Source organism: Periplaneta americana, chromosome 12 (assembly GCF_040183065.1).
Source record: "Periplaneta americana isolate PAMFEO1 chromosome 12, P.americana_PAMFEO1_priV1, whole genome shotgun sequence".
Classification (NCBI taxonomy): domain Eukaryota; kingdom Metazoa; phylum Arthropoda; class Insecta; order Blattodea; family Blattidae; genus Periplaneta; species Periplaneta americana.
In genome coordinates, this window is record NC_091128.1 from 141446934 (window position 1) to 141591112 (window position 144179).

Below are 144179 nucleotides of genomic sequence, written 5' to 3' on the forward strand. Positions count from 1 at the left end.
GGAAATATAAATTTCCATCAAAAGAACTCACACAATAGCATATTGCGATTCAAGTGTGGTAAGTACATTATAACAGAATCGAGGAAACAGTTTGAATTTTTTCAGTTTCCGAAATTCTGTTAAGCAGTTAACGCATGTGTATTGCACATTATTATTTTTTGGACGATCGTAATATAATTTTTTTTTTATCTATCTATACTAATAATAAATCTGTAGCCGAAATTTTTCTGGTAATTTTCGATTTTCCAAAAATAATTGGTCCTAACATATATATTAATCACCCTGAAACCGAAAATCGCTTTTTTGAAATTTTTGTTTGTATGTCTGTCTGTCTGTCTGTCTTCTGTCTGTCTGTCTGTATGTTTGTTACCTTTTTACGCGATAATGGCTGAACGGATTTCGATGAAAATTGGAATATAAATTAAGTTCGTTGTAACTTAGATTTTAGGCTATGTGGCATTCAAAATACATGATTTAAAAGGGGGGTTATAAGGGGGCCTGAATTAAATAAATCGAAATATCTCGCTTATTATTGATTTTTATGAAAAATGTTACATAACAAACGTTTCTTTAAAAATAATTTCCGATAAGTTTTATTCCTTGAAACATTTTGATAGGACTGATATTTAATGAGATAAATGAGTTTTAAAATTAAAATAACTGCCATAAGGACGTGTAATGAATTAGAAAACAAATGACTTCGTCTATAAGGGGCCTTGGACAGCAACAATCGAAAGCTATGAAAGATAGCCTACAGATAATGTTTCTGTGTTTGTATGAAGTGATATCGGAAGCTAAATTAATCGATTTGTATAATTAATTATTAATTCACCATTGGAAAGTGTAGTTCCTCTAGATGGACATAATGCTATGATGTTATTACAGTAACTTCTGAGTGAATCGAGGACAGGTAAGATTAAAATAGCTTCTTATGCACAGAAAACTTGATAGGCTATTCTGTACATTCGTTTCCTGTATTTCCTAAACTAATTTTTATGACCAAATGAGTGGTCTCTGGATCAAAATTATCGCATTTTAATTATACAAATACAATTTAAATTAAGTAACATAATAAACGATTTATCCTTATATCAAACACGAATGTTCCCTGGATCAAATGTCCTATTTTAATTATGTAATTACTTTATATTTATTTCTAACGGGTGCAGCGGAGCGCACGGGTACGGCTAGTACTTAAATATGAAAATCATTCAATTGTTTATACACCTCATTTATTTGTTTTCGCATCTTTTGTTCTCTATCGTCGCCTGGTAACCTGAATTTTTATTGTTGATTAAAGATGAAGAGAATAAAGCTACAAAAAAAAAATATATATATATATATATATATATATATATAAACAGAAATATTTACACACAGAATAATACATTTTACAGGAGAAATAAATATGTTTTGAACACTTTCTAATCTTTTGTGACAACCATAATTGCAGCAATGCCCAAGGTTGCGGGTTCGATCGCGGGCCAGATCGATGGCATTTAAGTGCGCTTAAATGCGACAGGCTCATGTCAGTAGATTTAATGGCATGTAAAAGAGCTTCTGCGGGACAAAATTCCGGCACATCCGGCGACGCTGATATAACCTCTGCAGTTACGAGCGTCGTTAAATAAAACATAACATTTTAATTGCAGCACTAACAATGAATATACATTATGTCAAAGTATTATATCAAATAAATAAATACTAGGTTACTGGAGAAACATGAATAGCAGATGAGCGATGATTTCAGTGTTGTTTGTTTTGCCGTATACTGTATTAAGAAAAGAAAGTATATGTCAGGTGAAGAAGCCAATAATAATATAAATGCTATATAAATGTAAATATATATATATATATATATATATATATATATATATATGCAACAGAGTCTAAGGGTGTTCGAGAATAAGGTGCTTAGGAAAATATTTGGGGCTAAGAGGAGTAAAGTTGCAGGAGAATGGAGAAAGTTACACAACGTATAACTGCACGCATTGTATTCTTATCTGATATATAATTAGGAATATTAAATCCAGACGTATGGGATGGGCAGGGCATGTAACACGTATGGGCGAATCTAGAAATGCATATAGAGTGTTAGTTGGGAGGTCGGAGAGAAAAAGTCCTTTGGAGAGGCCGAGACGTAGATGGGAGGATAATATAAAATGGATTTGAGGGAGGTGGGATATAATGCTAGGGACTGGATTAATCTTGCTCAGGATAGGGACCGATGGCGGGCTTATGTGAGGGCGACAATGAACCTCCGGGTTCCTTAAAATCCATTTGTAAATAATGTATACATATATATATATACATATATTACTTACATATATATGTATAAATGTAATAATAATAATAATAATAATAATAATAATAATAATAATAATAAAAATAATAATAATGTCTTGCCTTATTGACGTCACTTCTGAGGTTCAGACCTGTCTTCGGACAGTTGACTAAACAACAACAACAATTATAATATCAATAGTACTTACTTGCTAGCTTTTAAGGAACCCGGAGGTTCATTGCCGCCCTCACATAAGCCCGCCATTGATCTCTATCCTGAGCAAGATTAATCCAGTCTCTATCATCATATCCCACCTCCCTCAAATCCATTTTAATATTATCTTCCCATCTACGTCTCTGCCTCCATAAAGGTCTTTTTCCCTCCGGCCTCCCAACTAACACTCTATATGCATTTCTGGATTCGCCCATACGTGCTACAAGTCCTGCCCATCTCAAACGTTTGGATTTAATGTTCCTAATTATGTCAGGTGAAGAATACAATGCGTGCAGTTCTGTGTTGTGTAACTTTCTTCATTCTCCTGTAACTTCATCCCTCTTAGCCCCAAATATTTTCCTAAGCACCTTATTCTCAAACACCCTTAATCTATGTTCTTCTCTCAAAGTGAGAGTCCAAGTTTCACAACCGTAAAAACAACCGGTAATATAACTGTTTTATAAATTCTAACTTTCAGATTTTTTGACAACAGACTGGATGATAAAAGCTTCTCAACCGAATAATAACAGGCATTTCCCATATTTATTCTGTGTTTAATTTCCTCCCGAGTATCATTTATATTTGTTACTGTTGCTACAGTATTATTATTATTATTATTATTATTATTATTATTATTATTATTATTATATTTCATTATGCTTATTATAACTTCATTCAGCGACGTTTCTACCTACAATAGTTATGCAGCGTCAGCTGATGATGAGTTGAATTTTATTATTAATGAGAAATGTCGTAGTACTTAGAAACGAAGCTACTCTACTTAGCGTACATCTATAACAAAAAATGAAACATTATCTTAGGCTAAATAAAAAAGAATGTCATAATCAAATTTTTTATCGTTTTTAAAAATTCATCTTTTCGACGAGGTTTGAAGTTGAAGAGACTGATCTATCAGCAAGTACTGTGGCACTCAATTACCGGAATTCATTTTAAATTTTGGACATAAAGGAGTTGGTCCATACGAGGCGTATTGCGGTGTAGCCTAACTTGCCACTGTCTTGGGCTATTGTTTCACTCACATAAATGACGCGGGCCAAGGATCAACCCATCAGTTTTAACTGCGTCCGGTTTTAGAAATAGCCGCACAAGTTAATGATGCCTAAGGGCAGCTAACGACCCAGGAAACTGAACAAAGGGCAACGGGAAACAGTGGGCGTAAGATCACGATTTCACACTCACTTCCAACGCTGATGTTCTATAAAAATATAAAGGCTTTCTCAGAACTGCCTTCCTGAACGAGAGGAAAATGGGCTGTATAAGATGACATGACTAGAATTGTGTTGGCTAAGCACATCAGACACTGAATCTTATAAGATTCACATAAAGATACTAGTGGTGTATACAATACGTAAGTTTCATGTCGAATTAATCACGTATCTTACTCACGTTTAGAAATGCCTACGTGGTAAATCCTGAAATGAGAAGAAGCTTCAGTGCTTCTAGTAGATAAGGTTGTTTCTTTCTTGGACACTTGTTCAAGAAACTAAATAAGTAATTAAGGTATATGTACACCTTTACATACAAAAAATTTTGTTTTGTATAATTTTGCTCTGTAAAATTTTCATACAATTTAGAATGGTACCAGAAAGAGAATGAAGTGAAGATATCCCTTGAAATTATGTTTATAAAAATTATTTTGTTTATAATTTTGACATGCAACTTGAAACATGATAGCTCATGCAGTTTTTAAGATAGAGCCACATTTTTTCACTGTTTCATAGCTAAAACTATTCTTTAGTGCCTGACATAGAGCTATTTTTTATTTTTATTTACATTAATTAAATATTACCATATATGTAACTTACAATAATATTTTATGTTGCTTAAAGCATGTAAAAAATCCATAGATAATTATTAATTATATTAATGTTATTTTACTCATTGTCAGGCACTGGGGGGCATTTCAAGCTTCAAAATGACACCAATATCTTCTTGGTATCATATTTGGCTGAGATATCATGTTTGAAAGAATTAAATATTCTAAAATTACTATTTGCAAGAAATGAGCCACATACTTTCAGAGCCTAGAAGACTCCATCATCATATGTCACCCCTTAAGCAGCTTCATGTCGGTCCAGTTTCAGCTTCTTTCTGCCTCTCAAATACCTCCGCCTTGTTTTAACTTCAGGTGTTGAATGTTTTTTTTTTGGTTGGTATTTTTGTCCCTATTTCCATTGATGCAACAAATCCTGCAATGGTGTTTGTCCCAGAGTTTATGCCCATCCTCCTCAGAATTGTAATTTCTACTTTTCGACTCTTATTAAAATGACGTACAACATCATTGACACACAAATTTACAGTTTTATGACTAACAGTAAAAGATTATAAATTACTTCATTATGTAAAAATGTTTTTTCAATCTAATGATCATGTCCAGATATCTATGCATCTATTTCGGGACTAGAAAGAAGTTTATTTTACAAGCAATGCTGGACGAGAGGATTGACTGCTATGAAGATCACTCCAAAAGTAATGCACTCCAAAAGTAAGTGACCGTGGCTGATGACGCAGCATTTTGGAAAATGGGACTTATCTGAAAAACTATAAGGCATAAATCGAAAATTCTTATATCAAATTAAACAGGAGAAAATTCTCTATATTTTGAAAATTCCATTTTTTCATCATTTTTTGCGTTTTGTGGGTGTACATATACCTTAAAATTAAAGAAAACATTATTTATAAAGTTCAGTTTCTCAAAACTTCATTCATGATTGAGCCATTATTATGGGTGAATGTTGATGATATGTAACTTTTTTAGTTTAAAACTGTGGAGGTTGCTAACAACACCTGTCATTTCCAAAATAGTTTTTTTTTTTTTCAGGAAGTAGAAAAAATTGTATCGAGCCTTCACTTTACCCCGAAGTGAACAATATTTTATGTGTCGCGCATGTTACGTCCGTTGTTCTACTGGTGTCATTAATCATGATTTTAGTTATTTTCTGTGCATTTTATAGACAACAAGTTTTTTTTGGAAATGTCTCGTTTTGTTTGGATATAAGAGAGAAATGTTCACTTTTGTTCGAAATAAAGCTTTTTGACATTTATAACAGTAAATCATACACGTCACTTACATCAACTGTATCATAAAGTAACGAATAAAACATTACATCAAGAAGTTTGAGATTGACAGGTCATGTAGCATGTATGGGTGAATTCAGAAATGCATAGGCTATATATAGAGTGTTAGTTGAGAGACCGGAGGGAAAAAGATCTTCGGGGAGGCCGAGACGTAGATGGGAGAATAATATTAAAATGGATTTGAGGGAGGTGGGATATGATTGTAGAGATTGGATTAATCTTGTTCAGGATAGGGACCGATGGGAGGCTTATGTGAGGGCGGCAATGAACCTCCGAGTTCTCTAAAAGCCAGTGATGACATTGTGATAATGAGGCCTGCATGGAAACGAACTCGAAATTTAATGAAAATACAATAAAAGTAAGTAAGTAAGTAAATAAGTAAGTAAGGAAGTAAGTAAGTACTTACTTACTGGCTTTTAAGGAACCCGGAGGTTCATTGCCGTCCTCACATAAGCCCGCCATTGGTCCCTATCCTGAGCAAGATTAATCCAGTCTCTACCATCATATCCCACCTCCCTCAAATCCATTTTAATATTACCTGTCCATCTACGTCTCGGCCTCCCCAAAGGTCTTTTTCCCTCCGGCCTCCCAACTAACACTCTATATGTATTTCTGGATTCGCCCATACGTGCTACATGTCCTACCCATCTCAAACGTCTGGATTTTTTTCTTAGTTTCATGATAACCTATGCTCTGCTCAGCTGAAATTTCGATATTATCATCTAACTCTTCCTCAGCTTCGTCAGCAGTTGCTTAAGCAGCAAACCTATTGGAAATTTCAACCTGATAACGTTGCTTAGTTTCCTCGTCCTTTAATTTCAGAATATTGAATCTACTAATATTACCTTATTGCTCTACTCGCTTGGCTACTGATAGTCTTTCTCTTAATTCTCCAATTGCCAAATAATGGTCAGAATTACAGTCTGCCCCCCTGATTCCATATACCAAATCTTATAAACTTATTCCTTTGCCGTAGTCGTGCCGGAGATTCAGTCCCATTCCGAGGCTTATTTTTAGGTTTCGTAACAAGCTGTTTTTTTACGGTGATGGGTTGTTAGCCCTTCGCCCAACCCCCAAGCTGGAGGACCACCCCTCCACGACTGCTTATTCAATATATTCGCAGTAAATAATAATAATAATAATAATAATAATTAATAATAACTTTATTACCTGAAAGCCATTGATGCTCTTTAATGATGCTGATCATGATCTTCAATCCTTAGGAAGTAAGCACAACGTGAAGTTAATACGTTCTTGTTGAACGAATACCGCTCTGAACTGTAGTACAAGTATTCTAAGGTTTCTTTCCTCAAGAAAAGTGGATTTGATCGTACTGGGTTATGACACACTAAAATAAAAAATTGAATTATATATAAAGTGTTTTATATGAATTTTTCAGAAACGCTTTGAAGGCTTCGTAGTCATATTCCTGCATAGAGCACCATAAACAGTACTCCATGATACGCGTTCGCTACTTTCAATAAGGACGCAAAATTAAGAACGCTTATATGAAACAGTAATTGGAATGGGGAGAAACTTTAATACCCGGCATGGGAATTCGGAAGGATAATTTGATGTTGGTTGATATGACCGGACTTTTTATGAGCTTGTATTCAAAGTCTGCAGAGCTTGTAGAGATAAAATGTTACACGAGTCGTAATCATTTATTAACAAAACTGTGCTCTGTAAATTGGTTTTTATTAGTACTCCAAGGGCATCTCAATCGACTGATTTTAGCAATTTAACTTCGGTTATATTTCGGAGAATACGCTGTCTACATTTATGATTCTTCTATCACAGTGAAAGCACACAAACTAGATAAAAAACTGAAATAAAGTGTCACCCAAAATGGCTCAGTAAGTAAGATTTTAACTTGTTTTATTCACGTTTTAATGTATCTTTTTCAAGCCAAGAGATTATATAACTGTATAAGTTTATTTATAGCTGGCTACGGACTGAATGGTCCGGGGTTCGATCCCAGGTGGTGACAGGATTTTTTCTCGTTGCTAAACTTTCAGAACGGCCCCGAGGTTCACTCAGCCTCCTATAAAATTGAGTATCGGGTCTTTCCCGGGGGTAAAAGGCGGTCAGAGCGTGGTGCCCACCACACCACCTCATTCTAGTGCCGAGGTCATGGAAAGCATGGGGCTCTACCTCCATGCCCCCTAAGTGCCTTCATGGCATGTTACGGGGATACCTTTTACCTTTATAAGTTTATTTAACAGACTCTCCTGAGCCTTGACTTAGATCCGTTTAAAAAAATACATGTAGCCATTACTTACTTACTGGCTTTTAAGGAACCCGGAGGTTAATTGTCGTCCTCACATAAGCCCGCCATTGGTCCCTATCCTGAGCAAGATTAATCCAATCTCTACAATCATATCCCACATTCCTCAAATCCATTTTAATATTATTCTCCCATCTACGTCTCGGCCTCTCCAAAGATCTTTTTCCCTCCGGTCTCTCAACTAACACTCTATAGCCTATGCATTTCTGAATTCACCCATACGTGCTACATGCCCTGTCCATCTCAAGCGTCTGGATTTAATGTTCCTAATTATGTCAGGTGAAGAATACAATGCGTGCAGCTCTGCGTTGTGTAACTTTCTTCCTTCTCCTGTAACTTCATCCCTCTTAGCCCCAAATATTTTCCTAAGAACCTTATTCTCAAACACCCTTAACCTATCTTCCTCTCTCAAAGTGAGAGTCCAAGTTTCACAACCATAAAGAACAACCGGTAATATAACTGTTTTATAAATTCTAACTTTCAGATTTTTTGACAGCAGACTAGATGATAAAAGCTTCTCAACCGAATAATAACAGGCATTTCCCATATTTATTCTGTGTTTAATTTCCTCCCGGGTATCATTTATATTTCTTACTGTTTCTCCAAGATATTTCAACGTCTCCACCTCTTCAAAAGATAAATTTCCAATTTTTATATTTCCATTTCGTACAATATTCTCGTCACGAGACAATCATATACTGTGTCTTTTCGGGATTTAGTTCTAAACCTATCTCTTTACTTGCTTCAAGTAAAATTTCCGTGTTTTCCCTAATCGTTTGTGGATTTTCTCCTAACATATTCACGTCATCCGCATAGACAAGCAGCTGATGTAACCCGTTCAATTCCAAACCCTCTCTGTTATCCTGGACTTTCCTAATGGCATACTCTAAAGCAAAGTTAAAAAGTAAAGGTGATAGTGCATCTCCTCGCTTTAGCCCACAGTGAATTGCAAACGCATCTGATAGAAACTGACCTAACTCTGTTGTGCGTTTCACTGAGACAAATTTTAATTAATCGAACTAGTTTTTGGGATATATGTAGGCATTAGGAGCGCAAAATTTATTTGATGAGTTTTTGTCATTTTTTTTAGAACCTGTCATTTTCACTTAGGTCAATTTGGAATTCACCTCTTCAACTACTAATCCACCTTTTCTAAGTTTTTCGACCTGCTACGAAGTTCAGTGACATAACCATTTATTCCTAAGTATCTAAAAGTGGGCCTAAATTATCCCTGTTAATTTATAAATCAGTATTTGTCCGTGTACTCAGTAATTATTAATTATTTTTACTGTACATCCTATTTCAGGCAATCTTCAACAATATGAAACGTCTAAACTTGATCTACAAGGATAGAAAAATTGTAACGTTTTGATATGAAATGTTTACTCTGACGTCACTTGTGGCAGCATAAAACAGATGTGTCAGATGAACCTCGTGCTTCGTGGTTTTTCATGCTGTCCTTCTCACTTTATTAATTTAATGTCACTCGAGGTTTTCCACACTGTCCTCTTCCTCATGTGTATCTTAACACTCATACACACATCTTATTATCCAACAAGGAAAAAAGAACACACTCACCATAAAAGATGAGATTAATAAATCAAATGGTTTTAACTTTCACTTCGCACTTCAACTTCACTATCATTAAGCATTTGGCTAATTTTCTGAATTCGTTTATCCAAGATATAGCCTAGCCCAATTTTCAGGAAATATCCTATATGTATCCGATGAAACATGGGAACTCATTTCCAGTAACGTCATGAATGAAGCAACTGTATTCTCGTAGGAATAATATTCCCATATCTCTACAATCAAGTCTTCGAGCTGATATTTGGAAGACATCGCCATCACTCTTTCTTCCCGCAAATCCACATTCAATTCTTGTAAAGATTAGGAGGAGTCAAGGCTGATGCAACCGTGAAGAAAATTCTTCTCACAGTGAGACACAATCGAATTGCTTAAGCAATGTGTAGTAGGTTCTCGAATATAGACTACAACTACACTGTAAAAAAATTTCCATACTTAAGGTGTTAGGTATAGCTTACAGCAGCAAAATTTTTGGAAATATTCAACATTTTTTTCCTCCATTACTGTATCTCGTACAATAATGAAAATTGGTGCGTGTAAAACACTATACTTTTGCTATATGAAAAAAAATATTTTTAGGATTAAAAAAAAATACATATTTTTTTTTCAAAATTCAAAGTTCACTGTGCAGTGATGAAGCATTTCCCTCATAACTCATAAACTTGTTAACTTTTTCATGTTCTCTCTCTTTTATTTTATTGCTGAAACTCATGTTTACAATATCATGCCCTTTCAACAACATTCCTTAATAAACAATTTTTTTTATTTTGTGTTAGATATTTGACCATTTTTTTAAATGAATTTATTTTTTATCAGATAATCTACCAAAGGTAGACAAATGATTTTGCATCATATTGTAAATATGACATACATAAATATACACAAAAAATTTCATCACAGAATGGTGGATACTTTTTGAGTTATAAGGGAAACGCTTCATCACTGCACAGTGAACTTTGAATTTTGAAAAAAAAAAATATATATATATATATAAATAATTTTTTAAATCGTAAAAACTATGTTTATCATATAGCAGAAGGACAGTGTTTTACACATATTAATTTTCTTTGTTGTACAAAATAGAGTAATGGATGAAAAAAATGTTGAATATTACCAAAATTTTACTCCTTTAAGCTGTACCTAACCTCTTAAGCAGAAAAGAGGGAAAAATGCAACAAAAAGTAGAACATTTTCTGAAAAATGACCAAACAGACAATAAAAGACAGAAAAATGAAAAAAAAAAGAAAATGCAAAATAAAAGTAGGCTATATTGGTTCGTGTTGACGAGAAACGAGTTTTTTTGCAGCCTGCGTTGTCTGTGATGTATCAGAAAAAATATGATATTTCATCAGCTTCCGAGACCTGCTTATAATGAAGTTTCTACAGCAATTTGTAATTTTTTATTTAACTAACAATAAATCACCCTAAATCTGGTTATTTAACCCCTTAAAATGAATTTTTCAATATCTAGATCTAGCTAAATCTCTTTCTCCCATCCGAGAACTATAGATTCACCAAATTCCATCAAAATCATTAGGCTCTTCTTGAAGGTAAAATTTGCAAATATATAAGAATTGTTCGTTTAATAGTATATGATATGAGAAATGTGAATATTCCGGCGAGGGTAATTGCATACGCTTCTTAAAAGCGAGGACAGATTCAGCATTGGAAGGTGTGAATTTCTTTATACAATTTCAGTGCAAATATGAAATAATATCCGGCTGTATAGAAGGCCTACCTGAAAAATTGAATTCACAGGAGAATGATAGAAGAAAACTGTTTTTTGACTTGTGATTCCTATCACAACGCAATTTCATCAGGTGGAGGTGACTCGCTGTTACAGGGATGGCAGTGGGGTGAGTTAGTGGGGGGGGGGAGGAAGCAGTTCAGTGCCCCTTCCACCCCAGTTCCACTAGTACGAAAAACCAAACGGGTTTGCAATAAACCTTTTTAACTAGGATTTTCGTATATGAGGAACGTGTTTTTTACGACACCCTTAGTACTCTCTTTTTACCCTCTTCTTTTATGATTCTTTTCGTTTTTACTTTCCAACAGCGTTTCTGCTTGCGTTTTTACGAGCCCTCTTCTACTAAAACCGTCCCAATCCGTCTCAACGGAGCGAGAGTTAGAGAGTTGGTGGGTGGGGAAAGAATACGGGGATCCGATACAAAGAGTCAGGGCACTAAATAGCCCAGATTGTGAAGGTTCCAACGTTCATTGCGACAACTGTCTGGATGGCCACAGTCTCTTGCGTAAAGCAGTTCAGCGTTTTTATCGAATATTATTAGTATATTCTTGCTGTTACTAATCTTTACTCAAATTACATCAGAACATCATCATGTATGTTAATCCATAACCAAATTTACATTTATGAGACAGCTAAAAATCTGTTTTCTGAAGACATAGAATATGCAGGACACTTCGGAATTCTGCAGATTAAAAACAAAAACATTATTATTCAAATCAAGCTTTCAGGTATAACTCTCTGTACCCGGCCCCGGAACAATTTTTCCCTCGAAATTATTCAAATTAACTTTACAGGGAGTTATACCTGAAGCTTGATTTGCATAATACACGTCACTGTACGTACCCAATTTAAGTCACACAGAGTTAGTGTGCACTCATTGTTGGCTGCTTGACGGTTGTCAGCCCACTTTGAGATCTGTGGATATAGAGGGAAAACTTGGATCGGTGTCGGGTAGAGTTCCCGGGTAGCTCAGTTGGGAAAGCGTTGGTACGTTTAACCAAAGGTCCCGGGTTCGATACTCGGCCCCGGAACAATTTTTCCCTCGAAATTATTAAAAAACATTATTATTATTATTATTATTATTATTATTATTATTATTATTATTATTATTATTAGGGCGCGCGTAACGCTGCAAATAATTTGAAGTCGAGGAAAATAGAATTTAATAAAATAATCCTTCTCTAAAAGGAAAGAAAAATACAACATAAGGGAAGGTCTTGATAAAATATTGTAGAATAAGAAATTCGGGCAGGGCATGTAGCACGTATGGGCGAATCCAGAAATGCATAGGCTATAGAGTGTTAGTTGGGAGGCCGGAAGGAAAAAGACCTTTGGGGAGGCCGAGACGTAGATGGGAGGATAATATTAAAATGGATTTGAGGGAGGTGGGATATGATGATAGAGAATGGATTAATCTTGCTCAGGATAGGGACCAATGACGGGCTTATGTGAGGGCGGCAATGAACCTCCGGGTTCCTTAAAAGCCAGTAAGTAAGTAAGAATAAGAAATTCTTTTTAAATAAAGACATTACAACACAAGAAAAACCAAACAATAACAATATTCATATTTAATTAATTATATTTGTTTGCTATTAATTTCCGGATCCTCGTGGTCATCCTTAATTAAGGCCGGATGAGATTTCTCTCTCTCTCTCTCTCTCTCTCTCTCTCTAAAAGTAAATTATTTGAGTTCAAAAACAACTGGAGGCAGCAAATTGGAAATATAATGAATAGTGTTAACCCTCTTGGACTCTCACTCTGAGAGAGGAACATAGGTTAAGGGTGTTTGAGAATAAGGTGCTTAGGAAAATATTTGGGGCTAAGAGGGATGAAGTTACAGGAGAATGGAGAAAGTTACACAACGCAGAACTGCACGCATTGTATTCTTCACCTGACATAATTAGGAACATTAAATCCAGACGTTTGAGATGGGCAGGGCATGTAGCACGTATGGACGAATCCAGAAATGCATATAGAGTGTTAGTTGGGAGACCGGAGGAAAAAAGACCTTTAGGGAGGCCGAGACGTAGATGGGAGGATAATATTAAAATGGATTTGAGGGAAGTGGGATATGATGATAGAGACTGGATTAATCTTGCACAGGATAGGGACCGATGGCGGGCTTATGTGAAGGCGGCAATGAACCTTCGGGTTCCTTAAAAGCCATTTGTAAGTAAGTGTTAACACTTAAATTCACAAAGTATTCTATAGGATACAACAGATTAAAAGGCTATATGCTATAATTTTAATAGAACAATAGAAAAAATTGGTAACAAATTAAATTTAACCAAAATTTCACAATACTATAATATTGTACAACATGTAAAATTTGGGCATTGCGATAGTTGTTTTCTTCACAGTCCGACACGGTTTAATAAAGTAGTGTGAGAAATGAAGTTTTGCCAATTTAAGGGTTAAGAATATTATGTGTAAATATATGTGGAAACTAAACGCCTGATATGGTATGGGCATCTCCAGAGAATGTCAGCCGACCGCTGGCCTAATAAGGTCTTCAACTGGACTCCCCCGGAAAAAAAGAGAAGAGGAAGGCCAATGAAAAAATGGAGCAAGGAGGTTCAGGAGGATATGGTCTGCAGGGGTCTACAAATGGGCGATTGTCAAAACCGGAGTACCTGGAAGTTGAGAAGCGGGAGACGGCGACAGCCTTAAAATAACTCGCAATACATACAAATATTAAGGCTATATTTTAAAGAAAATAATCTGTCCTCAATGAGGGTGACCATAAAGATCCAGAATAAAAGCACTACAGAATCTATATATATAATTTCAACTGGTAATGGAAATTACGGGAAAACGGCTGAACGGATTTTAATGAGTGACCCCTCATTTTCATGTTTGGCATCCAAAGTTTTTCGGAAAAGTAGTATTTTTCAGTGAAATGTCAATTTTCCTACATAATTTTCCTATTTTCCAAAATCCATCTGTTGTCAGCTTTGAGAACTAATTTTATTGAATCACGGCCGACTTGATTGAATTTCAGAACAAAACACACACTACAATAAACAATAGGCTATTACACGAAGGCCATGACATGCAGGATTGCCGACATATTTAGAGCTCAATTCAATTTGTTATTAAAAACTGATTCTGCAGTGTATAATTTTCTGAGTACAACTGTGTTTTGGATATTCAAATCTACGAAACTTGAGGTGATTTGATGACATTATTACCATTAGAAAGTAAATATTATTATAGTTAATATCATGATGCATCTATTTTTCATTAATTGTACATAATATTGATGCTATATTGATGACATGAAAGCGAAACGTTTTGCGGTTATGTAAGTAAATGTAGAGAATATCTTAATTTAGATCTTCATTTCTATAATTTACTGAGTGGCTGCTATATATAACTACAAAACTTACGTAAGATAATAATATTGTTATTAAAAATCAAATATTTTTATACTTATTAACCCAGTGGGGTTGGGTCTTTTTCATATACTTAATGGCGGTGTAGTGTAGATATTGATATGTGTCATTGTCTTCAGTATTGGATCGAGAGAGCGCAAAAATTACAGTTCCTAAGGAAAGATCAAAAGGTATTACTTACTGATAAAATAAGAGGCCTAGAAATTTTTGTAGTCTCCAGATCATTTCAGCAAGATCTCTTAGTAGGATAAAATGATTTTACGCTCTACATTTCAAGTTCTACATGCAGCAGCTATACGAAAATGCTATTGTTCGAAAGCTTAGCAAACCTGACATTTTTTTTAATTTTGCTTACAATCCACAATGACCTGAAATAGCTACTGCTATCGTCCTGACATTGATACTTGCGTTTTCGCATTGAAACTCAAAAACTGAAGTTGGATAGGTTCAAGAAAAAGTATTTGGCCTAAAAAAAATCCATTCAGAGGGAGTATGTTTCATTATTATGGAAGAAAATAACTATCAAAAAGACAAGTATTCTTCATTGAAAACAAATCTGAAAAATTTTTATTTGAACGTCTAACGAACTTAGTCTGCAGCAGCATTTGCTGCACGAGCCACTAGTAATTTAGAAAGACAGGAATTGTTTAGTAAAAAATTCAGAGAAATGAAAACCCAACAGAATCATCAATGGCCAAAATATAAATGGTAATGTAATATTTGGATTGAATCCTTAAGAATATTCAACAAATTTTTTTTGAATTTCAAAACATATCAACTGTAAACATATTGGGCAAAGAAATATTGCCAGACAACGGAAACATATTGCTTCAGCAAATTTAACGGTTTTAATTTTGCAGTATCGTAATGAACATTAATTTTAAATCTTATTTATATGTTGATGCGATATTGTTTGTGATGATTGTGACAATGTTAGTATAAGTTACAAATCGAATGGACAGTGAATCGGTAAAATAGTACAAGAACATAAATCTAAATGGTGTAATAGCACAGTCCAGTATATACAGTCACGAAGCTTAAGTCGTGAGGGTGCTAGGAACAATAGACTGTGCCGGTACTATTTCGCATTGTCTGTAATGAGGCGATATTAGCGATCCTAGTTGTTAGCAACTATCTATGGATGCTTATTTATTACGTATTGAGCTTCGTGACTGTATATAATAGACTGTGGTAATAGTATAATAGTATAGATAAACTGTGAAATGAATGAACAGAGCATAACAGTGATGTGAGATTAAGCTGACCAGATTTTTTATGATCTAGCAGGGGACCGGCAATTTCAAGAAAAACCACAAACGCTTAGGGAAGAGTTGGGTAGTATCGGACATCGGGTAATATCGGACAGTGCGTTTCTTTCATCTACCAGAGATGGTAGTACCTGAATGACGTGGTTACGTAACTGTATGCGACATCATAGAAACGTAACCATGTCATTCAGGTACTATCATCTGGTTGGAGATGAAAGAAACTCACTGTCCAATATTACCCGATGTCCGATACTACCCTACTCTTCCCTACCTAGTCACTCTCCATTGAAATGTTGCATAAAATACATTTTTATTTTTATTTATTTTATGTATTTGGTAATAATTGTAACATAAAAACTATATATATATAATTTGAACTGGTAATGGAAATTACGGGAAAACGTCTGAACGGATTTTAATAAATGGCCCCTCATTTTGAAGCTTGGAACCCAAAGTTTTTCGGAAAAGTAGTAGTTTTCAGTGAAATGTCAATTTTCTTACACAATTTTCCTATTTTCCAAAATCCATCTGTTGTCAGTTTTGAGAACTAATTTTATCGAATCACGGCCGACTTGACTGACTTTCAGAAAAAAACACACACTACAATAAACAATAGGCTATTACACGAAGGCCATGACCTGCAGGATTGCCGACATATTTAGAGCTCAATTCAATTTGTTATTAAAACTGATTCTGCAGTGTATAATAATTTTCTGAGTACAACTGTGTATTGGATATTCAAATCTACGAAACTTGAGGTGGTTTTTTGGCATTATTATCATTAGAAATTAAATATTATTATAGTTAATATCATGATGCATCTATTTTTCATTAATTGTACATAATATTGATGCTATATTGATGACATGAAAATGAAACATTTTGAGGTTATGTAAGTAAATGTAGAGAATATCTTAATTTAGATCTTCATTTCTATAATTTACTGAGTGGCTGCTATATATAACTACAAAACTTAAGTAAGATAATAATATTGTTATTAAAAATCAAATATTTTTATACTTATTAACCCAGTGGGGTTGGGTCTTTTTCATATACTTAATGGTGGTGTAGTGTAGATATTGATATGTGTCATTGTCTTCAGTATTGGCTCGAGAGAGCGCAAAAATTACAGTTCCTAAGGAAAGATCAAAAGGTATTACTTACTGATAAAATAAGAGGCCTAGAAAATTTTGTAGTCTCCAGATCATTTCAGCAAGATCTCTTAGTAGGATAAAATGATTTTACGCTCTACATTTCAAGTTCTACATGCAACAGCTATACGAAAATGCTATTGTTCGAAAGCTTAGCAAACCTGACATTTTTTTAACTTTCGCCTACAATCCACAATGACCTGAAATAGGTACTGCTATCGTCCTGACATTGATACTTGCGTTTTCGCGTTGAAACTCAAAAACTGAAGTTGGATAGATTCAAGCGAAAGTATTTGGCCTAAAAAAATCCATTCAGAGGGATTATGTTTATGGAAGCAAATAACTATTAAAAAGACAAGTATTCTTCATTGAAAATAAATCTGAAAAATTTTTATTTGAACGTCTAACGAACTTAGTTTGCAGCAGCATTTGCTGCACAAGCCACTAGTATAATATAAACAGAAAAAAATTTAGCTCACCCCTAAAAGAGAAGAACTCGTGCTCAGAGATGGATTCGTGAAATAGTAACATGTAAGATTAGATATAATATCAGAACTTTGCACACTAAATTTGCAGAGTATCTTAACATTTTTAATTAAATGCATAAACACACGTAACTCCTATATACAATTATAGCCACTAAGAATACAATTTCAGTACTGACGCAAGCATGAAAGTCTTTCACTTAATATTGTACACGCTGAACTCTAACACACATTTTACAAGTACTTGTGTAAAGAATGTATCTTTTTAAGGGTCTGTTCATTCCTATACAGCTTCATACTAAGTTCTTCACATGAAAAATAAAAGTTTGTTTTCGCTTGTAACAAAGCTTTAACTGTCTCAACTTTCATTATTGACTTTTCATCTGTCCAGGTTGAGTTCATTGTGGAGAAAAGTTTATTTATTTATTTATTTATTTATTTATTTATTTATTTATTTATTTATTTATTTAGTTATTTATTTATTTATTTATTTATTTATTTATTTATTTATTTATTTATTTATTTATTTATTTATTTATTATTGCTAGTAAGTTTGAAATGAATACAAATTATAAATACAATGAAAGATAGACTAGCCCACTCCTGAATGAGTAAGACTCGTGCTCAGAAGGGGATTTCAATACAGACAAAATAAATTTAAAATTGAGAGTGAATACAGATTAAATAGTGTTTAATATGCTTAAACCCAAACTATAAATCCAATACAATTGTTTTTATTTCTTTATTAATTAGGAGAGGATTCGTGGTTGAAATATTATTGGAATAACATTTGTTTAATAATCTGGAACCTTTGACTCATGATATGATAAAAAGCTGCATTGGTTTTACATTTTGGTTCAGACAAACGCAGAGAATTCATATTTTTAGTTCTATATTTATGTATATACCTTTCAAAGTTATTAAAATTTCTATGAAAATATTTTAATAAAATAAAATAATACATTTGTTTAATGTTGAAAACTTAGAAATGCTTCAACAACAATTCAGTTGGGTAATCTTTCTGCTTTTTTAAACAAATTTTTAATACTTTTTTCTGTAGTAAAATTAACGGATAAAGGTTGGAGTAAGGTTTTGAGAAGATTTTCAAATGGAATAGAATTTTTTTTTAGATATTGAAAAACGTCATACCACTTTTCACCTGTTGGTTTGTCACAAAATTATTATTTTTTTAACTACTTAAAAATGGAGGCTGCGGTAGTTCTAACACTTTCGCTCAACGCGAATGTTAAGATGACCGGAGACAAAGATGGTATATTCTTCCCAAAGAGTGCAGAATATCTCATATTGTGCTCGCTGGTTCTTCTGTCTCATACTGAGAACCGTGCATGAATCGCAGAAGTTCCATCACGATACTTAAATATTTATGTGTAAAATGTTATTGAAACAAAATCAAAGCATCTCGGGATAAAATTAATTTCCGAGGGCAAAAACGGGGACATCTGGTCCCAGGGAACAGCAACTCAAAAAAACCGGGGACGTCTGGTCAGCCTATCTGAGATGTAGCATGAAGAAAACGAATAAGAGGCAAAAAATACAGAAGAAAGGTAGAAAAAAAGAAAGAAAAGGAGGAAGAAGAAAGTTTACTGTAATCTTCTTCGTTCAAAACTTATGGCTTACGTAACAAGTATCTTCTGGTAGCCTGAAGGTACGTCTTCGTAAGCAGTGACAAAACTAATAAGCTGTCAGTTTAAGCGTCTTTAAACCCTGGTGTGTCAACGCCATTCATTACAGTGTGAGTGTATTTTGAAACAAGTGAAGCGAGTCTCAGGTTACGAGCAAGCTCCTTCGCTTTCGCTAGTAAACACACTCACTTCTTCTCTGCTCCTGACAACTGGTATAATTAAAACCTACAAAGAACTATATTCTTGGCTCACTATGCTCCACCATTACACTAAAAGTCGCTACAAGACGATTCAATTACTTGCGTTTATTTCGTTACAACCTCATATTGCGAGCCTAACTGCATTTTCAAACCCAAGGGAAATTTAGCCATTAATTTTACCGAGTTAGTGCACGCACTGTCAGTCGAACGGCTAGAACGTCGTATTTTCATGGTGGAGATCCGGGTTAAAATTCTGACGAGTCTCTGTAGAATTTATTATGGCCAAGACGGATGTAGGGGAAAGTAGCCTAAATCGTACCGGCGCCGAAATCGTACTACTATTATTATTGAATTTCCCAGTTTATAGAACCCTATTTTACCCGAAGGTATATTAGGGCTGTAATTAAATCATACATATTATAGCCCTGTACAAATAGTTACATAAAATGTATACATAATTATGACATAAAATACACATATTACATTAAATGTGTATGACAATAAAATCATATTTATATTATACAAATACAAAGACATAAGATAAAATAAATATAATATATAGAAATAGATGCACAATGTATGAAATGTAGACATATTGCATACAGTACTTTCCCAGGACATATCACACACAGACTTATTACTTAAAAATAAATAAATAAAAAATAAGAAAAAAATAAGTATTTCATAGAAATATGCATATTACTTTTAAGTACGTATATGACATAAAAATGATATGAAATAGACATGGCATACTTATGCATGTTCAACACATAAGATATAGACATATTATATACAATACACAGAAAAGACAAATAAAAGGAAAACTACATAAAAACATATATGATATGAAACAGTGATATTATAGCTATTATTATTATTATTATTATTATTATTATTATTATTATTATTATTATTATTATTATTATTATTATTATTATTACTATTACTATTAATAGTAGTAGTAGTATTTCCTTTTATTGCGGCCTGTTTTGCTCTGTGCATGTTAGATTAATGATAAAAAAATAAATAGACCCTGAATATATACAAACAAAATTAACACATTCATATACCCTTTCTAATTGCATTATCTACCACTTCTCTTACTATGGCAAAAACACATGAACTATCTATTTACAGTGAATTGTGAATATGTAATATGAATTTCTGAAATTCTCTTGAACAGCATTTCTTTTTAAACATAAAACACAGGGGTTTTTTCAAATTGCCCAGAACATGAGATGACATGTGACAGTAATAACAGGCGAGTTCTTTCGAAAATTGGGTAAACAAATAGGAGGTGATGAACAGTCTGGTCGCTTTCCTCGCATTTACATATGGATTCATTTACATTATTGATTTTGAACCGTTTAAAATATGTTTTAAATTTTCCATGGCCTGAAATGAATTGCGTAAGCACGAAATTGGGTATCATGTGTTTACAGTTTAACCTAGAGATTATTGTAGGGAAAAATAAGTCCCTAGTTAGAGTCGTACTACTATTAATATTGAGGAAATTATTGCTTGCAGGGACCATCTGGGGAATTTTTCATGAAATACAAATAGAAACTGTCACACGTTCAGTTTCCCGCCTTTCACCCAAGACGACAGCTGTAATAAATTGTAATTAATAGTAAGTTCTGATCCCTCATATAAGATTTTGTTACTCTTTCGTAAGCTTTTATTGAAACATTGAGTTAGTTTAATGCATGTCTTTTATTACACCTAACATAGAAGACTGTTTGGATTAATTAAACGTTAAAAATAGTCACAGTAACAGCTTTCTTTAGGTTATAATCTGAATAGTTTACTAGGAGTGCTAGTTTCCTAAATCGTACCTTTAAAAGATTGCTCATATCGTACCAGTACAATTTTGGTAACACCTGCCAAGTCTCAAGCATTGTGCGTGAGACAAGGATTTGAGACTGATCTCACACTCACACGTACGCGGGCTAAAAATCTCACGCATTTGTGGATTAAAAAATTTTAAAACAAGACAGTACACTGAAGATGTATGGGAAAGTGCTGAAGTCCAAGATGAGGTGCAAATAAGTCGGTACATTTACCGAATGGATATAATTTGAGCATATTTATCTCAGCTGAAACTACCAAATGGAGAAGTAAGGTACAAGAAGCTATCTAAGGTTGCAAAATTGGTTTTGATAATTCCATATTCTAATGCTGACGAAGAACGTGTTTTTTCTATGTTAAGGAAAAACAAAACAGCTTTTAAACCTTCATTGAACGTGGATTGTAAGTTATCACCTCTCTTGACCATGAAAGTGGCCATCCCTGAGCTATGCCACACATTCGAACCACCAAAAGAAGTGGTGGCTAATGCTGAGAAAGTAATGCATCAGTGTAATAAAACACATTACAATAAAGAGTGAGATTTGTATCGTTTACAATTAAGTGCAACATTTGAAATAGATATATACTAACTTATTTTGTGCTGTTTTTTCCACAAAAATGATAAATATTATAAAAATAATTTGCATTATAAAATTTTGTGGTTTACTATTAATTAATTATGACATAAATGGATATATAAAAGAACTTTGTTGTCTTACTCATTTTCCTTGAATTTCACTATTCCTGACCAGTGATCTCACTCAGTTACCATGAGGACCCTAGGCAGTTCTGGATAATGGGCAAATGAGAATACGGAAAATGGGAACCAAGTGATTTACTTAAGACATTGGATGAATTTCGATTCGGATCAGTGGGATTGAACGTATTTTGCCTTAAGTACGAAATTACAAAACAGACTTTCAAGCGACATTTGATGGGCAATGTGAAGAGAGGTCTGGAACGTCCTGCAAATGGATTCGTCAACGAGAGCTTCTCCATTGGAAATAGAAGAGGAATTGGTTCAACATATTCTTTTTGAACTTACTACAACAGACGGAAGGAAGCTTGCCTCTGTTGTAGTCCTTATTTTGAAAATTGTATGTATATTATACAAATGGGTACGATTTAAGTAACCTCTAGGTACGATTTAGGAAACTGGGCGCATAAATCGTACCGCTCGCAGAATTTTAAATAATGCCTTTTAAAAATATATGATAATTATTAAAAAATTCTGAAAAAATATATATATTTTTTGTGTCCCATGGTACTGTCCGAATATCTAACAATATATCCAAATAAAATTCCTTCCCATTTCAAAGTAAATAAAGAAACATTGAAAAGTGGAACGATATAGGCAACCTTCCCCTACATTTCTATCATCAATCCAAATAGTTCCTGATTGCTATTCTACCTATACAACTTACTTACTTACTTACTTACAAATGGCTTTTAAGGAACCCGAAGGTTCATTGCCACCCTCACATAAGCCCGCCATTGGTCCCTATCCTGAGCAAGATTAATCCAGTCTCTATCATCATATCCCACCTCCCTCAAATCCATTTTAATATTATCCTCCCATCTACGTCTCGGCCTCCCTAAAGGTCTTTTTCCTTCCGGTTTCCCAACTAACACTCCATATGCATTTCTGGATTCGCCCATACGTGCTACATGCCCTGTCCATCTCAAACGTCTGGATTTTAAGTTCCTAATTATGTCAGGTGAAGAATACAATGCGTGCAGTTCTGTGTTGTGTAACTTTCTCCATTCTCCTGTAACTTCATCCCGCTTAGCCCCAAATATTTTCCTAAGCACCTTATTCTCAAACACCCTGAACCTATGTTCCTCTCTCAGAGTGAGAGTCCAAGTTTCACAACCATACAGAACAACCGGTAATATAACTGTTTTATAAATTCTAACTTCCAGATTTTTGGACAGCAGACTGGATGATAAGAGCTTCTCAACCGAATAATAACACGTATTTCCCATATTTATTATGCGTTTAATTTCCTCCCGAGTGTCATTTATATTTGTTACTGTTGCTCCAAGATATTTGAATTTTGCCACCTCTTCGAAGGATAAATCTCCAATATTTATATTTCCATTTCGTACAATATTCTGGTCACGAGACATAATCATATACTTTGTCTTTTCGGGATTTACTTCCAAACCGATCGCTTTACTTGCTTCAAGTAAAATTTCCGTGTTTTCCCTAATCGTTTGTGTATTTTCTCCTAACATATTCACGTCATCTTCATAGACAAGAAGCTGATGTAACCCGTTCAATTCCAAACCCTGCCTGTTATCCTGAACTTTCCTAATGGCATATTCTAGAGCGAAGTTAAAAAGTAAAGGTGATAGTGCATCTCCCTGCTTTAGCCCGCAGTGAATTGGAAAAGCATCAGATAGAAACTGACCTATACGGACTCTGCTGTATGTTTCACTGAGACACATTTTAACTAATCGAACTGGTTTCTTGGGAATACCAAATTCAATAAGAATATCATATAATACTTCCCTCTTTACCGAGTCATATGCCTTTTTGAAATCTATGAATAACTGATGTACTGTACCCTTATACTCCTATTCTTTCTCCATTATCTGTCGAATACAAAAAATCTGATCAATAGTCGATCTATTACGCCGAAAACCGCACTGATGATCCCCAATACGAGTACTTATTAGAAGTCTTTCACAAATTTCGGCGTATTATTCACTACTACGTATTTTTATAAAACGTGATATCAAACATTCCATGCAGGCTATGAACCGGGGATTTGAGCAATGAAATATAAGAACAGAACCGTAAACAGCGGAATCCACGCTGCTATGTCGAAAAGAAGAAATATTCTCGAGCAGTGACAAGGTTGATGGTTCCTTTACGAGGTGGTTAGGATGCCGTTCTCACTTACATAATGATCCTCGGAGGCGGTTGGAGTTGGAGATATATGCAGGGCGCAGGGTTATGGCTCCTGAATATTTAAGCACACCGAGATAAATAAAGTGAAACGAATTCATTCCCAGGAATACCAAGGCTTAACTCTTCTCAACAAGCGCGTGTGAAATGTAATCAGTCTTTGAGTTGACGTCTTTGTAAGAAGACTTACTCTTTCATGTGTCCCACTTCACATTCTACTGTAATGAAAGTAAAAGTGATGAATTTTATACGATATATAGAATAAGAGAATATAGAATATATATATAGAATGGAAAGAGTGGATTATTTTAATTATTTGGGAACGATAATTAACAATAGAAACGATGAAAATCAGGAAATACAAAACAGAATACTTAAAGTTAATCATTCTTATTATAATCTTTTACCCATGTTCAAATCTAAACAAATTCACCCAAATACCAAAATGAGGCTTTACAAGACCATGATACGTCCGGTATTAATTTATGGATGCGAAACATGGGTTATGACCAAAAAAACAGAAAACATAATCAATAGTTCTGAAAGGAAAGTGTTAAGAAGAATTCTCAGATCTGGAGAATGAGGTATAACAAAGAAATTTACAATAAATACAAAGATTTGGAGATTTCAGTAATAGTGAAACTCAAAAAATTGAAATGGGCTGGACATGGTCAGAGAATGGACAATTCAAGCATGCCGAAGATGGCTATGCAGGATCTCAGATATATGACAAAGGACCTATTGGAAAACGTAGGAAAAGATGGAAGGACTCAATCAAGGAAGATTGTCAGCAACTACTGAAGTGTAGGGATTGGGAAGTGAGAGCCAGGAATAGAGAAGATTGGAGGCAGAGAATCAAGAAGGCCAGGGCCCGTTTTGGGCTGTAGCGCCAATGATGATGATGATATAGAACAAGAATATTGTGTAATGATACAACTTGTCCACATTCTTACTAGGAAAAATATTTTTTCATCGTTATTGATAGGCTTACTGAAGAAATTAACTTCTAGCATTCCGTATGTCCGTCCGTTTGTGTACAGTTAATTCGCTTAATTTTTAGCCACGCAATGGATCCACTGAAAATCAAACTTACGGAAAAATTGATTTCAAAGTCAAATGAATATTTATGTAACACATAGACTTACCTATTAAAATTCTCCTCTTCTACATTCATCTAGTAACTTCAGGGAACACACTTTAGAACAAAATGTTACTAAATCTATATTCAAAAACTTTGCAATAATTTTGATAGCTCTTTAAATGCTACGCTACCTTACAGCCTTAATTTAAAAAAAGACAAAAACATATTTGTAATCAGAATTGAACTAAATACATTTGGGTTATGAAAATTTACATTCTAAAGAAGTGAAATAGCCGATAAAATTTTTTATTCTGCAGGGCTCAAGTATAGCTCTTAGTAACTGATCCAAAAGATACGCTGTTTTTTAAGTCTCCTATCACGCTCAAAACCGTAAAAGGTAAAGGTATCCTTAATTACATGCCCTGGGAAATAGGAAAATTTTGAAAGAAAAAAATCAAGAGTATCGTTTCGAGGTGCGAGGTTCGTGACACGAGTATGGTCAATGTACACGAGAACAGTGAGACGTGTGGAAATGATGACTGATGAGTTCAGCAAAAGTGCCAGAGAAGCAGGCAGTGACGTCATCTGAAGAAGTACGAGTGACGATAATTGGAATTCAGCAGACGCAGCAGAACATGACAAGGAAAATAGTGGACAGCAGCTGGGGGCCAAATCGAGGCTGTTGAAAAGTAAAGTTATGGAGGTAGGAGATAGAGCAGGAAGCAGTGATGAAGGGAGAAGTCAAAATTAGGGAGAAGATCAGTGTGACTTAGGGAAATGGTGTGGAGGGGAAATAAATCAAGAATTGTTGCCGAAAAATTTGAGCTCCAGTTTCTCTTCCTAACTCTTCCATTTGCTTGCTCACTGTTATGGAAGAAAAAAAAAGAAAGAAACGCGCAACAAGGTGTGTTCATAAAAACAAATTCTCAGTCACGGTCTTCTACAGTAGATTAGTACTTCTCCTCTTTCCCTCGAGATTTAAAGTGGTGTTAGCTAACTCTCTGCCGAAAAGGCTTGGTGAAACGCATTAGTCACAAGAATGACTTAAAATTTTAATCTGAAGTTAATAAACTCAGGATTAATATATATTTAACCCATGTTGACGTAATCGGGCCTTAATGATATAAAATTGAAAACTTTCATCAGATCATTAAATTTCCCAGCTATATAGAGAGACAACTATTTTAATAAACCAACAAGATTTCTATGAATTGAATGCCGTCAGAGCACAAGGAAAGAAAGAAAATTAGACAACGTTTGAATAAATTCCTAGAGGGAAAGACCGCCAAGGCGTCCTCGAATGAGATTTAAGAATAACTTAGAAAAATACATTAATCTTCAAAATTAAAACAAAATGGAAATATACAGGGCAATTCTAAACGATTGCTACAAAAATAAATCATTCCTGTGACTGCTGTAATGAATTTATTTTGCAAATAAAAATACAATGTGAAAGGTTACGTCTTCAAGTTTCCATGGACATTCACAGATATTCGATGTGGGAGCCATTCGTGACACGGCAGATGACTACACTATACTTTATTACTTGCCAGACTCGTGTTAGCATAGCCTGATCAATTGAGACAACCGGGTCGCCTAACTGCTGTAAGTCCTGTGGATATGGGTTTACGAACACCATGTCCTTCACATAACTCAAAAGAAAAAATCATAATACGTTATATCGGGTGACCTGGGGAGCCACAAGAGGTACCCAACTTTATTTTGTACCAAGACGGTGCCCCACCATATTGGCATAACCTCATATGCAATCACCTCAACCAGCATCTTCCAGAAAGCTGGATTGGCCGTTCTAAGTTGGATGATGCGATATTGATAATGTGACCTCCTAGGTCACCCGACCTAATGGTGAAATGTGAAGGACAGTTTGCATGATATGTACTCGTATTATCAATTTCTGTATATCACAACTGATTGAATTGTTTATGCCTTAAATTTAATTAACTCGCTTGTTTTATATTAGGGGAGAGTCGGGTAGTATCGGACATCGAGTAATATCGGACAGTGAGTTTCTTTCATCTACCACACGATGATAGTACCTGATAGACATGGTTACGTTTCTGTGATGTCGCATAGAGAAACGTAACAATGTCATTCAGGTACTACCATATGGTGGTAGATAAAAAGAAACACACTGTCCGATACTACCCGATGTCCGATACTACCCGATGTCCGATACTACCCGACTCTCCCCTATACATATAGCTCAACTGATGAATGATCGATTGCGTTTGTAAATTTAATAATCTGATTGGCTATGTATTGTATATTTTTAGTAGAGCCATCGATGTAGCTCAGTCGGCAGACTCGCTAGGCTGCTGATCCGGAGCTGCGTTCGGGCTTGGGTTGGATCCCCCTTTGATCTCATTGGATGGTTTCTTCCGAGGTTTTCCCCAGCCGTGGGACTGAAACTGGATGGTCTATGGCGAGTCCTCGGCATCACTTGATTTCACCCCTTTGATTTCATTACCTGGTTGGGTTTTTTCAGAGGTTTTCCCCAACCAAAAGGCAAATGCCAGGTAAACTTTTGGCGAATTCTCGGACCTCACCTCATCATTGCAGAAAATTACTACATTGTAAAACTGTAAAAATTGTAAAACATTGTAAAAATTTGTAAATATTGTAATTGTAATATTGTAAAATTTTGACTTGTTCCACATCTTAAAGCTTCATTGCTCATGTTAGGATCTAATGATTGAATGAATGAATGAATGAATGAATGAATGAATGAATGAATGAATGAATGAATGAATGAATGAATGAATGAATGAATGAATGAATGAATGAATGAATTAGGCGTTCATACCCCCATATCCACATCGAACATCTGTGAAGTCCATAGAAACTTGGAGAGTAACATTTCACGTTATATTTGTATTTGTGAAATAAATTCATTACATCAGTGACAAGAATGATTTATTTTTGTACCAATCATCTATAATTGCCCTGTATTTGTACTTTTACCCGATAGAATCAGTTGGCACCAAGTATATTCAACAACAAAGAACTTATCTGGTTTGAAAAGTTTAATAACACAGATTTCCTTTCTAATTTTATGTTTCCTTTTGTTGTTAAATTATTTCAATAAATTCGCATAATACTGAACACAACTTTCATTAAACAAATTTCAACAAAGGTTATGAAGGATTAAGTTTCGAGTTCATAAATAGCGATGCGTTTCTACATTCCTCTTATCTAGAAGTATTGTTCGTGTCACATTTTCCGTCCAACGACACGTTATAATTAGATTCATGAGCATAATGTTCAATTCTGATTTAATGTTTTTTATATTTTTAAACAAATGAAACACTGGAGGCAAATCTGGGTCAAATGAAATGTTTATTAGCTACAAGTAAAGAAGCACTGAACTGGTCAAGCTGCGGGCATTATTTCAATTATATGTAGTCAGCAACTCAATAAGCGGGATATAGGCAGTATCCAATAAAAATGAAAATAGTTATCGAATCACTTGAAATGTTCGTGTTAAATAGTTCTCTGGTAGTTATAAACTAAAGAATAAAATATATTTTGAACATATGTGAGGTTCTTTGCATTCAAATTTGCAACATTTTAAGTACAAATTTCATTAAGATGACAAGATAAAATATTGATGAAGACAAACATGCTGCATAAAAATTATTTCAATAATGACATCAATATGAACACAGGATTTACTGAAGTTCGAATGGATTATTTTAATTTAATTTACAAGGAAAAATAATGCAAATTGAGATGCACATATTTTACTGCGTTCAGAACGACCACCTGAATATAGAGCACATTTCAAATAAATGCATTATGTGACATTAAAGAACAGGTCTTTTCTGTTTTGTAAAATATATCTGTTCATTGCCGCCCTCACATAAGCCCGCCATCGGTCCCTATCCTGAGCAAGATTAATCCAGTCCCCACCATCATATCCCACCTCCCTCAAATCTATTTTAATATTATCCTCCCATCTGCGCCTTGATCTTTCCGAAGGTCTTTTTCCCTCAGGTTTCCCTACATGCTATTCCCATCTCAAACTGGATTTAATTTTATTTAAACAGTGAAAAAGTGAAGTAAAATGATTTCAATAATGTGTGACTTCAGAATTTTTTAATTAGTGACCCATTTCATATTGACGACACCTTGCCAAAATCCTTAACTGAAAAAGATGAACTCTCTTGTGATGGACGTCTGAAGCAAGTGATCAAGAGAATGGATTTACTAGACTTTTGGTAGACAAGAGGAAATGAATATTCTTTAATCTAAAAACATATTGTAAAACTTATGGTGTTCACAACTATGTATGCAGGTTTTCTTCTCTAATTTATTTAAAAAACAAGTACAGGAATAAGTTGAATGTTTAACCTCAAGATACAGCTTAACTCAAATGAAACCTGAAATGTTTTGCTAAACATCCACAACCTTCACACTCAAACTATGTTTATTTCAGTTACAGATTCTAGCATCAGCAGGCATATTATGTATTTATGATGTAATTTGTTTATCACTGATTAACTTGCAACTTCTTTACTGTGACAACTTTGTAGAAAATTACCTGGCTAGTTTCGAAGTGTTATTCTTCATTGTCCAAAGCCTAGTGAAGGTCCTGCGCTATCTTCTGGTTTTCTGTTGTGGTGGGGTGTGTTCATGATTGTGTCAAAAAGGTGTGTGTTTTGAAATTGAGTTGAGAGTTCGGAATGTAATGGGGGTGTGTTTTTTATGTTTTGTATGTTCGAAACACACACACTTTTCAACACAATCATGAACACACCCCATCACAACAGGAAACCAGAAGATAGCACGGGACATTCACTAGGCTTTGGATAATGAAGGATAACACTTCGAAACTAGCCAGGTAATTTCTTAAACCGTTAACACAGTAAAGAAGTTACAAGTTAATCAATTATTGTCTAAGTTTTAAAAGTGTATATAGAATAATGAAGTAATTTTTTAGTATTTAATCACCATTATGTAACAAATAGAGCTGGGTCTAGGAGCATTTTCTGTATATTTTATTAAACACTCCATCAAATAAATTCAAAGAGGGACTATTTCTTAATTAAACATCTATACTAATAATAAATCTGTAGCCAAACTTTTTCTGATAATTTTCGATTTTCCAAAAATAATTGGTGTTAACATATATAATTAACCATCCTGAAACCTAAAATCGCTTTTTTGAAATTTTTGTTTGTATCTCTGTCTGTCTGTCTGTCTGTCTGGATGTTTGTTACCTTTTCACGCGATAATGGCTGAATCGATTTATATGAAAATTGGATATAAATTAAGTTCGTTATAACTTAGATTTTAGGCTATAGGGCATTCAAAAATACTTTATTTAAAAGGGCGGTTATAAGAGGGCTTGAATTAAATAAATCGAAATATCTCCCTTATTATTAATTTTCGTGAAAAAATTTACATAACGAAAGCTTCTTTAAACATAATTTCCGATAAGTTTTATTCTATACAAAATTTTGATAGGACTGATATTTAATGAGATAAATGAGTTTTAAAATTACAATAACAACGCCATCTAAGGCGCTGTACTGAAGTAAAAACAAAGGGGCCTTGGACAACAACAATCGAAAGCTATTAAACATAGCCTACAGAGAATGTTTCTGTGTTTGTATGAAGTAATATCGGAAGCTAATTAATTGTTTAATTATTATTTCACCATTGGAAAGTGTAGTTTCCCTAGATGGACATAATTCTATAATGTTATTGCAGTAGCTTCTGAAACATATAGCAAGTAATATAAAGTATACACATTAAAACTAAATGATATGTCAATCTTCATTAAACTATTGTTGCATGTAATAATTAAGAAACGTGTTAAAGGAATTGTCATTGCACCAAATGATTGCTCTCTGGACCAAAATGACCGCATTTTAATTATGTAAATACAATTTAAATTAATGAACATATTAAACGATTTAGCCTTCTATCAAACACGAATGTTCTCTGGATCAAATGTTCTATTTTAATTATGTAATTACTTTATATTTATTTCTAACTGGTGCAGAGGAGCGCACGGGTACGGCTAGTACCTAAATAAAGCAATCAATTATTGGTACTGTAGCTTAGAAATGCAAATTATAACCCTAGGAGCGACACATGATGTTTTTCATAATGAATTTGGTTAGTGGTACAGCTAATATCTTAAATTACATATAGTGTTACCACAGTCTACTATATACAGTCGCAAAGCTTGAGGTGATTTTTTGCAAATCTCGTGATAAAGCGCTCCAAGCGGTTAGCAACTAGAAACAATAGACTGTTCACGGTCGACTTTGGACTGTGTCGTATTTCCATCGAGTGCTAGCTCGTTGCGTATTTCAGATTGATGCTTTTGAAATGTTCGTTATTGGTTGTAATGAAAATGTTAATGGCTAAAATACAATAATTGGAATAATAATATTTTACTAGAGACGGAGAAAAATTAAGTTTGTTTTAATGAAATTTATTGATCACATTTTATTTTCAATTCTGGTGGGGTTATTATTGCTTAAGCCTACTTTTTTTTTCAAAGGATATGTTTTTAATTATAGCTGTTAATTTTGTTCTTATTTTTATTTGTTACTTTACTAGAGACGTAGAAAAAGTCTGTTACAATAAAATTTATTGATCACGTTTTATTTCCAATTCTGGTGTGATTATTACTGCTTAACCTCATCCCACTTTGTTAACTACGTAAGCCTACACTACAAGTACCGGTACACGTAAGTTACTCCACTAATTCATATTTCCATTATTATTGTTGTAAAGGGAAATGAAAATTAATATTTATTGGTTTCATAGTTAATTATCGCTATAATCTTGAATGAGTGAAGCGATTATAGTAAATTTCAGTTCGTTTTGCACAAACAAAAATAATATTAACCTATTTCTTGCAGGTATCTTCGAGTTTATGGTGGAATTTAATATACTTCACTAAAATAATAAATTAACTTTATGCATTTAATATTTCAATGATGGAAGGAAGGTGTTAATTTTTCCAAAAGAACACGACAACGAAAGTGTAACATATTTTGTCGTCTACTAGGAGAGAGATCTGCGATGATGAGGCGATAGTAGCGATCCTAGTGGTGGGCAACTACCCATGTTTGCATTTTTACTACATATTGAGCTTCGCGACTGTATATAGTAGACTGTGGTGTTACGTCATTGAAAAAGGTTGAGAACTGCTGCTCTATAAATAATGTAAGTTATCCTAATATATGAGGTGTTATGTTTCAAAAAGTATCTGTGCTGAAACATAATTCTCCTATAGCATGGAAACACGGACTAGTGATTATTAGTTAGAACAATTCCTATGAATATTTCTGCAAAGTATTGTTGTCGAATTTCAAATATCACGTATCTCTACACCGATTTTCTGTCACAATATTTTCAATGTAAATTCATAGTAACCATTCTATAGGTATTATGGACACTTTTTGAAGTTACGACTCTTCGGAAAACGCACTAAAATTGATATCTAGCAGAATCCTGGGAATAATGCATAAGAATATCTCCGGAGTCAGGTCCTAATCTGAAATCATCTTCCTCCTCCCCTGTGAGCTTGGTTCCATTTAAATTTCCCGTAATGCTTTCTTATATCACCAACTTCTTTCGCATTCTTCATTTTCCGCTTTCGAGGTAGTTTTACAGCACCTAGTAAAATTGTTTTTATAGGTTATACAACTCCTTCGCAGTTCTGGTTCGCCATAACTAGGGATATTATGCGAAATATAAAAAGGAAAGGGGATTTTTAGTCCGTTTGCTCTGTAAGGAATTGCATTTCGTTGTTTGTACAGTACTGATACCATTGTTATTCTGTCTCCTTGAATTACGGCTAAACTGTAAACAGGTAGAGCTTTAACCGTTTATAACAGAAAAGACCGTAAGTAAATATTTGTTTTAAGTTTTATATTGTATCGTATATTACCACATCACACTTAATGTACAAAAAACCAGATCCATGATGAATAATGCCAATGAATTTCATAATACTCGTACATCTACCAAATTATAATCAATGTTGCCAATTTGAGGGGATTCGATAATCATAATGGGAAAGAAATTTTGTATTTCTGATTAGCGACTTTTAGGGGGTTATTGATATACTTTGTAGGGAAATCTAGGATAATTTAAAATCAAATTAAATCTTTTACCTCTACATAGCGAGTTCAGAATATGTGCGTCAGATACGTGTGCAACATCTGACGATATGATCACATATCACCGTCCTTCGCAAGTCTTTCGTGGTTCCGACTTAAAGAACGTAGAACTTTACACTCTTTGTCTTTACTCTATCAAATTCTGCACACTTCAACACCAAATTACCTTTCGTCTCGTTTCTCTTATCTATACTCTAACCACGACGTAAATACCAGATCACTTATCTGTGGCGTGTTAAGTATACTTCTTCATAGAACATCTCGTTATTCATCTTTTACAGTATCCACCTCGCGACAATGGAATTCCCTGTCACAAAGTATTAGGGGCTGCAAGAAAATAAACACCTTTAAAAACAGCTTAAAAGGTAACCCTCTTAGCATTTCACTTCAATCATACTGACTTAAACTATCACTGTCTACATTGTTACTCCTTCCTTTAGACATGCATCCTGATAGTGCTGTATTTTCAAAATTGTCTCATAATAATCTCTTTCTATTATCTAACATTATTTGAAATATATTAACATTTTATGTATTTTAGCTTAATTCTGCTACATAGTTTGTATTTCAGTGTTTAATTAATAGTTCATAGTATATTGTTGTTTAATTCGTAAATAACTCTTGTATACATGTAGCTCTTATCTAAATCAAATTGTTGAATTCTTTGTAAGTTCATACATATGTATGTATACTTTTTGCTGGTTGAGTGGAAGAGAAGGCCTTACGGCCTTAACTCTGCCAGCTAAAATAAATAATCATTATTATTATTATTATTATTATTATTATTATTATTATTATAAGAAAATTCCTGTTTTGTGGTCTTCGATAAAGTTCTTTCCCATGTTTTCCCATGTTCAGTTCTCCATATAACACTCAAAAGTAAAGTTAACCCCATTACAAGCCGTGGAAGCTCACAAGCTAGGACAGGTTAAGCCTCCCCACCTATACAGACAACCGGCATTAATGACAGTAGGGGTATCATTCTACATGCCAGCCACTTTTACACCCAATGATATAGGTCTACCCCTGATAACCATTTCTGTTAGAGGTTGAGTAAACCCCAAGACCATACTTACATTTAATTTCGAAGTGCAGTATTGTAGAAATGAATCATATGAACAACATTACAGAAATTGTTTGGCTTCCAGGTTATAATGTCCATAACAAAATGTCCACAAGCACAAAAGGTCCACAAGAAAATGTCCACAAACTAAATAGTCCAACATTTAAAGTCCTACATACAATTTGTCCATGGAGTGAAAAAGCCCAACATCTATGTGGTCCACCATATTATAAAGGTCCATCGTACGAAATCAATTCTTTCAGCTTTTCACAGTGCATGGGATTGTTTGAGGTTTTGTATTTCCTTTAGGATATTGGCTAACTGCAAATAAGACGGAAAGTACTTACCGCACTATATATAAATCTCACTTGCAATCCTATCTATATATTGCGTGATTTTGAAATCGCCAATATGAATGCTTGTCGACTGGCATTCCATTAGGAAGTAGTGAGAAATGTAGTCAAGAGGTCTGAGGGTACAATATTTGGATATTGAGAACCTTGAAGTAAGAAACCAAATACAAGAAATTATGGGACTGCCGTTTATTCCGCTAAATGACTTGCAATTTGTTTGGGATTTATTAAATGAAAATTTTGTGGACGATATCTTGGACTTAGCATTTTACATTGAAATTACATTTATTACTGGTAATCCGACAAGAGCAGTCCCCCTTAGATTTACTCCTGAAACATGAAACGTCTATGAATTTGTAATTAATGGCAGACAGCATACGAATAATGTGGCTGAAGGATTCTACTCTCAATTTCAACGACTTGTGGTGACACATCACGTGAACATTTTGCGATTCATTAGCCATTTGCAACAACGGCAATCGGAAACAGAACTTTTAGTAACGCAGGTCCTTGGCGGCCAGTAAATAAACTGTATATCAATAATCAAACGAGAATTTTCAACATTGTCGGTAATCACCAATATTACAAAAATAGGAATGAAATTTTTCGATATCTTAGAGCGATATATTACCATTTGAAATTATATAGTGACCCTCAAGATGAACAATAGATGCATCTTTTGTATTACGTAACATAATTGAAATGACAATAAATTTCTCGGAATATTCTTTGCAGTTTTCCTTGTCGGACATTTTAGGGAAATGTACGAATTTATTTGTGGACATTTTAAAACGTAGGACATTTTTTAGAAGAGGACTTGCTGACAGTGGACCTTTTCAGGTAAGGACATTTTTACAGCATGGACGAATTTTGTATATGGACATTTCTAAACGTTGGACATTTTCGTAGAGAGGACCTATTGCAAAGTGGACCATATCTCAGTTAACCGCTGTTTGCAACACACAGTCAAATTTCAAATTTGAATACGCCCAGAAGAAAAAAATTCAATAACGGCTTATTCTGCATATTGTGAGAAACTGTTTGCAGAAATAACTAACTGAAAAAGAACATATTCAGGCGCAAAAACATATCAAAGATTTTTTACATAATATATATTATATCGATTCCAAACAATGACAACTTTCAATCTGAAGCGAAAAGCAATTAATTTCTTCTAGCAGAAGCCGGAATAAAAATTATCATTGCTGGACACTGTCCTGTGCCGTGTGGCCATTACAATTTTGATGTTACTTTTAGTCAAATTTTTTCATGTCTTGTGCAAATTTAATTTGCCTATATTTCTTACTTACTTACTTATTGGCATTTAAGGAAACCGGAGGTTCATTGCCGCCCTCACATAAGCCCGCCATTGACCCCTATCCTGAGCAAGATTAATCCGGTCTCTACCATCATATCCCACCTCCCTCAAATCCATTTTAATATTATCTTCCCATCTACGTCTCGGCCTCCCCAAAGGTCTTTTTCCCGCCGGCCTCCCAACTAACATTCTAGATGCATTTCTGGATTCGCCCATACGTGCTACATGCCCTGCCCATCTCAAGCATCTGGATTTAATGTTCCTAATTATGTCAGGTGAAGAATACAATGCGTGCAGCTCTGCGTTGTGTAACTTTCTCCATTCTCCTGTAACTTCATCCCTCTTAGCCCCAAATATTTTCCTAAGAACCTTATTCTCAAACACCCTTAATCTCTGTTCCTCTCCCAAAGTGAGAGTCCAAGCTTCACAACCATATAGAACAACCGGTAATATAACTGTTTTATAAATTCTAACTTTCAGATTTTTTGACAGCAGACTAGATGACTAAAGCTTCTTAACCGAAAAATAACACGCATTTGCCATATTTATTCTCCGTTTAATTTCCTCCTGAGTGTCGTTTATATTTGTACTGTTGCTCCAAGATATTTTAATTTTTCCACCTCTTCGAAGGATAAATCTCCAATTTTTATATTTCCATTTCGTACAATATTCAGGTCACGAGACATAATCGTATACTTAGTCTTTTCGGGATTTACTTCCAACCCTATCGCTTTACTTGTTTCAAGTAGAATTTCCGTGTTTTCCCTAATCGTTTGTGGATTTTCTTACAATGAAAAAAATCAAGGTTATATAGCCTACATACAGATTCATTTACTAGAGCTAACCCAATGAATAACGACACATTATGGTCCATTGTACCTTATATATCTATTCAAAATTAATTATTATTTGAAATATTAGTGACAAGTTATCAAATATGACGGAACATCGATAACATGCAAAATTTTGGGGATTTCAACTCGAAAATGAAGACTTTTGAAGGAGATTTAGCGGAATTTCTATTAATGAAATTGACAACCCTAATCATAACAGAATGATCTATTTTACCACTAAGTGTATTTTGAGAAGCAAAAAAGTAGAAGGCATTCTTGGATGCTTATAAACAATGTTTGTGACATAAAAATGGCTTTTTAAAGTACTAAATAGCAGGCTAAAGCTGGATAACAATGATATTGGCTAAGATTATGAGTATCAATAACCCATGTCGTAAATTGTGACCCAGAAGACATGTTGTGTATTTTATATCTTAATCAGTATATAGTCTATTTTGTCAGAATAATGATTTTTCCAGTGAAACTAACTTGTAGATACTGAATATGAACAAAAGATATCCAACACTCGTAGTTAGAAAAAATCACAAAAAGACCGCAGGAAAAATCGCTGTACATAAAGATGCGTCATACCAGGAACAGCTTCCTCTGTTACAGAGCACTTGAAGCTTTCTCTGTTGCGGGGATACTTGAAATGTATATTTCCGCGGCAATCTTAAAATCTAATATCTACAACATACAGTACTTGCCCCTATACTTCACATGTTGACAGTGTAGTAGCCATTGTTGCCAACACGGTGGTTTTCCCACTAAATCTAGTTTTTTTTTCTCTCTGTGTCGGTGGGGAAAAGTAATATGCGTTACAAGGGCGGTATGTTGAAGTTTTCATGTTCGAGGGAAAGTATGAAAAAGCGAAACGTAGTTGAGCTTTTTTAATTTCCGAGAATTGAAAAAAAAACATACCGCTCGTGTATCGTACATTATTTTGTGCGAAGATCGTTTATTACATACCTGAAAGACGAATTTTTAACTAGTTGCGATGAAATCTCCATCTTGGCTTCTGTTCAATGACGTCAAATTTGCAAAACAAAACTATCTATCTTCAACATTGTTGCTTTAAAATGTTTTCTGTGTTTACTATACTCCAGCAGGCCGTGATATACTTCTGTCTTTTTTTTCCCCCAGTCTATAAATGCGAACTTAAAACAAACGGTAAGGTTATGTAATTATTCATTTTTCATTTTAATATTTAACAATATTATTTATATAACATATTGCAGTAATAACATCGGCATCTGGAATCTTGTTGATTTTTTCACGGCTTCCTTAATGTTACTTGCATCACGAATGCAGTAACTTTAGTGGAGTTGTAGAGTTTACTCAATTTTTGCAAATATTTAAAAACAATAATTAACAGTGCAATTTAGGTGAAATTGCAGTGGTAAGTTTCCAATTTATAATTATTACTATGTTAAACGTCTCTAAAAATAATATGTTAAAAGCCTAAAGCAGTAAAATCAATATGTCACTTAAGCGGTAAGAAGAGGGAAATTGTTATGTGTGTTAGGTTGGGAATACTGAATGTGGAATTTTAGAATGATTTTGACTTACCTGAACTAACTGTTAAAAAAAACGGAACAATGAAAACATACAAACCAGAAACTGTACGTGCTTCAACTTCCATAACTACAGCTGAAGAAGAAGAAGAAGAAGAAGAAGAAGAAGACGATAATGATTATGTATAATGTCTTCTTTTGTTGTTTCAGTTAGTATTTAATCATTATTTATAGTCTATTATTACTTTTTGTTTAATTTGTGGGTTTATGCTATAATATTTAGTGGGTTTTTTTAAAAGCTTTTATGCTCGACCACCTACTCATTAAAGTACAGGTCTTCAGCCATTGATACCTCAGCTTACATGTGTTCAGCCAATGACAAGTCACCTTTGTACCGTTATAAAACCGCAAGTATCGATTATTCTCGGATATGCAATCGAAAGAGAATTAGCGAAAAGTCACGGAGGCTGGAAATCCAATACTGTCGCAGAAGGTTATGTTCTGTTACTATAATAATTAGCGTTAATTGTAAATAATATTCCAATAAATTCAATTTATCATCTCGTTTTTCAATGTCGAATTCAATAATCAAGGTTATAATATTATAATATTATCAAGTTTAACGGGACTACGTATTGTTCCTCGGAAAAAATCAATACTTTCGCGTCTGCTCACATCTCACAATTCACGACCTAGAACAAGGTCACTTCTGATCTTGTCAGATACAAATAAAATGTATACATCTGAATACCGGTAATTTCAAGTTAGAAATATGGTCGAGCATAAAAAGTCGTATGAAACTCGCTTATAATGGTAATTAAGAAGCTCGTATGAAAATTATGAAACGAGCTTGCGCTCGTTTCATAAATATCCATACTCGATTCTTAATTACTATCATTATAGGCTCGTTGCATAATGTACTATTATGCTCGACCATGCCGAAATGTAGTAATTATACACCTGGTAGCAGTCCTTTAATGCATGTCATTAAAGTACACCTATTCATTAAAGTTCAGGTTTTCGATTATTCTCGGATATGCAATCGAAAGACAACTAGCAAAACGGCACGCAGGCTGGAAATCCAATATTGTCGCAGAAGGTTATGTTGTTTTACGATAATAATTAGCGTTAATTGTAAATAATATTCAAATAAATTCAATTTGTCATCTCGTTTTTCAATGTCGAATTCAATTTCAAGGTTATATCAAGTTTACTCTCTAGGTTATATCAAGGTCGTCGATATTCGTTGCCCGGAAAAAATCAATACTTTCGCGTCTGCGCACATCTCACTATTTACGAGATTGCACAAGGTCAGTTCGCTACCCACTCACATAAGAATAAAATGAATACTTATGAATAATTTCAAGTTAGAAATATGGTCGAGCATAAAAAGTCGTATGAAACTTGTCTATACTGGTAATTAAGACTCTCGTATGAAAATTATGAAATTCGCTTGCGCTCGTTTCATAAACGTCCTCGCGTCTTAATTACTATCATTACAGGCTCGTTGCATAATGTACTATTACAGTCTTACTAATAAAAACTCTATATACAGACGTTTAACTGTCTTATATTTATACAATGAGTAGCTCGTTTATACGTTGTGTGTAAATTCCTTACTAATAATCACTACAATACGTAGTGTATAACAGTGTAACTGTTACACACCTACGTCATAGTTTCGTCATTACTTCATTACGAAAGGTAATAGAATATCTGAGGTTCTCTATTGCATCCGGTAGAGCTCTCTAGTGTGGCGTGTTAAGTATCGATAGTACAACTGGCTCTAATCGATTACCACACTATATTTTGGTCAAAGAGTACAAGCTACAGCAATATTATTCTAACTACTAGCCGTACCCGTGCGCTCCGCTGCACCCGTTAGAAATAAATATAAAGTAATTATATAATTAAAATAGGACATTTGATCCAGGGAACATTCGTGTTTGATAGAAGGATAAATCGTTTATTATGTTACTTAATTTAAATTGGATTAAAAAATTAAAATGCGATCATTTTGATCCAGAGACCACTCATTTGGTCATAAAAATTAGTTTAGGAAATACAGGAAACGAATATACAGAATATCCTATCAAGTTTTCTGTGCATAAGAAGCTACTTTAATCTTACCTGTCCTCGATTCACTCAGAAGTTACTGTGATAACATTATAGCATTATGTCCATCTAGAGAAACTACACTTTCCAATTGTGAATTAATAATTAATTATACAAATCGGTTAATTTAGCTTCCGATATTACTTCATAGAAACGCTGAAACATTATCTGTATGCTATCTTTCATAGCTTTCGATTGTTGCTGTCCAAGGCCACTTATAGACGAACGGTCTTACTAATAAAAACTCTATATACAGACGTTTAACTGTCTTATACTTATACAATGAGTAGCTCGTTTATAAGTCGTGTGTAAATTCCTTACTAATAATCAGTACATACGTCGTGTATAACAGTATAACTGTTACACAGATACGTCATAGTTTCGTCATTACTTCCTTACGAAAGGTAATAGAATATCTGAGGTTCTCTATTGCATCCGGTAGAGCGCTGTAGTGTGGCGTTTTAAATATCGATAGTACAACTGGCTCTAATCGATTACCACACTACATTTGGGTCAAAGAGTACAAGCTACAGCAATATTATTCTAATAATTCTATGATCTTCGGTTTGTTCTTCTGTGGTTACAAGGTAACCATCATCATAAAATGACAGACGATACGAACAGCTGTTAGAGGGGCGGCCATTTTTTCGCTATATACAACGCTTAAACAAGGGGTTTCGTGTATATAACTACTGCAAAGCAATTCCCATTGTATAGTTACAGCCTGTTTATACGTCCATAGCTTATTCAAGGTTTATTAGTAACGTTTTCTGTCTCAACTCTGGATAAGTCTGGTATAAAAACTATACACGGTTTATTAGTAAGACTGGAAGTCATTTGTTTTTTAATTCATTACACGGCCTTAGATGGCAGTTATTTTAATTTTAAAACTCATTTATCTCATTAAATATCAGTCCTATCAAAATTTTTCAAGGAATAAAACTTATCGAAAATTATTTTTAAAGAAACTTTTGTTATGTAACATTTTTCACAAAAATCAATAATAAGCGAGATATTTCGATTTATTTAATTCAGGCCCCCTTATAACCCCCCTTTTAAATAATGTATTTTGAATGTCATATAGCCTAAAATCTAAGTTACAATGAACTTAATTTACATTCCAATTTTCATCGAAATCCGTTCAGCCATTATCGCGTGAAAAGGTAACAAACATACAGACAAGACACAGACAGACATACAAACAAAAATTTCAAAAAAGCGATTTTCGGTTTCAGGGTGGTTAATTATATATGTTAGGACCAATTATTTTTGGAAAATCGAAAATTATCAGAAAAATTTCGGCAACAGATTTATTATTAGTATAGATTTTGTGCGCTTTGGTTTGTTCTTCTGTGGTTACAAGGCAACCATCATCATAAAATGACAGTCGATAAGAACAGCTGTTAGAGGGGCGGCCATTTTTTGTGTACATAGAATGCTTAAACAAGGGATTTCGTGTATATAACTACTCCAAAGCAATGCCCATTGTATAGTTATAGGCTGTTTATACGTCCATAGCTTATTCACGGTTTATTAGTAACGTTTTCTGTCTCAACTCTGCATAAGTCTCGTATAAAAACTATACACGGTTTATTAGTAAGACTGTTAGTGTATTTCTGCAAACTGGAGTTGGCAACGCTGGTAGTAGCACTTAGTAGATAGTAATAATTGGTCAGACCCTTGAAATGAAGGCAAAGAAAATTTGAGACTAAACTTTCTAAATCCACAAAAGTCAGATAACCCGCTAGATTTCACACTAACACTGTTTGTTCTTATCTGAGGAATTAACGTTAATACACTATAAATATCGAGGGTTTGTAGAACTCGTGATAACAGAAACCATTCACTCAACCAGACTATACACTGTGTTTACTTTATTTACGACAAATGAATGATTATTATATCATTTGGCAATTAACTTTTCCTGAATCATATGCATATCAGATTATCAGGTGACATTGACAGAAGTTCGGTTGAATGATTTAATGAAGTACGGTTGCCATGGAAATGTTTAATTTAAGCAACAAATTACTTGTGTGCGGTTAAAATCAAATTGGTAATGACAAGGAATGTTTTTAAATTCGTGTAAATATCCACGCGTAAGGGCAATGTTATTATCGGAGGTACATTTTAAATTAATTAAGAATAATGAGATGGTGGCTAGAACTAATAATTAGGTCTCTAGTAACCATGGACGATCAATTTCAAGGGTGCAGAAGCACGTGTACTCTTTAGGACCTTTGGTTCGTTTTATTGCAATTGCCGTTATTAATATTACTATTATCACTATTACTACTATAGTCCCGTCGTTCTAATTTCCGGCAGCCAATCACGTTGCAGGTTGCCTACATTTAAACGTATGCGTCTTGTGATTCGCTGATGTAGATGTTAAGCATTTCCTAAGGCTGGATAAATACTTAATATATAATCGCCCGCCATTCTGGCTCTTTCGTTGGCGTTCGCAGAAAGCACACGAGGACGTTATTTGCCGCTCAATTATTTGCTGAATTACAGTGCGTTTGATTTATTATCATAGGAGCTACGACATGATAATGTTTAACGGTGTGGCAAATAGATTCCTCGTATGGTAGCTCGGCAACGAAAGAACAAAAATGGCGAACGATACTACCTACCTAGACTTTATAAAGCCTTTACTTCCTAAGACGTAAGCAAAGAGGAGGAGTCACGCCGGGAATAACAGCGTCGCGACTATAAATTACTATTGAAAGTTTTACATATGTAATCCGGATAATTACTCACTTTCGGTTTTGCAGCATAAATATGAATAGAATCTGAACCTAATCCCTTCCGCCTGAGGACTCGAATCAATGGTCGTTCCTTAAGCGAGTCCAGACATGACGCCTTAGTCCACGACGCTACGGCACGGAGCATTATAAAGGTTAGGCCAATATGCATACAAACTAAAACAGAATATAATTTAATGTTGAAGTGTTGGACAATTAGGCCACTAGCGTGGACCTCTGGGGGTCCTCGAAGGTCATTATAGGGGTCGGCGATTATTCTGGATAGTGACATTTTCTTCCTGCAGATGGATTTTTTTTTATGTAGTAATAATGTAAGAACCGGTTTAGATTTGATCGGTTAGAGAACATCCGTCAACAAAAGACGTACAGACAGAAACTACATCAACCTTGAACACTGAAGATGAATAACTCGCAAAGGAAAAAAGTCGAGGAAGATTATTGGCCGGTTTTTCCAAGTATTTTTAGAAAATGTAATAACTGTTAAACTCTAAACAGTTTGTTAATTACTAAAATTGTATGTTTTCAACACCAGTTTGGTTTAACAGATTGTTAACAGTTTGTTAATTTTAAATGTAGGATTTCGGGCAGTTAACTCGTTTAGCAGTTAGTTAAATATGGCCGATGTCTCCACAGCTGTTGGAACAGAAATTGCGAAATTAATATTTTGTGTCTCTCTATAGGGAATGTTTAGCATATGACTGGTAATATAACATTTAAAAAAATACTTTGGACTGTTTAAATACATCATTGTTATTTTATTTCTTTCGTGTTTCGTATCCATAATAGCAATGAGGAAATATAACCTTACTTTGTAATTATTATTCAGCACGTCACCTACGACTTTCATTTGTCAACTGTTTGTTTATGGAGCGTGGCCTACTATAACAGGTTGTCATTTTATGCAAGTTTCATGACTCCCTCTATAATATAGAATTTAAAGATTAATTTTAGCCAATCAAAAATTGTCTTACTGTTGAGTAGTTAAAATAGTGCTAACAGACGTTATAGTTAAGTGATGGTTATCTTAAAATTATGTTGAACAAATGGAAAATACATTAACAATGCGTTAAAAATAAACAGACTGTTAATTTAACTAGAAACTAGGGAAAAGTTGAGACGGTGTCGGGTGGAGTTCCCGGGTAGCTCAGTTGGCAGAGCACTTTTTATTTACGTTCAACCAGAGGTCCCGGGATCGATACCCGGCCACGGAACAATTTTTCCCTTGAAATTATTCAAATCTGCTTTACAGGGAGCTTTACCTAAAAGACTAGATTTGCATAATGTTAATTTAACATTCGTTAAGGAAAATTAAACATTACTTGGACAAAATGGCCATATGAGTATTAAAAATAAATAAGGAAACTTTTATGAAGAAATATACAGAATGTTAACTACGTAAACTGCCAAAATTATATTGGCAGTACATATCGATCTACTGAACAAAGTATCTAGTGAAATTTAATTACATCCCATAATTTTATTTTTATTTGTAAAATATAATGTTTTTAAGATTGATAGTAGTTTAATTATTTGTTTACATTTTGACTGAAAGTAAATGTTACTGTCAATGACCTTGCACCCAATACCCAACACATACCAATATACAACAGAGTAACAAACGATTGCTTCAGAATATTATACGAGTATATACCGGGCAAAGTAGCCTAAATAATGATTGTGTATTCTCTTTTCCAAAAACGTTAGACTCACAAAACATATTTATCCGGGAAAACCATGACAGTCTACGTAAAAACAACATTTAACTTTTTTCTTCAGTTATTTATGCTCTACAACCAGTATTTTTTTGGCAGTTTATATCGTTTATAACCTATAGATACATTGTACAGTGTAAATCTGAACTACTAGTTCATTCGATAAGTAATGGCAACAATGCTGTAAATCAGTGTTCCTAGCGGTGACCATTGAAATCTTGCACTACATAATAGAGCAGCGATTGTTTCATAAATTTTCAATATGAAAAGTCTCAAAGCAGCCACATTTTGTAGCCTAAATACAGTGGCTGTTTTTGATTTGTAGTAAACAATACAGTCCTAAAGGTACGAACAATGGTGCTTCATAAAAATCCAAGTTTCAAAAGAAAAACATGCAACTCAGTGCTTTATGGCGTTACAAGAAGCCTGTGAGAGAGAAGTGCTACAATATTAAATTATTGAAAGTTGGATGGAAGCGAGGCATTCGCTTACAATCGAGAGTTGACTTCCGAAGAGCTTTACATTGACCAGTGAGAGAGATATCCAGAAATGCTGCTGCAGATGGAGTCCACCGTCTTCCAAGAATCTGGCAACGTATTGTTGACATGGCAGGAGACTATATTCGAAGTAGCCTATGTAATGTCAAAAGCAGGCCTGCAGAACCCGTAAGTAGGGGAAATATGAAGTCAGCCTCATTCCACTTCTATTGGGGATGATTGACTTCCGCGTAGAGTTGTTTACATTCTCTGCCCTGCAAAGGTCCATCAGTGGCGGCACGTAATTTTCAAAAAGGATTGTAATAAATTTATTGTATTTATAATGCGTTATCTCATTTCAAGGTTTACAATTGTGCTAGATTTCCTGTCGGTAGTTTCTTTGAGATTTTTTTGCACTTAATCTGCTTTAGATTTTCGAAAACTTTTCTAACATCACCTACGGAAACATAATTTATAGCATTTAAGTAATGAACCTTGAAATCACTATTAATATCAACTCAAAAAAGAACACAACGAGTGACGTCATTAATTTAACAGTATATAAATAAATAATCAATACCGGTATACAGTTCGTAACAATGAACTTACCCGAAAGTTTGTGCATTCCATAATTCTTAATATGGACTTTGTTGAAATGCGGTTTAATATTGAAATGACGAGTAGACATAAATTGGATGGGACACAGTAAACAAGCAATTCTTTCGTCTTCAACAACAAAATAATCATATTCCCATTTCCTTTGGAAGTAGTATTTCTTCACGGGTTTGTCCACATCTGTAGAGTAACGGTTAGCGCGGCCGGCCGCGAAACCAGGTGGCCCGAGTTCGATTCCCGGTCGGGGCAAGTTACCTCGTTGAGGTTTTTTCCAGGGTTTTCCCTCAACCCAATATGTGCAAGTGTTGGGTAACTTTCGGTGCTGGACCCCGGACTCATTTCACCGGCATTATCACCTTCATCTCATTCAGACGCTAAATAACCTAAGATGTTGATAAAGCGTCGTAAAATAACCCACTAAAATAAAAAAAAATTCACGGGTTTAGATTTTGCCATGTTCCAGTTCTCTTTAAACTGCAGTACGCGTATTATGTATGTATTTATTTATTTATTTATTTATTTATTTATTTATTTATTTATTTATTTATTTTTATTTATTCACTCAGTTATTTATTTATTTATTCATTCATTTATTTATTTGGCTGGAGTGCGTTACAATGTTCAATGACAGCATTGACATCCGGTCATATAGCTATCACTTACTTATCAACGTACAAATTATTTATCGTCCTATTATTAGTAAAACACGTTAAGACCAGTAATGCAAGTTTTGTAAAAACAGGAATTAAAACTTTATTAATGCACGAAAAATCATAACAAATTCTTCAGATAAAGTAATTGGTTTGTTGCCTACATGCAACAACTTTTCGGACTTATTTCATTTTAGTAGAATACAGAGCACGGAAAGACAAATCGGGGACTGTACTTAACTTATTTTACACAAAAAGTGGACTTAATCGGCTTTACTAGTAATAGGACGATATATACATAGGTAGACCTTCTTACATTATAAGAACACATACATTTTAAAATTTATTTTACATGTCTTTTAACTTATTTATTTCCCTCATTCATTTTTCTCTTACTTTCTGAAGGTATGTTCCTAAGGATTTTATTATCTGTTCATTTGTAATTCTAGATAGCGTATTGTATACCTACCGCCGCGAGAATGAATGTTGATGCAGCCGAGCGTACCTAGAACGCCATTACCGCACTGGTAGAAAAAGCGGGTGGGGTAAGAAGGGTTAATAAGCAGTCGCTCTGAGGAGCTACAGTTCTGCAGGTCTGGTCAAAAGTAAATAAATTTAGTGTGAAAGAGTAACTATGTTGTCATTACTTTTGGAATGCCCTGGTATTTCTATACTTTCGTGCAAGTGATTCTCAGATCATTCACATTTTACTGCCTTACTTCGTTTTTACAATGCGAAGTTTATTACAATGCTTTCATCTTTCTAGTTCTTTTACGGTTTTTTTCGATAATTAAAACAGCGACTGGCAGCGAATTGACGTTTCAGTCCCCGCGCTGCATTCTGACTGTTCATAGAGACATTCCAAGAAAAATGGTAAAAGTTATTCCTCTTTTACACGTTACTAAAATTTAGTGCCGAAGCTTCGGCGGAAACCGTAGCACATCTCGCCGGTCAAGAATTCACTATCTATAATGCAGCGACCTTTCAATCAACACCACCGCGCGCCTCGAAACGAAACAAGAAAGAATCGGCTTTCTTGACCCGGCAATAAAAAGAACTTTTTATGCGCCTTGGGATTCGGTTTTGTCGGGGAGTGAGACGTTTTCAATCACGAAGTACAGCACAGAGCAGGCTATGTGGCACTTAACAGCCACGAGTGTGGGTGTAAAGCGCTCTGAGCACCCTAGAATGTCGGAACCTCGCTACAGTCGTGACTCTGAAGCTCCGAGACTACTCAAACCGTTAAAGGTGCTTCTACCAATTGAATGGAATACTATGACAATTCCGCTGGGAAGCAGACATTTTATCCCCTCCCTTTCTTGCTTTTTCTGCTCTTTTTCTCTTTCGTCCTCTTTCTTCCTTCTTGCTTTCACCCTATTCACATCCCTATTCTCGATGCATAGTATTTACTGTTCAATTTATTCCAAATCCTATCTACGAAATTAATACTTACTTACTGGCTTTTAAGGAACCCGGAGGTTCATTGCCGCCCTCACATAAGCCCGCCACTGGTCCCTATCCTGAGCAAGATTAATCCAGCCTCTATCATCATGTCTCACCTCCCTCAAATCCATTTTAATATTATCTTCCCATCTACGTCTCGGCCTCCCTAAAGCTCTTTTTCCCTCCGGCCTCCCAACTAACACTCTATATGCATTTCTGGATTCGCCCATACGTGCTATATGCCCTGCCCATCTCAAACGTCTGGATTTAATCTTCCTAATTATGTCAGGTGAAGAATACAATTCGTGCAGTTCTGCGTTGTGTAACTTTCTCCATTCTCCTGTAACTTCATCCCTCTTAACTCCAAATATTTTCCTAAGCACCTTATTCTCAAACACCCTTAACCTATGTTCCTCTCTCAAAGTGAGAGTCCAAGTTTCACAACCACAAAGAACAACCGGTAATATAACTGTTTTATAAATTCTAACTTTCACATTTTTTGACAGCAGACTGGATAATAAAAGTTTCTCAACCGAATAATAACATCTCGTTTAATTTTTTTTATATATTTTGTGCAGGAAATATTTATATTTTTAAGAATTAATTGCTATATTACTATTATTATTATTATTATTATTATTATTATTATTATTATTATTATTATTATTATTATAAAATCTGAAAAATTATAAGTCTCCAGGTATCGATCAAATTCCAGCAGAATTAGTACAAGAGGGTGGAAGCCCATTATCTAACGAAATTTATAAGCCTGTGCTTGCTATTTGGGAAAAGGAAATTGTACCAGAACAATGGAAGGAGTTTATAATCGTACCTATCTTTAAGAAGGGGGACAAGACTAACTGTAGTAACTTTCGAGGAATATCACTTTTGTTGACGTCGTACAAAATTTTGTCCAATATTCTTTTGAGAAGATTAACTCCATATGTAGATGAAATTATTGGGGATCATCAGTGTGGTTTTAGGCGTAATAGATCAACTGTTCACCAGATATTTTGTATTCGACAGATAATGGAGAAAAAATGGGAGTATAAGGGTACAGTGCATCAGTTATTCATAGATTTCAAAAAGGCATATGACTCGGTTAAGAGAGAAGTTTTGTATGATATTCTTATTGAATTTGGTATTCCCAAGAAACTAGTTCGATTAATTAAAATGTGTCTCAATGAAACGTACAGCAGAATTCGAATAGGTCAGTTTCCGTCAGATGCCTTTCCAATTCACTGTGGGATAAAGCAAAGAGATACACTATCACCTTTACTTTTTAACTTTGCTCTAGAGTATGCCATTAGGAAAGTCCAGGATAACAGAGAGGGCTTGGAATTGAACGGGTTACATCAGCTGCTTGCCTATGCGGATGACGTGAATATGTCAGGAGAAAATCCACAAACGATTAGGGAAAACACGGGAATTTTACTGGAAGCAAGTAAAGAGATAGGATTGGAAGTAAATCCCGAAAAGACTAAGTATATGATTATGTCTCGTGACCAGAATATTGTACAAAATGGAAATATAAAAATTGGAAATTTATCCTTCGAAGAGGTGGAAACATTCAAATACCTGGGAGCAACAATAACAAATATAAATGATTCTCGGGAGGAAATTAAACATAGCGTAAATACGGGAAATGTCCGTCATTATTCGGTTGAGAAGCTTTTATCATCCAGTCTGTTGTCCAAAAATCTGAAAGTTAGAATTTGTAAAACTGTTATATTACCGGTTGTTCTTCATGGTTGTGAAACTTGGACTCTCACTTTGAGAGAGGTACATAGGTTAAGGGTGTTTGAGAATAAGGTTCTTAGGAAAATATTTTATGCTAAGAGGGATGAAGTTACAGGAGAATGGAGAAAGTTACACAACACAGAACTGCACGCATTGTATTCTTCACCTGACATAATTAGGAACATTAAATCCAGACGTTTGAAATGGGCAGGGCATGTAGCACGTATGGGCGAATTCAGAAATGCATATAGGGTGTTAGTTGGAAGGCCGGAGGGATAAAGACCTTTGGGGAGGCCGAGACGTAGATGGGAGGATAATATTAAAATGGATTTGAGGGAGGTGGGATATGATGATAGAGACTGGATTAATCTTGCTCAGGATAGGGACCAATGGCGGACTTATGTGAGGGCGGCAATGAACCTCCGGGTTCCTTAAAAGCCAGTGAGTAAGTAAGTAATTGACTAATAATTACTATGGTTATTAAGTTTGGAAATTCCTGGTGAAAACGATTTTCATGCCGAAAAATATCCGTCTTTAAACAACAAGGGACAAAACATAAAACAAGGAAATCAGTTCCAATATATCTGCTATAAATCGAACTTGAATCCATAGAATTCTTTCCGAGAACCGATTGGAACTGCAAATTTCTAGGTTATATACTATATGTAAACATCTCATACAATTTTGTATATAATGAAGGCGGTACTCTCATCAGTTTTACATTTAATTAACTTCAGAATGCAATGAAGATAGTGTCTGCTTATTGTTACGAGGCCTTCACAAAGAAAAGTTAATTTTGTGAATTCCACCAAGAAAACTCTCTTCTACTGGATGAAATTCAGGTAGAGATGTTATACTTTCATTTTATCCTTCAATATGGATGTACAGTAATATGTAATAGAATAAAGCTTTATCTATGAGTTTGTACTTAATATAGTCCTCTATCTTTCGTTGACATAAGTTATTGTGATGTAGAAACTTTCTAAGAAATAATTAATATGAAATACACACACACACACGCAACAGATGTATACTATTATACGGCAGCCTACGTGTGAAACTTCATACTCACCCTTCTATACTATTTATAAAATTACAATTCTGATTAAATTTTCTACTTCCTCTTCTCTTTTTTGTATTCTTTCCTTTATAATTGAAACTCTTAACGAGGGGAAATTAGTTTTAAATGGAGAAAGCCATGCTGGGTTTCCATTCGAAAAAGATTTGAATTAAACTACTTGCAATCCACCCAGGTTCAAATTCAGAAGAATGGAAGTACAATTTGTGGTTCACAAAGATAGTTTTGTGCGAGATCGTGCGTATTTGCTTCGTTTCCGCACAAAACCAATCCGCGGTAAGTCTAAAATTCCACATTCAGTATTCCCAACCTAACACACATAACAATTTCCCTCTTCTTACCGCTTAAGTGACATATTGATTTTACTACTTCAGGATTTTAACATATTATTTTTAGACACGTTCAATATAGTAATAATTATAAATTGGAAACTTACCACTGCAATTTCACCTAAATTGCACTGTTAATTATTGTTTTTAAATATTTGAAAAAATTAAGTAAACTCTACAACTCCACTAAAGTTACTGCATTCGTGATGCAAGTAACATTAAGGAAGCCGTGAAAAAATCAACAAGATTCCAGATGCCGATGTTATTACTGCAATATATTATATACATAATATTGTTAAAATTTTAAAATGAATAATAAATCATTACATAACCTTACCGTTTGCTTTAAGTTCGCATTTATAGACTGGGGGAAAAAAAGACAGACGTATATCACGGCCTTCTGGAGTATAGTAAACACAGAAAACATTTGAAAGCAACAATGTTGAAGATAGATATTTTTGTTTTCCAAATTTGACGTCATTGAACAGAAACCAACTACGTTTCGCTTTTTCAAACTTTTCCTCCAATATGAAAACTTCAACATACCGCTCTTGTAACCCGTATTACTATTAGCAAATGTTTCCTCAGGATAGTTTCATTCAAACGTTAAAACAAAACTTGAATTCTGACTACGAATTGCAGACAGTGAACTCTGTGTAACAAACTGCCACAACTATCTCTTCAACAAAGAAATGTTCCAATGAAGTAAAAGGTGAGTAAAGACTATGGAACACTGCTTGTAGCCTTCTTGTTTCTAATTTTATGAAGAAACTGTATGTATAAAGTTACAGGGGATAAAAAGAAATGTTTTGAAAATGTTGCTCAAATTATATTTTTCATTTATAAAGAATGTACCATGAAGTCTGTTTTAGTGGCACCATGTACTTATTCTTCCATTTTTTTCATTCAGGATTCAAAACGTAAAAATATATTTTCTCCATTTATAATCTATTATTTTTTTAAAATTGCCTCAAATTTATGATCCTAATGTATGTGTGCATACTTACTTACTTACTGGCTTTTAAGGAACCCGGAGGTTCATTGCCTCCCTCACATAAGCCCGCTATCGGTCCCTATCCTGAGCAAGATTAATCCAGTCTCTACCATCATATCCCATCTCCATCAAATCCACTTGAATATTATCCTCCCATCTACGTCTCGGCCCCCCCCAAAGGTCTTATTCCTTCCGGCCTCCCAATTAACACTCTATATGCATTTCTGGATTCGCCCATATGTGCTACATGCTCTTCCCATCTCAAACGTCTGGATTTAATATGCCTAATTACGTCAGGTGAAGAATAAAACCCTCTTAGTCCAAAATATTTTCCAAAGCACCGTATTCTCAAACACCTTTAACCTCTGCTCCTCTCTCAAAGTGAGATTCCAAGTTTCACAACCATACAGAAGAACTGGTAATATAATTGTTTTATAAATTCTAACTTTTAGTTTTTTTGAGAGCAGATTGGATGATAAAAGCTTCTCAACCGAATAATAACAGGTATTTCCCATATTTATTCTGCATTTAATTTTTACCCGAGTATCACTTATATTTGTTACTGTTACTCCAAGATATTGGAATTTTTCAACCTCTTCAAAGGATAAATTTCCAATTTTTATATTTCCATTTCGTATGATCTTCTGGTCACGAGACATAATCATTACTTCGTTTTGTCGGGGATTTACTTCCAAACCTATCTCTTTACTTGCTTCAAATAAAATTCCCGTGTTTTCCCTTATAGTTTGTGAATTCTCTCCTAACATAGTCACGCCATCCGCATAAACAAGGAGCTGATGTAACCCATCCAATTCAAAAACCTCTGTGTTATCCTGGACTTTCCTAATGGCATATTCTAGATCAAAGTTAAAAAGTAAAGGTGATAGTGCATCTCCTTCCTTTAGCCCGCAGTGAACTGGAAAATTATCTGTCAGAAACTGGTCTATACGGACTCTGTTGTATATGTGCATAACAAAAAGAAATGCTTGAGTATATCAATTTATTAAATAAGGAGACATGAATTAAAAGTCAATAAAACAATTAAATAACAATGGTTCTTCAATGACCACCGAGATCTCCTGACATCAACCCATTAGATTTTTCTTGTGGTCTATATGAAGTTGAGGGTCTACCAGGACAAAACACTAGACCTGGGAGAGTTAAAACGGTGAATTAAAGATGAGATATAACAGATGAATCGAATAATGTTGCTCAAAACAACCAACCAGAACACGCAGGTGGTCGGGATTAGGAACTAGCTCCCGATTGGCCAACACGCTTCGACGAATCAGAACACGGCACGCGGTCGGGATTAGGAATTAGCTTATACAAATTTTAACCACTCGACCGCAATTACGAGGGCCGTAAAAATAAGTTCGCCAGGAACCGTTAACGGAAAGAAAACACAATTTCATTGGAAAAATTTATTGCGACACAGCAATTGTTGAGCTATTTTTCAACATATTCCCCACCGGAACTGAGATATTTGTCATATCATGGAATCAACAGAGAGGTGCAGACGGCTGTGAAACGCTGGTTCCGATCCAGGCTGCTGATTTCTACGACACAGGAATACAAAAATTGATCCCATGGTATGATAAATGTCTCAGTTCCAGTTAGTATTGAGTAGATTAGAAAATAGATAATTCATATATTTTCTCCAATATTTATAGCCATGTGATTGATTGAAGAATATGTTAAAATCTTTCGAATTGAAATTTGATTCAATCCACCAATAGGCCGGCCCGGATGGCTCAAGCGGTAGGGGCACGGCATGTCCCTATCGCTTGGTCCGAAGGGTTGTGGGTTCGAGCCCCGCCTCGGGCATGGGTGTTGTGATTGTATTAGTATAAGTAAAAAACAAAGGAACCAAAGGTAAAACAAACAGAAAACAAAAATAGATAACTTTGGAAAAACGGCCTCTGGCCGGTCGAAATTTAAAAAAAAAAAAAAAATAGAGCCAATAACAACTGATATTAAGATAATAGTTCACATAAATATATTTATGGTTAGTGAGTATGAAATTAACATTAAGGGAGCAATTTTTGAAACAATTGTTCATCTTAATCCTTCTACAATACTTGGGAATCATCAATGGAAGGGAGCAGCACCACTTTTTAGCAATAAGGGTGTGTTAATAGTTATTGATATTAAATAATTATTAGAAAATGTATATAGTTCTTAAATCATTGAATTTCTAATAATTAGGAATAGTAGAGTTGATGATGCTAAAGCTGTTGACAAAAACTGCAACAATTCGTCGCTCGAGTTCTTAATGGTTCTAAGTCCAATTAAAAAAAAATTGAGTTATTGTATCCGTGCGAGACTTGTGGACATAAAGAATATACATTTTTCATAAAACCATGAAAATGTAGTAAAAAAAATTTTTAATTTACAATTCGTTTTAGTTCTAACTCCCAAAGTAAGAGTAATTTGAATTCTTAATGGGTGTATCGCCAAACGCCAATCATGTGAGTATGTAAACAAAATGGCTGAAATGGAGATGAACAAGAGCGTAACCCTGGAAGAAAAGGACGATACAACAACAACTTGTATTATTTTGAAGTTAATGATGAGTTACTGAGAGTGTGTAAAGAATATATCCTAAGCACCCTTATATCAGCCAGAAAAGGCTTTATCATAGTTGTATTAATGTAATAAATGCAGAAACTGGTGTACTCGTTCCCCCATCAAAGAAAAACGCACTACAGAGGTAAGCTTATTCCACAAGAACAACTTGATGAAGTTCGAGAGCATATAAAGTCATTTCCAGTAATTGATTCTCATTACTGTCGAGCCTCATCAAGTCGTCATTATCTGGATTCAAATTTGAATATAGGCTATCATGCATGTATTCATTGTACAAAGAGTATTCAAGTCAACCTGTTAAAGAGAATATTTATAGAAAGGTTTTTGTACAGAGTTTAACCTCAGTTTCTTTAAGCCTAAAAAAGATAGGTGTGATCATTGTGAGACATTTAAATGTATTGTAAAACCTACTGATGATGAAGTAAAATGTAACACATACCATGTTTTTAGAAAAAATGAAGGGAAGTAAGAAAAAGATAGAAATGAAGAGGATTTTAAGACAGGAGAACAAACGACAGCATTAGTTTGTTATGACCTAGAAAATGCTTTTGCAAACGTATGAATTTTTTTCTATAAAAGAAAACTAAACTGTTATATTTTAATAGCATTTTGTTTTGTGGATAGAAAAACGTACTGCTCAATTTGGAATGAATCTCAGTCCGGGAGAGCCGGGAATGATATTGCTAGTGTTCTGGTTTCAATTCTCAATAAAATCTGTGTAAACAATCCCAAGGTTACAAAATTTAAACTTTGGTCCGACTCATGTGTTCCACAAAATAGAAACAGTATCATGTCAATAGCCCTCTTGCATTTTTTAAGTACGTGAGTATTCCTTCTGCAAAAGTGAAAGATCTTATGTCAATGTGTCCCTATATGCCGACAACTGATGTACAATTTTACAAAAATGTGTTTAAAACATGTTAAGAAGTAGACATTAGTAGTGTTTTGGATATACATCATCTGGTAGTTAAAGGATTTTGACTTTTATATTGTCATAGGTTCTATCTCCGATACATTTGTTTACAATACAGCCATTATGTACCAGTGAAAACACTTTTTTAAGTGCTCAATAAATATTTCGTAACTAATATCAAATTGTTGTGTATTTGATTTTTCTGTAACTCCACTATAAACATTTTTTAGCATTCATAACATACAATCGCTGTTTTCTCAGAATCAAGTTTTGTGAAGTTAGAACAGTTAAGAACTCGAGCGACGAATTGCTGTATTTGTTTCAACAAATCTTTCCAAGAAATTTTGCTTTTTTTCTGTAAACGGCCCCAGGGAAAATCACTATCTGGACGGTCTCGTAATTGCGATCGAGTGGCCAAAATTGTATAATAACTTCTTTCGACGTTATCTACATGGTGGAAGAAAAAATTATCTTTTTTATCTGCCCCCATCAGAATGTTTTGCTTGTGAGCTACCGGCGTAGCTCAGACGGCTGAGGCGCTTGCCTGCCAATCAGGAGTTGGGCTCGGGCTTGGTTTCAATTCACGCTTGGGCTGATTACCCGGTTGAATTTTTTTTCGAAGTTTTACGCAACTGTAAGACGAATTCCAAGTAATCTATGGCGAAACCTCGGCCTCACCTCGCCAAATATATATATATATATATATATATATATATATATATATATATATATTTTCTCCCTGTAACGTAGTTCTAGTATGCTTATATTAAATTAATTTTCATCATTTTACTAGCTATCTCAAATCTCAAATTAATTATAATTGATTGAATTAAATTTTCTCATAAATTAAGTTACTACTTTACCTTATAGGTTTATCTAAATTTAAATAATTATGTAGTCTGCTAGTCGTTAAAACTTAACTGAAGAATATTGCTGCAGAACCTTTTAAGTGTAGTGTAAATATTCGTAATTTAAATATGTATTGTATTGATTAAGGCTGGTTGAGTGGAAGAGAAGGCCTTATGGCCTTAACTCTGCCAGCGAAAATAAAACATTATTATTATTATTATTATTATTATTATTATTATTATTATTATTATCATTATCATTATTATTATTATTATTATTATTATTATTATTATTATTATTATTATTATTATTATTATTATTAGAAAGTTACACAACACTGAGCTGCACGCATTGTATACTTCACCTGACATAATTAGGACCATAAAATCCAGACATTTGAGATGGGCAGGACATGTAGCACGTATGGGCGAATCCAGAAATGCATATAGAGTGTTAGTTGGGAGGCCGGAGGGCAAAAGACCTTTGGGGAGGCTGAGACGTAGATGGGAAGATAATATTAAAATGGATTTGAGGGAGGTAGGATATGATGGTAGAGAATGGATTAATCTTGGTCAGGATAGGGACCAATGGCGGACTTATGTGAGGGCGGAAATGAACCTCCGGGTTCCTTAAAAGCCAGTAAGTATTATTATTATTATTATTATTATTATTATTATTATTATTATTATTATTATTATTATTATTATTATTAAAAATACTATCTCGCTATCACTAATTCCATCGATGCTATATAACCCAGTAGTTGATACAGCGTCGTTAAATAACCAACTAAAAAGAAATTGTCTGAAAGGGCAGAAGGCCAAACTTGGTTCAGAAAAAATGCATTTAAAATCACTGAATTTCAGTCATGCACTTCATGGCATTATACATACCTTCGAAAAGCAATTGTGACAGTCTTGCTCTCCAGCTACATTATATCCAACCCTACAAAATCACTCTTTTAAATGACAACGCACTTACCCATCCCCTGCGTATTTTTATGGGCGTGCTACCTTCCATTCCTAGTCTCTCATCTTCTGCGAACAAGAATGACCCAAGTGTTCCGTTTTCCCCTGATGTGTACACTGGGGGATAACAATGTCACTGTATTGGTTCGAGTATGTTTATTTGCGGTAAAATCTGGGATATTATGAACGGCGGACTCGTCTGATCAAACTGATTGACATATCGATGACGTAATATGTATACTGCGCACTGTTTGGAATTCAACGTAAATAATGTCATTGCATTTACCGTATTCAGTTTTTATGATATCATACGATGTAATTTAGAGTTCCTCTTTCATGTGCAGTTATCAGTTTCTTGATGTCATGAAGTGTAATTTCGAGGTATGTATATGTGTAATAATAATAATAATAATAATAATAATAATAATAATAATAATAATAATAATGTTTTATTTTCGCTGGCAGAGTTAAGGCCATAAGGCCTTCTCTTCCACTCAACCAGCCTTAATCAATACAATACATATTTAAATTACAAATATTTACACTACACTTAAAAGGTTCTCCAGCTATATTCTTCAGTTAAGTTTTAAAGTTTTAAAGACTAGTAGACTACATATTTATTTAAATTTAGATAAACCTATAACGTAAAGTAGTAACTTAATTTATGAGCTAATTTAATTCAATCAATTATAATTAATTTAAGATTTGAGTTAGCTAGTAAAATGATGAAAATTTATTTAATATAAGCTTACTAGGACTATGTTACAGGGAGAAAAAAAAATATATATATAAATCTAAAATATATTTCTATAGTGAGAATATTAATGTAATTGCCATTAGAGGTTTTGTGTGCAGTATTCAACAGCCAGTACTCAAAGAACATAAATAATTCATCATCATCATCATCATCATCATCATCATCATCACAATACCAGGATTAAGCCATAGGCTCGTTCCGGTTTCATGAAAGCTAGAATTGTTAAAATTGTTCAGACCATCTTCTGTGTGGGCGTCCAATATTTCTCTCTCCATGGGGTCTATAATTTAACAACAGTTTTAGATATCTTTCTTCTTGCATTCTATCGATATATTGTTTCCAGGCGTTCCTATATTTAACTATTCGATCAGTGAGTTTGAAAATATTTAATTCTTTTCTTATATCTTCATTTCGTTTTTTATCTAGTAGAGTATATTCGCTCGTTTTCATACTTTCTTTAGCTATCATAATATTAATACTCGATCACAACGCGATAACACGCTAGAAATTCCACTTCACACATCATCTCTGTATTCCTCATCTTCCATTGTTGCTATTTCTCGTCACTGGAACTCTCTGCCGCCTGAAGTCAAGGGCTGCCGAACATTGAAATCTTTCAAATCCAAGTTAGAAAATATCTTATGACGAGTTGCCAAACTAACGTACTATTATGAAAAGTGTTGTATTGCATGTTACCAAGTATTCACATTTTTTAATGTTCTAGTGATATTTAACTTATTTTATATTTTTGTTTTCATATTTTCCGATAATGGTATATCTATAATGTGATAAGTTGAGCTATATATAATCATAATTTTCCTTATTGTGTGTACTTAAAAATATTGTATTCATTGTATACTTTGTACTGCACTATTTTATTACTACTACTACTACTATTATTATTATTATTATTATTATTATTATTATTATTATTATCAATAATTGTCTTATTTTTTTATACTTTTTATGTCTCATTTATTTTGACCTGCTGTTCACATTTTATTATGCTTTTTTCTTTCCTTCTGTATGTTATATATTATGTTTGATTTCTGCTTGCTTGTTGTATAAATTTTATTATTATTATCTTATTCAGTTTTGTGTGTAAAATTGTAGTGTACTTTGTAAATTTGTAGTGTTTTTTTATAACGCAGTTTTACTCCTGGTTGAGTGTTAGAGAAGGCAGTATGGCCTTAACTCTGCCAGGTTAAATAAATCATCATCATTATTATTATCATTATTATTATTATTATTATTATTATTATTATTATTATTATTATTATTATTATTATTATATCCTGCTATATTTCTTAGAAATCTCATCTCTACTGCTTCCAATCTTTGTTCTTGTCTCTTGGTGATCGTCCAACATTCCGATCCATACATTAATATAGGAACAGCCATTACTTTATAAAATTTCATTTTTGTTTCTTTCCTCGTGTTTTTAAGGGTTCATTTAATAGTGCCACACATCAGATTAAATTTATTTATTTTGTCATTAATATCTTCACTTTTAATATAGGTTAAGTTAAAACCTAAATATTTAAAACTATTCACTTGCTCTAAAATTGTATTGTCACTTACTATTTTTGCTCTTAAGGAATCATGTCCTTTAAATGCTAAAATTTTAGTTTCATTCTTTGATATTTTAAAATTATAATTGACAATTATTTCTTCCAATGTAAAAATGGCTCTTTGTAAATCATCTTCAGAACTGGAAATCACTACTTTATCATCGGCAAATAATACTGTATCTAACAATTCATTATTTATTTTGAAATGTTTATTTAAACTGATCTGCCATTTTAAAATGACTTCGTCTATATATAAATTAAATAAAGAAGGTGATAGAGGACACTCTTGTCTGACACCACGATTTATTGCTACCTTTTTTTGCTCTTTTGACTTAAAACCCATTTCAATTACAATGTTATGGTCTACATATAAACTTTTAATAGCCGTGATCAAATGTTGTGGAATAACTTTATTTCTCATTATATCCCATAATTTTCTTCTATTTACCATATCAAAAGCTTTTTCATAATCTATAAATCCTATATATGTTGGGATATTGAATTCTATATGTTTTTCAAATAACTGAGTTAAAGTGAATAAGCTTATACAGTCGGAACAGGATCTTCCCTTTCTAAATCCATTTTGAACATCCAAAATAACATTTTCTACAATTATGTTTAAACGATTTTTTAAATAATTCTTATCTCAAAACTACCTTTGTATAAATCCGAATAATAAATACAGTTTCTTGATATTTATACAGAGATTGCTTAATATTATAATATAATGTAATTTAGAGGCACGTCTCTATGTACAATTTTTAAGTTTCTTCATAAAATACAATGTAATATATACAGAGTGAACTATAAGTACTGTCAATAATTTCAGGAGTTATTCTTTGAGAATATTTAAGGGGTTACGTACAGCTTACAACAGTAAAATTCCTCCATTACTGTATCTTGTACAATAGTGAAAATTAGTATGTGTAAAACACTTTCCTTCTGCTATATGAAAAAAAAACATCTTTACGATTAAAAAAAACATTTACATTTTATTTTTTCATAATTAATTCACTGTGCAATGATGCTTTTCCCACATAACTCAAAAACTACCCAACATTCTGTGATGAAATTCTTTGCGTGTATTTATGCATGTCATATCTACAATACGATGCAAGATCACTTCTCTACCTTTGATAGGTTGTCTGATAAAAAATAAATTCATTTTAAAAAATGGTCAAATATCAGTACTTTCTTCTAACACAAAAAAAAATATTTATTAAGGAATGTAGTTGAAAGAGCATGATATTGTAAACATCAGTTTCAGCAATAAAATAAAAGAGAGAAAACATGAAAAAGTTAACAAGTTTATGAGTTATGAGAGAAACGCTTCATCACTGCACAGTGAACTCCCAACATTTTGAATTTTGAAAAAAAAAAAAAACATTTTAATCGTAAAAATATTTTTTTCATATAGCAGAAGGACAGTGTTTTACACATACCAATTTTCATTATTGTACAAGATACAGTGCAGAGTCCATATTTTTGTCAGTTTCTGTCAGATGCGTTTCCAATTCACTGTGGGCTAAAGCAAGGAGATGCACTATCACCTTTACTTTTTAACTTTGCTCTAGATTATGCCATTAGGAAAGTCCAGGATAACAGAGAGGGTTTCGAGTTGAACGGGTTACATCAGCTGCTTGTCTATGCGGATGACGTGAATATGTTAGGAGAAAATCCACAAACGATTAGGGAAAATACGGGAAATTTACTTAGATGCAAGTAAAAAGATAGGTTTGGAAGTAAATCCCGAAAAGACAAAGTATGTGATTATGTCTAGTGACGAGAATATTGTACGAAATGGAAATATAAAAATTGGAAACTTATGCTTTGAAGAAGTGGAAAAATTCAAATATCTGGGAGCAACAGTAAAAAATATAAATGATACTCGGGAGGAAATTAAACACAGGATAAATATGGAAAATGCCTGTTATTATTCGGTTGAGAAGCTTTTATCATCCAGTCTTCTGTCAAAAAATCTGAAAGTTAGAATTTATAAAACAGTTATATTACCGGTTGTTCTGTATGGTTGTGAAACTTGGACTCTCACTTTGAGAGAGGAACATAGGTTAAGGCTGTTTGAGAATAAGATGCTTAGGAAAATATTTGGGGCTAAGAGGGATGAAATTACAGGAGAATGGAGAAAGTTACACAACACAGAACTGCACGCATTGTATTCTTCACCTGACATAATTAGGAACATTAAATCCAGACGTTTGAGATGGGCAGGGTATGTAGCACGTATGGATGAATCTAGAAATGTTTATAAAGTGTTAGTTGGGAGGCCGGTGGGAAAAAGACCTTTGGGGAGGCCGAGACTTAGATGGGAGGATAATATTAAAATGGATTTGAGGGAGGTGGGATATGATGGTAGAGACTGGATTAATCTTGCTCAGGATAGGGACCCAATGGCGGGCTTATGTAAGGGCGGCAATGAACCTCTGGGTTCCTTAAAAGCCAGTAAGTAGGTAAGTACAAGATACAGTAATGAAGGAAAAAATGTTGGATATTTCCAAAAATTTTACTGCTGTAAGCTGTACCTAACCTCTAAAAGCAAAAGGTTTAATACAGTTTAAAAATTATGTTTTTCATGAGTAAAATAGAGTCCATTTTATAAAGAAGAAGTCATCAAATAATGAAAGTACTTAAAAATAAATTAAAGTCACATGCTTAAAAGTAAACGTAAAATGTGATTTATAAGCTATGTCTTTATGGCAGTATTTAGTTTCTTCTTTCTGCTTATCTACAGGTTAGTTTACTCCAGACCACGAGTGTTTATTCATACGGGTGTAAACTCCTTAATTTGTATTTCTGTTTTATGTATATAATACTTTCTTAATGTATCCTTTAATGTAAATAAATAAATTGTTCTTGTTCTAAAAAAATAAAAATAAAAATGTGAATGAACTTGCAAGCTACTAAGAATACAAAAATTTGATTTAAATAAAAGTTACGTGTATATTAGAGTTACTTATGAACTAAACAGTAAAATGCTATGAACTATTAATTAAACAATGAAATACAAACTATGTAGCAGAATTAAACCAAAATACATAGAATTTTAATATATTTCAAACTAGCCGTACCCGTGTGCTCCGCTGCACCCGTTGGAAATAAATATAAAGTAATTATATAATTAAAGTAGGACGTTTGATCCAGGAGACATTCGTGTTTCATAGAAGGATAAATCGTTTAATATGTTTCTTAATTTAAATTGTATTTAAATAATTAAAATGCGATCATTTTGGTCCAGAGAGCACTCTTTTGGTGGAATGACAATTCCTTTAACATGTTTCTTAATTGTTATTACATGCAACTATAGTTTAATGAAGATTGACATATCATTTAGTTTTAATGTGTAAACTTTATATTACTTGGTATATTACGTTTCCATTGAATTATGGTAATAATTTTAACCCTTGTTTTCTAATCTGCAGTAAATGGCGCTTGGCCCACTGTGGTTCTGAACCCTTCAAATAACTTAAATAGTGATACCGCATATATAGTGATATGTAATTATATTTCTTTGTTTCGAAAATGTAAGAATTCACGATCTCCTATTTACCACTGCCATGGAATGAATAAATGTGTTTTTTTCTTCCTACTCAAAAAAATTATATTTTGCACCTAGGAGTTACTGCAGGAACAACAACGCTATAGTCTGAGGGGGCGGTGTGAATGTATTATATTGTTATTTTAAAAGTCTTGTATATCCTTAAATATCAGTTCTATCAAAATGTTTCATAGAATAAAACTTATCGGAAATTATTTTTAAAGAAACTTTTGTTATGTAACATTTTTCATCAAAATTAATAATAAAGGAGATATTTCGATTTATTTAATTCAAGCCCACTTATAACCCCCCCCCTTTTAAATAAAATATTTTGAATACCATATAGCCTAAATTCTAAATTACAACGAACTTAATTTATATTCCAATTTGCATATAAATCGGTTCAGCCATTATCGTGTGAAAAGGTAACAAACATCCAGACAGACAGACAGTCAGAAAGACAGATAGACAGACATACAAACAAATATTTAAAAAAAAAGCGATTTTCGGGTTTAGGGCGGTTAATTATGTATGTTAGGACCAATTATTTTTGTAAAATTGAAAATTACCAGAAAAATTTCGGCTACAGATTTATTATTAGTATAGATAATGTTAGGTAATAGGAAGAGATTATTATGAGACAATTGTGAAAATAAGTGCAGGGAAAGGGGAGTAATCAGCGAATGCCTACCACAACATCGCTTGTCGCCAAAAGCTCTACTTTACCTCAATAGAATTCGACCGTTGGTCTGGTTTGCAAATTATGCCTCATTAGGCTAGTAGTTCTTTTCAGTTTAGACTGAACATTACAAGGATAGGGTACAAAGTACCACGCCTTCTCCACTGAGTTTAATACAATACATGTTTAAATTAAACGTAAAAAACTAGAATAAAAGGAAAAACAAAACAAAATAAGAGTAGATTAAATTATAATATAAGCTCCAGGCCACCATTTCAAGAAAGATTCCACCTAGGGCAACTTTGAGAGATTCAAGATCAGCCATCTCGCGAGCAGTTTGATATAATATTAAGAGCAAGGAGAGAGCTGCCTCATTACCACGCGTCTACAGCAATCAGCAGCCCATAGCAAAGGGTTTTAACTGCAAGACCTTGGCAGTGCAGAGATAAGCTAATGAAATGAAGATCGTCTACGCCAACGACAAGAAAATTTCTATTCCCCTTTATTGTAACTTCAGATGCAATTCAAGGGTTTGCAACTTACGCTCCTTACAATTACGAGGTGATTGTGAATTAAATATTATATTAACACGAGTTTTAAACGCGTTTTGTGCACGCCGTACAATGCATAAGCGTAACAACATACCGTATTTAAATGGCGGTAAGAATGAAGTTGCATTAAAATCTCCCTGGCCACTATCCATTACGCTGTGTTCTCACTCTGTAAGTAACCTTTTAGTATTACTGCAGTTTGTACAGAAACGTGCTGTACAGTACGTACTAGCCTGAAAAGAGTTCAAGCACATCGGAAACACGTGTAGGATTGTATTATGGACCACTTTCTTTCATACTACTCTCATTTCTTTATTTTTCAACTAATCTTAATGTATATTTTACGATAGTGTTGAAAGACAGCACTTACGACAAGAAAACTGACACTAGAAAGCAAGCTTTCCTACAACAAGCACTCACTTTCCGCACACTTCTTGGAGAGAGAGAGAGAGAGAGAGAGAGAGAGAAAGTGAGAGAGATTTAGAATTTATAATATAGTAAAGTGATGATGATGATAATAATAATAATAATAATGATCATTAATGATGATAATAATAATAATAATAATAATAATGATCATTAATGATGATGATAATAATAATAATGATCGTTAATGATGATGATGATGATAATAATAATAATGATCATTAATGATGATGATATTAATAATAATAATAATAATGATCATTAATGATGATGATAATAATAATAATAATGATCATTAATGATGATGATGATAATAATAATAATAATAAAAATAATAATAATAATAATGATCATTAATGATGATGATGATGATAATAATAATAATGATCATTAATGATGATGATGATGATAATAATAATAATAATAATAATAATAATAATAATGATTAAAACTGTCATAATTAGGGCTAGAATTTTGATGATCTATAAATCATGAAAAAATGTCCTAAACACAATGCATTTATAACCTAAAATTTTTTCAAAAATGCCATTCAAAATGCCCTAAAAATTGATTTTACATAATTGGCTTAGTAGGAAAAGAGGTTTTGTAGTACTTAATATTGAGACTAGTAATTAAATTAAATTTTACATAATTTTTTCTAAGTAGTATACTTTAATTATTTTACTTGATTTAGAATTTATAATATAGTAAAGTGATGATGATGATGATAATAATAATAATAATAATAATAATAATTATAATGATGATGATGATGATGATGATTATGATGATGATGATTAAAACTGTCATCATTAGGGCTAGAATTTTGATGACCTATAAATCATGAAGAAATGTCCTAAAAATAATGCATTTATGACCTAAACATTTTTCAAAAATACCATTAAAAATGCCCTAAAATTGATTTCACATAATTGGCTTAGTAGTAAAAGAGATTTTGTAGTACTTAATATTTAGACTAGAAATTAAATTAAATTTTACATAATATTTTCTAAGTAGTACACTTTAATTATTCTACCTGATGCAGTTTTCATGTATGATCGTTCACCTCTGCTTCGGCATGTGCATGTGAGGTCAGCAATCAGCTGGTCGGTCTTGGCCCTTCATGGGCTGTAGCGCCATGGACTTACTTTACTTTTAGTTTTCATGTACTCTACCACAAGGCCACTCTTATCCGGAATTAGCAGGTATAGAGGAGTCTATATTGAAAGGATGGTTGGACTGATCCATTACATGGGGTGTACTACGTTAAAATGGCAATATATGTGTAGAAAAACGATTTAAATGTTATACAAAATAATGGGTATTAATGGATAAAATGTGTAAAGAAAATATCAAAGGAAATAAACATTATTTTACATTAATAATGGGGATTTATGGCCAAAATTAAATGAAAATGCCTAAAAAATGACCGAATAAAACAAAAGATGCCTTATGAGTTGAAAGTGGCAAAAATGCAAAAAAAAAAAAAATGCCCTAACAAATATGTCTTAAAACACTCGGTTTATCACATAACCTATAAATACTAAAGCAGCTATGTTTCTGGCTTACTAGAAAAAAGATGCAATTTCATCAAAATCCTAGCCCTAATCATCATAATTAGAACCAGAATCAACAATGGTAATCAAGTATTAATCCTGTAAGATTCATTCCCTCATGCTGAAAATGAACTTGTTCAATCTAGATTTTACTTAGTTATTTAACTTATAAATTATTTTCAAGTAATGTTTTGCTATGCGATGATCTATAATTCTCATAACATTTTGCATACAACAAAAATGTGTACTGAAAAAATACATAGGTCTACCTAATTTAATTTTTGAGTATTTATCTATATATTTTATTGATATCGCGAGTTTTTAACCGGCTCATTGAAGTAATGAACGCGAGAATTGATCAAATATCTGCAATGACCATTTTAAAATTAATTAATCACATAATTGCTACAATAACAGAAGGATCTCTTAATAAGATAGACCTGTACATTAGTCCAGCTTTAATCACTGAACTCTTGTGTTTGTTATTCGGTTAATACTTCAGGTGATTGGATCAGCTGCTAATTTAACCAACTAATTAATCCACTGATGTATACTTCGGTAATTGCGGGTACTCTGTTACATCTGCACCAATATAGGATAACGATCCCTATGTATAATGAAAGTTAGAGTCATAAAAATTGTATTACACGTACTTTTATATTATAAATAAATTATAGATTAAAAGACTATGTTTTTCATTTATAAAGAGTGTGCCAAGGAGTCCGCTTCTTACAATGGTACCATGTATGTATTCTTCAGTTCTCAAAACGTACACAATACAAAAACATTTTTTCATAAATAAAGAAACACATTGATGATATAAAAATGTGTACAAACCATTGAAATTTAACTAAAATATCAATACAGGGCATATTTCCGATTACTCCAAGCATTATTTGAACATTTAACGAATGTTAAACTCTGAACAGTTTGTTAAATATCTTTTTTTCATGTCTTCAACACTAGTTTGGCTTAACAGAATGTTATCTCTTTGTTAATTTTAAATGTAGGATTTCAGGCAGTTAACTCATTTGACGAATAGTTAAATATGGCAGATGACACCACAGCTGTTCAAACAGAACAGAATAGAAAATTAAAAAGCGAAAGAAGAAATAGAGGAATTAATAAATATAGGAGACAAGGAAAAAGAATTAAAATTAAAAATCAGGAAACGCAAAAATAAAGCAGAACTGAAAAGAAAAAAGAAGATATAGAGAAAGAAGGGAAATATTAAACAAGAAAACAATAATATAGAGAAAGCAAGAAATAGATGAAGAAGAGCGACACCAAGAAATAAAATAACTAGAGAAATCAGGAAATGTAGGAAGAAGGGGAGAAATGAAAAAGTAAAGTAAAAGTAGAACAATAAAAATTGGAGAAACAAAGGAGAAATGAAAAAGAAAAGAAGAAATAGAACAATCAAGAAATATAGCAAGAAAGAAGAAATAAAAAAGAAAAGAAAAATAGAGTAATCAAGAAATGGAGCAAGAAAGAAGAAATAAAAAAGAAAATAAGAAATAGAACAATCAAGAAATGCAGCAAGAAATGAGAAATGAGAAACGAAAAGAAGAAATAGATAAATTAAGAAATGCAGCAAGAAAGGAGAAATGAAAAAGAAAAGAAGAGATAGATAAATTAAAAAATGCAGCAAGAAAGGAGAAATGGAAAAGAAAAGAAGAGATAGATAAATTAAGAAATACAGCTAGAAAGGAGAAATGAAAAAAGAAAAGAAGAAACAGATAAATTAAGAAATGCAGCTAGAAAGGAGAAATTAAAAAGAATATAAGAAATAGGTAAATTAAGAAATGCAGCTAGAAAGGAGAAATGAAAAATAAAATAAGAAATAGATAAATTAAGAAATGCAGCTAGAAAGGAGAAATGAAAAAGAAAATAAGAAATAGATAAATTAAGAAATGCAGCTAGAAAGGAGAAATGAAAAAAGAAAATAAGAAATAGATAAATTAAGAAATGCAGCTAGAAAGGAGAAATGAAAAAGAATATAAGAAATAGATAAATTAAGAAATACAGCTAGAAAGGAGAAATGAAAAATAAAATAAGAAATAGATAAATTAAGAAATGCAGCTAGAAAGGAGAAATGAAAAAGAAAATAAGAAATAGATAAATTAAGAAATGCAGCTAGAAAGGAGAAATGAAAAAAGAAAATAAGAAATAGATAAATTAAGAAATACAGCTAGAAAGGAGAAATGAAAAAGAAAATAAGAAATAGATAAATTAAGAAATGCAGCAAGAAAGGAGAAATGAAAAAGAAAAGAAGAAATAGGTAAATTAAGAAATGCAGCAAGAAAGGAGAAATGAAAAAGAAAAGAAGAGATAGGTAAATTAAGAAATGCAGCTAGAAAGGAGAAATGAAAAAAGAAAAGAAGAAACAGAGAAATTGAAAATTCTGCAAGAAATGTGGAATGAAAAATGGAATAGAGCAATAAAAAATGCAGAAAGAAAGTAGAGATGAGGAAAAAGGAAAAGAGAAATCAAGAAATGAACAAAGAAAGGAGACATGCAAAGAAAAGAGAAAAGAGAGATATGAAGAAATAGAGTAAAAAAAGAAACGCCAAAAAAGAACAGATGAAATAGAAAAATTAAGAAGTTGAAAGAGAAACGAAAATTGAAGAAATAAAAGAGTTAGGGAAATATAAAAATGGAGGAAGAACTCAAGGGGAGTAAAGTAGGGAAGAACGTGTAAGAGACTACGGATCAGTGCAGTGCCATTTCTCGAGGACGCATATGTCGTGTACACGGGAGCTATATATTTAATTGACTCTGTATGTACATAAAAGAATGAGCAAAAGTGTTTCAGAAGATCAGTAAGCTATCCAAAATTACGATATTTTAATAATTTAAAAGATTGCAACTGAAACGTTACTGCTTAAGTAGACTTAGGAAGCTGCTCCTAAGTTACAAAGTTAGCAGATGCTATATAAGTTACCAATATTTACTTACTTACTTACTTACTTACTGACTTTTAAGGAACCCGGAGGTTCATTGCCGCCCTCACATAAGCCCGCCATTGGTCCCTATCCTGAGCAAGATTAATCCATTCTCTATCATCATATTCCACCTCTCTCAAATCCATTTTAATATTATCTTCCCATCTACGTCTCGGCCTCCCTAAAGGTCTTTTTCCCTTTGGCCTCCCAACTAACACTCTTTATGCATTTCTGGATTCGCCCATACGTGCTACATGCCCTACCCATCTCAAACGTCTGGATTTAATGTTCCTAATTACGTCAGGTGAAGAATACAATGCGTGCAGTTCTGTGTTGTGTAACTTTCTCCATTCTCCTGTAACATCATCCCTCTTAGCCCCAAATATTTTCCTAAGCACCTTATTCTCAAACACCCTTAACCTATGTTCCTCTCTCAAAGTGAGAGTCCAAGTTTCACAACCATAAAGAACAACCAGTAATATAATTATTTTATAAATTCTAACTTTCAGATTTTTTGACAGCAGACTGGATGATAAAAGTTTCTCAATCGAATAATAACAGGCATTTCCCATATTTATTCTATGTTTAATTTCCTCCCGAGTATCATTTATATTTGTTACTGTTGCTCCCAGGTATTTGAATTTTTCCACCTCTTCAAAAGATAAATTTCCAATTTTTATATTTCCATTTCGTACAATATTCTGGTCACGAGACATAATCATATACTTTGTCTTTTCGGGATTTACTTCCAAACCTATCTCTTTACTTGCTTGAAGTAAAATTCCCGTGTTTTCCCTAGTCGTTTGTGGATTTGTTACCAATATTTAGTGACTAATAATTATTACCATTACTATTAGCATGATCATAATCAATGTCGTCTAAATACCATCACTGTGACACTATAGTCTGTGGAGATAGGCTGTATCAATTCGTTTCGATCAGCAAATTACGCGAAAGTATAAAACCACGAAGCGCAGGTTGCGTCGAGTTCCCCTCTAATGCAGGCGTGCGACCCGCCACACAGGACACGAGAACATGAGAGCGCACCACGTGGCCATCCAACATACATCGCGTCGCACCCCATTGCACTAATTGACTTCATCAATGTTCTCCTAATACAACATCATCTATAACGCTATCTGCAAGCAGCTAGCTTTGCACATCTGTTCCTCCATCTGCCTACCTATCTAGGGGCAGAGTAATTATCCAATTACATTTCACTGTGACTATCAGAATGCCGATGGATCCCATGTTATTCAAATATAGATTCTCCTACCAATTGTGTCTGTGGGCGTCCCTTTAATTGTTTGCCAGAATGCCAAAGTGGCAATTCAACGAGAAACCCTGGAGAGAAGAGTAGGCCCAAGTATTTCTTCTCTTTTTATAAATCTATTTCCGATAAATCTAGATTACCTACTCAAGAGTAGGTACAGTATAACCATTAGATATATGCAATAGTTATGTTTAATACTTGACAAAAGTCCTCTAGTCTATTTACATAGGCCTATCTACCTGGTTAACGCAAGGTTGAAACATTTATCATGATTTAATGCAGAACTATATCAATACTAGTGGCTTGTGCAGAAAATGTTGCAAACTAAGTAAATTAGACGTTCAAATAAAATTTTTTGAGATTTATTTTCAATAAAGAATACCAGACATTTTGAAGGTTATTTTCTTCCATAATATTGAAAAATACTGCCTCTGAATGTTTTTTTATGCCAAATACTTTTTCTTGAACTTATCCACCTTCAGGTTTTGAGTTTCAACGCGAAAACGCAAGTAACAATGTCAGAACGATCAGTGGGTTCTTCATGTGGGACTAAATATTAGCTAATTCAGATCATTGTGAATTGTACGCGAAAGTTTAAAAAATGTCATGTTTGCTATCCTTTCAAACAATGAACATAGCATCTTAGTATACCTGCTGCATGGAGAGCTTGAAATGTAGAGGGTAAAATTTTTTCATCCTGTAAGAGATCTTGCTGAAATGATCGGGAGACTTCAAATTTTCTAGGTCCCTTATTTTATCAGTAAGTAATACCTTTTGGTCTTTCTTTAGGAACTGTAATTTTTGCGCTCTCTCCAGCCAATACTGAAAAGAATGACGCGTATACATATCTACACCACACCGCCACAAGTATATGAAAAAGGCCAAACCCCCACTTGATTAATAACTATAAAAATATTTCATTTTAATAACAATATTATTATCTAACGTAAGTTTTGTAGTTATATACTAAATAGCCGCCATTCAGTAAATTATATAAATGAAGATCTAATTTCATATATTCTCTACATCTACTTATATAACCCCAAAAGTTTCACTTTTATATCATCAATATAGCATTAATACGTATAATTAATGAAAAATAGTCGCATCATGGCATTAATTATAATAATATTTAATTTCTAATGGTAATAATGTCATCAAACCATCTCAAATTTTGTAGATTTTAATATCCAATACACAGCTGTATTCATAAAATTACACACTGCAGAATCAGACCTGTAAATTATTTTTAGTAAGCCTTGAAGTTTTTAATAACCAACTGAACTAGAGCTCTAAATATGTCAGCAATACTGCAGGTTATGGCCTTCGTGTAATAGTCTATTGTTTATTGTAGGCTAGTGTGTGTTTTGTTTTATTCTGAAATGATGCAATTATAGTTCTCAAAACTGACGAAAGATGTATTTTGGAAAATATGAAAATTATGTAGGAAAACTAACGCTTCACTGAAATTTACTATTATTCTGAAAAACTTCGGGTTCTAAGCTTCAAAATGAGGGATCATTTATTAAAATTCGTTCAACCGTTTTCCCATAATTTCCATCACCAGTTCAAATTATATATATATGAGTGTATATATTGGGCATCTCTTCGATTAAGAACAGACACAAAATGAAAATCTCATAACGAAGGGACATAAAGGGACTGAGTATTAAAACAAGAGAGTACATCTTTGTGACAGTAGACAAACAGACACATTTTAGACGCTATTCGAGTATACTACAGAGGTTTTAAGGAAGATTTAACGTTTAGGAAAATGTAATACGTTCAGGGAAAATAAAAAATGTTCGCAAAAAATAGCATGAAGGCTTAGGACATAATGATTCGCTTGTTCTTACCCCCTTGTGAATATGAATACATGTTGCAAATTTGTAAGTATTGGGGATACCTTATAATGGGGTGAAGATGTTGGAAAAGTAGACATTTAAAGCATTATTTCAATATTTCTTATGTATAGCTCACTATATTTAAAACATAATATCCAGGCATCATGCCAGAAGGGCGTAGGCCTATCAACAAAACTGCACGTTTACATTAGAGCCATTTAAATATATCATTTTCTACATAACAAGGTACATTTTTATCCCTCCTCATGCGCCTGTAAATCTCAAACGTTCTTTTTTTTTAAACCTATATCCTTTCTATTAAAATATTTAAAAAAAAACGCTGTCTTTGATGTTTCACGGTTCATCACAAATCAATAAAATAACCGAATCATCACTGAACATTTTTTACGGTAAAATTTCAAGGGTGCAGTATTTAGCTCAGTTTAGAATGAAGGATTGACAGTCTCTACAACGAACTTAACATAGTTGCAAAATATGTATCAAATATTAATGAGGTCTCGCCCACCTCATTATATTTTGCTCGACTAGTATGACTAGTCAGTTTGTTTTTATACCATTATGGCCATAAAGTCATGTAATATGCGCTCCTGTACATATATGACGTGTATCGTCTCAAGTGCAGGCAGTAAGGCCGTAACACGATACTACGAGAGGAGTTCGGCCGGCGTCGTGAGTCGGGTCCCGGCATAGCTCAGTTGGTTAGAGAGCACTCAGCGCGCACAGCTGAGAGGTCCTGGGTTCGATTCCCGGTGCCGGTACGAATTTTTCTCGTACTTAATGGTATAGTTGCAAAAATCAAAGCTATAAATTAAAGTGGATAAGATTTGTAATAAAATCTTCAGAAGGAAACAAAATTAAGATGGTTTTAAAAGAAGTAGTACATTGATATTAGACCACTGGAGAGACCTGGACTTGTATAATACTTAGAAAAGGACATGAAGACGTTAAAAATTTGTGATTGGAAGAAAATCTGTACAGGTAGGGTATAATGGAATTTTAGTGTCTATTAGGTAGAAAAGAGCTTTCGAATCTTGTCAAGCTAATAATAACAACAGTACATTTTAAAGAAGGAACCGTAAGTAATATCATTAATTTCAGCGGGTTATTCTTTGAAATATTTCAAACATAAAAGATTATTACTTGCTCGTTTTTGCTTCCTTTTTTGAGAAAAATAGATTATTTTATATGAAACATTTATTAGTGTGTTTTAGGAAAGTCATTACTCAATTTAATTTTCAATATGCTCAGTCAATTCAAGAGATCAAAACGAAAAGTTACGTTTCTTCGGATGAAATTTCTGCACATTTAATGGACAAAACTAAAATCCTTTCATTCATATTTTATTATCATAATACACTGATCTCTCTGCTCCACCCATCCTTCATCCTATGGTAATACAGAATTCCTGCACGGAAATACCATACGTACTTCGGTACATCACAATAATATGATATGCGTAAATAATTACTTAGTGATTTAAGACGGCGCTCATTCTGTCGAATCCCGGGCGCTTAGTCGCTTGTGATGAGTGCAACTCTGTGCATAGCGTGTTGGGCATTGTGCCACTGTGACACAGTGCATGAGGGTTGGCCACTAAAGGGAGACTAAGAGGTGGAACTTAAACTGAGAGGATTCAATCCGGCATCGGAAGTGGAATCCGGTGTGGCTTAGTGGATAAAGCGTCAACACGTAGAGCTGAAACCTCGAGTTCGAGACCCGGTGCCGGAGAGAATTTTTCTCCGCTCCACTCATCCTTCATCATTAATATTCCATGATTCTCTGATTGAGATTCTGGCTGATATGTAGGCCTACATCTATTATCAGGCAGTACATCTCACTTGACGATATGTGTCAGAGGAAGAACAATTGTTTGTATACATCTGAAGTCTAGACTAGTATAATATTTATTTAGTCGGCATTGTATGCAATGGAGGGGGAAAAGAACTGGCCACCCTACCTTATTATTTTTGGCTTAGTTGCCTCATAAGTGGTACCTTCTTGGTATCACTTGTGAGGTTCAGACCTGTCTTCGGACAGTTGACTAAACAACAACAATATTCTATGCACATTTTATTGCTAAATGTAGGCTATTTTTTAAATTTAATATATTCCAGTAAAACTGCTCAATTTTTAGGACGTTCTTTTACAAGGGAGTGTCTTATACACCGACCAGAGGACTGCATCAGACGTTTTCCCTTGAGCGCCAAGTAGTTCATAGCATAATCCGATAGGTAGCGCACATGCATGATGGGTAAAATTGTCGAGAGCGATAAATCCTCGAACGGTATAAGCCGACCGTTAGACATTCGTTCTTGTTACAGTGATGAACTGTGTAGTAGCATCATAGATGTTTATCATTTCAAATCTTTGCAGTGATTAACTAACCTCTCCATAGTACAACTACAAAACTTGCTTTAAAATGTAATATAAATGTTGCAGGTAAATGTTCCCCCCCCCCACCACGGGAGTGATTTTGTTTTTGCCATATCTGATAGATGTTATTGGATGTAAATGTAATTATTATAAAAAGAGAACACAATCACGATAATGCAAGAACTGTATCAAGTTTTCTAGTAATAATAATAATAATAATAATAATAATAATAATAATAATAATAATAATAATAATCTCTAATAATTAGTGTATCAATCTTTGCGTCTGTAACAGTTGTGCAGCATGATTATTCGTTTTATTACATTTTCTGTGACGTTATCTCTGTACTAATATTGTTATTAATTTACTGCTATATAATAATATTTTGTAAAACGTTTCTACATTGTCGCAGTATATAGGCGGAACACTATGTATGGACCTATCATATTATATAAGTGGTAAATCAAATATTGAATAATTATTAATAAGGAATAATAACTGTATACCCAAGTTTTTCATACTATTTTATTTATAACTTCATGTTACTGTTTTGGTACGTTCCATTAGATGTTTGTCATAAACGCAGAAAATAAAGCCTTATTTTTACCGTGTGACCAAAACACAGTGTATCTTATCTGTCGCCTTCCATACAAGATAAGACATGTCGGTGAGATGACCTTGTACAGTGCTTCTATTTATTACGAGCGTATCACGACCGATCGTATCTCACTCGAGCTCGCGACATTAGACCGAGTTCAAGCGAGCGATTTAACTCCAATGCAGCACTCTGACACCGACGATATGACTACAAGATTTGAATTTCAGATTCACACATACGTTTGCGTATTCGATTTTCACAGTTCCGTAAATGTCTTCAGATATCTCAAACAATTTAGTACTTCCTTCGAAACTTACTTACTTACAAATGGCTTTTAAGGAACCCGAAGGTTCATTGCCGCCCTCACATAAGCCCGCCATTGGTCCTTATCCTGTGCAAGATTAATCCAGTCTCTATCATCATATCCCACCTCCCTCAAATCCATTGTAATATTATCCTCCCATCTACGTCTCGGCCTCCCCAAAGGTCTTTTTCCCTCCGGTCTCCCAACTAACACTCTATATGCATTTCTGGATTCGCCAATACGTGCTGCATGCCCTGCCCATCTCAAACGTCTGGATTTAATGTTCCTAATTATGTCAGGTGAAGAATACAATGCGTGCAGTTCTGCGTTGTGTAACTTTCTCCATTCTCCTGTAACTTCATCCCGCTTAGCCACAAATATTTTCCTAAGTACCTTATTCTCAAACACCCTTAACCTATGTTCCTCTCTCAGAGTGAGAGTCCGAGTTTCACAGCCATAAAGAACAACCGGTAATATAACTGTTTTATAAATTCTAACTTTCAGATTTTTTGACAGCAGACTAGATGATAAAAGCTTCTCAACCGAATAATAACACGCATTTCCCACATTTATTCTGTGTTTAATTTCCTCCCGAGTATCATTTATATTTGTTACTGTTGCTCCAAGATATTTGAATTTTTTCACCCCTTCGAAGGACAAATCTCCAATTTTTATATTTCCATTTCGTACAATATTCTGGTCACGAGACATAATCATATACTTTGTCTTTTCGGGATTTACTTCCAAACCGATCGCTTTACTTGCTTCAAGTAAAATTTCCGTGTTTTCCCTAATCGTTTGTGTATTTTCTCCTAACATATTCACGTCATCCGCATAGACAAGAAGCTGATGTAACCCGTTCAATTCCAAACCCTGCCTGTTATCCTGAACTTTCCTAATGGCATATTCTAAAGTCAAGTTAAAAAGTAAAAGTGATAGTGCATCTCCCTGCTTTAGCCCGTAGTGAATTGGAAAAGCATCAGATAGAAATTAACCTATACGGACTCTGCTGTATGTTTCACTGAGACACATTTTAATTTATCGAACTAGTTTCTTCGGAATACCAAATTCAATAAGAATATCATATAATACATCCCTCTTAACCGAGTCATATGCCTTTTTGAAATCTATGAATAACTGATGTACTGTACCCTTATACTCCCATTTTTTCTCCATTATCTGTCGAATACAAAAAATCTGATCAATAGTCGATCTATTATGCCTTCGAAACTTAGAAACTTTTTTTGTTATTGAATTTTTTCTCTAAATTTTTGTAAAAAAAAAATAAAAATTAGTTATGTGCAGGTATATTCAACTGACGACTAAATATATTTTATTGCACGATATCTGGTCTAAAGTTCAGAGGATCAGATGGACTCATTATTCGGTTCAGGAGTTGCTTCTCTCCTGTTTTATGTTCAGAGGCAGCTTCTTCGAGTGTACCACTTCACTTGAAAGAACAGTGAGGAGAAACGAGCGAAAGGTCTCAGTTCTTTAAAAGGGAAGAAGAAGCGCAAGCCGAAATATGTCGCTCCATCGTAAAGATTTTAAATGAAGGAAATTTCAAGTATTAAATCTAAACTGGATTTTGAAAGCTTACAGAATGTTGTGAGCTCCCCCTCATCTCGCAACACCGGTTTGGGAATAGCTTATATTCTACTGGCAATTAGATAAAGACCTGCCAGGAAGAGTTGGGTTACGGAAATGACGTCAGCGGGAAAGGGAGAAGGAAGGGAACATTACCATGCTCCGTGCAAAATTATAGTCGTTAGCCAGAACTCATACTTCACTATAACAATATACCATTATGGAAAGTTCTACTAAATACTCCGGTATTACAAAGGCTCCTACCAAAATCACAAGAGAGTTGTACGAATTCTATCACAGAGTCAACTACAGTAAACGTTTATCAAATAAAATATTTAATTACGCCATATGATATCCTCGAATAAAAGCTATTCAAATATATCATTATTTACAATTTCTGACATACCTTTAAGTTTTTAATTGAAAAATGAGTTCTATTCAGTCAATACTTAACATAAAACACAATAAAACATGTTATAATAACATTTAAACAAATTTAAAAACAAACGTTTTCGCCAATTTAGATTGGCATCTTCAGGTCGTGTAGGTCGAATGGAACATGTTATAAAAAGTGAACACTTGGTATATGACGTTAAAAACCAAAGTTACAACTGTAATATCACTTAAAAACAGAGAATAGAACATAGCAAAAAGCCACCACGATGTGTTGAAAGAGGCGTGTGTGAACCGAGGGAACAGCAAAACTCTTCTGTCATTGCAGATACAGTTTTCAAGATAGATTTGAAGATGCTACGAACAGGTCGGTCGTGTGGCCGTTATGGAGAGCAGGAAAGATCCTGTAAATTGTAAGGATAGAATGAAAGAATATTTAGAAGCATTTAGGTATTATTTAAATCTTCTAAAACAATACTTACAAAAAAATGGAAGAACGTCTTGAAATCCATGAGGCCGGCGACACGACTGATCTTTACATTAAGTGGTAGCGTATGACGAAAACTATACGTTGAACGAATAGTGGATGAGTGACCGTTACTTGCGTGTGATTTTAAACAGCGGGTTATTTGAATTTGGGTATTGTTCGTTGAGGAGCGGGCTATCATTACTATTAGAATAGGTGGTAATATAAGTTAATTAAGTTTTTATTTTTTTAAAGGAATTCGTAATTCTTCAATGAGCTATACTTTTGTAAATGCTTAGACTAAAGGCCCATTCACAATGAAAATTAAACATAACCGTAACATAAACACAGACGTTTGCGCTCAGGCTACCAAATGGGATCAATCAAAATGATTCACATAAGCATTGACATAAACATTACCGTAAGACATTAACATGAAAGTTTGCAAACTCCAAACTTTCATGCTTATGCTTACGTGATTTGCAAACAGAACACAATCGTGGAGCGCTGAAGTATGCGACAGAATATGAGGAAATGGCGTCGTTGTTATGTTTCCATGGTTACCAAGTATGTTTGCTGTTATGTTTATGTTCCCATCGTGAATGATGGTATGACTTCTTGATTTTACCGTAAAGTTTTTATTCTTAAGTTAACGCTTGCATTATATTTAATTTTCATTGTGAATGAGCCTTAACAAGGTATCACTTTTACGAGATGGTTTTGAGTATATGTATGATGTTTAAACACAAAACAAACTTATAAAGATAGCCAGACCTCCCACAAAAAACACATACTTCTATATCATATATTCTCTATGGCACACGGGGTATTTTTGATAGGTTTTTATTTTTTTTTTATTTTAGTAGGTTATTTTATGACGCTTTATCAACGGCTTAGGTTATTTAGCGGCTGAATGAGATAAAAGTGATAATGTCGGTGAAATGAGTCCAGGGTCCAGCACCGAAAGTTACCCAGCATTTGAGGAAAAACCCTGGAAAAACCTCAACCAGGTAACTTGCCCCCCCCCGGGAATCGAACCCGGGTCCCCTGGTTTCGCGGCCAGACGCGCTAACCGTTACTTCACAGGTGTGGACTTTTGATCAGTTGTTTAACTACGTTGTATCATATGAACTTGCGCGATTAGTTAAACCTTCAGAGTTAAATCTCTCTCTCTCTCTTTTTTTTTTTACTTAGATCATTGTTTGCTTGTACCTTTCTAGTCCTAATGAAATATGCCCCTGAAATTATTTTACTTCCCTCTGAAACATGAATTCTACGTTTGTTAGGTACATCCTTATTCCAGTGACGTTTCCAATTATGTGATAGTATTTCTTTTACCTTTAAGGCTGTGGATCGGTGAAAATAACAGGGAAAAAAATTAAAAATAGAATTTTTGGTTTTAATTCTGAAAAATAAAATAGTGTTTCAGTTTTCTAAATCTGTGATAATTTTGGCTCTATGAAAATTCAAAGTCTCCTGAGAACGAATTTAAAAGGACCAGCGCATGCGTGGATCTGCAGCCATTTAAACTGACACTCAGCTGACAGAATATGTTCTTCATTCTTACTAATTTTACTTTCCATTCAGTTCATATTTTGCGTTATGTAGGAGAAAAATGTGTGTGGTGGACCTGTATAGGAAAAAGGATATCGATAGTATAATATATCATATACTGTACATACATGTTGTGTTTTGATACTCGTTTTCCCGATTTTCCTACTTTCAATATTTTGTAACATTCAAAATGCTCTAATGAATTCAGTTTTTTCCCAATATCAGTGAAATTTTGCACTGCATGTGAAGTAAACTAACACATATTCGTATATTTATATTCGTATGCTGATGATATGTTTTACTTTTTAGTGGAAAAACTTGGACTGACGCTTATCATAATGCAAATTGCGACTTAAAATTAATAAAAAAAATGGTTCGATTTAAATTCACTTGTAATTAATAAAGATAAAACAATAGCTATCCCATTTTCTTCAAATAATAAAGGTAATAAACCAATTTCATCTGTACTACAAATTAAAATGCATAATTCTGATTGTTCCGATATAAATTGCAATTATTGTTCAGTTATTAATGAAGTTAATGAGGTTAAATACTTAGGTATAATTGATAATCATTTAAAATGGAATAATCATATTCATTATATTTGTAATAAATTACGTAAAACATTATGTTACTTTGTTATTCTAAGAAATATTTTGTCAATTAAGTGTTTACATGTAATTTATTTAGCATTATTTCAATCTATATTTATGTATGGTATTATAGGTTGGGGTGGAACTTACAAATTCAACCTTTATCCGTTAATTTTACTGCAGAAGAAAGTATTAAACATTTGTTTAAAAAAAGCAGAAAGATTACCCAACTGAATTGTTGTTTAAACATTTCAAAGTTTTCAACATTAAACAAATGTATTATTTTATTTTATTAAAATATTTTCATAGAAATTTTAATAACTTTGAAAGGTATATACATAAATATAGAACTAAAAATATGAATTATCTGCGTTTGTCTGAACCAAAATGTAAAACCAATGCAGCTTTTTATCATAGCAAGAGTCAAGGTCCCAGATTATTAAACAAATTTTATTCCAATAATATTTCAACCATGAATCCTCTCCTAATTAATAAAAAAAATAATTGTATTGGATTTATAGTTTGGGTTTAAACTTATTAAACACTATTTAATCCGTATTCACTCTTAATTTTAATTTTATTTTTGTCTGTATTGGAATCCCCTCCTCAGCACGAGTCTTACTCATTCAGGAGTGGGCTAATTTATCTTTCATTGTATTTATTAATTTGTATTCATTTCAAACTTACTAGCAATAATAAATAAATAAAATACATGTGTTTTCTTCTGTTATTGAAAATATTCAATCACAATGTGTTGAGGATGTGATAAGTTTTAAAAATTAACAACTAAAAAGGTAAATATTTTTTTTCTCAAAAAGTAATCGGAAAAATATGAAAAGCATATTGTAATATTTTACATACATCTATCAGGAATAAATGAAATATATATTTAAAGAAAAGTTATGTAAACTTTGAAAATTGGGACAATTATAATTCAGTATTAAAAAATGAATTATAAGTAAAATAATTGGAATATTAAAGTGAAAATTTGTGTATCACATGTCCACATTGTAAGAAATATGTGGTAAAAGTTTCAGATTAATTGGTGTAAAAATGTAGAAGTTAGAAATTTCACTGCTCCATAACCTTAATTCCTGCTTGAGTGGAAGAAAAGGCTCTACGATTATGTTAGGTCATTCGTTATCTCGTGAAACCAAATAAATGCGTCCGCCGTACCTCATAGTACCTTATGGTGGGGATAACTGAGCTAGCTAGCTGCAAGTGAAAACATAGCGAGGGAAGGACTAGGCCCGCCAAGAAGCGTGCCGAAAAAAAGCATGCAGCTTTGAATATTTTCTTTTCTCACAATAATTTCAAGCATACTCTGTGGAGAATGAGAAGAATCGAATATCAAAATTTTGATTGAAAAGAACACAGTTCAGAGTAATATCTTGAAAAGTAGGAAAATTCTTCAACAACGAAAGGTAAAACAGTTTTACTTAAATAGAAAAAAGAGAGAGAGAGACGGGAGCTCTGAACAAAGACAATGTCGACTGTTTGTATTTTGATTTGAAACAAAATATGCATCATTTGTGGTTGTACAGTTTCTGCACTACCAGTAGAAAGCCAAAAAAGATAACGAACCCACAGAGAAGGTGACACCTCAATTCATACATATTTGTCCTTATGATCGAACCTGCATGGTGTTCCGAAACGATGGAAATGTTAGTTCCAGCACATTTTGGAACACCCAGAGAAGTTTAAGACAGGATATTTAAAAGCGCACAGAAATTTAATGAACTACCAAAAATCTCTACCACACAGCATAGTTTCGTTACCTAATATCGAACTGAAAACCACGTCAATTACAAAAATTTTCCACACAAAACAGCATCGTTAGATGAGAGAATTCCTTTTGATACAGGAACAGGAAAAGAAAATGTGCATCACCTGGTTGTAGGTTCAATACTGGAAGACGGTGAAGGGAAAAGAGAGAGCAGAGGTTTCCTTTGCTGTGGAACATATGCTTAATGATCAAAATTTCAAAATGCAAAGCAAGTAACTCCCACAATAAGGCAACACCTTGGCGTATAATTAGAATGCAAACAAAGATATAGGACCTGATGCAGGTTACCTCAAGGCAACGAGTAGGAAAGGAGGACGGGCAGAGCACACCTTGCAAACCCTTACTGTTAAAATCCCACGAGACAGATTTTATATAATATTATTTCATTCTCATTGCATTGTTTCTCCAGGTTGGAAAAAAAGACAGAATGCTGCTAGCGTTGTATTGCTTAATCTTACTGCCACAAAACTCTTTCCCCCTTCTCTTAATCTCGCTCTAATTCTGTTGAGGACTTCTCTCCCTCCCTTTTGGTCCTTTTATTGTACTTGCGGTCCCCTATTGTCCTGCAGCAGTGAAGTCGTTAAAAGATATTAATATGCGTGCAAGGACTCCCTCAAGAATCGTAATAAGGACGGTATCTCTGAGTAACAACGGAGTAAGAAACAACAGTAATTATATAAAAATATATATAATGCAGTCATAAGTACAAAATTATCCCGTACTGCTGACATATTGTAACTCCAAACTTCCCCATTTTTGTAAACTTATGTGTTGACGACAATATTTATCTCACTTTTAACAATTTGATTGAGTTAATTAAAAGGTTCCCTTGCTCAGTAATGTTTTAATTTATTTTTTATTCGCATTGGATCTCACTCTTAAAGAATATTATTCTGCTATTTTGTTCCCAATCCACATAATATGCGTGATACTTCACACAATCTTAAGGAATTATGAACAGGCCTCGATCAAGGGTACTCACACGTGTGGACGATTGTGTTGTGTAGATCGAGGGGAACGGGAGATGGATAGTGCAATTACACCTTGCCTTAACATGTAAACATTTAGTCACAGTAGGGCACAAAATAAATGTTCATGTTCACAGATTTAATATATTATACAGTCCATGTCTAGTACAGAAAATAATTTTCTAACATTACACGTTTCAATTTACATTATAATACTCATGTTTAACAACATAAAATAATCATTTTCTGAGTATGAGAAGAAGAGGAAAATTATGCAGTACATAAAATACATTTTTTCACAATGCATTGCACCGAATTAGGCCTACGAGGCACATTCGTAGTTTATCAAAAGAAAAGCAGCTCCTATTTTCTTGAATATATATATATATATATATATATATATATATATATATTCGTACTTGTTGAAAGGGATGTTGGTATGTACCAACATTAAACTAAACACAAATCTCGATGGAACATTCCTTTTGATTTTCTATGTCTGATTTTGATACTGAAGGTCTGTTTTGACTGTGAAATTTAATATTCTCCATGTGCCTTTTGCTATTACGAGTGTTTTTCAAAGATTCGCGTTTTGTCAAAGCCATTTGAATCGGTCATTTGTAAAACCACATGAGTCACAGAAAATAAGTTTCGAGAAAAATAGAAAGAACTATCCATAGTTAATGAATTTTCTGTTAGGTGTGTGAAATTTTTACAGAAGAACCATACATTAATATGTCTGATCTCAAAAGCATTGTATTTTAATTATCTCATTTCATATCACCTTAAAATATTGTTTAATTTCTTGGACTCATGTTGTTTTAACAAGTACCAATAATAACGACTCCATTATCATGACAAAATATGGAGTGTATTGTTTGTTGTAGTGTGAAATACATTATTATACAGTTTTCATTTATATTGTTATTTTTATTTCATATTCAAAATGATTCATTTTATTCACAAATTAAATTCAAAATATCATATCCGATTTTTAAAAAGTTATCCGCGAGTAATTAATTTTCATACCAGTGTGTCACATGTTTAATGACAAAGTATGAATACATACATATCTTTAGTTCACAATAAGAAAATAACATAAATTGCATATTATCCCTCCAAAAACAGACGGTGTTTCTTGCTTTGGGATCTCTCTTCGAGGACTTTTTCTCTTTATATCATGCACTTCTACAAGTTCTTGAAGGTACACAGGTACACATCTTGTTCATTTTTGCTTTCAAATGACGTAGTTTTATTAAAATGTCTATTCTATCTGGAACAGGTACATTCATAGAACACTGTTGATTATTTATTCTTCTACAGAACTCTTGGAACTACACTCACTGTCCAGCACCTTGACAAAGAAGTGCATGATAGCAAATGCGTCATGGCTGCATCATGACGTTAAGCGTTAAAGCCACATGAGTTCGGGACTGACGTGGTTTTGAAAGAAATCAGTATTTTAAGATTTTATAGAATGCTTAGTAATGATCGGACTCATGTTGTTTTGACTGGAAATGATGCGTCTATTCATAGTGCTCTGAGAATTTTTAACACAAATGTCAAACCCGTGCTTTTATGTGGCTGTGAAACCTGGAAAATAACCAAAACTATTAGCCTATCAATCAACTACAAGTTTTTATTAATAGATGTTTGAGAAACATATTAAAAATATTCTGACCGGTCCAGATATCCAACGAAAACCTATGATTAAAAACTAAACAAAAACCAGTTGAACTTGAAATTCGGCATAGGAAGTGGGGATGGCTGGGACATACACTTCGCCGACTTCCAGATGACCCTGCCAGGAAGGCATTGGATTGGAATCCGCAGGGCAGCAGAGGAATTGGCAGACCCAAGATAACATGGAAACGAACTGTTCTCACAGAAGCAAAAACGATGGGGAAGACATGGAGTGAGATCAAGGAGTTGGCCAGGAATAGTCAGATGGAGAAGCTTTCTGGGAGCCCAATGTTCCACGCAGGAATGATGGGAAGATTGATTGATTGATTGATTGATTGATTGGTTGATTGATTGATTGATTGATTGATTGATTGATTGATTGATTGATTGATTGATTGATTGATTGATTGATTGATTGATCGATCGATCCATAGTGCTTCCTATAGTACCGGTAACTCATTTTCGTAAAAATGTGGACTCATGTGGTTTTACAAATGACCGATTCATTTGTTACAGAGAAGAGCAAACTAATAGTAATAATAATAATAATAATAATAATACTTACTTACTGGCTTTTAAGGTACCCGAAGGTTCATTGCCGCCCTCACATAAGCCCGCCATTGGTCCCTATCTTGAGCAAGATCAATCCAGTCTCCATCATATCCCACCTCCCTCAAATCCATCTTAACACCATCCTCCCATCTACGTCTCGGCCTCCCTAAAGGTCTTTTTCTCTCCGGCCACCCAACTAACACTCTATATGCATTTCTGGATTCGCCCATACGTGCTACATGCCCTGCCCATCTCAAACGTCTGGATTTTATGTTCCTAATTATGTCAGGTGAAGAATACAATGCGTGCAGTTCTGCGTTGTGTAACTTCCGCCATTCTCCTGTAACTTCATCCCTCTTAGTCCCAAATATTTCCTAAGAATCGTATTCTCAAACACCCTTAACCTATGTTCCTCTCTCAAAGTGAGAGTCCAAGTTTCACAACCATATAGAACAACCGGTAATATAACTGTTTTATAAATTCTAACATTCAGATTTTTTGACAGCAGACTAGATGACAAAAGCTTCTCAACTGAATAATAACACGCAGTTCCCATATTTATTCTGCGTTTAATTTCCTACCGAGTGTCATTTATATTTGTTACTGTTGCTTCAAGATATTTGAATTTTTCCACCTCTTCGAAGGATAAATCTCCAATTTTTATTGTTCCAATTCGTACAAGACTTTAGGTTAGATGGGAATGGCATATGACAAATAGGCGATTACTTATTGTATTATGGGGAAGGAAACATTAATCACCAATTAGGAACAGGATTCTTTGTACATAAAAGAATAAAATCAGCAGTAAAAAAGGTCGAATTTATCAGTGATAGGCTATCGTATTTAGTACTTAAGGGTAGATGGTGCGATATCGTAGTTATAAATGCTCACGCCCCTACAGAAGAGAAAGACGACCATATAAAGGATAGCTTTTATGAGAGCAAACTAATAATAATAATAATAATAATAATAATAATAATAATAATATAATTTCTTGCACGTTAGACGAATGTGGGGCACCATTGTCATTTATCAGGTAGAAATGATTCGCTGCGTTCCTTTGGTGTTCATCTGTACCTTTCCGAGGAAATAGTACTATCGTAATGTTAGTCGTAAAATTTCCACCCCCTTAATCCAAAATCTCTGCTTTCAACTCGCGGCTCAGCGACAGTCGTTAGGCTCAAGTTTCGAACAGCCAATCGGATTCAAAGGCAGCCCCAACCCAGTCTGAAGACAAGAGACGCTTGGTCCCCAGTGCAGTATTTAGTGGGCTTGCTGAGACGTCGTGAAAATCGGCATTAAAAGCGTCGCTAACCAGAACAGTCGAAATTGAAGCTCTTTGCATTGGTTTATGTCATACAGGCCAGTCTCCTGAGAGGGTGAGAGGTCGTACACTACTCAACGTTCCACCACGCTTTCCAGTAGCTGGTAGAAAGTGAGCAAGCGATTAAAAATATTATAATAATCATACGCTATGATACAAGAGGCAGCTTTGAAATCAACAAAACACAGCAAGCTAAAGAATAGCTATAGCTCCCTTCGACAAAGAATGAGTCCATTTCGTTTGTTTTCTGATCCTTCTGTGTTGTTTGAAGCGATGATACTGCAACATGCTGACCACATGGCCAGAGAGTTTTGTTACTTGAGAACATTTAATATTGCTTCACAATCCTTACATACCGCATATACCTACAAGAACGAAATGGGTCAAATACTTTAATTCTTTGATACAGGTAAGCTTGTTAGTGTGTATGAAAATGATATTTATATTTAAGTATGACTTTATTATTTTTGTCATTGTTTCACTAGGTATTTCACTTTATTTCACTTCTGGTAGTGTGGAAGAGAAGGCCTCATGGCCTTAACTCTACCAGAATAAATAAATAAATAAATAAATAAATAAATAAATAAATAAATAAATAAATGAATAAATAAATAAATAAGTGAGTGAGTGAGTGAGTGAGTGAGTGAGTGAATGAACGAAGGAACGAACGAACGAACGAACGAACAAACAAACAAACAAACAAACAAACAAACAAACAAACAAAACAAAACAAAACAAAACAAAATAAATAAATAAATAAATAAACAAACAAATAAATAAATAATGATAAGATTTATTTTCTTTTACTTTTTACGTGTTAACCAACCAAATAATTAGGGGTGTGAATTTTTTATGTTAACGATATGCACGACATGTGTCAAAAAATTAATTTTATGCATGGAAAATGCAAATCCCTTAATGAAAGTCCAAACTTAAGTGAAGTAAATCTGCAAATTTTCCGGATATTGATAGACGTCCAAAGAAATTACTTCACAATCACGGTATTTTCAAGCCAAAATGAATGAATGAATGAATGAATGAATGAATGAATGAATGAATGAATGAATGAATGAATGAATAAATAAATAAATGAATAAATAAATAATGATAAGATTTATTTTCTTTTACTTTTTACGTGTTAACCAACCAAATAATTAGGGGTGTGAATTTTTGGTATTAACGATACGCACGAAATGTGTTAAAAACTTAATTTAATGCATGGAAAATACAAATCCCTTAATGAAAGTCCAAACTTAAGCGAAGTAATTTTGCAAATTTTCCGGAAATTGATAGACACCCAAAGAAATTACTTCACAATCACGGTATTTTCAAGAAAAATTGAATGAATGAATGAATGAATGAATGAATGAATGAATGAATGAATGAATGAATGAATGAATGAATGAATGAATGAATAAATAAATAAATAAATAAATAAATAATGATAAGATTTATTTTCTTTTACTTTTACGTGTTAACCAATCAAATAATTAGGGGTGTGAATTTTTTGTATTAACGATACGCACGAAATGTGTTAAAACTTAATTTTATGCATGGAAAATACAAATCCCTTAATGAAAGTCCACTTAAGTGAAGTAATTTTGCAAATTTTCCGGAAATTGATAGACATCCAAAGAAATTACTTCACAATCACGGTATTTTGAAGAAAAAAACATAAGATTTCGTGAGAATTCCCACGAAAAATGACGCATTCTTCCAAAGAATAAGTGAAAACTTCCTCCTTTATAATTGATATATGGACATTTTAACTTATTTGGTCGTTCAGCGTTACATACGTGTGGCATCTGGTAACGATGTGTGCATAGCTTCAGGGACTACTTCCAGGGAGCAGCGCAAGCAGATAACGGTCATTTCTCTTTCCCGCAACAACTGTCTTCGTGTGATCAAGAGGACAGTGTCATCATACCGTCACAGTGGAAGGAAATTCAGCTCATCATCATCATCATCATCATCATCTATCACGGTTTAGACCACTCTGTGATCTGTTCCGGCGCTCCTATTACAGTTGTTGACTTCATCTTTTAACTGGTCGACTCTGGCTTCTCTCTCCTTGGGGAATGTAATTTAAGATTCTGTAGGGCAGTGTGTTTAAATATTCATATTATGATTATTTTTCAATTTAACTTCTTTCTCTATATTGTACGCTAATGTGCTGTAGACAGTATACACTGCATAATGAATACGTTCACATGGATAACTCACTTCGTGAGTAAAAACACTTATTCTTAATACAATACTGTACTTTGATTAAAGAAAAACCTAATGAAAATTATCAAACTCAAAATCGCGATATTTCCTAGTTTACGTAAATGGATGAACTACTTTTCTTCCATCCTATACCTAGTAGAGTGATTTGTGTTTTACGCCAGTATCATCGAACTCCAGTCTCGGAGGGGGGAGCAAGCGGTGTTTCCGGTTCTCTAAAGGTATAGACAGGTTAATATTAAAAATTTTAGTAAAAATAAAATGATGTCCCTGTACTATATATACTACATAGCCGCCACTCAGCAAAATATAGAAATCAAAATCTAATTTAAGTTATTCTCTACATCTACTTATATAACCCCAAAACGTTTCACTTTCATATCATCAATATAGCATTAATATGTATAATTAATGAAAAATAGTCACATCATGGCAATAACTAGAATAATATTTCATTTCTAATGGTAATAATGTCATCAAACCACCTCAAGTTTTGTAGTTTTTATTATCCAATACACAGCTGTACCCAGAAAATTACACACCACAGAATCGAACCTGTAAATTATTTTTAGTAAGTTAAGTTTTTAATAACCAATTTAATTTGAGCTCTAAATATGTCAGCATTCTTGCATATCATGGCCTTCGTGTAATATTGTTTACTGTAGTGTGTGTTTCGTTTGATTCTGAAATGCAACACGGCCGACTTGATGCTCGCTTCGCTTCTCCTGAATGCAATTAGCTAGTTCTCAAAACTGACGACAGATGGATTTTGGAAAATAGAAAAATGATGTAGGAAATTTGACATTTCACTAAAAACTACTATTTTTCCGAAAAACTTTGGATTCCAAGCTTCAAAATGTGGGGCCATTTATTAAAATCCGTTCAGCCGTTTTCCCGTAATTTCCATTACCAGTTCAAATTATATATATACTAGTGGCTTGTGCAGCAAATACTGCTGCAAACTAAGTTCATTAGACGTTCAAATAAAAATTTTTCAGATTTATTTTCAATGAAGAATACTTGTCTTTTTGATAGTTATTTGCTTCCATAATAATGAAACATACTCCCTCTGAATGGATTTTTTTAGGCCAAATACTTTTTCTTGAACCTATCCAACTTCAGTTTTTGAGTTTCAACGCGAAAACGCAAGCATCAATGTCAGGACGATAGCAGTAGCTATTTCAGGTCATTGTGGATTGTAGGCAAAAGTTAAAAAAATGTCAGGTTTGCTAAGCTTTCGAACAACAGCATTTTCGTATAGCTGCTGCATGTAGAACTTGAAATGTAGAGCGTAAAATCATTTTATCCTACTAAATGATCTTGCTGAAATGATCTGGAGACTACAAAATTTTCTAGGCCTCTTATTTTATCAGTAAGTAATACCTTTTTATCTTTCCTTAGGAACTGTAATTTCTGCGCTCTCTCGAGCCAATACTGAAGACAATGACACATATCAATATCTACACTACACCGCCATTAAGTATATGAAAAAGACCCAAACCCACTGGGTTAATAAGTATAAACATATTTGATTTTTAATAACAATATTATTATCTTACGTAAGTTTTGTAGTTATATATAGCAGCCACTCAGTAAATTATAGAAATGAAGATCTAAATTAAGATATTCTCTACATTTACTTACATAACCACAAAACGTTTCACTTTCATGTCATCAATATAGCATCAATATTATGTACAATTAATGAAAAATAGAATGTATCATGATATTAACTATAATAATATTTAATGTCTAATGGTAATAATGTCATCAAACCACCTCAAGTTTCGTAGTTTTGAATATCCAATACACAGCTGTACTCAGAAAATTATACACTGCAGAATCAGTTTTTAATAACAAATTGAATTATGCTCTAAATATGTCGGCAATCCTGCAGGTCATGGCCTTCGTGTAATAGTCTATTGTTTATTGTAGTGTGTGTTTTGATCTGAAATTCAATCAAGTCGGCCGTGATTCGATAAAATTAGTTCTCAAAACTGACAACAGATGAATTTTGGAAAATAGGAAAATTATGTAGGAAAATTGACATTTCACTGAAAACTACTACTTTTCCGAAAAACTTTGGATGCCAGGCATGAAAATGAGGGGTCACTCATTAAAATCCGTTCAGCCGTTTTCCCGTAATTTCCATCACCAGTTCAAATTATATATATATATATATATATATATAGAGAGAGAGAGAGAGAGAGAGAGAGAGATTTAAAAAATACGTCGCAGATATACACCGGTCCCTTCTTGGAATCTCTAGCATTCAATGAGGTAAATTAAAAGAAGAACCTGTTCATTTGGTAAATTTAAAATAAGAAAGTGTGTGCTAATCGCATCGTTTATCATTAGTTTATTTTGCAGCAGAGCGCTACTTGAAGAGTAAACTGTGTACCCGCTAAATAAATTAGACTTGAGGGAACGAACCTGTTAACTACGATCAATTACACCAAATACTCGGCGTGTTTGTCAAGATACGGTGAATGGACAGGGCACCGCGTCGGCATTGCCGGTATGACTAAATTATCACACAGCCCGCCGATCGAGTCTCTACATCCCGTACAATTCTGCTAATAAATGCCCGCTATGGGCTTTCCATTAATCCCGCTCCCAATTTACAGGCCACAGTTTGAAGTCTGATCGACCGCTTCCTGTAAAACGTCAGAGTTCAGCCGAAAAGACGATTTTCCCATTTACTGGTGTAAGTTTCTGCTTTTGTTTTTTAAACAAATATTTTTAAATGTGTATACATCGGTTTTCCTCTAGCCTTCCCTTTATTTCAAAGCTAATTCTGAGATTTTTGAAACAGAATTTGAGGCGTTCTCTGGTACAACAACTTATCGGTAAATACAAAATCTTGAATTTAAAATATACCGTGTGATCAAATATTTTCGGCCTTTCCCGCCAGTCAATTTGAATTAATGTCATCACCAGGCTTCGAGAATTTGGACCCGAAACAATAAGTTTACTGTGCATGCACTATAGGTAGTTGACTCGCTGCAGGTAAATAGAGATGTGTTCAGGTAACAACGTTGCTATTTAGAATAGAGTACGGTAGTATGGGGAAACACACATATGTACATTCTGAAAGTAAATATGCATTATACAACGACAATGTCAAAAGAATGTGAAAAGCATTTATTCTCCTGTCTTTTATAAGCATTTGTGTTTAATTATACACAGTGTTAGTGGTGGAAATAAGAATGTAGCAATTTTAATTTTTTCATTTATCCTATTGGACGTCTTAGGAAGTGCAGTTACAGTACCGAATTGCAATGTATTACAAGATACATTCTCAGTGTCTCAAATGTAAATCGTTTTCGGTTATCTGCCAAAGTTTGTACTGTAGAAAGCTGCGCTCTACGTCGCATGACGTGATAGGAGCAAAACGAAAAAACCTAACATCATTGCAGTCTCTAAGAGACAGTCCTTTATTCTCGAGTGACTCTATGTCCACTAATTTGCTTTTTTGTTACACAATGTTCCATATCCGTTATTTTTACATAAAATTGATTTCCACTTCTGTTTTACACATTCAGTGACCGGTGTACTTGATGTCTCATTAATTTTCTGCATCATTTTCGAAATTAATTTGAGGGTTTCCGGCACCTCTTGCTCTGACTTTTCTAACCGTGTAATAGTTTCAGACACAGTTTGTATGAAAACCAAATTATTCGTCAGAACCTTCAAATCTAGAGCGTTTTCCTTCGCGTATTTGTTGGCATTCATTCTACAGTACCCCCACCCACTGTACGCTTTACCACTATACTCAGTACGCCGTTATGCGGATTTCCCACTGAATTGCTCTATTGGATCCGAAGTCTCGAAGTCTGGTCATCACTAATGCAGGGCGAGTTTCTACGCACTAAGGTTTCGACGCCTCGTTGATGGGTAATTTAGAGTTAGTCTTACGAGTGATGTGGAGTGGTAGGCATACCGTAGTGTGAGACGTACTGAACCGCGAAAGTTGTCTCGAACAACATGTCTTGTTCGTCCTCAGCCTCAAATTGCTCCAAAAATTAGTACAGAAGTTGGTGCGGGCTGGTAGATCAGGATCTCTCAACTTATGCAGCCGTGTTATTTTGTACGGATAGAACTTCATGATTGTTAAGGCTGGTTCACAATAAACCGGGAACGGAAACGACAACGAGAACAAGAACGGAAATATTGTTAAAATAAATGCATTTATTCACAATTAACTATTGTGAATGTTCACATTTAAATACATTTATTTTAACATTATTTCCGTTCTCGTTCTCTTTGTCGTTTCTGTTCCCGGTTTATTGTGAACCAGCCTTTAGAATCGCTTAAGTTAGTAACACCCAAACAAGTAGATTTCAGGTAATATCAGTCAACAAATGAACAGTTCAATATCGTCATATATATAGAAAAAAAAAGCTTTCAACAAGCTTAAGGATACAGCAGCTGGTTTCCCTTGATTTCCAGAATGTGTGGGACACGGTTTGGAAGTATAAACACACTCTCTCTCTCTCTCTCTCTCTCTCTCTCTTTCTCTCCAAAAACAATATTTCCAGGAAAATACTATAAGTCCAAGTGACGTAATAAAGTGTCGAATCCGAGTCCCGGCAACATTTGTGCCAGTTGGCAATTTTTTTCCGTTGGCTAACCAGATAATGAACATATTTGAGTAAGTCTCTCTTTTCAAAAACATCCAATACGCTGTATTTATTTTTCTGAATGGAAATAAATACTGCTAGTATTTTTTATGAGACTACAAAAATACTCTGAAATTATTTCGGAATTCCTATATCATTTAATGCTTTTTAAGTAGGTTATTTTACGACGCTGTATCAATATCTTAGGTTATTTAGCGTCTGAATGACATGAAGGTGATAACGCCGGTGAAATGAGTCCGGAGTCCAGCACGAAAAGTTACCCAGCATTTGCTCATATTGGATTGAAGGAAAACCACGGAAAAACCTCAACCAGGTAACTTGCCCCGACCGGGAATCGAGCCCGGGCCACCTGGTTTCGCGGCCAGACGCGCTGTTACTCCACAGGTGTGGACCATTTAATGTCGAGAACTGTGATAAATAATATACTAAGAGTGTATAATATGTTGGCTTTATTTTTCAACATAATCCGTTTGAACTGAAGAATAAGTTTCTCACTTACAATATGTTCCAATAATGATTTATTTTTTGAAAAAAAATTGTATAACATTTTCCTTCTGACATGTTTGATATATATTTTTTTTTGAGCTCTGGAAAGCAAAGTTAATTAGAAGTTTGCTAATAAGAGTATAGAAATGTATAATGTGTTTCTATCGTTTTCTCAGGAACTATTTCAGGTCATTTGATGAAACTTTTCATGCTAGTTTTATTAAGTAGATTCACTTTATTTTGCAAAATGAAGATAAAATATGCTCTCTTTTATTTTTTACATTACAAAGAAATCTGATTTGTAATCCATTTTTTTATCAACAGTAATCTCACTAGAGGTTTTAATTTATCTAGAGAAAGTCAAAACTCGAGTAAGATTTAATTGACTAGTACACGAAATAAAGTACTCTAATACAATAAAATATTAATTTACAGTACTTACTAAAATTCTATTTCATTAATGTTAGCTTCACCAAAACGTTTGAATGTAGCCGCCATTTTCAGTTGATTATCTATGCGGTAAACAAATGACGATCGCAAAGCATATTTTATAGTAACGTAAAGAATTTCCAGTTTGAAATGTTGGCAAACAAAGAAACAAATGGTGATAAAACAGAAGAAAATATATAATTATAAACATTAGAAGAAATAAAGTACTCTAATACAATACAATATATACCGTATTAATTGACTTACTAAAATTATATTTCTCTAATGTTACCTTCACCAAAACGTTTTAACGGAGCCGCCATTTTCAGTCGACTATCTCTGAGGGAATCAAATGACGATAGCAAAACATGTTTTACAGTACCGTAAAGAGTTTGGAGTTTGAAATGTTGGCAAACAAACAAATGCTAGGGATGTGATAAAAACAAACAAATGCTAGGGAAGTGATAAAAATAAACAAATGCGAGGGAAGTGATAAAATTGTATGGATAAGAAGCCATGATTGGTTGAAACACGTCCTTTTGTACCGTTTTATTGGTCAAAAGTAGTATGACGTAGTAAAAGTGTAATAGTAGAAATTAAAAATTTTATTTAAAAAATTAGAGGAGAATAGTATGCAAAAGTGTCTGTATATTGTGTTGCGTTCGCATTCTCTTATTACGCATAAAAAATTCAGGTTGTTTAATTAAACAGTTTCCACAAAGTGATACATATCGTCGTTGTTCCTGCAATAACTCCTATGTGGCATATTTATCGATTTTCAGATTTTTACTCTATTAAATACCTTAAATAGTGATACCACAGTCTAGTATATACAGACACGAAGCTCAATACCTAGTAAATATGCATCCATACATAGTTGTAACGACTAGGATCGCTAATATCGTCTCTTATAGACAATGCGAAATAGTACCGGCACAGTCTATTGTTCCTAGCACCCTCACAACTCAAGCTTCGTGACTGTATATGCTAGACTGTGGTGATACAGCAAATAATAAAATCTCCTGTATGTAATTATATTTCTTTGTTTCGAAAATGTAAGAATTCACAGTCTTCTATGTACGGCTGCCATAGGATGAATAAATGAGTTTTCTCTTCCTACTGAAAAATTTTATATTTTGCATATAGGAGTTATTGCAGGAACAACGACGATATGCATAGTAATGCATGACGTTTTGAAAAATTAAAAACTCTATGCGTAAAAAGTCTGAAAAAATATCACAAAATAGCACAGTTATGGGTGCTATACATTACAATATATTAATTATTTTCTGAAACCTTGCATTTTGATATACGTCTCTCCTTAATGACTGTCTGAAGCTCATATTCTCTATCCTAAAAATAGTCCTATTCCGTATAACCACTACTTCATAGTTACAAATCTCATGCACTATAAATGATAAAACTTGATCCTTTCATGAAATTTGTACAGTAGACACTATGCCTTTTCCTGTAGCAAAGTCAAATTCAGTAGCTACAGCGCTCCTAGCGGCGGAATTGGGAACTGAAGCACATAGCCACCAAAACTCTTAAGAGTGCACCATCTCACTTACGAAGGAAAATCAGAAATCAGTGACATCAGTGGAAAGCAATAACAGTCTGAAATCAGGGTAATCATTTCTGGACAATCTGTATATATGGTACCTTCCTAAATATATAAATATATTTTGTGCGAGATCGTGCGTATTTGCTTGGTTTCCGCACAAAACCAATCCGCGGTAAGTCTAAAATTCCACATTCAGTATTCCCAACCTAACACACATAACAATTTCCCTCTTCTTATCGCTTAAGTGACATATTGATTTTACTGCTTTAGGCTTCTAACATATTATTTTTAGAGACGTTCAATATAGTAATAATTATAAATTGGAAACTTACCACTGCAATTTCACCTAAATTGCACTGTTAATTATTGTTTTTAAATATTTGCAAAAATTAAGTAAACTCCACAACTCCACTAAAGTTACTGTATTCGTGATGCAAGTAACATTAAGGAAGCCGTGAAAAAATCAACAAGATTCCAGATGCCAATGTTATTACTGCAATATGTTATATAAATAATATTGTTAAAATATTACAATGAAAAATAAATCATTACATAACCTTACCGTTTGTTTTAAGTTCGCATTTATAGACTGGGGGGAAAAAAGACAGACGTACTGTATATCACGGCCTGCTGGAGTATAGTAAACACAGAAAACATTTTAAAGCAACAATGTTGAAGATAGATATTTTTGTTTTCCAAATTTGCCGTCATTGAACAGAAACCAAGATGGAGATTTCATTGCAACTAATTAGAAATTCCTATTTCAGGTATGAAATAAACTATCTTCGCACAAAATAATGTACGATACACGAGCGGTATGTTTTCTTTCAATTCTCGGAAATTAAAAAAGCTCAACTACGTTTCGCTTTTTCAAACTTTTCTTCGAACATGAAAACTTCAACATACCGCTCTTGTAACGCATATTACTAAAATCTCCAATAAGAGTTAAAGTTAAAAGTTATGTTTTATTTAACGACGCTCGCAACTGCAGAGGTTATGTCAGCGTCGCCGGATGTGCCGGAATTTTGTCCCGCAATAGTTCTTTTACATGCCAGTAAATATACTGACATGAGCCTGTCGCATTTAAGCTCCAATAAGAGAAACTGATAGTATGGTATACTTCATAGTTACAAATCTCATACACTATAAATGATAAAACTTGATCCTTTCATGAAATTTGTACAGTACACACTGTGCCTTTTCCTGTAGCAAAGTCAAATTCAGTAGCTACAGCGCTCCTAGCGGCGGAATTGGGAACTGAAGCACATAGCCACCAAAACTCTTAAGAGTGCACCATCTCACTTACGAAGGAAAATCAGAAATCAGTGACGTCAGTGGAAAGCAATAACAGTCTGAAATCAGGGTAATCATTTCTGGACAATCTGCATATATGGTACCATCCTAAATATATAAATATATTAAATCTCCAATAAGAGAAACTGATAGTATGGTATACTGTATTGCGGGTCGGAATACTGTAAACATAAATCACAATTATTTCATTTGATTTGTTTTGTTGTGTAATCAACAAAAAGTGAAATGTCAAACAAAGCAGGTTACATAAAAAAAATTGAAACTCTAGAAAAAAGTTCAATGAAAACTGTCATTAGCTTCAGTCATGATAAGCTATGTAACAATTTGTTAGCTAATGAGATGAGTGGAGTGCCTACGTAATGCGTTTAAACCACTGCGCAGCGATTTGAACAGTGGGATAATTTTAAATTATCGTGCAGTCAATCAATCATAAAATGAATTGGGAGCTCCGACTGGACATCCGCTCTGAAAACAACTGATAACGAGATCTTCAGTTGGTGAAATCAGAAGTGGTACAGAAGTGACAAAAGAAGACGAGAAAATATGTGCACGTGCAAAATGGAATGAGAGACAGAAAAAAAATCGGGTACATTCTCCAGCTCATTGCTTCTAAACAAAAGAGATTTTCAAGTTTAAAGTATGAAATATCTAAACTAAAGCGAGCCCTTTATTACAATTTTTTTTCAATTTAGTACAATTACAATCATGAGTCTTTTATTAACGGTCTTACTAATAAACCGTGTATAGTTTTTATACTAGACTTATGCAGAGTTGAGACAGAAAACGTTACTAATAAACCATTCATAAGCGATGGATGTATAAACAGCCTGTAACTATACATGGGAATTGCTTTGCAGTAGTTATTTACACGAAACCCCTTGATTAAGCGTTGTATATAGAGAAAAAATGGCCGCCCATCGAACAGCTGTTCGTGTAGATTGTCATTTTATAATGATGGTTGGCTTTGTAACGGTATGTGTATAAGTAATCCGACAGGATATGACATATGATTGGTGTTTCTTTATAATCTTAAAACATGTGCGTTCAGAAAAAAGCTTTCCGATGTGACAAATTTTGATCTGTTTTCTCGTTTCTCCGCGCATACTCCAATCGTCCTTTTACCCGCTAGCTCGATGGAGCGGGCAGAGTATGTGGCGAGCTGACTAGAGCTCGAGGTACCAGCTGGTACCTAAAAGATCTTTCCGTCCTTGCTCGGGAAGCTCATACTTAACCAGTTATGAAAAGGTAAATTGGGTAACCATACTTTGGGTTTTTCTCAAACTTGTACAGTCGTGACAGCAGGTTGCAACTTACACGAATAGCTATGTTACTATGAGACATATTTGGAAGTGTACGTCTGACTTATGTATCAATAGTATTGATAGAAAATTTTCTGTCAATGAAGTTTATTTATTTATTTCTTTATAAGTGTGTTTCATTTAACAAAGTAACACTGGATGGAAATTTACGTGCAAATTATAGATGAAAGTTCAGATGATGGTGCTGAAGGCAATGTAGAAATTGAATATGATGCTTGTGACAGTGACAAGGATCCAAAATACATACCGGGATGAAGTTGCAGTTCAAGGAGAAAAAAGTAATGAAAGATTCAGTAGGAAAGATTGAGAATAATTGCAGAAAAGAAGCGAATGGAGAAAGAAGAAAAAGAAGCAAGAAAACAGGATGTATTCCGCTACTGAAGAAAACAAAAGAAAGAATAAAATTGTATTCTGAAATATTTTTACTACAAAATTTAAATCGTTTTTTGTTTCCTGTAAATTTATTTTGATATAAGCAGAAATTAGAAACAAAAAACAAATCAAATTAAAGAAACGAAATAAAAATTATGTTCATACATATTTTCTTGTAGTTAGGTCTATATGATTTTGTATTTCATGTAAGTTTATTTTCATGAAAATAAAAATTAGAAACAAAAAAGAGACCTAAACAAATAAAACTACACAGAAAGAAATAAAAATTATGTTCCGAAACGAATATAGAGTCCTAAAACCATTTCTTCGCCTATTACGTCATTTTCACGTATCAATAGCAATACAGTACTACTCAATGACCATAATGTTCTGGGGTTAAAGGTATTTTTAGATTTTTAAACAAGTCTTCCTCAACTTGGTGAGGTTGCCAAAGACCAAGAATGTTAAACAGTAACATTTAAAATGACATTAAAAATGTCTTACAAGAAATTTGTTTACAAGAAACTAAAATTTGCAGTAGATAATATTTCACGTAATGAACATTTATAAAAATACAGATAAAAAATGGACTGAGAAAATTCAACTGTAATTTGAATTGAAATACAAATGTCGCCGTAAAATCTGCAGAGAACCCTTCAAAGCTATAATAGAAATTTCCTTAAATGCTGTTGTTGGGACTCCAAATATATGACAGAATGACACGACTTGTTTTGTTATGGTCCCTCTAGCGCCCACCATTAATCCGATGACTTCTATATCCCTGAGTTTATATGATGTTTTGTATTAAGGGATAGTGGGTTCATAAATTCTCCTTTTCTCTAGATTAACCTCCTCAGGTTGATTCTGATGCGTCTCGAATCTGATGGTCGGATCCAGAATATAACCTTTTGTCTCTCAGAATCGCTTTAATCTTCAAGAACAGATGATGCCGGGATTAAAGTGAATATTGCAAGGAGTGTTTATGTCATCTAATATATTGCAGTCATTAAACAGCAGAACTGCCAGGTACGGTCTAGCACTGAGAAACTAATACTGTTAGACGTCTGTCGTATCTCTTTATTCGGCATTTCTTTTGCTACGCAACTGAAAGTATTTCCATTTCGCATTCTATTCTCAAATTCCTTTTCAACAAATATTTTGACTCATAGCGGAATACACGCGGAACAATAAAGCCTCACAAATGAAAAAGCGAAGAGCAGTATGAATCAATCGCAGCGTGTGCAGTAAGCTACAAATATATTAAACATTTCGTAGAATTCTTTGATATGGATCCAGGAACGCTGGCCCCCGGATAGGCAGCTGTAGCGAGTAGAGGAAAACATCGGTCATGCGTCCTTAGCTTACGATCTACACTAAGAATAAACGTATTGTCTAACTTTGTTTAATTATGGTTTATTTAACGATTGGTCGGACGTGTTCCGGAGAGAGACTGGAGCGCAGTGGACGAGAACAGCGAGGGACAGGCAGACATGGAAAACACTGGAAGAAATTACGAACACTATGTAAACTGTGTATAGTTGTGTATTGTTTATAGAGTTATTTTTGTGTATGTCAGTTTGGAGAGTTTGATTCCTTGTGTAGTTGGTATAGTTCACGTATTTAGTTAGTATAATTTTTGTGTACAATTGTATGGTTTTGCTTCTTTTAGTTTGGAGAGTTTGATTCCGTGTATAGTTGGTATAGTTCATGTATTTAGTTAGTATAATTTTTGTGTTCAGTTGTATGGTTTTGTGTGTTTTAGTTTGGATAGTTTGACTCCGTGTGTAGTTGGTATAGTTCATGTATTTAGTTAGTATAATTTTTGTGTTCAATTGCATGGTTTTGCTTGTTTTAGTTTGGAGAGTTTGATTCCGTGTATAGTTGGTATAGTTCATGTATTTAGTTAGTATAATTTTTGTGTTCAGTTGTATGGTTTTGTGTGTTTTAGTTTGGATAGTTTGACTCCGTGTGTAGTTGGTATAGTTCATGTATTTAGTTAGTATAATTTTTGTGTTCAATTGCATGGTTTTGTTTGTTTTAATTTGGAGAGTTTGATTCCGTGTATAGTTGGTATAGTTCATGTATTTAGTTAGTATAATTTTTGTGTTCAGTTGTGTGGTTTTGTGTGTTTAAGTTTGGATAGTTTGATTCCGTGTATAGTTGGTATATTAGTATAATTTTTGTGTTCAATTGTATGGTTTTGTATGTTTCAGTTTGGATGGTATGATTCCGTGTATAGTTGGTATAGTTCATGTATTTAGTTAGCATAATGTTTGTGTTCAATTGTATGGTTTTGCTTGTTTTAGTTTGGAGAGTTTGATTCCGTGTATAGTTGGTATAGTTCATGTATTTAGTTAGTATAATTTTTGTGTTCAGTTGTATGGTTTTGTGTGTTTTAGTTTGGATAGTTTGACTCCGTGTGTAGTTGGTATAGTTCATGTATTTAGTTAGTATAATTTTTGTGTTCAATTGCACGGTTTTGTTTCTTTTAGTGTGGAGAGTTTGATTCCGTGTATAGTTGGTATAGTTCATGTATTTAGTTAGTATAATTTTTGTGTTCAGTTGTGTGGTTTTGTGTGTTTTAGTTTGGATAGTTTGACTCCGTGTGTAGTTGGTATAGTTCATGTATTTAGTTAGTATAATTTTTGTGTTCAATTGCATGGTTTTGCTTGTTTTAGTTTGGAGAGTTTGATTCCGTGTATAGTTGGTATAGTTCATGTATTTAGTTAGTATAATTTTTGTGTTCAGTTGTATGGTTTTGTGTGTTTTAGTTTGGATAGTTTGACTCCGTGTGTAGTTGGTATAGTTCATGTATTTAGTTAGTATAATTTTTGTGTTCAATTGCATGGTTTTGTTTGTTTTAATTTGGAGAGTTTGATTCCGTGTATAGTTGGTATAGTTCATGTATTTAGTTAGTATAATTTTTGTGTTCAGTTGTGTGGTTTTGTGTGTTTAAGTTTGGATAGTTTGATTCCGTGTATAGTTGGTATATTAGTATAATTTTTGTGTTCAATTGTATGGTTTTGTATGTTTCAGTTTGGATGGTATGATTCCGTGTATAGTTGGTATAGTTCATGTATTTAGTTAGTATAATGTTTGTGTTCAATTGTATGGTTTTGCTTGTTTTAGTTTGGAGAGTTTGATTCCGTGTATAGTTGGTATAGTTCATGTATTTAGTTAGTATAATTTTTGTGTTCAGTTGTATGGTTTTGTGTGTTTTAGTTTGGATAGTTTGACTCCGTGTGTAGTTGGTATAGTTCATGTATTTAGTTAGTATAATTTTTGTGTTCAATTGCACGGTTTTGTTTCTTTTAGTGTGGAGAGTTTGATTCCGTGTATAGTTGGTATAGTTCATGTATTTAGTTAGTATAATTTTTGTGTTCAGTTGTGTGGTTTTGTGTGTTTTAGTTTGGATAGTTTGACTCCGTGTGTAGTTGGTATAGTTCATGTATTTAGTTAGTATAATTTTTGTGTTCAATTGCATGGTTTTGCTTGTTTTAGTTTGGAGAGTTTGATTCCGTGTATAGTTGGTATAGTTCATGTATTTAGTTAGTATAATTTTTGTGTTCAGTTGTATGGTTTTGTGTGTTTTAGTTTGGATAGTTTGACTCCGTGTGTAGTTGGTATAGTTCATGTATTTAGTTAGTATAATTTTTGTGTTCAATTGCATGGTTTTGTTTGTTTTAATTTGGAGAGTTTGATTCCGTGTATAGTTGGTATAGTTCATGTATTTAGTTAGTATAATTTTTGTGTTCAGTTGTGTGGTTTTGTGTGTTTAAGTTTGGATAGTTTGATTCCGTGTATAGTTGGTATATTAGTATAATTTTTGTGTTCAATTGTATGGTTTTGTATGTTTCAGTTTGGATGGTATGATTCCGTGTATAGTTGGTATAGTTCATGTATTTAGTTAGTATAATGTTTGTGTTCAATTGTATGGTTTTGCTTGTTTTAGTTTGGAGAGTTTGATTCCGTGTATAGTTGGTATAGTTCATGTATTTAGTTAGTATAATTTTTGTGTTCAGTTGTATGGTTTTGTGTGTTTTAGTTTGGATAGTTTGACTCCGTGTGTAGTTGGTATAGTTCATGTATTTAGTTAGTATAATTTTTGTGTTCAATTGCACGGTTTTGTTTCTTTTAGTGTGGAGAGTTTGATTCCGTGTATAGTTGGTATAGTTCATGTATTTAGTTAGTATAATTTTTGTGTTCAGTTGTGTGGTTTTGTGTGTTTTAGTTTGGATAGTTTGATTCCGTGTATAGTTGGTATAGTTAGTATAATTCTTGTGTTCAATTGTATGGTTTTGTGTGTTTCAGTTTGGATGGTATGATTCCGTGTATAGTTGATATAGTTCATGTATTTAGTTAGTATAATTTTTGTGTTCAATAATTGTATGGTTTTGTGTCTTTCAGTTTGGATAGTTTGATTCCGTGTATAGTTGGTATAGTTCATGTATTTAGTTAGTATAATTTTTGTGTTCAATTGTATGGTTTTGCTTGTTTTAGTTTGGAGAGTTTGATTCCGTGTATAGTTGGTATAGTTCATGTATTTAGTTAGTATAATTTTTGTGTTCAGTTGTATGGTTTTGTGTGTTTTAGTTTGGATAGTTTGACTCCGTGTGTAGTTGGTATAGTTCATGTATTTAGTTAGTATAATTTTTGTGTTCAATTGCATTGTTTTGCTTGTTTTAGTTTGGAGAGTTTGATTCCGTGTATAGTTGGTATAGTTCATGTATTTAGTTAGTATAATTTTTGTGTTCAGTTGTGTGGTTTTGTGTGTTTTAGTTTGGATAGTTTGATTCCGTGTATAGTTGGTATAGTTAGTATAATTTTTGTGTTCAATTTATGGTTTTGTGTGTTTCAGTTTGGATGGTATGATTCCGTGTATAGTTGGTATAGTTCATGTATTTAGTTAGTATAATTTTTGTGTTCAGTTGTATGGTTTTGCTTGTTTTAGTTTGGAGAGTTTGATTCCGTGTATAGTTGGTATAGTTCATGTATTTAGTTAGTATAATTTTTGTGTTCGGTTGTATGGTTTTGTGTGTTTTAGTTTGGATAGTTTGACTCCGTGTGTAGTTGGTATAGTTCATGTATTTAGTTAGTATAATTTTTGTGTTCAATTGCATGGTTTTGCTTGTTTTAGTTTGGAGAGTTTGATTCCGTGTATAGTTGGTATAGTTCATGTATTTAGTTAGTATAATTTTTGTATTCAATTGTATGGTTTTGTTTGTTTTAGTTTGGATGGTTTGATTCCGTGTATAGTTGGTATAGTTAGTATAATTTTTGTGTTCAATTGTATGGTTTTGTGTGTTTCAGTTTGGATGGTATGATTCCGTGTATAATTGGTATAGTTCATGTATTTAGTTAGTATAATTTTTGTGTTCAATAATTGTATGGTTTTGTGTCTTTCAGTTTGGATAGTTTGATTCCGTGTATAGTTGGTATAGTTCATGTATTTAGTTAGTATAATTTTTGTGTTCAATAATTGTATGGTTTTGTGTCTTTCAGTTTGGATAGTTTGATTCCGTGTATAGTTGGTATAGTTCATGTATTTAGTTAGTATAATTTTTGTGTTCAATTGTATGGTTTTGTGTGTTTTAGTTTGGATAGTTTGATTCCGTGTATAGTTGGTATATTTCATGTATTTAGTTAGTATAATTTTTGTGTTCAACTGTTTTTTTTTGTGCGTTTAGACTAGATAGTTTGTGTCTTTAGGCTATACAATTTATGTGTGAAATTTGTGTAGGTTTTTGTGTATTTAGTTTGTGCGTGAGTTAAGACTATGTATGTGTTCAGTTTGTGTATTTTTTTTTCTTTTTTTATCGTGTGTTTAGGGTGGATAGTTGTGTGTTCAGATTATAATTTATGTGTTTAGTTTGCGTAGTTTTTTTGTGGATGTTTAGTTTGCATAATTTATATGTTTAGTCTGTATAGTTTTTCGTGTTTAGTTGGTATAATTTGTTTATGTGTTTAGTTTGTAAGTGTATAGTGTAAGCTCTCTTGGACTGGCTCCCCAAGTGTAGTAGACCTTCAGCTCACCCTACACTCCTGTAGGAGGCCGTTGCCCTTATAGGATTTCATGCTTTTCGTATTTAACGATGCTCGCAATTGCAGAGGTTATATCAACGACACCGGTGTGCCGGAATTTTGTCCCGCAAGAGTGATTTTACATGCTAGTAAATCTACTGACATGAGCCTGTCGTATTTAACACACTCAAATGCCATCGACCTGGGCCGGGATCGAACTCGCAACCTCGAGCACAGGAAGTCAGCGCAATACCAACTACGCTATCGAGGCCGACGGATTGTCTATATTGATGTGCTTTGAGCTTCGACTCTCCTTTGTTGTTGCATTGAGACCACAGTCGCGGATTCGAATAATGTCCAGTGCATGGATGCAAGGGTGTAAGGAAGGGGGGTTTACCGGGTTTGAACCCCTCCCCCTTGAACTTGAAAAAATATATATATTTCAATATATTTTATTGTTTCCATGGATTTTCCTGTTATGTAAAGTCCCTTATCTACCATACAAATAACTGTTGAATAAATATATTAATACAGGGTGATTCACGAAAAGTTATCGCCACTTACAGAGCATATTTCCGAAGACATTTTGGGCAATATTTCCAGAGTTACACCAATTTGAAGTTATTTGTAAAATACATGTTGTTCTTTAGTTTTAAGGATAAAAGAATGTTAGAAATAGGGAATGACCTATTCAGAAGGATCAGTTCTTTAATTGGCTAGTATTCTGAAGCTAAAAATGTGATGTTAGTTGCTTTGTATAGAATTTTTTCCCCAATTTTTAACTGAAAATTGCATTATTATTATTACACACCTATCACAACAATAAGTTGTTATAGATCACACGACTTCTACGAACTTGATTCTCTACAGTTCTATTTTGCATCCTAATGTACAGTCTTGAAGACTTTACAAGAAAGACGTGATTTGTAACAATTATTGTGATAAATACGTAAGAAAAATGTAATTTTGTAGTTAGAAATTGGAAAAAAAATCTCTACGAAGGAACTATGAAATTAACAACACATTTTTAGCTTCAGAATACTAGGTAGTTAAATAAATTATACTACTGAGTAATTCATTCTATAATTGTAATATTATTTTACCCTTAAAGCTAAAGTAAAAAATATATTTTTAACGACTTTAAATTGAGGAGGTCAGCACAACAGTGGTCTAACCCTCCTCAATGCGAAAAATTAAATATTGAGCCTTCTGTTGATTTTGACGTGAAGTATCTTCCTACAAAGTGGAATAGACCTATTCACCATAATATAGCTTGTTAGGAAGCATGTAATTTTCCCCCTAAAAAATATCACTTATATCTACATATAACTTTAACTTGCTTTTTCTACATTAAAAAAGTGGCTTTGACCACTGTTGCGCTGACCTCCTCAATTAGTGAACTCTGAAAATATTGAGAATAAGACCCATGTTTACATGACATTTTTTGCTTAAAGTATCTTCCGAAATAATCTTCGTAAGTGGTGGTAACTCCTCGTAAATCACCCTGTGTAAGCCTTTTAATTACTCTAAGCAGATGCATTATTATTTCATTAATAAATCATTTTTAAAAACAAAACGTACTTTCTCGATGCATGTTGTTACTCTTTATGATACCCAAATGTAATACCAGAGAATCAATTAATGAATCAATGAATGAATCAACTAATGAATCAATGAATGAATCAAAGGATGAATGGACTAATTAGTGAATGAATGGACCAATTAGAGAATGAATGGACCAATTAGATAATCAATGAATAACTCAATGAATCCATGGGAGAATGAATCAATGAATCGATTGATGAATGAATCAATGAATCGACAGATGATTAAATCAATGAGTCGATAGATGGATGCATGGATCGATGGATGATTGAGTTATTGAATATATTATTATTAGTAGTATTTATTTATTTAACCTGGTAGAGATAAGGCCGTCAGGCCTTCTCTGCCCCTCTACCAGGAGATTCCAACTATAATATGAACAATAAATTTACAAATAGTATTAGATTCACAGTTACAATTACAAATAAAGTTACAATATTAAATTTACAATTACAATTACAATAAAAATCAAAGTACGAAAAGATTACCTGACTAATGAAAGCCAGATAATTTATCATAGAAAAACAAAGCATATTTTATATTTACTGAATTACAAATTAAACCAAGAATAACAAAATTGTATAGTGATAAAATTATCCGATATTGAAATATTTTGTGATAGATTAAGGAAACTATTTACAAGAAATCAATTACTGACCAAGTGCCTAGTAAGTTTGCGTTTGAATTCAATTTTATTTCGACAGTCCCTGATGCTAGCAGGTAGCGAATTCCAGAGTCTTGGTAGGGCTATTGTGAAAGAGGACGAGTATGAGATTGTGCGATGAGATGGTATTGTCAGTATTGTTTCATGACGAGAGCGTGTGTTCAGATTATGTTGGGAAGAAAGGTAAGTGAAGCGAGACGACAGGTACGAAGGAATAGAAGAGTTCAAGATTTCGAAGAGAAAGAGAAGTGAATGTAAATTTCTTTTCTTATCTAGTTTAAGCCAACGTATTGCTTCCAGGGATGGGGTGATATGATCATATTTACGAACATTGCTTACAAAACGTACACACAAACTATGAGCACGTTGAATGTAATGAGAGAGGAAGAATTATCAATTAAACGGTAAGCCTACACGATGATAATCACGTTCTTGCAAGGTCCCTTGGAACTCCTACATGGCTCAATGTGGTCTGCCTTTGCCGTCCATCCACAAAGACTGAGAAAAAACTCGAAAATTCGTTAAATCGAACACTGAGACACTCCGCAAGACGGAGGAGCCCTGCATACTGACTACAGCGCCAGGCGTTCAATAGCAATATATAATACTTTGTTTTTCGTAACCGGTTGTGCACTACTCTATTCTCAATACCATACCTCATGGCAAAGATACAAAGGGTTGTTACGATAGAAAACGAATTAATGTTACCTCTTAATCTCAACTCTACTCCTCATGTAGCCATGGGATTTGCCTGGGTGGAGTAATGCTCCCTTAAAAACGAACCTCTAGCTATTAACACATCTGCGGCTGAGCTGTGCCTTTGTAAAGCAAACGGTGCGTGAATGTTGATAGAACGTCCTATTAACAAAATAAATAATTGAAGAAGCACGCGTAAAAAAATTTGAAATGGATTATAACAAGCTGCACTTGATTTGTTTCCACTAGCTCTACTTTATTCATTAGCGTTATATTACGTGTATTGATGGGGATTTTGGTTGTAGCCTCACAAAGCAGGCTAGATCACGTATGCATAGCAGCAGTCCGAGTGAAAGTGTTAAACATTTCATAGAAACCGTTGACACGGTTCCAGGAACATCGGTTCATGCGTATGGTAGCGATTATATCGAACGGAGAGAAAACATCGGTCCTGGAAATATGCAGCGTCGGAGCCTCCAATAAACACGACACAAGTCTACACAGCTGCACAGTACTATAAATTGCGTGACCCAACCAGGATTTGAATCCTGGCCCGCTCGTTTCATGGTTACTCCACAGAGGTGGATTTGGACATTTCAACCTGGAAGCTTATGGAATATATTAAGGGAAAAGATTATAAATTTACAGACAAAAGGACAAAATATCAAGCTGAAATAATGATCAGTAGGCTTCGAGACTTTGGACCCAATAGAGCAGTTCAGTGGGAAATCCGCATAACGGCGTAATGAGTATAGTGGTAAAGCGTACAGTGGGTGGGGGTACTGTAGAATGAATGCCAACAAATACGCAAAGCAAGAAAAAGCTCTGGATTTGAAGGTTCTGACGAATAATTTGATTTACATACAAACCTATTTTCAAACTGTGTCTGAAACTATTACACGGTTATAAAAGGCGAAGCAAGAAATGCCGGAAGCCCTCAAATTAATTGAGGAAATGACACAGAGAATTAATGAGACACCAAGTACACCGGTTACTGAACGTGTAAAACAGAAGTGGAAATCAATTTTATGTAAAAATAACGGATATTGAACATTGTTTAACACAAACGGCAAATTAGTGGACATACAGTCACCCGAGAATAAAGGATTGTCTCTTAGAGACTGCAATGATGTTAGGTTTTTTTCGTTTTACTCCTATCACGTCATGCGACGTAGAGCGCAGCTTTTCACATCACAAACTGTGTTTGGCAGATAAGCGAAAAAGATTTACGTTTGAGACACTGTAAATGTATCTTGTAGTACATTGCAATTCGGTACTGTAACTGCACTTCCTAAGACGGCCAATAGGATGAATGAAGAAATTAAAGTTGCTACATGTTTATTTCCACTAATAACAGTGTATAATTGAACACAACTGCTTATAAAAGTCAGGGGAATTGATCCGTGACAGTGAAGATGTTCAAACATTTTTAAATTTCTTAAATAACACACTAATATGTAATATATAATAAGTTAATGAGGATAAATGGCAACGAAGCTCAGATACATACGTTTTTATGTAATGTACACATAAATACATAAGTATTCTGCCCATGAGCAGGTCTTTCACTGCAAACCCAGCATTGTATGTATTTATTCACACTGCAAATGGGTAAATACCCAGTGGCAGTGGTAACTAATTACACTTAATAATGACAATTAATAATAAACAGTATTAATAAATAATACAAATAATAATAAATTAATAATAATACTAATAATAGTAATTTAAGCCCAAGAAAATATTACAATTTATATTTAAATATCCTAATCTTATCAATTCTAATAGTTCTAGTATTAAATTTTAAAAAGTTATGTATGGATTTTATAAAAATTGAAAAATTGTAAATTTAAATTTATATATTCTAATTGCATAGTAGACATAAGACAAATTGTATTGTATAATTATTAATTTCAGTTCAGGAATCCGCCCCTGAGCACGAGTTCTACTCTTTCAGGGGCGAGCTAATGTTTTTCTGTATATATTATATTTTATGTTACAATTGTTAGCAAAATAAATAAATAATAAGTAATAGTAATAATAATCAACAGTAACAAATATAAATGATACTCGGGAGGAAATTAAACACAGAATAAATATGGGAAATGCCTGTTATTATTCGGTTGAGAAGCTTATATCATCCAGTGTGCTGTCAAAAAATCTGAAAGTTAGAATTTATAAAACAGTTATATTACCGGTTGTTCTTTATGGTTGTGAAACTTGGACTCTCACTTTGAGAGAGGAACATAGGTTAAGGGTGTTTGAGAATAAGGTTCTTAGGAAAATATTTGGAGCTAAGAGGGATGAAGATACAGGAGAATGGAGAAAGTTACACAACACAGAACTGCACGCATTGTATTCTTCACCTGACATAATTAGGAACATTAAATCCAGACGTTTGAGATGAGCAGGGCATGTAGCACGTATGGGCGAAACCAGAAATGCATTTCGAGTGTTAGTTGGGAGGCCGGAGGGAAAAAGACCTTTAGGGAGGCCGAGACGTAGATGGGAAGATAATATTAAAATGGATTTGAGGGAGGTGGGATATGAGGAACCAATGTTGGGCTTATGTGAGGGCGGCAATGAACCTCCGGGTTCCTTAAAAGCCAGCAAGTAAGTAAGTAAGTAATAGTAATAATAATAATAATAATAATAATAATAATAATAATAATAATGATGATGATAATAATAATTATAATAATACTAATAATAATAATAATAATAATAATAATAATAATCTTTCTCCATTCTTTGCCTTCCTCTTAGTCTCCGCATATGATCCACATACTGTATATTAATGTCGTCTTTCATCTAATATCTTCTTCTACGTCGAACTCTTGTCCCGTTTACCATCCTTTCCAGTGCATCCTTTAGTAGGCAGTTTCTTCTCGGGCAGTGACCCAACTAATTCCTTTTTCTCTTTCTGATAAGATTCACCATCATTCTTTCTTCACCCACTCTTTGCAACACAACTTCATTTCTTATTCTATCTGTTCCACTTCACACGCTCCATTCTTCTCCAAATCCACATTTCAAATGCTTCTATTCGTTTCTCTTCATTTCGTCGTAATGTTCAAGTTTCTGCGCTATACAATACCACACTCCACAAAAAAACACTTCACTAGTCTCTTCTTTAATTCTTTTTCCAGAGGTCCTCAGAAGATGCTCCATTTTCTGTTGAAAGCTTCCTTTGCCATTGCTATTCTCCTTTTGACTTCCTGGCTGCAGCTCATGTTACTGATTACAGTACATCCCAAGTAGGCCTATTTGAAGCTGTTCACTTGCTCTACTGTCTCATTTAGAATTTGTAAGTTTACCGTGTGAGAAGAAAAACTATATAATTATCTGAAATTCTCACATGCCGTGCAAATTTATGTGACTCTCTAATGTGGTAAGTTCCGCTGACCGCTTCCTACAACACTCTGTCGTTACTGACATCGGAGAAACCCAGCAGATGGGTAATCCCATTATGATTGTACCTTCCTGCGACTCCACGCGAGCATTGAGTGTATACCGCCTTAGGAACCTAATTGGAAGGATTACTGTCCATTGGGCAGAAGCTCGCTTCAGATTCCACGACTCAGTGACAGTTTTTCGCCCCCACGAAAATCAATATCCGACAGATGTTAAATCTAGCCTTTGAGCTATCAAAGAGTTAATCCGACCGAAAGTGTTAATGGACGAAACTCCACGTGTAGAACAAATATAGGATATTTCCAAGTTCTTTCATTCAAAAAGTAATTTAAAAAAGTTAACTTTCACACATTAGTGCCCACATATATTCCGTAAAAAGGAAAATAACGGAAAAAAAGGGACGCAGGGAATTATATAGTATTGAAGTGCGTTGGGCTCTCGTTTTCATTTCTCTTTTATTTATTATACCATCAACGAAATAACGATGCTTTTATAACACAGAAAATAAAATGTTCTTCGAAGCAGAAATATGGTCACTGACTATGAAGATACGAAATATATGAGTCGTTCAATATGCCACAATTTTATTGTTCTGCATTTTTGCATTTTCCCCATCTTTACATGTGGCTCCTTATCTCTCAGTCAAGATATCTAAGTCGTTTCTGCATTTATTTCCTCTTAAGCTTCAAGTCTTAATCGATTTTATTTACTTTATTTCATTGGGTTATTTTAAGACGCTGTATCAACATCTAGGTTATTTAGCATCTGAATGATATGAAGGTGATAATGCCGTTGAAATGAGTCCGGGTTCCAGCACCGAAAGTTATCCAGTTCAAAAATTGCCATTTTTTAGTTATTTATACTACTGAAAGCCCCTTTCGGGGCTCTTTCCGATTCAATATTGAGATAAGTCATATTTACAACCAAAAAGAAAAAACTAAATAAACTGCTTTAGAAATAATTATAACTATGGACTTTACTAATTCATTATTAGTACATTTCGAAATGAACTGGAAGATTGTCGTCCTGAATACTGACTCATTTCTAATTGTCGTGGTTATGAACCAGACTTTGTTCCTTTATAAAGGATTTATTTGAAACTTTCAACTGACGATATCTCAAAACTTGTTATTTTGAGTTGTCGCACTTTTGAACTAGACGATCGATTTGCTCGTATTGGGTTGAGGGAAAACCCCGGAAAAAACCTCAACCAGGTAACTTGCCCCGACCGGGATTCGAACCCGGGCCACCTGGTTTCGCGGCCAGATGCGCTGACCGTTACTCCACAGGTGTGGACTCTTAATCGATGTCTGCTTCATTACTTAAATATTGTGAGGTCAGACGTGATATCAAATGAAGATCTTTCGAAAGAGACAAATCAACAACCAATCAGTGTGCAGATTAAAGAGACAGTAGCGCTAGAAAGGACACATACTAAACCGGAAGGAGCTATTGAAAGGCAGGCGTTGGAATGGAATCCTAAAGCTGCCATGAAACATGGTCGATCCAAGAAGACCTGGAAGAAGACGATTGTAGAGAAGCCGCATAGCTGGGAAAGACCTGAAGAGAAGCCTAGATCATATATGTAACAGATAACTCATCGCTATGTTAAAATCGGCAGCACTTTGAAGAAAACAACCGCCAGGATCGCCAACCGTTCGCCGTAAACGAACACGAGATGGCAGTACAGTCGCTAATGCAATTTAAATGGGAATTATTACGTGACTCCTTATGTAACAACTAGATGACAGCGTAGTAAACCTGACAAAAGTTGTTAACCTCAAAGTCAATAAGGCCGGCCTATCTGGGTATATATGATCTAGGAGAGAAGTAAAGAGGGTAGGCAGAAGCCGTACTGGATGGAAGAAATTCCCCAAAGCCTTATGTTCCAGAGGGAACAATAGATATTTGTGTTGATCTACTTCCTCACTTCATCAGTAGGCCTATCTTGAAAAAAATGTTTCTCATTTAGATCATCTTGCACAGTGAACCAAAAGGAAATGTCTGGAATGTAGGCTGGGTGAAGAATCACCTCCCGATAGGTGATGATTCAGTAGTGCATTGTATGTGTGAGCATTAACGGGTAGTATATCATACTATTACCTCTGATTAAGGTTCTGATTGATATGTACATCTATTATCAGGCAGTACATCTCACTTGACGATATAAGTTAGAAAGAAGTAAACATTCATTCATTCATTCATTCATAGTGTTCTACCCATGAGCAGGTCTTACACTGCAAACCCAGCATCCTCCAGTCTTCCCTATTTTCTGCCTTCCTCTTTGTCTCCGCATATGATCCATAATCTTACATATCTTAATGTCGTCTATCATCTGATATCTTCTTCTGCCCCGAACTCTTCTCCCGTTCACCATTCCTTCCAGTGTATCCTTCAGTAGGCAGTTTCTTCTCAACCAGTGACCCAGCCAATTCATTTTCCTCTTTCTGATCAGTTTCAACATCATTCTTTCTTCATCCACTCTTTCCAACATACCTAGATTCGTTTCTTATTCTGTCTGTCCACTTCAACGTTCCATTCTTCTCCATATCCACATTTCAAATGCTTCTATTCGCTTCTATTCACTTCGTCGTAATGTCCATGTTTCTGCCACATACAATGCTACACTCCACACAAAGCACTTCACTAGTCTCCTTTTTAGTTCTTTCTTCAGAGGCCCGCAGACGTTGGTCCTTTTTCTATTAAAAGCTTCCTTAGCCATTGCTAACATATAAATAACCATATAAATAAAAAATTAATTAACAAATAAATATATAAAATAGGTTTAATAAAGAGATAAATACATAAATAAACATATAATTAAATGAATAAATAATTACGTGAGTAAATAAGTAAATAAATAAAATAAATAGATAAAGAATTAATAAGAGAGATTAATTTAACACACAAATAGATACATACATAGGTGCTAAAAATAGATTGATAATAATAAATAAATGAGTGAACACATAAATAGATAAATAAATAAGTAAATCAAGAAATAAAGAGATCAAGTCTTAATTTCCAATTCAGTGGATAATTTACTAAGAGGATTATGTACATTAAATAAAATATTAAAAGATTTTGGGATGGAAATTTCAGCACAAAAATCAAAAGTAATGGCATTTTTAGGACAAGACCCAGTCAGAAGTAAGATAATACACAATAACCAATGCCTCGAAAAAGTACAAAATTTCAATTATCTGGGTTGTGAAATATCTTATCAAAATGAAAAAGATGTGAAAAAGAAAATTACCAAATTTACACAAATTATAGGAATAATAAACAATACATTAAAAGCTAAATTAGTACAAAAATCTACAAGAATAAAAATATATAATACACTAGCATTACCCTCTCTTTTATATGGAAGCGAGATGTGGACATTAAAGAAAAAAGAAATGAACAGAATCAAAGCAACGGAAATGAAATTTTTCAGGAGGACAGCAGGATATACTCTTTTAGACCGAAAAAGGAATGAAGAAATTTTAGAACAATTAGAAGTATAGTCAGTAGAAGAAAAAATCTACAGATACAAATTAAATTGGCTAGATCATGTAAGAAGAATGGAAAATTCAAGAATCCCAAAAATTATGATGCAGTATAAACCTAGAGGACATCGTCGACCAGGAAGACCTTTTAGAAGACTGCTAGATGAGTCCGAAACAGGTCTACAGAGGCCTAATTCGTGAAGGATAATGATGATGTTAATGATAAGTAAGAAAATAAATAAGCAAATAAATAAATAAATGTTTGCTTTTGTCAGCCAATACTTACTTACTTACTTACTTACTTACTTACTTACTTACTTACTGGCTTTTAAGGAACCCGGAGGTTCATTGCCGCCCTCACATAGGCCCGCCATTGGTCCCTATCCTGATATCCTGAGAAAGATTAATCCAGTCTCTATCATCATATTCCACCTCCCTCAAATCCATTTTAATATTATCTTCCCATCTACATCTCGGCCTCCCTAAAGGTCTTTTTCCCTCCGGCCTCCCAACTAACACTCTATATGCATTTCTGGATTCGCCCATACCTGCTATATGTCCTAGCCATCTCAAACGTCTGGATTTTAAGTTCCTAATTATGTCAGGTGAAGAATGCAATGCGTGCAGTTCTGTGTTGTGTAACTTTCTCCATTCTCCTATAACTTCATCCCTCTTAGCCCCAAATATTTTCCTGAGAATCTTATTCTCAAACACCCGTAGTCTTTGTTCCTCTCTCAAAGTGAGAGTCCAAGTTTCACAGCCATACAGAACAACCGGTAATATAACTGTTTTATAAATTCTAACTTTCAGATTTTTCGACAGCAGACTGGTAGATAAAAGTTTCTCAACCGAATAATAACAGGCATTTCCCATATTTATTCTGAGTTTAATTTCCTCCCGAGTATCATTTATATTTGTTACTGTTGCTCCAAGATATTTGAACTTCTCCACCTCTTCAAAAGATAAATGTCCAATTTTTATATTTCCATTTCGTACAATATTCTGGTCACGAGACATAATCATATACTTTGTCTTTTCGGGATTTACTTCCAAACCTATCTCTTTACTTGCTGCCAGTAAAATTCCCGTGTTTTCCCTAATCGTTTGTGGATTTTCTCCTAACATATTCATGTCATCCGCATAGACAAGCAGCTGATGTAACCCGTTCAATTCTAAGCCCTTTTGTCAGCCAATAGTAATTAAAAAATAAAGAATTTGAAACGATAGTTTCAATGACGAAGCAAGTTTAAACGTCTTCAGTCTAGTCTAGTGTGTTTCTGTCAACCAAACTTTTCACATCTCTGAAAGCACAGTCTGGCTGTTGTAATTTCATATGTCTCTGAGCATCCGATTCTTCGATCATCATACATTCGTGCACATCAATCTCTTACTTCGTTCTCAAATGGGGTCACACGTAGCTTCCTGCTTAATGATCCGTTGTTTTAATGCAATGATCCCACTCTATTTGTTTGCAGTCACGTCTGTGTTATGAATATGATGCCAAGCCCTTATAATTTGTCAGTGGCAATGTTATCTACATCACTTGAGAGAATGGAAAATGGTAATGCTGTGAGGTTCTTGAATTATCCCTTAGGCTATATTTAAACACATGTGAATTATGCTATATACTCTGTCTGTTATGGCCTAATTTATGAGTAAAAACAATTAACAATAGGTATCTCAGACATAACGTCATACAATACCAGATGGAACTATGAAGTAATTACATAATTAAAATACGACTATTTGGTCTCTAACAAGACTTTGGTTTAAGAAGATTAAACATTTTAATATTTACAATGTAAATTTTACAGCACTTTTATTTGCAGACGATCAAGTAATTGTCAGCCGTAACGAAAATGATATGCAAATAGCAATTAGTAAATTGAATGAAGTTGCCAGTAAATATAATATGATTATCTCCACAGATAAAACAAAAGTAATGGCATTCTTAGGACCTTATCCAATCAGAACAAAAATTGTACTAAGCAATAAAACCATAGAACAAGTGAATACGTTCAAATATCTAGGCTGCAACGTCACTTATAACAAGAGCCGAGAAATAGATGATAAGTTAAATGCTTTTAATTATTTTTGTGGAACAATACATCGAACTTTAGTTAGGAAAGTTCGGAAAGAAACATTACTAAAGTTTTACAAAGTGATGGCTTTACCAGCTTTACTGTATGGATGTGAGAACTGGGTTTTAAGGAAGAAAGACGAGAGAAGAATTGAGGCTGTTGAAATGAAATTTTTGAGGTTTGTGGTTGGCTATACACTACTTGATAAAAAAAGAAGTGAAGACATTAGATCTGAATTAAAAATGCACAATATTAGAGATATAATAAGAAGACATCAAAACAATTGGAGGGAGCATATACATCGCATGCCAGAAACATCGATTACTAGAACAATATACAATCATGACCCCCGTGGGAGAAGAAACCCAGGAAGACCCACAAAAAGATGGCGGGACAAGTTTTGATTTTATTGGAGTGGAACGGATCTTACGGTCCATACCGTAATGCAGATGATGATGATGATGACTATTTGATCTAGGGAGCATCCGTTTTTGGTGCAAGAATAATACCTTTAACAGGTTTCTAAATTAGTCTTGAATACATTCCTTAACAAACCACTCCAAAGCAATATTAATATAGCGTGGATTGAGTACGAAGGTAATTTTTTGTGTTGGCCTCATTGCGCATCTTTGTTTACGTAAATAAAAGAAATTAAAATTAAAATGGTACATAAATATTATTTTAAGAACCACAGGAAACAATTGTGGGTACATGATGACCAAATAACGCCATTCCATGGCAGTTTGTAAAATGACTCGAATAATCTAGAAAATTAACAGCTCCAGTGAGCTCCAAGGTAATATACTAATTTTTATACTAGACCTACTCTTGCCTTTTACGACATTCGTAAAAATACGATTATATTCCATGGACAAAAAAAATCAAATATAATAAAAAGTAATATTTTACGTATTGTACATTACCGTAGCTCAACCAAATAATATATGTAATTAAGTAATAAAAAGATGTACCGTTATCTTACTGAAGAATTAATACTTAATATGTATGTGTCGCGTGTACAATATATTTGGAAAATTATTCCATCCCTGACTATCATTGGTTCATAAATAAACGCAACGCAAATCAGGCGTAAAATTTTATTATCTTCTAATAGCATTAAATTTAACTACAAATCGCTCATTCATCATTACTTTCGACAGTGTATCAAGTTTTCTGTGCGTAAGAGTCTGTTTTAATCCTACCTTATCATGCATTTGTGCCCAGTCCTCGATACACTCTGGATCTTCTGTGGTGACATCTGAAAAAAAAAAAACATTTAGAGAAACTGAGTCAGTACTGAATAAAAGCAGCAAAAGACCACGTTGTGTACTTACTGAGGAAAACCTGGATGAAATATGAGAAAGATTGGAACAGATCTCATAAAAACAGACCTCATACACTTTCCAATGATGAAAGAACTATCCAAATCGATCAAATAGTTTCATAAGATTGCCTCATACAAACACACAAATATTCTCTCTTTATAATAATATTTAGTAAATCTATACTAATAATAAATCTGTAGCCGTAATTTTTCTGGTAATTTTCGATTTTCCAAAAATAATTGGTGTTAAAATGTATAATTAACCATCCTGAAACCGAAAATCGCTTTTTTGAAATTTTTGTTTGTATGTCTGTCTGTCTGTCTGTCTGTCTGGATGTTTGTTACCTTTTCACGCGATAATGGATGAACGGATTGCGATGAAAATTGGAATATAAATTAAGTTCTTTGTAACTTAGATTTTAGGCTATATGGCATTCAAAATACGTTATTTAAAAGGGGGGGGGGTTATAACGGGGCCTGAATTAAATAAATCGAAATATCTCGCTTATTATTGATTTTTGTGAAAAATGTTACATAACAAAAGTTTCTTTAAAAATGATTTCCGATAAGTTTTAGTATTTGAAAAATTTTGTTAGGACTGATATTTAATGAGATAAATGAGTTTTAAAATTCAAATAACTGCCATCTAAGGCGGTGTAATGAAATAAAAAATAAATGACAGTCTATAATAATAATAATAATAATAATAATAATAATAATAATGATTTATTTTAGCTGGCAGAGTTAAGGCCGTAAGGCCTTCTCTTCCACTCAACCAGCAAAAAGTGTATATACATATGCATGAACTTACAAAGAATTCAACAATTTGATTTAGATGAGAGTTACTGATTTAGACCAACAATCGAAAGCTATGAAGCACAGCCTACAGAGAATGTTTCTGTGTTTGTATGAAGTAATATGGGAAACTAGATTAATCGATTTGTATAATTAATTATTACTTCACCATTGGAAAGTGTAGTTTCTCTAGATGTACATAATGCTGTAATGTTATTACAGTAACTTCTGAGTGAATCGAGGACTGATAAGACTAAAATAGCTTCTTATGCACAGAAAACTTCATAGGTTATTCTGTACATTTTTATTCTATGCAAAATTTTGATAGGACTGATTTAAGGATATACAAGACTTTTAAAATAACAATACGATACATTTTCACCGCCGCCTCAGATTATAGTGTTGTTATTCCTGCAGTAACTCCTATGTGCAAAATATAAAGTTTTTGAGTAGAAAGAAAAAACACATTTATTCATTCCATGGCAATGGTACATAGGAGATCGTGAATTCTTACATTTTCGAAAGAAAGAAATATAATTACATATCACGTATCACTATTTAAGTTATTTGAAGGGTTCACAACCATAGTGGGCCAAGCGCCATTTACTGAAGACGTAGAAAACAAGGGTTAAAATTAAGTTATTAGTCCATAATTCAATGGAAACATATAGCAAGTAATATAAAGTATACACATTAAAACTAAAAGATATGCCAATCTTCATTAAACTATGGTTGCATGTAATAACAATAAAATAAACATGTTAAAGGAATTGTCATTGCACCAAATGAATGGTCTCTAAATCAAAATGATCGCATTTTAATTTTTTAAATACAATTTAAATTAAGTAACATATTAAACGATTTATTCTTCTATCAAACACGAATGTTCCCTGGACCAAATGTCCTATTTTAATTATGTAATTACTTTATATTTATTTATAACGGGTGCAGCGGAGCGCACGGGTACGGCTAGTGTATTATAAACACATATGAATATCATCCATATAAAATGGTTGTTAAATTAATATTAATCCGATTGTTGTCCAAGGCCGCTTTAAATAAATGCAGAGTCATTTGTTTTATCTTTATTACTCTATAGCCGGAGACAATGACATAAAAAAGCATTATTATTTTAAAACTCGTGTATAATATCAGTCCTATCAAAATTTTGCATAGAATAAAACTGACCGAAAATAATTTTTTAAAGAAACATTTATTATGTAACTTTTTCATGAAAAACAATAATAAGGGAGATATTTCGATTTAGTGAATTCAGGATCCTTTATATTTCCCTTTTAAACCAAGTACTTTGAATGCCATATCATCTAAAATCTAAGTTAGAACGAACTTAATTTATATTCCAATTTTCATAGAAATCTGTTCAGCCATTATTGCTTGGAAAGATAACAAACATACATACAGACAGACAGACAGACAGACATACAAACAAAAATTTCAAAAACTCGATTTTTGGTCTCAGGTTAGTTAATTATATATGTTAACACCAATAAGTATTCTTGAAAAATCGAATATTACCAGAAAAATTTCGGTTACAGATTTAATAATGTAACTTTTTCATGAAAATGAATAATAAGGGAGTTATTTCGATTTATTGAATTCAGGACCCTTTATAATCTCCTTTTAAATAAAGTATTTTTAATGCCACATAATCTAAAATCTAAGTTAGAACGAACTTAATTTATATTCCAATTTCCATAGAAATCGGTTAAGCCATTATTGGGTGAAAAGTTAACAAACATACAGACAGACAGACATACAAACAAACAAAAATTTCAAAACCTGGATTTTTGGTCTCAGGATAGTTACTTACATATGTTAACACCAATTATTCTTGAAAAATCGAATATTACCAGAAAAATTTCGGTTACAAATTTACTAATGTACTGCTATGGTGACATTCACTAGAACAGAGTTTGGCATTTTTTACAAGATAACATTTTAATCTTTATTTTCTCACTTGATAGTTTAAGATATCCATTCCGAAAATACAAATTCTGAACATTATTAGTGAGAGATGTTTTTAATAGATTGGACGTTGGAATTACATAGTTATTTACTATTTAACAGTATTTTGTTTTAAATTCTTTAATAAATTTTGGTACGACAAAAACCTATCCAGAACTTTTTCGTGTGTAGAGCAACTACGATTTCGAAAACTTTGATATTATGAACTGCAGAGGATTTTTGTTTTCTAGCAGTGAACTGTTTTACACTTACAAATATGACGTCCAGTTACAGCTCACTGTGAAGCAGATTCGAATAACTTCAAGGGTAAAATTGTTCCGGGGCCGGGTATCGATCCCGGGACCCTAGCTTAGCACACGAATCCCCTACCGTTAACAGAAAGCCGCATTTCAAGTCACACAGAGTTTTTGTGCGCACAAAGATGGGTTTCTGGCGCCTTGTCAGCTCACTTGAGTTGTGTGGAAATAGAGGGAAAACCGGTAGACCATTCGTGTTTTCACTTGTTAGAAAATGTTTATAGATTCACTTACTTATTGGACTTCGAACAAAGCTTGCAATGTAGGCTTTCAGAAAACAAAAATTCCTATAACTAGGCTTAGAACATATTGAACAAACTTTTGACTTTCACAAAACGTGACATTTCTGGAATTATAGCATGTTATATAATATTTATTTATTTATTTATTTTTTATTTTTAAATCCACCACCAACAGAAGCAGGCTTCCAATTACAGGTGGCTTACATAGATATAACACAACATACATAATAAGAGAAAAAAAAACAACAAAACAAACAACACAAACGAAAGAAAGAAAATACATCATGGTAATAGATGCTAGAATATAATATTACAGTTAATATAGTGCCAAATGTCAATATAATGATGCAAAATTACCGGTATTTAAAAACTAGAGTAAAAACATTATAATACACTTCTTCATAATTTAAATATCTAAGGAAATACAATGCTTTTTAATATTGTATGAAATTTTTCAACTGTTAAACTGAAATCTAATTGAGAATCACAGTTTAAAGACAGAGAGTTGTAAGTATTACACATAACAAACAATGGAGAGTTCTTGAAGAAAACAGTTCTAGGAATAGGAATAATAAAAGGTTGCCTATGACGTAATTCTGTTCTTTTTACATTGAACTGAAGGAATTTAAGAAAATCACAGTTATTCAATATACCGTTAACAGTCTTATAGAGTAAAATTTGGCTATTTATTAATCGTCGAGATTTTAAAGTTTTATAATTAAATTCAAAAAGTAACTGATTACATGAAATTTGCTTCTCATAAGACGACACGTGATGTTTTTAAAAATATAAATAACGTAAAAATCTTTTCTGTATCCTTTCTATTTGCATCTGATGGGACTGGAACTGAGGTGACCATATTACAGACGCATACTCTAGCTTACTTCTAACCACAGTTTTATATAGAGTATCAATAGTATTTATATGTTTTTAATTCTTTTGTATTTATGATTATAAATCCTAATTTTCTATATGCATCAATTACCACGTGATTTAAGTGCATTTTAAAACATAAGAACATAAGTTGTGTGTAAAATAAATACCCAAATCCTTAAATGATTCCAATAGCAGGATATTTAAAATGGAATCACGAAGGAAATGGATAAGTGCTTAAAGAATTAAAAATTCACTTAGTAATAAATTGATGGCATATTGGAAACTAAAAATGCAAAGGATCTCCCAAGGATTTAAGGATAGCAGTAAGCATCTATGTACGTTATATTATCTTTCTATGCATGTCTGGAGACATAATCCTATTAACCTAATTCCGTCTTTATTCTCTGCTCCCCAACCCCCACAAAACAGATGCGACGAACTTTTCTTGCTGATATTTGAACGCGAAATTTATTTGGGCGGGGAGTGCTTCCATTCTTTTGATCGTTCTCTTATTTCGTAATGAATGATGGATTCATGTTCTACTCATGGTTACAATATATAATTCCCCAGTCAAACTAATTTTATTGCTTTGTAAAAGTATACTTATTTCATTACTATAAAATACAAATCATACAGACATGTTTACACGTATTTATTTTTCAATTTGTTTTCCTTTACACAAAATAAAAATGACGGCGTTAGCTAACTTCTGTCAAGCTCCTTTACTCCAATCTTCAACTGAAACTGATGTATTTCAATTGCAAATCATTCAAATTAGTTTTACTGATGATCATTCTGAAAAGAAAATAAATTTTTATGATTTATTTATATCCATTCTCTTTCTAAGTTTAACTAAAATAACAATAGCAAGTTTCGGAGAAAACTTATTAGAAGCTCGCATTTTAATTCATAGCCCTGTTCCATTGTCATCATTTTTGGACAATCCTGGATCAGTGCTTTTCGAGTTTTTCAGTACCTCCTTAGTGAATAAGTGAGAAAAGGTAAGTGACTTAACAGTGAATTCAGTTGAAAATTACTAATCTACATGCACGAATGGTAATTAGAATCAGATTTTTTTCGATTAATCAACGTAATAGCGTATTTCGTTACGAGCATTATGGATTCAATTTAAAAAAATTAATTTTCAGTCGATGATCTCCACTGAATGACCAAAGCAAAGCATTTTGTTATTCGAATTTTAGATTCAAAATTAAAATCAAATTAGCCATTCTAAAGTTTTCAATGAGTGAGTAAAGTTTTGACATATTCTGCCATACCAACTGTTTTTCGCCCAAATTGAAACTCAGTTTACAATGTGATGTCCTCAATTATCTTCAGATAGATTCCTCACATCGACCACACACTACGTCAAAGGAGTCGTATTGTGTGTAGGTCATGTGACATTTAAAAATCTTCTACAGAACGAGATGAATAACAAGGCAATTCAAACGAATTCCATATGTTATAGCACGGACTAATGTGGGATAAGCCTCTTAGGTCACTGGTAAGCCCATTGTGCAAGCTCCAAATTTCAAAGTAATTTCAAAGTGAGCGAAAGACGACCAATAAATATTTCCTGGAGGCACCTACGAGAAACCGAGTTGTTTTGCATGCTGCAAACCCTCGATAAGGATCTTCCAGCTTTACAGTATATTCTTTGAGAAAGAATTCATGCTAAGGTTTTTATTACCTTCCAAAATCCGCAAAACTCTGATCCAACGCATGGTAACTGCTAGACCATCGAGATTGACACATGAATATAGGTACTGTACTTAACTTACGAATATCATTCTTAATGCAAATGGGTGAGACATCTAAATTTATTAAAAATTACTGATAATCGTGCTCGAATAAAAATTTTCTATATTTCCACTATGAACATATTCGTATATCTAAAGAATTCTGGTTGGATAGCCGTTCTCCTCTGCTGAGGCATATGAACGTGAGGCCTGCAGGTGGCTGATCTTGGTTCTCCATGGACTGCGTAATGGATACGTTATAGTTAGAGATTGGAACTTCTTGTTGAGTTCAAAGTGCAAGATGTGAGATTTTCAAATGGAAAAATCGACGTTTTCAATTGAATTTTTCGGTATTTTCAAAATACACAGCTTTAATAGCACGATAAATACCCTAGCTTTCAAAATACATTTTAAAAAAAGCTTGACATTTTCTGTTGACAAACAATGTCGTTTATGAGACAAAACATTATTCTATGATGAAAAAAAGCCTTCACAGTCTGCTTCGCACATGGCATCCATATCACTCCAAGCACAGATTGTGCAAAATCTGGATAGTTTATGGTCATTCGCTGCAGCACAGAAATAATGTTCACTTCTTCACCAGAGCTCAGCTTGTTTTTCACCATTTTCTGCAATTCACTGTAGCCTATATCACTGCAATGTCACACAGATCCGAACAGAGTTCGAGTTTTCTTACTGTTTCCATCAGATTTTTGTTGACATTCATCTGTGCAACTTCCGCAGGATCAAAAACACACACTCCTTTGTAGAATCCACGTGCAGGGTCACTGGCACTTAAACTTACATGTTTTGTCAAACTATGTGAAGCATCATTGATTATCATTGTTTTCAGTTTATGTTTCATAGTAGCACTGTCAGAAGCTTCAATTAATTGTTTTGTTTTGTTGCTATGATACTCAGAAGCAGCAACCTTCATTGTCTGTTCAATTTGTCTGAGACTATCTAAAATTTGCACAGTGGGATAGTACTGACCCTCCAGAAAATTAATTAAGACAATAATTCCACTGCCCACTTCAAGTACGAAACAATAATAGAAGTCTGCATACGAGACTGTTCGTCTTCCTTGCGAAAATTAATCGTCGATACATGTTTTGCCGACTTCAAATGTTTCTCAACAGTATCTCTTCTTTCCCACGAGACCTGACAATTACAATATTTACACATAACTATACTTTTGTCTGTGCAATTAAACCCATGCTTTTTATACTGGAAAGTTCTGTCCCTTATAGATATTTTATTATTAGGCATTCTTGTAGCCTTACTTGCAGAGGGACACAATAACGTTCTTTCGCCAATGCGCAACACTATAAACAAATAAAACACGCACACGCAACACGCTCCAAAATAATATGAACAAAGGGTTCATTTAGCAGGGTAACAACGGTTACCACGTTTACGATACGATTCTCGCACGTCGCTACATACGTCGGATATGACGACAGGAGTGTGTTCAGACCAGACATTTAAACTAAAACAGATTCAGTACTATCGAATGTGAATACTAGTGACCATAAATATCGATCTTATCTATGCTACGGCTATCGGTTATCGATTGTTGTACGAAAAAAATTAAAAATTGAAAATTCGCGCACATTATTCGTTAATTGCTTAAAAAAATCACATCATTTTCGCAAAAACAAAAGAAATTCGCGACTTGAAACGGATTTTGCGGTGTTTCGCGAGTTCAAATCAGGCATAAATGGATTGAAGAATGTATATTTACTGCAATTAGATGTTGAAAAATATTTTTTTTCCAAAATTCGCGAAATTCGTGGTCGCGAAATATTCCATTCCCTAGTTACAGTTTACTTGAAACACACTGAAAGCAAGCGTCACCAACACTCATGCGTCGCTCACTTGACCTTCAAAGCTTATTGTTCGAATTTCATAGGCTGAGACCGTGTGGTTTACATGCTTCCATTTGCATCAGCCTATCAGAGTCGAATGGCGGGCTGGGGGTCGTGGTGAGTATTGTCGATGCTTGCTCTCAGCATATTCCAAATAGACAATACTATTGTGTTGTATTATGCATATATCTGCAATTAAAGCGTGAATGAATGGACGATTTTGATTGTGATGATGGGAAGCTATTCTAGCCCAAGTGTTTCTTGAAGGAACTGTAACTAGAATTACTTTATCCTACACTTCTCCAAACTCTTGCCTGACTAACAAACTTGATGATGATTCTATTAAGTATTTCTCTTACAATTTCTTCTGTCGAAGCATCAATTAAACGTAATATTTGCACTGTGACAGTTGGAATAAAGTGGCATAATTGTCCCATAACAAGAACATAGACTTCCTTCATGAGTCAACAAAACCTGTGCCATTTCTATAATTTCACCGTTAGTTTGAAATTGGAATAGTTATAAAAAAGAAGCCAATTAATTGTATTAAGTCAATAATAGTTTTGTATTTTCAGTCAAACGCTTATTTTATAAGTGTTTGACTGAAAATACAAAACTATTATTGACTTAATTTCACAAAAACTTATCTGAATCAACATGACCTTTAAATTTATCAATTAATTGTAGATTAAGAGGAGGCGTAGGCCAAAATACAAGGTTTCAGAAAATCATTAATATCTTGTAATGTGTTACACCTAGAGCTATGAAATTTTGCATACTGTATTAATTTGCGATTTTGTGGTAATGGTCTAAGATTTTTTTTAATCTTTTACATATGCATCCAGTTTTTATTTTTAAATCTTTTAATAAAACCATGTATTACTATGCATATACATGTTTCTTATGGAAACTGGTTAATGAAACAACCTGAATTTATTTGCTTAAGAAGAAAACATAAATGTAACATATTAGACAGATACTATGTCATATTCTTCGCCATATTTTATAAAATTTTTAATTTTGATTAAAGAAATTTGGATTACAAATCAGTTTCCCTTTCAATGTGAAAAATAAAAGACAGTACATATCACAATTCTTTTGCAAGCTAAAGTGAATCTACTAAAAAAAAACTAGAATGGAAAACTTCATCCAGTTACTTTAAAAGGTTCCTGTGAAAACGGTACATAAGTATTGAAAAGTGTACGTTACGGAAAAAGTTGACAAATTTAAACATTGTCTTCAGTACCGTATGTTCCTTGTAAACCTTGGCTCTCAAAATTTGAGGGAAGATTCTTGAATCTATGTATTATTAGAGACAAAATTTGTTATGATTTCTTTGTTTATCATTATGATCGACTTCTCCCCTTAATATAAGCGTTGTAGCAAATAGGAAAATATGGTGAATGTAGAGAAACAATAATATTAAGTTATCATATCACGCAACTCCATTCTATCTCTCGGACTTTTTCATTTACTGAACCATTTGCTTTTCTGGATGTTTTTATTCAATGGATATTTTCATCCAAAAGACAATTTAGTTGTTAGAACATTTTGTTTTGGGGACTATTTTCTCGTAGGACCATATTGTATGTGCTCGAAACTTATCTCACTCACGCTCTCTCTCTCTCTCTGGCTTATGCTACTGGGCCGTATCATTGATATTAGAGAAATTCTTTCAATTATGAATTCCATATAATCTTATTGTAATAGAACACGTAAAAGTGAAGAGAATAAAGACTGACTGATATCAATAAGACACGCGTTATTTTTAATATCTCATTACAACGCAAATTTAATTTCAACTATATCATTTCTATACTAATGCTTATTATTGCGTGATGCCTTGGGGCAACTGTATGTACTTCTCTGAAGTTCATGATGTTACTAACCAATACATCTTCAAATACGCTCCATGAGCAGCACAAACTCATTCCATTGCTTTCAATCGTATCCCCAGAGAGAACCGAATAGCTACAGGTACCGCAAAGTTACTAGAAACTATCCAATGTTTTTTTTTTATGCTGATGTCGAGCGACTGTGTAGTTCATTTATGTACTACCACCCAGGGGGCTAATGTGAACTGAGGGATTCCAAGAAACGAACAACATTAATAAAACTCAACTCCACTGGGCTTCAAAATAGAGGACTGCTTCATTACTAAACATTGGACGAAAAAAAAAAAAAAAAACCCAACAACCTTTTCACTTTCTCATTATATGAAGTGAAAGGAAAATACTCTTGCAGTAAAAGTTATATTTCGAAATGTATGCATATATATATATATATATATATTAGCATCCCTGTTAGCAAAATAGTCCACACCTGTGGAGTAACGGTCAGCGCGTCTGGCCGCGAAACCAGGTGGCCCGGGTTCGAATCCCGGGTGGTGCAAGTTACCTGGTTGAGGTTTTTTCCGCGGTTTTCCCTCAATCCAATACGAGAAAATGCTGGGCAACTTTCGGTGCTGGACCCCTGACTCATTTCACCGGCATTATCACTTCATTTCATTCAGACGCTAAATAACCTAGATGTTGATACAGCGTCGTAAAATAACCCAATAAAATGAAAAAAAATAGCAAAATAGAGGCAGAACAATATTACCTCTTTTAGGATTAGGTTATGTTTTCAATTCATATAAATCTAGACCAGCTATTACTTTGCAATAATAGCAATAATAACTATTACAAAGTGAAGTACTTGATAAATTCTTACTAAATTTTGAAGACCAATTGCGTTATCAATATCATCGTCTGTCTATGCTTTCGTTCAACTGTATACGAGCATAACGTCATCTCTCTTAAATTATTAGATGAATTTTATTCATATTCACTAAGAAAGAGTCATCATTCGGAAGAATACTTACTTACTTACGGCTTTTAGAGGTTCATTGCCACCCCCACATAAGCCCGCCATCGGTCCCTATCCTGAATAAGATTAATCTAGTCTCTACCATTATATCCCACCTCACTAAAATCCATTTTAATATTATCTTCCCATCTAAGTCTCGGCCTCAACAAAAGATCTTTTTCTCTCCATCTTACCAACTAACACTCTACATGCATTTCTGGATTCGCCCATACATGCTACATGCCCTTCCCATCTCAACTTGAACGGGCATAACAAGAAAAGTATAAAATACATTTTTCATAGCTACCAACATATTTTCAACAATGTTTTTGAAATCTGGGTCTTATGGCTGATTATAAGTTTGGATAGACAATGTATTTATTTGTAAAATTAAAATAGGAACAGTTTTCAAGTTGGATGTGTGAAACAAAACGTGCTTACAAAGATAGGAGTTCGACACCACATTTCCAATTAAAATGGAGGAAGGTAAAATAGAAATGTTCATGGTATAAGAAATATATTATTTCGCTAACAGGGTGCTCTGAGACAAATAAGTTATATTTTTATACCTGTATTCTGTTTGGGAGTGAAAATGAGTGGCCATCATCTTTTTGTGGAGTCTGTGTCGCAAATAGTTTTGATAGAAAAGTCGAGAAACATCTGTTCTATAAAATTATATAAGGTAAGATTTTTTTTTCAGCCTAACCTGTATTCACACCTTAGCTTCGTCACTGGTTCCAACAAAGATATCGGGCATTCGCGAGGTCGGAGCGTAACGCTCCCGGGCGGGATTTTTAGGCCGAAGTTGTTCCTGGCACGCATTTACATGTGAATCGTTAATTTTGAAATTAATTGTAATTTATTCGTATGTTGTAATGTTTATACTTTGTGTTTTAGTAATTATCAAAATTATCTCACCGAAAGTCTAATCTAACCGAAAGTCAAAAGAATTAGCGTACAAAACCCTTATTCGCCCAGTTATGGAATATGGAGCAGTAGGTTGGGATCCGTACAGACAAAACCAAATTAATTCAATAGAAAAGGTCCAACGCAATGCAGCAAAATATGTCAAAATGGGGAAGGGACATGGTGAGGAGATAGTAAAATATTTAGGGTGGGAACTTCTCAAATCAAGGCGACGAAAAACCAGACTCACCGCATTGTTTAAGGCACAAATGAGACACAAAGCATGGACCGATATCAATGCTAGATTAGCAACACCATCATACTTAGGAAGGGCTGATCATATTAGGAAATTTAAATGTAGAAAACAAAGAACGTACATGGCAAAATTTTCCTTTGTTAACCGCACAATAGTAGACTGGAACAGCTTACCTACGGCAATCTTTCAGGGCGGTCCTCTTAAAATCAATACATTTAAGGAAAGGCTGAGAAGATTAGACTGAAAATGTAATTGGAGGTGCAGTGTAATTATTGAAGTTGTGTCATGTAACTAATTGAGTTGATATATAATTAAGTTGATATGTAATTAATTAAGATGATATGTAATTTAGTTGATATGTAAATAAATTAGGGTGATATGTAATTAATATGATATGTAATTAAGTTGGTACGTAATTAATTAAGGTGATATGTAATTATTTAAATTTGTAATAGTTGGGTGAAATACAAGTACTTATAAGTTAGATTTACTTTTGCTTATCGTAGGCGTTATTATAGAATAGTTTTTATTTATAGTCCTAGGTTTATTGCATCTAATATTTATAAATTTACGTTTATTTTATTTCATTTCATTTACGTTTATTTTATTTTATTTCTGTAATTGTAATTATTGTATATTATATATAACTACCACCGGGTGTATACCCATTTGTAGTATACAAAACATGAATCGACATACAGCTCAATGTTATAAAGTGATGACTATCCCAATGCTAATGTATGGTTCAGAGAATTGGGCACTAAATAGATCAGACAGAAAAAAATTGAAACAAGTAAAATAAAGTTTTAAGAAGAGTTGCTTGTCTTACTTTGCTTGATCAAGTGAACAATAATGAAATTAGAAGTAGGCTAAATATATTTAACCTAAATGAAAAAAAAAAATTATTTTAAATAAAAAATAGCTGGTATGATCACAAAAAACGAAAGTAATGGCATTCATAGGGAAGGAAGATATGAGATGCAAAATAATGATCAACAATAGAACTACTGAGCAGGTAAATAATTTTAATTATTTGGGGTTCAATATATCCTACTGCAAGAAAGTAGATATAAATACAAAAGTGAATAAATTTTATAGAATATGTGGCACGATATGACGTAGGTTAAAAAATAAAACCTTAAAACCCGTTCTATAAAATAATGGCCGTACCAACTTTGACATATGCAAGTGAAAGAAAGTAGACTTTCAATAGAACACATAAAAGGAACATTTGAAGTGGCCGAAATGAAGTTCTTATGTCTCTTGGCAAAAATGAAAAGCAGATATAAAAACAGAATTCAATATATTTAATCTCACAGATATAATAAATAATTCTAGGAAAAACTGGTACGATCATGTCCAAAGAATGACTTCTGACAGAATATTGAACATTTTAATGAACTGCAAACCGAGAGAGCGTAGAAGTGTGGGACTCACTGAATCTCTCTTAATGTGGAAACAGGTGTATGGATCTAATTCAGTGAAGTTGAAGATGATCACTAGGGACCGGATTTTTATGTAATTACATATTATATTCCTTTCAACTTAACCGTATATCAATAACAAATTTTTGCGAATCTTGTAATTACCATTAATAGGCTATATTAAAATTTGATGCTACATATTTTTACATATTTACCCCACATTATATATTATGGCTTGGTATTACATAAACCTACATATTTAGGGAGTTTATTCATTTTTACTTCTCTAAAAGAAAAAAAAAAAACTTCTGCTTGGGAAGTTTACAATTTGAAATACACAGATTTAAAAGGCCTTTTTACCTACCCAAGAAAAGATAATTTCGGGACGAAACATAACGTCCTTAGTTCCAGGAAGTAATAGAGGCACTTATCCCATACCGCCTACTGTAAATATGAGTGAACAAAAGACAATCTTTCTCATACAACTACCTTGTATTGTAAAAATCACTCAGAAAGTAGCGTTGTCTTCATATGATGAAGTGGGACGAGGACGACATGATTTGCCTCGAACTATAATAATTGTTCTGCACACGTCTTAACAAGTCGTTCTCATGCAATTTGCAACTTTACCCACCCTCGGAAAACCCGTGTCAAGTCTAACATGAGCCGCAATAAAGTAGCCGGCTTTTGAAAAGAAGCTGGAGTAAAAGAATAAACAGGAAAGATGTTGAAAGATTAAAATAAATAGCTTTTTAGGTTATTGCTTGACCTCTTTACTTTAAATTTAGTAGACCTATACGGAAATGAGATTTTTCCGAGCAATTAGAAAGTATGGTTCTCGGTTGGAATAATCCTACCCTTCTGAATGAGACAGAAATGTCACTTTTCAAACAACAGTTTGTAAATGCCTATAGTTTGAGGTTTTGGTAGGCACTTTGTTTCTTACAGGAAGCAGCTAAAATGCTGTAAAGCGAAACAGTGCTTGGAGTATTGTTGTATCATTCATTTCACTCAGTTCTCTAGTTTTAGTACTTACAGTATAAAGTGCAAGTGAGTTTATCTACTGCTTTTAACTAACTAAAATGGCCCCTGTATCTTCAACCCTAACGACAAAAATAAAATCATGGATTGCGATGGACGAAGCTTTCACTACGGATGGAAAAATAGTTAATGTGTCAAATGTGCGGTAAAAAAGTCGGGTGCTCTATGAAATCAGAACTGGAGAGTTTTACCTATCCTATACCTGCCAGATATTGATATTAAATATTTTCATGATTTTACATATTTTGGTACATATTCAGCTTATTTTTCTTACATAAATGCGTACATATTTCACACCTTGATATTACATAAAAATCCGGTCCCTAACGATCACATAATGCGAATGGATCTTAATAGAATAAGTAAAAAGATTCTACATTATAAACCAGAAGGTCATAGAGATGTTGGTCGTCCCAGAACCAGATAGAGAGATTCTCTCTAGCAAGCAAACATTCTAATGGGGGCAGATAAAAAAGTTAAATTTCTTTCTTTCACCATGTTAATAATGTTAAAAGAAGTGCTTATACAAATTTTGGCCACTCGATCACAATTACAAAGGGCCGTAAAAAATAAGTTCGCCAGAGGCCGTAAACAGAAAAAAAACACAATTTCATTGGAAAAATTTATTGGAACAGACACAGCAATTTTGAGCTATTTTTCAACATATTTTCCACCGGAACTGAGACATTTCTCATATCATGGGAGCGACAGAGAGAGATGCAGACGCTGTCAAACTCTGGAGTCTATCCCAGGCGGCTGACTTCTACGTCACAAAAATTGATCCCATGGTATGACAAATGTCTCAATTCCAGTGGGAGATATGTTGACAAATGTAGCAAAAATACGGTATCTGTTTCAGTAAATCTTTCCCTGCAATTGTGCTTTTTTCTGTAAACGGTCCCAGGGAAAATCACTTTCTGGACAGCCTCGTAATTGTGGTCGATTGGCCAAAATTTGTATAAACACTTCTTTTGACATTATTAACATGATGGAAGAAAAAAATTTAACTTTTTTATTTGCCCCCATCAAAACGTTTGCTTGTGAGCTGGAACAGGTCTTCGGGCCTACCATGTAGAAGTAGAAGAAGAAGAGGAAGAAGAAGAAGATGATGATGATGATGATATGATACATTTTACATGTCCCATATCATGTATGTGGTCAGTTGGACGCAATGATTATGAATTTTAATATGATTAATTTCATCATTAAAGCACAATAAACACCTGCAAGACATAAATAGCCTTACCGGTTCTTCAGAATGTGAAATAAGTTTCATTTCTGCCGGAAGTCGAATTGGACTCCTCTGAATTTGTAGACAAAACCACAGCGGCGAAGAAATTAAATTGTCTTACTAAATCTTTTATAGCAACACATAGCAGACGACAATGGCGGTGTTGGATAACTTAACCAGAGAATTAGGCAAGCAGCAAGCAACAGACCGATTTGCTAGGTCACTATGTGTTAAAGTGATGCACTATAGATCAAAGTTAGCTTCATCAGCGTTGTGTGTGCGGATTTAACCCAACTCGAAATTTACATGAATTATGGGAGAGGAAGCTGCAACATAGCGAGGATGCTGGAGTGCTGTATCGTATTAATTAATTACTAACCGCGTTGCAACGTAAGCTCACCTTCAAAGGCGCCACCAAACCGTCATTTTTGTCTGTTCAAACTCTCTCACTCTCTCATAATCGTGTACAGCAAAACTGATATAAGGAAGTAATTTCATAGTCAAATGTTACGACAGGAAGCAAACAAGAATCTGGTACGAAGATCTTGCACAATAGCTCCGCAACTTAAACGTTTCCAACCAACGCGTGCTAGTATTGGCAGCAGCGGTAGTACTGTAGTAGCAATTAGAGTTGAACAACGATCGAGAATAGCGCCCGCAAAGCCGAAAACCCGCACGACAATGTTGCCTACGTCGCGTCGCTGATGTAAAGACTGCTTATATTTCAAGGCATCGGGAGTGGCCAACTCTCGAACGTCAAGAAGCCTTGAATCGTCACAGCTGTTTATACTCACAAACCAGACTGAATTTTTATCTGTTTTGGCAACTGTTGTACTATATGTATATAAACAATCAAGTAGCCTATTTGATACATCAGCTCTACCTTTCAGTGTATAATAATCAGTTCCCCATTCTTTATTTAAATACTGGATCCTTGCGTTTAGGCGATTGAAGAATTTTCTACCCTTTTCCCTGAAAAAGATGTTAGTGCAAACACTCGTGATGCCCCACTTCGATTACTGTGATATTCTGTTTACTGACCTAAGCTTTACTTCGGCGTAGAGACTACAACGTGTTCATAATATGTGCTTCCGTTTCGTCTGCAATATTCGCCGGGCTGATCACGTAACACCATCCCTCGAAATGTTGTCCTGGCTCCGTCTAGAAGATCGTAGGAAAATCCACTCTTTTTCCCTTCTCTGTCTATCTTGCATCTCGTTTTCAAAATTTATCCACCCATCATAACCTAGACACACGATCACAACACTCCTCACTATTATCCATTCCCACCCACCGAACATCCTCATATTCATCTTCTTTCATTGTGGCTGTTCCTCGGCTTTGGAATTCCCTACCGAGTAATGTCAGGGACTGTCAGACATCAAACCAATTTAAGAATAGACTAACGGAATATTTTTCTAACAATTCTTGTTAACAATAATAGCTGTTTCAGGTTTCTCAATGTTTAATGGTTATATATATCACACAATAAATATTTAAATAATCTCATTATCATTATCATTATTATTATTATTATTATTATTATTATTATTATTATTATTATTATTATTATTACTATTATTATTATTATTATTATTATCACTATTTCTTACCAAAGTTTATTATTGTCACACTAACATTACTTATCCAACTTTCATTATTTACTTTCATATTGTTTTATGGTCTAGATATTAATGTAATAACTATGTAACCAATTGTATTCAATTAGAATTAGAGTCTGGCTAGGCGGAAGAGAAGGCCTACTGGCTCAGGATAAGGATCGATGGCGGGCTTATGTGAGGGCGGCAATGAACCTCCGGGTTCCTTAAAAACCATAAATTAAAAATATAAAAGTGTAGTTTTCTCTCCCTACATTCCCATATCTGTTATGAATAATCTTGTATATTCAGTAGTTTATACATATTGTCGGACCATCGGATCTATGCCCCTTCAGCGCTGTCGTCGTTCTTGGAAAAGTTAACGCCTCTATTCACCCCATTCCACCCGTTTCTCTCCCACTACGTCAAACAGCAGGCCACGAAACTTGCCGAATAGGGATGTTGCCAAACTTCCGTCAAACAGTGTCATGACTCTTGAATATTGCTTATAATAATGTAAGGTTAATTATTACTTATTCATAATTTAATTTAAGTAGGTCTAATGACGCTGATTGACTTATGCAAAATGCTGTTACTTGCTTAATAATATTTCTTTCACCACTCCGTGCTACAGTATTCATGTTGAGTTGACAACAATGGACTGCAAGTGCAAATAAACTGTCCTGCAAGAAGGCTCAAAATTGTGAGTAGTGGGGGAGAGAAAGAGAGAGGGATAGAAAAGAGAGAAATAGGAATACAGGGAGAGAAATAAATTGCCGAGGCTGAAAAGGAATTAAGGTTCAGTTCGCATATCTTACGGGGGTACAGATCCGATGGTCGGACTATAGTAACCTGTCACCTGTATTTCATAATGGTATTGTATAATGTCAGTTCATATGCATCTCATACAGATTTTACGTGCATTTTTACCAAAAACATTGTAATACCTTTACTAAATTACTGTGTATGCTACAGACTATTTAACAGTTAATAAAATTCAGGAAAAGAATGAAATTGGAATAGCTTGTTTCAAGAAAGAATATGTTTAAAAGAAGTAATAATGTATAGACAGACATCGAAAGAGATTATGGCGCAGGTGATAAAACGTTGACAACTACACTAGAGAATTCACCGTTTAAGTCCTTCTGCCACCATTTATAAGGTACTAAAATTAATGACTTTTAATTAATAGATTAAGTTATTTCGTTATAAAGTGATGATATGCTAGCAGTAATAGTGTTAAACAGAATTAAAGTGATAATTACGAGACGAACTTAACGACCTGTATACTTCCTTCCACAATATCTGTCAGGCAACGTAAACATTGCCGATAGAGGAGGAGAGAAGTATAACTGCTATTCAACCAATGACAGAGGTCTTACTCCACTCTTGTCTTGAAGTTGGGTGGGGTAGAACGCTTCAGAACATTCAACTTCAAGATAAGGATGGAATTAGGCCTCTGTATTGTTTCAATAGCAATATTATCCTTCTACCGGAAATGTTTACGTCGCCTGCCAGACACTATGGAAGGAAGTAGGCCTATAGGAGCTAATGATAGACACGCTAGATACGTAGATACTGAGAGGTGAGAAGAAGGAGATGAGGAAGAGAGAAGTGGAAAAGATGTAGTAGATTGTAGTGATGACAGCAGGATTCTCATTCTTGTAATTTTCTCATAAAACGTTCCAATATCTTCAATTAAATTATTCTGCATATTAAGTGGTTAGTAACATTCAAGAAAATATGAAAAGTAGAATAACATGTTTCGAGGATGAATACAGATACACTTTTAAAAGAAGATGTAATAATGTATATACAGAGTGATTCAAAAAGTTAGGTAACAATAGCTCTCACGGGTGACATATTTCCCCTCTTGTTCGAATTTTTCTCCAGGGTCGCAGCGGCAGATCACAGCTTTATTACGCAGCCATTAGATGGCGCAAATGTTGCGTCAGATCAACGCATTATCAGTTGCAACATGGCTGCGCGGACGGAAACATGGTCAAACGTGGAAGTGCGTGTGAAGGCACTTCACCAGCACAAATTTATCGTCAACTTATTGAGGTCTACTGTGGGAAACAGAGCTTCCGGTGGGAGATCCCGGACCATCCTCCCTAAGGACCCGACCTGGGTGGTATAGCTGACGCCAGGGATTTTGGCGCGTGTCCTTGAGTACAATGCACAGTCTGCGAGCATCTATTGATGTGTAGCTGAAAGTGGTACCACCTCCTATACACGTCACTTCAGCAATCTGCCAACCACAGCTGTCAGTCTTGCTGCCCAGACTGCGGCAAAAGTAAGATACTCGCACTTAACTTTCCTGCGGTGTGTTCTTGAGTACAGTGTCCAGTCAGTGAGCTTCTGTTGCCACTCCAGCTGAGAACTGTACCTCCTTCTAAATACGCGTCACAGCAACAATCTACCAATCACAAGTGCCAGCTTTATCGCCTATAAATTGCTACAAAAGTTAGACACTCGCATTTAAGTTTCCCATTACTTATTCCACATGCCAAAATCGGTGGCGCGCCCTATAAGCGATTCAACACTGATACGGCCGTCATGACGTGGTTTCAGGGACTTAACAAAGTTTTCTTCTATACCGGCGTCGATGTCTTGGACTACCGTTCGAACAAGTGTATGGACAAGTATGTTGGCTATGTTGAAAAGTAATGTATACCAGTGCCCTACTATTGTGTAGCCTATCAGTATATCTGCCTGTGACATAGTTTGTCCATGAGAACTCTTGTTACCTTAATTTCTGAAGTACTCTCGTAAAAGGAAAATATTGACAAATAACAAAGTCACTGAATTCAAGGTCGAAATAAAAAAGTAAAATCCTTAATCAAAAAAGCAGACGAATCGAATTAATTACATAGTGAGGTGTAGCATGGAAATAAACTTAGTCATCCAAATAGATCCCAAAGGAGTTACCTAGAAGCAGAATAGTCTAAATGATGTGCTCACTCAGTATTAGGCACAGAGCAATATTAACATTTGGTCTGTCATAAACGGCACTTTCAAGTGTTTCCCTTGCCACCCTCAAAGCTCTAGCAATCAACTTTATAGTTCGGATATAACTATTCGAAGAGGAAATTGAGGAAATATCACCACGAATCGAACCCATTACCCGTTTCAAAATGAGATATTGCGCAATTCAAGCCATTCTGGGTGATGAATCATACAGCATCAATAAAAGTCACGCGAATAGAACGTCGCGATGTTATAACGTATTCCTCCAGCATCAAATCCCAGTTTAACGGGCCTATAACTGCGACGTACACGCATCCGGCGACCATTGTATGGGGCGCCATGTTGTATTGAAGTGATAAACTTTATTACATATTATGCCCAAACTAGCCCGAGCTATGGACGGTATTTTGGCAACACATAACGAAAAAATGTCTTTACTCCATGGTTTAACGACCCCATATTGTTTTTCATTGCAAACTGGGTGGGGATAATATTACGAGGTCGCAAAATTTACGTTTTATAGGTTATCAACATTATGCAAGAACAGTGAAACATTACGACACGGGAACGAGGGGGGGAACGGGGATGGGATGATGAGCCATTAAAATTCGGACGCAAGATTTCAGGTTCAACAAAGACCACAGGAGTATTGGCCCTCTCGCTCTCATGAATCTGTCTTCTTTCAAACGAGCTACTAAAACATTAAATCCTGAAGCTAGAAACGGAAATCGTGTCTGAAATTAGTCTCGTACGGCACGTGAGAAGCAGAGAAATTGTACCAGAATTTGCGACTAAATTTTCTTCTTTAACACTATTTGAACAGAAATGTATCTCCAACTGCAATCCTACGAACAGAACTAAGAACTAAGTGGTGGAAATAACAAATAGAAACAACGGAAAATAATTTAATGAGATTTTAAAACTTTTCAATCGACAGTTGAATAATGGTGAGCCTTAGTAAATAAAATAGCAGGCCTACTGGTTGTTATAAATATTCGTCATCATTAACCATCACGAACTAGGCCAAAATAGATCTGTGGTAGCATATATGCCGAAATAAAGGCACATAAGTGTATGTGTCCTTTCTCCGAATAATGTATTTATGTGTACTACGATAATAATCAAAGAACGTAGCCACCAAGTTTCATTGCAAGATTATGCCGCTACAGAACAGAACAAAAAGGCTATGTGATCTTTTCCGAGTAATCGGTTCAAATATACCGCCATATTCGAAGAACATAAATCTCCAGGTTTCATTGTTAGAAATCAGGACAACGCAATGTTAGATTGTTCTTAATATTTCTCCTTAGAGATCATCGTACACTCATAAGTGTGACAATTGTTGTATGTCTTCAGAAAAACCTGAAGTTAAAAATTCCATATTTATTTCTAACGCAGCATTAGGAAAAAATTGAAATATGATATTTTTTAAATCTTCTACATGATTTGATGAAGTGCATCGAGTTAAAGTAATGTAAATATTTCCTACTCGTGTCCAGTCTTCGCAGTTTGATAAAAACATTGGCCTCGTAACAACTTCTAAAAAAAAGTAATAATTGCAACATCAAAACTATGGTTACATGCAGCAGCAACATGGAGAGAAAATCCTAGCAGATTTGAGGTAACCATTGATCGAAGTATTATTGATTGCACTTCTAGCATCGTACTTCAAGAAAAGCCCCATGAGGATTTCTTTCAGTTATGTCATCAAAGAGAATATGAGTAGGCTGATGTCAAACATTACACAATCCCTTTTTCAGAAATAAATACAGCTAAAGTGAATGGCATTAAATCCTTAATTGAAATGATGAAATGATTAGCCTAAAAGTGTCCCGTTAAGGGCAAAGGCTTCCTCCTATAGTGGGAGAGCTCTATTTGTCTCACGCGGTGAGCTACTCCGCGTAAGAGATGTTTACAACCTTGGAATTGTTCACTTGGTTCACATTTTGCACTGTTGGATATTGTTCGCTTGTTTGTGTCGCACTGGTTTTTTTCGCTGTTCACTTGTCTTCTTAGGTTTTTCCAGTCTTTATGTCTTGCTCTGCTTGACCAATGGCTTCCTACAAATTCACTGAAGATGTCGGCCCATCTTCTTTTTGGTCTTCCGCGTGATCTCTTGCCAATGCGGGGATCCAATAGTGTGATTGCCTGCGTCCATCTTCGGTCTCTAAGCCGTGCAACATGGCCTCCCCACTTCCATTTGGTGTTGGTGGCTTGCAGTGCTGGATCTTTAATTGCTGACATCTTTTGTAGCACTTCGTTTGGGACTCTGTCCCTCAGTGATAAGCCTAGTATCTTTCTCAGCATCTTTCTTTGGCTTATTTGGAGACTGTTACGAAGTTTGGCAGTGAGAGACCATGTCTGACACCCATATAACAGTACAGGAGTTACGCAGGTCTCCAATATTTCTATTCTGAGTTTCTTGCTGAGTGTTCTCTCCAGTACGATGAACTTGAGAGTCCAGAATGCCTTCCACGCGAGAGAAATCCTTCGTTTTATTTCCTTCTCTGTCTTCTAGTGGAAGGAGACTACCAATTCTTAATTACATAACTCAAAAAGGATAATGTTGGAATTTCTCTTTGAGGAAACCTCCATTGTCAAAAATGTACATTGTGACATTTCAAGATATGCCTCAGTTTGGTATTCTTGAGTTGACTTTTAAGCTCCTTATACTTCAAATCAAAGAAGACTAAATTATATAGTTGGAATTTGTCAATTAAGAACCATACTTCATATGTTGACATTATAATAACGGTAATTCCTTTGAATAAATTCTATATTGAAAATGACTGTAAAAAATTGCAGGGAGGAAAGAACAATTTCTGGAGCACTTCGTTAGAAAACAGACAGTTACACTTTTCGGACTTACCCCCTGATCGCAATTGCCTAGCCACTCACCTCCATGGAATAAATATGTAACTTATCCAATACAACAATACACGCATCGTAAACAGCCACAATCCATTATGAATTGAGGCCAACTTGTCATCAGCCCAGCAATTAGCAAGATCAAAGCTGACCTACCATCTCAACTGATCAAATATCATTGTGTTGACCATAGCAAAATCGAGGAATCTCAAGTTCCTAATGACTAAGAATCGACAATATTATAATTTAATTGGTTACATTCAAATTCTTACAAATTGCAACATCTCAAACTTGTGTATACACGTATAAAATTATTTTCCAATTTTGAATTATTGTGATTTATAATTTGTAATAATGCTATAATAATTTATAACAATAAAATTCTAAATAGATATTTTCTATCTTGTTATTTATACTGTAGTAGTATTCTTACTCCTTTGTCCTTTTTATTGTCCTCCTTTTTATTCTTACTACTTTTTGTTGGAAACGTGCAGAAGCAACAAGTGACGGTCACAATCTATCTAAAACTTCTGAACACTCGTCTACGACGTAACCAGAAGGATTTCTCTTAATTTTTTATTGGTAACAATTTAATAAACTTATTATTGCTATTTGCCCTCAAAATCAGAGAGAATTGAATATGCAAACATATGAGACATAGCTTCCGATAAAGTTAATAGAAAACATTACCAGAAATTTTGAACAAAAATTATATTCCAAATCAGTTAATGGATGCACTAATTTAAAAATCATATACAATGAGCTCCTTATTACCAAGCTGTATGCAACCCTGACGTCTATGTACGATGCCCACAAAATTGCAGTACCCGTTTCTAGGAGATTTCAACGCAAGGTTAGGTGTGCAATTTCTATATCCACAAGGTCGGTAATTCCTTAATTGAAAATAGACAACTCTCCATTTTATTTTGTTACTAAGGAAAGTCAGCACTGGTTGATATTATACGCTTCCTTCTTTGTTTTAAAATGCCACTGAAATAAGCATCAATGGTAGGTTAGGTTATACTGCCAAATTTTAATAATGTATTATGTTTATTTGTTTTTTTATTTATTTACTTATTTATTATTTCGTATATGTCTCTTCATTTATTTGGTATTTAATTATTTATTATTTGCTTATTTATTATTCATTTATTTATTTACTATTTATCTACTATTTTTTTATTAACTACATATTTACTATACATATATTTAGGCCTACTATTTATTTATCTATTTATTCAATTATCTATTTATTTATTTATTCATTCATTTATTTATTTATCTACTTATTTATTTATTTACTTACTTCCTAACTCATTTGTTATGTATTTATTTATTTGTATGATTCTTTCTTCCTTTCTCTATATTTTATTTATTTATGTATTATTCAATTATTTATTTATCTATTTATTTGTTTACCTATTTATTCATGTATCTATTTATTTGTTTATCTATATATTCATTTATCTATTTATTTATTTATTTGTACGATTCTTTCTTCCTTTCTCTATATTTTATTTATTTATTTATTTATTTACATATTTATTTATCTAATTAATTAATTAAGTTATTTTTCTATTTATTTATTTATTTATTTATTTATTTATGTATTTATTTATTTATTTATTTATTTATTTATTTATTTATTTATTTATTTATTTATTTATTTATTTATTTATTTATTTGAGGTGTGTTGAAATCAAAACCATTTTGTAATGACATTGCTGGTCTCATTTTGCAGTAGGCTACCTTTGGGAAATAGTTGGCATAGAATCTGAGGAGAAAATATGTGGAATAATCTGGTGTTCCACATTAAAACAAGAAACCGCAAACCATTATCAGCTATATGTCTTTATCACCTGATCTAGTGTGATAGGAAAATTACTCCATTTTGCATTTAAGTTGTGATTACAAGTACTGTGTTTACGGAATTGGGTGTGAATGTGTGGGATTGCATTAATACGTATCTAGAAGGTGCAGGTAACTTACCGCGTATTGTGAAAAGCATATTGCAGTACATATAGGAGACAATCAGAATGGAAGTGAATAAACCACAGGGTACCCGAGGCTGTAATCTGTATCCATGGCTTATGTTTATATAAATAGCGACACGTGTAAGAATAGCCCTTTCAGTATTGTTTTGTTTTCATTTTAGTGTCCATAGTTGACCGCAACAATACAATAATGACATTTACTGGTACAGAAAAATCTTTTTGCGTCCTGCAGTTCGATAGAAATGGTTATGCCAAACAGGTACAGCGCTCTTTTCGCACTAAATACGGAAGGAAAGGAAGAACCCATCAGGGAGTCGATAAAGAAATGACATCACCAATTTGTCAAGACTGGTTGTTCTTTAGTAAAATCTGCATTAGAATAAACGAAACATCGAGGCTAACATTTTAGTTATGAATTGTAGTAGAATTTATCAGCAATCTTAAAAAAACAGAACCTACGTCAAATTGATAGCAGTTTTGACGAATACGTCACTGAGACAGAAGTTCTCATAATAGTGTGATTCACGAGGTTTTACCGTCACTTACGGAAT